The following is a 140,757-nucleotide window of genomic DNA, read 5'->3' as shown; positions in this document are numbered from 1 at the left end:
AAGCCCTGGATTTTCTTTTCTTTTATTGATCTCTGTGGCTCCAGGCCCCAGCTAGCATCTAACACACAACCCCAGGGCAGCATGAGGGCCTGGCCCACTCCAAACCTGCCTGAAGAAGACGGAAAATGTGCCTTGTGAGCAGGATTAGGAAGTAACAGGGATGACGTGAGGGGCTTTCGAAACCTGAAGAGGCATCCAGCCACGTGAATTACAGCCCCTTGCTATTCTGGGCCCTCAGAGACTGACCCAGGACAACCAACTAGAGCAGGCAGTCAGCTGGGGACGAGGAACTCTGCAACCCAGGCCTCTGCTGCCTCCTAGTGGCTCTTGGGCCATGGCTGAACTGAGGCTGCCTGACTCTGCTCTTAAGAAGTCTGTACAAGGCTTCAGAGTTTTCATCTCTTGCTCGAGGACGCCCACCCCAACAGGACATGAAAGACAGAGAGAAGGCTGTTCAGGGCCTTCCTTTTTTGCAGCGTGACTCCAGGGCTGGGCTTCAGTGACCCTCTTCATCTTCCTGAGCGTCCATTTTCTTATCTGCTAAAATAAGGATGGATCCCACTGCTTGGAAGCTGTTTAATAAATTCTAAATACCCAAATGACAGCTATTGCTAGGTCATTGTAGCAGGCTGCCTTCCGACTCCCTATGAAGTCAAAGATGAGCATGAAACTTCTGACCCTCCTGCCTCCACCTCGGAAGTGCTGGGATTACAGGCACAACACGCACCTCTGCACCCAGTTATACAGTGCTGGGGATCAGACCCATTTATGTTAGAAAAACACTACCAGCTGAACTACTTCCCAAGCCCCCCACTGCTACAACGAAAACAAAGACACTCTCAGAGGTGCTGGTGTTCCCCACTGCTCCCTGTCTCTAGGATGCCTCTGCCCACACAAAGTTCTAGTATTCTTTTCCTGCAGTACTGGAACTTGAATTCAAGTCTCGTGCGTGTTAGGCAGTTGCCCCACCGCTGTACTGTATCCCCAGCCCAGCGCATGACGTCTGGAGAGCTGAGACGGGATCCCCTGTCTCTGTTCTATACACTGACCTAGGGCTTGCTCAGTGGGCTGGCTGAATGAATGAATGCATCATGGGTGAGCTCAACATTCTTCTACAGGCTCTCCTGTGTGTGAGACAGGTGAGCTGGCTTAGTGGGCAGAAAGCACTTGCCATAGAGTCGGATGGCCTGTGTGTTGGACCTCCGGGACCCTTACAGTAGAAGGAAAAGAACTGATTCTTGTGGGTTGTCCTCTGACCTCTCCACATGTGCACACCCAGCCCCTCCACACAATAAGTAAAAAAAATACAATTTTACATTTTCAAAGGATTTCTCTGTATAATTCAAAACTTTAAACATAATCACTTTTTGAGGGGGAGGAGTTTTTTTCATCTTACAGAATTAATCACTTTTGTAACCACATGAAAACATATCAGTGGGGAACGGTGGGACAAGGAGGGAAGCTAGTGGGGAATTATATCCTTCCCCGTGCACAGTCCCCTTCTCGAGGTGGTGGTGACAGCGAGTGACAAGCGCTCCCTTTCTGCATGACTCATTCTCCCTGGTTCACCCTTGCCTCTCAGTGCTGGCAATGAACCTCACCCCAGGAGATAACCATGAGCCCACAGTTGCCTGGCTGTCTATACAAGCAACATCTGATGGCAAGTGTGTGCCTGGCTCAGAAATGGAGAGTGGACCCCACCCAGCCCACTGCCTAGAACCTCCCCACACCAGTACCTCGCCGGGGCAGGTGCCAAGGCTTGGGTCCTCGGGTGGCCTGGAAGCCCAAACCTTGACTGTATTGGGACATGGTCAGAAGTGTGGCCTGCCCTGAGTGGCCCCTGGAGGAGGAGAATGGGCACCATTCAGGGCAGGCCACACTTGTCTGACCATGTTCCTTGCTTGTCTCAATTTTCCCTTACTAAACATTTTTGGGTATGATTATAAAAGTATACACTTACTATAGAAATTTTAGGATGTAAAGAAAGTCTAGAGAGGGCCAACCCTGCTCGTAATACAACTGTTCATTTGGCGGGTACCAGCGAGCAGTCCTCAGCCCCTTGCGATAAAGAACAGATCTCAGCCTGCCCAGACCGTGCTCAGCCAACGGCATCCTCGTGTCCTGAGACAAATACTGAAGGTGGTTTGATGGGTTTCTTCCATGTTTTTCTAAATGTTATCTAACTGTATATCTAGTTTGTTTTGTTTGGGGGTGAGTATGATGTATGTGTGTGAACACGTCTGTCTGTGTGTATGCTCGCACAGGCGTCTGTGTGGAAGCCAGAGGCTGATGTTATGCGTATGTCTCCCTCAACCACTCTCCACAATTTTTTTTGAGACAGGGTCTCTCACTGAATCTGGAGCTCAATTCTGAAAGATTAGCTGGCTAACAAGTTCCAGAGATTCTCCTGTTTCTACATCCTGAGTGCTGGGATTATAGGCATGTGCCATCAGACCTAGCTTTAAATATATATATATTAATATGTATGTTAATATTGTGTGTGTGTGTGTGTGTGTGTGTGTGTACTAGGAATCAAACTCAGGTCCTCATGCTTGAAAGGCAAGCTCTTTACTAACTGAGCCATCTCTATAACCTCTTTTTTTTCTTTTTTGATACATGACCTCATCTAGTTCAGTTCCTGCCCTGGCCCCTCCCCCAAGTGCTGGGATTACAGGCATGCATCACCATGCTTGGCCTCTCTACCTAGCTATTTTAAGCACTTGAGGTCATACTGTGTCCCTTTAGGAGGCCAACCAAAACCGTTCTATCACGTGTGTTATCGGTCACGCTCTCATCTTCAATCTTTCTGTGATTCTAAATATTGCTGTGACTAAAATCCACTTATTTATTTTTATTATTATTTTTTCAGTAAGTGTATTAGCGTCCCCAGAGAGACTGAGAACATAGAAGTTGTTCTATTCTTGAGGCAGGGTGTCTCCTCAGTACCCCTATGGTACCAGAGAGCTGGGGGGGACTCCGGAGACCCGAGGGGTTCCTGGAGAAAGGCTGGCCCTCAGTCACAGTTGGAAGCCTGGAAATGCTGATTCTGGAATCACTGGAGGAATAGTAGCAGCCCTAACAAGGAAGCAACCTGGCAGTAAAAGGGAGACCAAGAAGCAAGAGATGGAAACCTTTCTTCTTCCCTTTTATCTGCTGCAACCAGAAGATGGGGCCCACATTTGGGAGTGGTCATCCCACATCAATTAAGGCAATCAAAGCAAGCCCTCCACCAAGGCTCCCTGATTGATTCTAAACTGTGACAAGGTGGCATTTAAAGCCAACCATCACAGTTGGCATACAAAATCGTACGTGTCACTGTGACATTTTTGTACATAAACCGCTGTAAATGGCTCACATCTGCCCTTCAGTTCCCCTGTAGGCCCACTGTCACTGGTCCCTGTCCTCCTCCCTAGATGCCGCATAAGAGAGAAAAGATGCAATCTTTGTCTTTTCTTTCCCACTTGTCTTATTCTCTCCCCCTCCAGACTCCTTCCTTACTTGTATAGGCCTTTTTCCATTTTCATGCTCTCTGTATTTTTTCCTCTCAGTCTAGATTCCAAATGTGACAATTGTCTGAGTCCGGCTAATTTCTCTTAACACAATGATCTTCAGTTCCATCCATTTTCCTGTGATTGACATGATTCCATTCTTTGCGGCTGGATAAAACCCCGTTGTGTATACGACCAGTTCATCTGCTGCCGGGCATCTAGGCTGGCTTCAACCTCGGCTCTCGTGAATGGTGCAGTAAGTCTGGGTTTGCAGGTATTTCTGTAGTCCACTGATTCAGACTAAAATCCTTCTAGATTACTTTGTGATAAGCTTTGCTCATTTTTTCGTATATTTTCCTAGGAAGTGAATTATTAGATGAAATGGCCATGAATACATGTTTGCGATTCCTCTCTCTCTTTCCTTCACCCAGCGCTCACTGAGTCCATTACCTGGGATTGGCACATGTGATAGACCTGCACAGTGGGCGCTCTGAGGGTTGGGGAGCTCTTGGCACCTCCACCCTCCCATGTCTGTCTGCACTTGCATGACCTGGGATCTGCATGTGACAGACCTGCACCTCACAGACTCACAGTGGGCACTCTGAGCATGCAGGGCTCTTTACACCGAAGCCACCTCCACCCTCCTGTCTGCACTTGCTCTGGATTCTGACTTGCTACTCTTCTTAGCAACTCTGAAACCCCTGGCCACCTGCTGGCCCTCCCAAATCCCCAAGACACGCACTCTGCCAGCCTTTGGTCCAGTATGGAAGACAGGTTTCAACAAAGAGCCACCACCCCAAATCTCAGAGCCTCTCAAGTGACAAAATCTAGGCTTTCACCCTAGCGCCACAAGCTATTCACTGATAAAGAGAAAGTTTAGAGAAAGTTTCATTAGACGTGTATCTATGATTCAATCATCTTCAGAACATCCCAGGAGGATGACAGCCGTCACCCTGGACAACTCCCCATGGACTCTCCGTTCACACACCCCTTCTCAGGACCTTTGTTCAGCACACTGGGATGCAGGCCTGTACTGGCTGTGGTTCGTGGGTGAGGACAACAGAAGCCACTTTGGCCAATGGAGAAGTGGTTCTAAAGAATTACTAAAGGGCAGTTGTGTAGCTGAGTGGTAGAGCACCTTCACTATGCAGGAAGCCCTGAGTCCAGTCCTCAGTCTGGGAAGAAATATTGGGAAGCTCATGAATCAGAGACATAGAAAAACAGGCATTAGGTGGGCTCCCAGAAAACTCCTAGGATCCCACTGCTGAACTGGCCTAGCATAGAACTGGTTCCCATGCCAACTCCAGAAACCAATGCCCCTAGTATTCTCATGTTAGCAAAATCCCTGCCCCAGCTGCCATCACACACAGTAGGTTCAAAAGCCTGAACATGAGTGGCCAGGAGATGCGGGTTTCTAGATTCTTCTTAAGGAAGGTCATACTCATAAGGTAAAAATAATGGGGGTCTGTCAATAGATTTGGGCAGCCACAAATGAGGTCTTCCCAAAGTGGGGTATGTCATTAGTGACAGTCTTTTCTGACATCTGACACTGGCCGAGATGAGCTGCTTCCCCCCTTAAGAATATGGAGGGGTAGGGAGATGGCTCGGTGAAGTGCCTGCTGCTTGAGCTTGAGGACCTGAGTTCAAGTCCCCAGCACCCATATAATAACCAGGTGTAGATGCACGTGACCCTACTCTGAGGAATAGGGGTAGAGACCAGCAGATTCTTGGTGCTCACTGACACCCCAACTTAGCTGAATCAAGGAGCAACAGGCTCAGTGAGGGATCCTGTCTCAAGGAAGTGGAAACTGATGAAGGAAGACGTCATAGGTCAACCTATGACCTAGACAGTTGAAACCCACACATAAACAAATCCACAGAGCATGTATAACATACAGACACACACACACACACACACACACACACACACGGGGGTGGGGATATCAGGCCTGGGAATGTATACTAGTTGGTAGAGTGCTTATTAGCCTGCACGAAGCCAAGGTTTGATCTTCAGCATCACATAACTGGGCACAGTGGTGCATGACAATAATCCCAGCACTTTGTAGGTAGAGGTAGGAGAATCAGGAGTTCAAAATCATCCTTGGCTATATAGTAAGTTCATGACCAACTTGAGATACATGAGACTCTGAGTCAAAAAGAAAATTGTGGAGTAATGTCCAAAGATGTCAAGACTGAAGATCCTGAGCTGTGAGCTTACTTGGACAAAAATCTCAAGCAAGGGATGGAAGTCCAGGTTTTGTCTGGGGATGTGGAAGATGCAGGCTTTGCTGTTAAGCGTCATCGAGGTCAAGGAAGTTTTTATAACATTGATGTCAATTTGACAAAACAGCTTCATGCCTGTTAATCCCGATAATTAAAAGTGAGGTCTGGCTAGATGTGTTGATGCACAATGTAATCCAGCGGTAGGGATATGGAGGCAGGAGGATCCAAATTTCAAGTTCATCTTCAGCTGTATGTCAAGCTCAAGGCTAGTGTTTTCCCACGTGAGAACCTGTCGCAAAAAAAAAAAAAAAAAAAAAAAAAAGATTTTAAGCTGGGTATGGTTGGCACACACCTTTAATCCCAGCACTCAGGAGGCAGAGACAGACAGATGTCTGTGAGTGTGAGTTCAAGGCTAGCCTTGTCTACAAAGCAAGTTCTAGTACAGCCAGAGCTATTACACAGAGAAACACTGTCTTGAAAAAAAACAAAACAACAACAAAAAACATAAACTAGTGAAAGTTCATTATGGAATAGAAAAATTAAAGTGGCCCAAAAGGGAGACATGGAGATGAAAATATTTGTCTATAAAAATCAGTAACTTACACTGGCCCTGCATTGATAAAATGGGGTTTAAGGGCATCAACCTTTCTTTAAAATGAAGATATGAAAACCACACTCAAAAAACCAAAAACCTGAAGACAACCTGCTGTCCTGTGTTGTACCATGACCACAGAGGATCACCAGCCTCTGTGAGCACTTGAACACCAAATGCTGGACCAGTCATCCGTCCATAGAAATCTCCTTCATAAAAGAGGGCCACATCCAGCCTCTGGAGGTCAGTCCCCAGAGGGAGCCCGGAATTCTCATAAAAGCTGAGTGAATTTGGCAGAGAGAGCCCTGCAAAGGAAGATCTCCCTACGTAACAGGTGCCACAACACCCTGGACTTAGGACAGTCCTCAGGGCTCCAGCCAGCGTGGAATGGCGCCCAGCTTACTGAGCCGCAGGCTCTCTGCCTAACCATCTGCTTTTACTGCGTTTTCAGAAGCATCAGAATACGACATTTGGAGGTTTAAGGACTTAGTCCTGTAAGCACAGCGAGTGAGCAGTGCTGCACAGGCCAGTCTCACAGCTGGTTTACTGGGCCTGGACTTCCTGACTCTGCCAGAGGTAAGTGACCCTTCCCTGCCTCAGAAACCAGGTGCCACCCAAGGCCCTTCTAATGAATCACTTGCTCCTTGAAGTCAACTAGAGGCAGCTCTGACCTTTGACACTAATGAAGCTATAGTGAATGACACCTTACCCCCTCTGCAGATATGAAGATCAAGCGTCACCAATGTTAAATAGTTTGCCCTGGACCCCCACACTAGTCACTAACGGACGGCAAGATTGCAACCCATCCGCCTGCTACCTTCTCTCTCCCTTCCCACCACACTGGCTGAAATTTTAACATAGCAGCCTTGAAGATTCTCATAGGGGTGTAGTGGGAAGCGGCGGGCTGCGTTCCCGCCGCCCAGTTCCCAGCAACCGGCTAGCTTTATCCAAAATAATTACACGGAAACTGTATTCTTTTAAATACTGCCTGGCCCATTATCTGTAGCCTCTTATTGGCTAATTCTCACATCTTGCTTTAACCCATATTTAGTAATCTGGGTAGCACCACGAGTTGTGGCTTACCAGGAGAGATCTTAACCTGCGTCCATCTCGGAGAGCAGCAGCATGGAGACTCCTATGGCGAATGCCTGAAGCGTCTCCCCAACTCTGCTTCCTTGTTCCCACAATTCTGTTCTGTCTACTCCGCCTACCTAATTTTCTGTTCTCTTAAAGGGCCAAGGCAGTTTTCTTTATTAGTAATGAAAGTAACACATAGACACTCCTCCATCATAGGGGTGAGGGGTTGGGTAATAGGAATCTTAAATATTGTTGGTGGAAATGCAAACTGGTAAGGATGTTGGGGTGAGAGTATTCTCCAGAGAAGAGAAACTCCCAGGACATATGCTTGTACACGGATGTGTTACAGGACTGGGCTCACAGGAAGCCAGTGGTATCACTCAGTGCCTTGTTGAAAGCCTAAGAACTGGCCATGGTGATGGCCAGACTCCATCCAAAGGCCTGGGAACCACCTGCTTTCAAAGTCCTAGTGATTACCTGGGCCACCCGCTCATGACCCTGGAAGTCTGCTGGGCTCTCCCTGCCCTCTGCTCTGTGTCCACGGTTCCTTTAACTTTGTACAGTATAAAGTTAAAGCTGGCGTTTCACTTTCATGTCTTTGACTCATTCCTCCTCCCCGTCCTCACCCCACAGCCTGTGATGGGCTGGTTATTTTTATTTCATGTGCACTGGTGCTTTGTCATGGGTGTCTGGTCCCCTGGAACTGGAGTCACAGACAGTTGTGAGCTGCCATGCGGGTGCTGGGAATTGAACCCAGGTCCTCTGGAAAAGCTGTCAGTGCTCTTAACTGCTGAGCTATCTATCCAGACCCCACAGCAACTCTTATAAGGAAAACATTTAATTGTGGTGCCTCGATTACAGTTCAGAGGTTCAGTCCATTATCAGCATGGTGGGGAGTACGGTGGCCTGCAGGCAGACAGGGTACTGACTGTATTTTGATCAGAAGGCAAAAGGAAGTTGACTGACTGTCACACTGAGGAAATGTGGAGCAAGAGACCTCAAAGCCCGCACCCACAGTGGCACACTTCCTCCAACAAGCCCACACCTACTCCAACAAGGCCACACCTCCTAATAGTGCCTCCCTACGAGATTATGGGGCCAATTACATTCAGACTGCCACATACACACACATATATTCGCTTTTGATGGTGAGTCCCAAAGTCAATATGCTTCCTCTGGCCATGCAGATTATGGGAACTGTGTTCAAGAGGGAGACTTGTCTTTGGAGCCCCTAAGTAGTTAAGACAAAGATCAGAACCCATCTGATGACCTACAAAGTAAACTAATATTTGATAAGCCATTAAAATCAAGGATGGTTTGTTACTGAAGCACAACCTGCTCACCCCACCTAAAGTGCCCTTATAGCCCATCAGCTGAACTCCTGCAACAGCCTCTGGCTTCTATTATTCTGACCCCACATCCCCACATAGCTGCCTTTGTAGGGAGTGGATCAAATCCATCATGGTTTTCTTAGGACTCCACAGCACTTTCTGATGTACTTAGAAGAAATTCCAAACTCTGGGCAGGGGAAACGTTTCGGTCACTAAAGTACCAAGCAAGATCACTACATTTGGATTCCAAAAGCCTACACAGAGTGGGGCATGGTGGCCAGCACTTATTTTCCCAGAAGATCCCTGCATGAAGTTCTCACTAGCCAGCAAGTTTAGCCTATTTGACAAGTTCCAAGCCAATGGGAAACACTGACTCAGAACAAGATGCCTTTACACACTGGTGCACACGCGCATCTGCGCGCGCTCACACACACACACACACACACACACACACACAGAGAGAGAGAGAGAGAGAGAGAGAGAGAGAGAGAGAGAGAGAGAGAGAGAGAGAGATTCAAATTTCCCATAACCTAAAAAGCGGGAAGCGGTGCCATCTGCCCTGTCTGTCTGTCCCCGTGACTGGTTTTGCCCCTTCGTTCCTCACACTTTCTACCCCAGTACTTTCTGTCATTTGGTATTTGAGACCCTGAGGTCTCTCCTGCCTCGGGGTTTCAGCATATGCTGTTCCTTCTGCCTAGATACTTTCCCACACTGCCATCTATGCCCTCTTTGGTTTCAGTGCTACTGTCAGGGAAGGCACCAGCCCACCCCGCCCTCTGCTCTCCGCTCAGCCCAGCTCCTAGATTTTCATCCCAAATTGGAAGCACAATCTTTCCCTGTTTGTTTACTCACTAAGTTGCAAGCTGTACAGAGGCCATGTAAGGTCTTGGTCAATATTTCTAATGGGACAAAGGCCGAAAGCAAAGGCAGTTTGCAAAGGCAGTGTGTGAGGCAGCTGAGTGGTCCTGAGCCTGCAAGGACCACTGACCAGCTCTCACGCCTATGGCCAGACTCCTCTCAAGGTCCTCCCATTCCCAGAAGCCATTCTGCCTCTCGCAGGCTGGGGTTCCCTAGGAGCCTCAGCCTGGAGTCTGTTCCCCACTGGACTCTGACAGCACACTGGTGTCAGGCCTGCCTGGCACAGGTCCAGTCGACAGCCCGGTGGAATGGGGGGGAGGGCAGGCAAAAGCTGCTGCCATCGCGTTATGGTTGGCAGCTCTCTAAAACAGCACAAAGTCAAGATTTCTGGCACTCACAGAGAAATTTGTGGAGACCCCATTCTAGAATTTTCTTCCCACCACACTATTGGTATCAGCAACCCTCTCCGGGGATGCCTGATTTCCAGGCACCCCTCTTCATCCCCCTCCATCATCACTGCTCACACAGGTCCCATCTGTCTATCCCCTCTCCTCCCAACACTTATGAGGGCATAGAAGACACATGTGATCCCCATCTCAAAGACAAAAGGACTGTGGCCAAGGAAGTCTCGAGTGTCTTTCAGGATCACATAGTGAATTCACAGGTGAGCTTGAATTCAAATTTAGAGACCCAATAAAGATTCTGTCTCTTCTTCCATCAGAACCCACCATACAAGGGACACCGTTAGGAGTCACATGACTTCTCCCCAGTCCTTAGTCTAATCTCTGTCACCTGTTCTTGACACCCAGGGGAGTTGGACTCCTTGCCTTGGGGCTTGTGACCTTGAATTTAGAAGTAATTTAGTGTAGCCAACTGTCTGCCTCAGATAAGATTCCTGGGAGTCAACACTTGTTGACAATCTTCCTCCCCACCCACCCCCTGCCCCCACCCTGATTACTCCGCTTGCCCAGCTCATTTACCAGATCTCACAGCCAGCCCAACCACAGCATCCACCCAGAAAGCACTCCATCCTCAAGCAATGAAGGCTGAGGACCCAAGAACCCAACCTCACCTTCCTCCGTCCTGAGTTCTGAGGGGAGCGCCCAGCTCCCGTCACTTGTGTGAGGCAGCCGCCAGACAGACCTGCTCAGGGGAAGGAGCTTTCGGCCAACAGAGCAGGGCAGAGATGACCTACTGGGGCTGGGGAGATGGCTCTGTGGTTAAAGCACTTGCTGCACAACTGTAAGAACTGGAGTTAGGAGTTTAAATTCCCAGACCCATGTAGTGACATCTCACCTGCAATCCCAGCCACAGGAGGCAGAGATAGGATCTACAAGCAAGCTCCCTTGCAAGATCAGCCATATTGATGTGCTCTGAATTTGACTGAGTAAGGTGGAAGAGTGATAAAGGATGACTTCTCTCTCTCTCTCTCTCTCTCTCTCTCTCTCTCTCTCTCTCTCTCTCTCACACACACACACACACACACACACACACACACACACACGACGGGGTGTTGTGGGGAGAAAGGCTCCCCCTCACTTTATTTCAGCACGTGAGAAGAGGATAAGAGCCTATGAGAGAGATGGGGCACGGGAGAGCCCAGTTGACCGAATGTTTGCTCACCTGCACAAACCCCTAGGTTCCACACTGAGCTCCACATAACTGGGGCATGGTGGTACACGTTTGTAAACCCAGAACTCAGGAGGCAGAGGCAGGAAGATCAGCTGCTGCCCAAGGTCACCCTCAATCGGAGTTATAGAAGACCTAGTCTTTAAAAAAAAATAAGAGAAGATGAAAAGCAGAGATTTGTTGAGACAGCCTTTCTTTTTGCGGGTTGTCCAAGCAGATCCAAGCAAAAGCTAGCAGAATGTCGTCCATATGTCAAACCCAAGCAGCCTTTTCAGGGGCAAGGCTCCCCACTCAAGGGCCTCCCAAGACCCCTACTTAACTCCAGCATCCCTGCGCACTGTTGTCATGGTGAGTGCGGTCTTGATTGTTCTTTTTATTACATTTATGTGTTTGTATGTGTGTTGCCTGAATGCCATAGGATGTGAGGAGGACAACCTGTGGGTGCCTCCAGCTTCGGTCCAGGCCTGCAGGTTTGGCAGCAAGCACCTGTTGAGCCATCTTGACCACCACGCCTCTAGGGCAAAGTGTGGTCCGATATCTCAGAGAAGAAAGGCTATATTACATGATTCTGCAGGGCTTCTAATAGGTGCTCCTAAAGGGGGGCAGAATCAATGGTTTTTCTTCCTGTTAGATTATCTCAAGTGCATTCATAGTCCCCTGATTCATCCACTCGAAAAGCCTTTCTTCCTAAACTGTGCAAAGGGTAAAATGGTTAATGTCAATTATTAATTACACAGGTCCAAATTAAGAAAGTTAGGGTCAGCAAGATGGCTCAGTAGGTAAAGGCTCTTGCCATACAAACCTGGCAACCTGAGTTCGATTCCCAGAACCCGTGTAAAGATAGAATGAGAGAACAGACTCCGCAAATTTGTCCTCTGACTGCCACATGTGTGTCATGGCCCAGGAGCCTCTTTCTCTGCGTTATACACACAATAATAACGTTTTTTTAAAAAAATTAAAGTTCATTGAAGGCCAGATGGGCTGGCACAGCTGCAGTCTCAGAGTGTGGGAGGCTGAGATGGGGAGGTGACAGAGTGACACCCTGCCTCCAGCCATATCTAGAAGACGACCCAGGACAACAGGCTTGGCAGCTCCTCTAGGCAACACCAATGTGTATCCACACTGAGACTCGAACCCTTAACCTGAGTCCCCCTCACTTAGACTTGTTTTCAAAAAAAAAAAAAACAGTACCGCATGCAGCTGATGGCGAGTGACCCTGCGTAAACACTCACACTTCCTTACTCGGAGAGGGACCATCTTTGGGGTGCTCACCTCTGGGCCCTAATGTCTCGGCGGATCGCCCGAGGGAATAGTTGAGAGGAGTCTAGAGAGAGGGTTTTCACAGCCAGACCAGGACTTTTGAGAGAGTTCTTTCCCTAGCTCGGGGTTTCTCATCACAGCATTGTTTCTGCGGGGAAATCGACCCAGTTTTTATCTTTTTCGCTTACACCACCTTTTCCTAGAATATAACCTGTTATGAATTCGAACAATACCTGCTTTTTTCCTTTGCTTTGCTTATGAATGTGCAAGTGTGGGTGTGAGAACAGCTAGCGTTCCCGGGGACAGGGCAGGGCCCAGGACTTGGAACAGCCTGGGAAGGTGGTGGGGGTGGGCTGGGGTCGGTGCCCAACGTGGGTAGCTTGGCCGTTCTGGTCCTCAGCTTGGTACCTCGTGCTACATAAGCACCACCTCAGTAAGCTGCTATCTGGCGAGACCAGGGCCTCAGCTGGTAGCCAGGACTGAGGGTTTTCCTGCAATGTAAGACAGTGCAGAGCTTAAACTGGGAAACTTCCAGAAACCCATGATAATTATGGGTGTGTGAGCACTGCCTCCATTTTTACCTCCTGAATGCCTAGCAGAGGTGGAATCCAGCTGCCCCTCTGAGGCCTGGTGGCTCCTGGGACAGAAACATGACTGCTGTGGGGGAGCGGGTACTCTTGCAGAAGACCTGGGTGTTCCCAGCACCCACATCAGGTGGCCTAGAATGGCCTGGAGCCCCAGTTCTAGGGAATCCGATGCCCTCTTCTGGCCTCTAAAGGGACTTGCACTCACACAGACACAAGGACAAGCAGGCAGCCACACCGACACATAAAATAAATATTTAAGAAGAAAGAAAAGGAAACAAGGAGGCTGCAGACTCCTGTGAGCCCTGAGACTCAGGCGTCAGTTCTCAAAGTCCACGGCCCGCATCCGCTTCCACTGGCTGCCTCTACAGATCCGAGTGCCTGCGGAGAGATAAGAAGATCCCTTGTCCCCATGAGCTTGTCTCACCTGGCCAGGCCTGTGGCACTCAGGGCTAGTCACGTTTACTCCCTAGAATCTAGGACTGAGACCCAGCGTCTCTGAGGAGCAGGAAGTGTCTCCAGAAGGTCACGAAAAGCCTGCTGTAGTCGTGTGGAGAAGGAAGGCCTGAGGTCATCAACAGGGAAGATCAGAACGGGCAACCACACGTCCAACAATATTCCGACCTCGGCCAGCCAGGAGCTGGGTTCTAAACCGTCACCCCTGCTTCCATGTATCCCTCTTCATGTCCTTCTATCTCCAGACCACCACGGTGGCCATCTGCCACAGTAACACCCACTGCCCTCACAGCCGCCCTCCTGACTGGACACTAAATCCTTGCTGTTCCCCTCAACCCTCTGCCCTCCTTCTTGTCCAGCTTTCACTGAACCTCAGAGTGGCCAATACCTGCATCCTCAGCGAGGTGGAAAGAGAGATGACCTCCTCCCCACAACTTCCCAAGAACCTCCAGTTCTCACCCCCACCTCCGGTTCCCACCTCGGCATGCCTCCCCCTTCGTCCTCAGCCCAGAAGTGTTTTAGGACACGTTTGAGTGGAACACTCCTGAGAACCGAGTAAACAGTGGTTTCCTCACATTCCTGTCAGCCTTTGTTTTCTAAGATTGAAGAGTCTAAACTGGAGAGGTCTCCCTCTCCCTCCCCATTCCTTGGCTCTTGCTTTGACCTTGGGGTTAAGGACGTGGCTGGCCTGGCTTGCTAGATTTGCACAACATTTCAGGTTGCCTGGTTGGCCGGCGGGGGTCTCCTCCACTGTCTTGCCTAAAGTGGACCTGGCTGCGGGACAAGGCTGTGACAAGGGCCCAGGCTGCAATAGCAAAGTTGCACCAAGGATGAGTTCTGTGCCTGACCATTGTGATGCTCTACCTCCTCACAGCCACGGCCACAGATGGCCTCCAGGACAGCCCCTCCAGTTCTGGCCACAACTGTCCCAGCCAAGGGATCTGGCTTCTCTTCTAGGATGTGGTGTGGGCCTCAGGGGAGGGCTAGAACAATGCCAGGGCCCTTATCAACAGCTAATCCCGGCCTGGCCGGCTCTGGCACTTCCCTTCTCAGAAACACCTACTCTTATTTTAACACATGGCATGTTCATGTCTGACTCAGCCCTAATTGCAGACAGAGCAAAGACAATCCCTCCCTAGAGCCACAGCCAAGAGCAAACACCTTCAAGTCCTCCAGGAATGGGCCTGGCTTCCTTTGGCCTTTGTCAGAGGGCTCCTGGTGCCACAAAATGGAGGAGCCGAAAGTAGAAACCTGGAAAGAAATAATCAGCTCTCATAGTTCTTTCTGGGTTCAGTTCACTGACGCCCAGAGAAGGCAGGCTCCTGTTCAGAGTTACACAGCCATGGGATTCCAGAGGCAGTCCTGTGTGCCTATCCTACATGCTTCTCGGAGCACTGGGGAGGCAGGAAGAAACTCAGGCATTGTTGTTGAGGTTCGTCTCTTTTCATGGTTCTGCCCCATGCTTTCTTAGGACTTGTTCCCTCTCATGGGTCAAGTGATGTGCACCACAGCAGCAAGAGGGGCCTCAGGCACCACAAAAATGAGAATTGGTTTTTGTCTAGAAGGGGAAATATCCTAAGTTGGAACCTCCAAGTAGGCTAGGTGTGGCGGTACAGGCCTACAACCTTAACACTCAGGAAGTGGAGGTAGGAACATCAGAGGTCAGCGTCAGCCACAGAGTGTGCTTGAAGCCAGCCTGAGCTACATGAGACTCAGTCAAGGAAAGGAAAAAGAAAAGAACCTCCAACAGGAAAAAAATACTTAGGTGAGTAGTGGGTAGGAGCAGAGATGCCACCCCACTTTGGGGACATCTGGAGCACTGGAAATAAAAATCCTCTCCAGAGGCAACATTCTGTTCCAGTAAAGATTTGTTTCAAACTCAAAGTGGAGAGTGTGGCTGGACATGAAGAGCTGTGGTAGACTATTTGCTTAGCATGCACAAGGCTAGGGCCAGGAGGGAGAGAGAGAGAGAGAGAGAGAGAGAGAGAGAGAGAGAGAGAGAGAGAGAGAGAGAGAGAGAGAGAGAGAGAGAGAGAGACAGACAGAGAGAAAGAAAGACAGAGAGAAAGAAAGACAGAGAGAGACAGAGACAGAGACAGAGAAGAATGGGACTTGGGAGGGTGACCCCCAGCTCGGCTCAGCACCCATGTTCTGATTCCTGTTCATCTGAACCCAGGCTCTGGAAGCAGCTCTCTGTGGCCAGAGAGAGACCCTGAGCAATTCCTTCTGTCCAAAAAGTCTGGTTAGCCACCAAAGCAATAGGACCTCAGATAGCTACCATAGCCATCTTTCTGATCCAGAGCTGTCCTGGTGGTCCCTGGACTCTAGCACTCTAGGACCAGCCTGTGAAAGCAAAAAGTGTCAAGCCCTGTGGCCCTCCAGACTATGCTAGAGATCTCTGAAGTGCAGAAATAGCAGCCAGAAGCTGTGAGCAGAAAATCCCGGGCTTAATCCATTCAATGTATGTTTGCTTTTCAATTCAAACATCTAATGAGCCTTTACTATCTGCCCTGCTCAGTGTGTGCCCAAAGGCTTCCCTTCTTTCTACCTATGTGGTACGATAAAGGTCAGCATCAGATGCTTTCCATTTGCTAGGAAGGAATGAAAACAAGAAACTCCGGCTACTGCTTAAGGGGTCCAAACACAGCTCGCTTTGTAATTACCCCCATGCTATTGTGGGGTGGGTTTTATTTTGCTAGGTAGATCCTCGAGTATCCCAAGCTAGTCTCCAACTCTGGGTCCTGAGGACGACCTTGGGTTACTCATCAGCCCTTCTCCGCCTCGGGAGTGCTGGGATTTCAGGCACCTACCACCACACCCAGTTTTACAACTCAAGGTTGCACCCGTGGCTTCGTGCACGCTAGGCAAGACTACTGATTGAGCTACACCCCAGCCCCAAGTACTGCTTTTTAAAAAGCGTGTGTGTGTGTGTGTGTGTGTGTGTGTGTGTGTGTGTGCTTAGTTTTCTTTATTTTCCACCATTTCAAATGCTAAAAACATCATACATGGGACTGGAGAGATGGCTTAGTGATTAAGAGCACTGACTGTTCTTTTTTTTTTCTGGGTTTTTTTTTTCCTTTTTTTTCGAGACAGGGTTTCTCTGTGGCTTTGGAGCCTGTCCTGGAACTAGCTCTTGTAGACCAGGCTGGTCTCGAACTCACAGAGATCCGCCTGCCTCTGCCTCCCGAGTGCTGGGATTAAAGGCGTGCGCCACCACCGCCCAGCGCACTGACTGTTCTTCTAGAGGACCTGAGTTCCATTCTCAGAACCTACATGACTCACAACCATTTGAACCCAGAGGTCTGAGGGTACTGTATACACACAGTGCACAGACATATGTAAACACAACACTCGTATACATAAAAGTAAAATAAATGAAATGACCTTTTAAAAAAATCGACATCCACATGGGCTGAGGACTTAACTAAGGGGTAGAGCACTGGATCTCAGCACCACACAGCCGCCTTCTTGTGCTACAGGTTGAACCTAGAGCCTTGGGCAAGCCAGGCTCTATCCCTAAGCTCCAGCCTACAATGCTGACATATTCTATAGCCACAGCTTAATCAGAAAAACCAGAGTATGAGACAGAAATATAATGCTGGTAACTTATCTCTAGACGTTAGGTAAAGTTTGCCAACTGTCTCAGTGATGCTCCTTTTCTAAGCCAGGATCATTGAGCTGGCCTGTCCCGTGGTCTCCTGTGATCTGAGACAGTTTCCTCATTCTTTGGTCTTCACGATTGTGACATTTTTCAAGAGCAGTGGCCGGTTACTCTGCAGAATGTTTCTCACTTTGGGTGTGTCTGGTATTTTTCATGATTAGATTGTGGGTCTGTATGTTGGGCAAGAACACCACTAAAGAGACATTGTGTCCTCGGTCATCCCAGCAGGGGGGCAGGAAGCTACTGCCTCTGTTCTGAGGACAGTAAGATGATCACTTGGATTGGGTGGCGCTCAAAGGATTGGTTACAAGCAAGGCCACTATGTACTCCTTTGACATTAACATACTAGCGAAGAGACATTTGAAGAAAATGGAAACGTCTGTTGTCTGTCCACATCCCGCCACCAGCTTCAGCCTCATAAAGGATCCTCTAGCCATTAGTACTGTGAAGTCAGCCAAAGCCTGGCTTTTCTATTTCCAGCATTCCTTCTTCCCTGACCAAATGGAATTCTAGAGAAGAAAGAGCATTCTTCTTTCCTTGTCGGCTTATTTCTTCAACTGTTGCTTATGTCGACGTGAAGAAACCAACGTTGGTTTTATTCTAAATGATTATTTATTACTCTAAATCTCCCAGACTTGACCAGCAAAAGCCTATGATGATCAATCAGTGTGAGATTCCTTCTCAAAAAATAAGAAAAAAATAGAATGATATTTGAGCTCAAGCTCTCACTGGGGGCAGGCACTTGCTACCAAGACTGAGTTCCATCTCCAGGTTCAACAACTCCCACAAGTTGTCCTTCTGACCCCCTCTCCCCATGTCAGCTATGGTACTTTCATGCATGTGCATGCATAGATAGATAGATAGATAGATGATAGATAGATAGATAGATGATAGATAGATAGATAGATAGATGGATGGATAGATAGATAGACAGATGATAGATAGATAGATGATAGATAGATAGATAGATAGATGGATGGATAGATAGATAGATAGATAGATGATAGATAGATAGATGATAGATAGATAGATAGATAGATGGATAGATAGATAGATAGATAGACAGACAGACAGATAGATAGATAGATAGAGATACATAGATAGATAGATAGATAGATAGATAGATAGATAGAGATACATAGATAGATAGATAGATAGATAGATAGATAGATAGATAGATAGATAGATAGATGGATGGATGGATAGATAGACAGATGATAGATAGATAGATGATAGATAGATAGATAGATAGATAGATAGATAGATAGATAGATGGATAGATAGATAGATAGATAGATGATAGATAGATAGATGATAGATGGATAGATGGATAGATGGATAGATAGATAGACAGACAGATAGATAGATAGATAGAGATACATAGATAGATAGATAGATAGATAGATAGATAGATAGATAGATAGAGATACATAGATAGATAGATAGATAGATAGATAGATAGATAGATAGACAGACAGACAGATAGAGATACATAGATAGATAGATAGATAGATAGATAGATAGATAGATAGATAGATAGATAGATTGATAGATAGATGATAGATAGATAGATAGATAGATAGATAGATAGATAGATGTAAATTTAAAAACATTTCATTGGGAATGTGGCTCAGTTGACAGAGTGCTTGCTTAGTATGCATGAAACCCTAGATTTGATCCCCAGTACTATATAAAATGATAAAATGGTGGTGGTGGCACATGACTATAAACCTAGCACTTGGGAGATAGAGGCAGTGGGTCAAAAGTTCAAGGTCAATCCTTGGTTATATAGTGAGTTCAAGGTCCAGCTTTCAGCTACAGGAGACCTTGTCTCAAAAAAAAAGTCTCATAGTACCAGGATATCTTTGGTTCTGGTGTCTGTCGTGAGATATTTGTACACTATTGAAAATATAGTTGCTGTGATTGGTTTAATAAAGATTAGAATGGCCAATAGCGTGGCGAGGGAGTATAGGCAGAACTGCCCAGGCAGAGAGAGGAAGTCAGACATACAGAATGAATGAAGAAAAGGTTAAAAAAAAAAAACCCACATGGTAAAATATAGGTTAATAATTTAAAAACTATTAATTTTGTTAATAAATAACAAAAATTAATAAAAGCAGGTTAATTTAGGTTATAAGAGCTAGTGGGACAAGCCTAAGCCAAGGCTGAGCCTTCATAGTAAAAGGTCTCCATATCTCTGTGAGCTGGCAGGGACAGAGAAAGACTCAGTTACATGAATCTGTCAAAGAGAACTCAGCTAGGAAGTGTAAGCAAGCCATCCCTGGCTGTCTTTCAGGCCCAGTTCCTGGATACCCTACAAATATCAAAACTGACACAGCCACAATTTATGTCATCCTAATATAAGATGACATCAGGACTCTGAGGTGTAACTCAGTCAATAGAGTGCATCCCTAGCGTGTACAAAGTCCTGGGCTCCACCCCAGCACCACACAAAACCAATGCGGTCACTCACCCGGTGTAATCCCAGCAGAACCTGGACTCTTAAGACCCTCAGATACATAATGAACTAAGGTCAACCTGGACTGGATGGATGGATGGACAGACGGAACGGACGACAGCAGACAGACAGACAGGAATAAAAGTGGTTTGACAGAAGCCAAAAACATGCGGTTAGCTGGTTTTTTCTAGAGTGAGTATTTCTAGAATGGGGTTGGCTACTTCCTAGGGGACTTTTCACATGGGGGTAGAAAAAGAAGGGTCAGTTTCAGGTTAAAACCAAAGATGGCTCTGTCTGAGACCTTTGTCCTGCCACAGTCAAGCACCCTCTCTGGCAACACTACATACACCGTGCTAAACAGGCATCATATGGACCAAATGCGCCCTCCCCCCCCACACACACACACACAATTTTAAAAATAAAAAATGAATGTTATGTTTCCAGGAATTAATAATTGAGAAGAAAACATGTTCAGGAATACACACAGCACAGTAGGCCTGCCACACATACACAAACGAGACACAGGCAAACAATGCTCACATGCTCGGGAGAGACGCTGAGGAGGCCGGAAGTGGCCCGGAGGCTCCAGGTGTGGTCTAGACTTGATTCTCCTCCATTTTAGGAGCATCGAGTGGCCTGGAACTTGCGATATAGATGGGGCTGACCTAAATCCACAGAGAGCCAATTGTCTCTGCCTGTTTGTACCACCGTACCCATCTGTGGGTTGTTGCTGTTTTTCTTAAAGATTTTTTGTGTGCATGTGTAAGTATCTGTGTTTGGTGTGTGTGTGGTGGTGTGGTGTGTGTGTGTGTACCTGCAGAAGCCATAAGAGGGTGTTGGCTCCTGTGGGATAAAGTCTTTGTGAGTCTCCCATTGTGGGTGCTGGGAGGATCTGGTCCTCATGATAGAGCAGCATTCTTAACTGCTGAGTCATCTCTAATCCCTTGTTTTGTTTTTGAGACATGGGTTTCCTGTAGCCCGGCTAGTCTCAAACTCACTCTGGATCTGATGTTAGGTCCTCCGGCCTCCACCTCTCCAATGCTAGGATTGCAGGGCAGTGTGCCATCATGCCCCAGGTTACAGAAAAAAAAACTCGTTGGATGAAATTGAAAAACCTAATTGTTGCAATGAAAAAATCCCATAATATCAGTTGATGTAAGGAGGAAGAACAAGAAAGAGTTTGAGAGTTTGGAAGAGTACAGGCTTATAAAAAAAAATAATAATAAAAAATAAAAAATAAAAAAAAAAACTTATTATATAATTAGGCTAACATGGTTTTCTGCCAGTAGGTGGCAGTGTGTGAACGGTGTTAAAGAGGGTTCTTCTCTCCTCCTATCATCTCCCCCTCGTGGTCCTTTGAGTTTTAGGCTTAGTTGTTGCTGCTGCTGGCCCTGAACTCACCACGAAGCAGCTGTCGTCTTCAGCGTCTGTTTCTTCCTGCCTCCACCCCGCAAGCGCTGGGACACAGGTGTGTATCACCATGCCCAGTTTATGAGGTGCTAGGGATCAAACCCAGGTGTCCATGCACGCTGTGTGAGTGCTCTAACCAGTGAGCCACATTCCCAGCCCCTGCTGCTGTTCTGTTACTGGTCTCTTTAAAGTGAGACAGAGTTTCACCAGGTTAGCGTGACCCAGCGTGACCCAGCTTGACCCTGCACATGCAATCCTCCCTGTGCCACCTTCCTGAATGATGGTATCAAAGGTCTGTGTGGCAACCCATCTAATCCTGGTTCTAGGGAGTCCTGGTAATAAGATCATCACAATAAACAACCCAAGTGTGCCACAGAAGAACAAGCAATCAACGTCAGAATCATCTTTCCTCGAACAAACTATGAGACAGAACCCACAACATAAAGCAACTTTCATAGAAAGAGAGCTGGGGGCATAGCTTATTCAGTAAAGGTGCCTGCCTCACAAGAATAAGGACTCGAGTTCAAATCCCAACAACCACACAAAACCTGTGGCATGGCACGTTTGTCTATAACCTCGGGGCACACTCGGAACAAGATAATCTCCAGAAATCTAATCAATCAATGAACTCTGGGCACAGGGAGACCCTGTCTCAAAATAAAGTGTAGCGTGAGACAGTAGATACTCACATTGGCCTATGTTCTCCCACATTGCATGCACATAAACACGCACTCACACATATGCTACACACAGAGGTATATAGATATCCAGAAAAGCAGAAAATCTACCTGAATATCACCTGCTTGTGAAGCGCCTACAGTAATTCCAGGAATTACTCCAGTGTCAGCAAGGAAAAGGGCTGCCTTGGAAGTATGGGGCTTAGTCCCCAGGGACTTGGAAGGTCATCATCGAGAGCAGGTAGGGTTGTAATAGGATGCATTAACGGTGCCCTGGCCAGGCAGGAACACCGCCCTGGCTCAGGACCCAGGGGAGAACTTACAAAGCACACAGAATGCCTGGCAGGGGTGGCGCACACCTTTAATTCCAGCACTTGGGGGCCAGAGGCAGGTGAATCTCCATGAGTTTGAGGTCAGCCTGGTCTACAGGCGAGTACCAGGACAGGTTCCAAAGCTACACACAGAGAAACTGTTATGGTTTTGGTCCCTGTCCCTTTAAGAGACAAGCCACACCCATTCCCTCCCCATCCGCTGAGGCAGGCTGATCTTCAGCTTCCGGCCTGAGCTTGCTCTCTTTTCCATCTTCCTCTCGGAGAGGCAGCTTCGCTTCTGCCTCTCTCCCCACTTCTCTGCTTCTCCCCCCCCCTCTTTCTCTCTCTCCCCCCCTCCCTTCCCCTTCATAGCCCCCTTGAATAAATATTCAACCTCACCATGTCTCTGTCTTCTGCCAGCCCGCCATGTGTCTCCCTGCCTGGGACCAGCCACTGCTGGGGGACCTGGAGCCATCTCTGCCTGGGACTGGCTGCTCCCAGAGCCCACTGTCTGCCACCACATGGGCCGCCACCACTGCTCAGGCCACCGCTCTAAGACCGGCAGCCTTCTCTGCCTGGGACTGGCTGCTCGCAGGGCCCGCTGTCTGCCGCCACATGGCCTGCTACCACCATTTGGGACTTTATAGCATTTGCTGATTGCCTACAGCTGCCGCCTGGGACTCCGTAGCATTTTTAAAAGAACACAACAGAAACTCTGTCTTGAAAACACACACACACAACCCCACCTTGCCCACTGCCTGGGGAAAATCTCAGCATGAAGAAAGACAACATGGTGCTGTTGACGTGGAGGCAGATGAGGAGGATGGACCTAGGGTAGACTCTTGTATCAGTTTAGCCACAGGTTGGACATTCCTACTCAAGAGGTAGCGGTGCCCATGGGATGACCTCTTCCTTCGGGGCGCTGCTCCGCGAACGACACAGCGTTCTGGATGTCTGTTCCAGGCAGAACAGAAAGAGGGAGAAATAGCCAGTAGGCCGAGGCAGGAGGATCATCACAAGTCTGAGACCAGCTGGGCAACAGAATCATTATGAAGCCAGCCTGAGGTGAGAAAGAGGTTCGGTTGGTAGAGCATGGGCGGAGTCCCGGTTCCATCCCTAGAACTACATAAAGCAGGTGTAGTCACACAAGCCCATGATCCCAGCACAGTTCAAAAACCGAAGGTCATCCTCAGCTACCCAGCAACTTGCCAGAAAGAGAAACAGAGAGGCAGAAGCTATGAAGGATTCATGGAACTGGAAAGAACTGGGCACCCTGGAACATGGTGACATTGCTTTTTTTTTTTTTTTTTGGTTTTCGAGACAGGGTTTCTCTGTAGTTTTTGGTGTGTCCTGGAACTAGCTCTTGTAGACCAAGCTGGCCTCAAACTCACTGAGATCCGCCTCACGAGTGTTGGGATTAAAGGCGTGTGCCACCACCGCCCCTCTACATGGTGACATTTCTTGCTGGCTAAGAGTTGCTTCGCAACTGACAAAGTCAAAATCGCCTACTAACCTCCTTTCCCCTAAGACATCTCGCACAGGACGTTAAGGCCAACACTGAAGCTGGGGTGGCACACACCTTCCGTCCCAGAGTTCAAGGTTAGCCTGGGCCACGTGGAGAGTAGGCTAGCCAAGGCTGCAGAAGAAGACGTACGGTCTCAAAACAAAAACAACAAACTGGACTTAGGGGCGGAGTATTTGCGGCCTTGAGTTGAACGGGACCAGCGCCCGTCTTTCCTCACCAGTCTCGAGAGTCTCGAGTAAACCTTCTTACCAATCGTTTACACAAAGAAAATTCTTTAACAAAAGTAAATAAGGATACCAGCTCATGTTTTTGTATCTAATTTTTAAGTCTTGCCTAATCTTTAAACCTGGTAGCAAATGATATCTTTTGAGCAATTTTAACTTTGCAAACCATTGAATCATGTGTGTGTGTGTGTGTGTTGTGGTGTGTGTGTTGTGTGGCCACAGTGAAGGGACTTAAGTTACGTGTGTTCACAAGAGCTCTCCTTCTCTCTCTTTCTCTGTCTCTGTGTCTCTCTCTGTCTGTCTATGATTTTTCTCACTGTGTCTCTCTATCTGTCCCAGTCTTACTGTCTCTCCCCTTCTTTTCCTGTCTCTTTCCCTCTCTCTCTCGTTTCCCTCTCTCCCCTGTCTCCTCCCCATCTCTCTCCCTCTCTCTCTGTCTCTGTTTCTCTCCCTCTCCTGTCTCTCTCTCCCTCTCTCACTGTCTCTGTGTCTCTCCCTCCCCGCCTCGCTCCCTGTCTCGCTGTCTCTGTCTCCCTCCCCTTCTCCTCTGCCTCCCCCGCCTCCTGTCCTAATCTGACATGTGTGACACGTGTACTGTCTCTAATCTCTCCTTACTCAGCGCCCTTTGCTCTACCCTGACCCCTGAAATTCTTTTCTGCAGTGTAGGCAAGAACCTGGCTTCCTCTGAGTGACAGTCACTAAAGAATAAACCCGCAGGCTACAGGCGACAACAGCTGACGTGTGCTTGCGTTCAGTCACTCAGTGAGAGTGAACTGAGAGCTGGTCTCACATAGGTCTCCATTGCCCAGGCAAGTCTCCAGTTCCTGACCCCTGTCAGAGAAACAGCTTCCTGTTAGTAAGTACGATGGTGACCTCACCCTCTTCGAGCCACAAGAGCAATGGCACATGGGATTGCTTCCAATTCAACACTAGCCTGGGCTATACAGTGAGCTCAAGGCAGCCAAGGCTGCAAAGCGAGACAGTAAGACCCTGTCTGCCACTTAAAAGAAAAAGAAATGTGTGTTTGGTCTTTTCGTTAGTGTTGCCATAGCATCCTTTGGCAATCATCTGACAACCTTGTATACGCAAGCTAGTGCTCCATCCTTCTACCCCAAGCTGAAGGACCTCCAGGTCTCCTGCCAACCACTCCCACATTTCACAACACCCAGTCAGCCTTGAGATCAAAGCTTTGCCAGCTGCCCTTGCTTTGGCAGACCCCAGCTTTCGAGCAGAAAACACAGGAATGGGGTAAGGTTCTTGCAAGTCCCTGTAACCACACAGTGTGTGGTGGCACACACCTGTAAGCCCATCCCTCAGGAGACTGTGGCATGAGCCTGCCTCAAAAAAACATGACAAGAACAATGAGTTCTTACTCCCTCCAGCTTCCTGTCTCTAAGTTTGGGTCTAGGCCTTACCCCACGGAGGCCATGGCTATTCATTTTCTTAAATTAGCCAGTATTGGTTTTTGTGGCTTGTCCTTAGGGGACTGTGCACATAAGTCAGTTCATCCCGAGAAAGACATAATTCCTCCAACTTTGGTATCGCAGTGCACACCTATAACCCTAGCTCTCAGGAAGTAAAGAAGTCAGGAAGATGGTGCTGTAAGTGTGAGGCCAGACTGGACTATGATGTAGTGAGTTCAGGGCCAGCCAAGACTATTATGCTGAAAACCCATGACCTCAAACAAAACAGAGAGATAGAGAGAGAGGAGTCAGGCGATAGCGAGAGGCGGAGTTCAGTAGGAGAGGAGAGGAAGGGATTGCGAGAGAGTCGAGACGAGAGCAGGGAGGGAGAGAGAGAGAGAGAGGAGAGAGAGAGAGAGAGAGAGACAAACAGAGAGACAGAGAGAGAGAAGAATAAAGAATTCTTCCATGCCTTTGCTTGGAAAAAATCCAACAAAGGGCCCAACACAATCCTGCCTCCCCTGATTCATGTGATTTGCTAGACGAGCCAACAGCCTGATGCAACTTCTGATTGGGACATGGAAATCTAAGTTCAGGTTGGGTCACCTGCTGTGGAAAGGGAGTGGAGGAAAGGAATTCCTGTTGTCTGCAACACCTGCCCTCGGACGATGCTGTGAGGGGATGCGGGACGCAGTCCGCGGCACCACAGGGATGGAGGAGACCGTCAGTATTGTCAAGTTCTCTGTTTTCTGACCAGTCGTGTGCAAAACCTTCGGGCCCTGCTGTTCCTCAAGGATGGGTGCCCAGGTTGTTTCCCCCGAGTGTCCCTTCTCTAGAAAGACACATTTCATAGAAGTGCAGAGATCAAACTGCCTGGGAGTTATTTTAAACACAAGTATTGCCAGACCTGGTGGCATAGGCTCAGGATTCCAGCCACTTGGGAGGCTGAGACAGGATCAAAACGTTCAAGGCCAGTCCAGGGCATAAGCCTGTGATCCCAGCACTCAAGGGGTGAAGGTGGGAGAATCAGGATGCAAGGCCAGTCTGGACTATAGTGAACCTAAGGGCAAGCTGAGGTCTATGAGACCCTGTCTTCTTGCTGCTGCTGCTGTTGGTGGTGGTGTTGGTTTCCAAAACAGGGTTTTACTGTGTAGCCCTGGCTGTCCTGGAACTCACTCTCTAGACCAGGCTAGCTTCGAATTCACAGAGCTCCTCCTGACTCTGCCTCTTGAGTGCTGGGAGTAAAGGTGTGTGCCACCACCTGAGGAAACACTGTCTTTAAGAATAAAGAGATAAATAAAAGTTCTGGACTGGAGAGATGGCTCAGCAGTTAAGAGAATTTCCTGGAGAGACAGTACCCTTCGTCCAGCTTAGGCGGAAGCTAAATTCCAGGTTACGACAGACAAGAAATGTCCTCTAACCTCAGCTGGTATAACAGAGACTTCAAATCGATGTTGGCTGAAAAGCCAGGCTTGGGCCAGCAGATGCCCAGTGGACAAGCAGAAGCGAGATAATTCTTCTGCCTTAATTCTGTGTCAGTCTGTGTGTCTTTAACTCTGGGTCAGATTTCTGCTCAGCTCCACTCATAAGCATGTTGACCACTTAAGGCTGTGTGTGTAAAGCTAATCATCCTCCCCTTCTGAGGCTGAGACCACAAGGTCCGGAGTAGCTAAGGCGTCTCTGACAGATCTCTGACTGTCAGCTTTGCCTGGTTCGAGCTAAAGAACAGCAAGCAGGAAACCTTCCGTTATTAAACTTGCCAGGAAGAGTAAGACCATAAAAATAGATCACCCCGTGATACAGCTGCTCCCATGATCGAAGGCAACAACTCCAGGATGGAAAGGAAACCCTGCTTTACCAAGTGATGCTTAATGTTGACTCTCAGCCACAGAATCCTCGCATCAACCTGGAGACAGCTCTCTGGGCACGACTGTGATGGAGTTTCTAGACTGGGTCATTGAGGCTGGATGACCCACATTAAAATGTGAGCAGTATCATCTCCTGGGCCAGGGTCCTAGGCTGAATAAAAGGAAGAAAGTGGGCTATTGAGATGCCTCAGTGCGTCAAGACACCTGCTGCCAAGCCTGACTACATGAAGTCAATCTCCAGCTTTTATGGAGGAAGCATTGGGGCGGCGAGCAAGAACTCAAGGTGTCGTCTGGTTGATTGTCTCCATTCTGGTCCTGCAAGGTGGCCCAAAGCTTCTTTAACATCATTGTCCCTTGAGGGGACCAGTCTGGTTTCCACAAGATGTCCCTTCTGCTCCGGGGTGCTCCTAGCTACCATTGTGGGTGACAGGCCTTTTCTGTGGGGTGGCCCAACCTGCAAGGAATCTACAGTAGCTACAGGCTTAGGTCAGTGACTTCTCTCGGCATCTTCAGCATTGAAGGGAGCTGAGTTGTGTTAGGGAGACACTCCATGTGTGGCGAACAGGCAGACCTGCAGCAGCAAGCAGGTGGCCAGAGCAGAGATGCCAGGCTTCCATCCATCTGAGGGTGCCATCTCTGCAGGATCTGCGCTCTCAGGATGTAAACTGCCAGACAAACATAAGCAAAGCGAAGAGATCCTGAAGGCATCCATCCCTCTGTGAAGCAGCATTTCCTTAGCACCCAACACCTATCTCCCCTGCCTCTGTGACTGTCCCCTCAACATCAGTATAAACAGAGCTGACATGATGATCGGTCAGACCACAGCTTGAGCATGGCAAATTGGCCACAAACTCTTCTCTTCCCTTTCCCTCCATCACCCTGGAGCTCACATAAGCACCCCTGAAGACAGGGCTGGAGCACTTGGTCCCTCTTGTCTAGGGGTGCAGCTTGGCTGACCTGCTGGCCTAAAGCTCACCACTACTTTTTGATTTTGAGGGTAACTGGTCCTATCTAGCTTGTGGAGACTCCCGTAAGTTAGGACTCCGGGACGGGAATGGCTGAGGCGCTACATTGTGCAGCACTGTCAGCAGAAGTGGGGAGGCCCGGCCCAGCATTGCTGTAGGAAGCCAGAGGTGTTTTCCGCTCAGGGACCTCCACTAAAGTAGAACCAGATCCCTGCCTATGCTGCAGAAAAGAATTTCAAAACAGAGAAGAGTGCAGCAAAGTGAGCGAGCTTATTAAGTGGAGATAAGGAGAGTTCGCGATTCACTTAAGCAGGATGTTTAGAGAGAGTGACTCACAGCAAAAGAACACCACACACCCAAGATAAGAGGGCTTTGCAGCAGCCAGAGCTGCAATTAGACATTTCAGAACGGCTTGGATATGCTCTGCAGCTAAGCTCTGTGTTTCAAAGGATCTAATTTCACAACAAGGTTTAATGATTAAGAGAAGCTTAAGGTTTAAGCAAATTTTAAAATTTAAGTAAAAATATAGGAACTGGCCAGGTATGGTGATTCACCCCTTCAAGGCCAGCACTCAGAAAGGATCTCTGTGAGTTGGAGGTCAATATAGCAAGTTCCAGGTGAGCCAGAACATACAGTATTTAAAAAAAATGTTACCCAGGATGGGGTGGCACATGTCTTTAATCCCAGCACTCGGGAGGCCGAGACAGGTGGGTCTCCATGAGTTCGAGGCCAACCTGGTTACAAAGTGAGTTCTAGGACAGGCTCCAAAGTGCCTGTCTCACAAAACTAAAAACAAAACATATTTTTGGGGGGCCTGCAAGAGCAGCGGGTGGCAGGGACAGGAAATGAATGGGATCAAGATACATACTGTGAAAGACACAAAGAATAAAAAAAAAAGATAATATATATGTTTATGTTTAATAAATGAATACAGGAACTAGCTCTCTCTCTCTCTCTAGCTCTCTCTCTCTCTCTCTCTCTCTCTCTCTCTCTCTCTCTCTCTCTCTCTCTCTCTCTCTCTCTCTCTCTCTCTCTCTCTTTCTCTAGGCATCTCCCTGGAGCTAGAGTTACAGCCTGATGTGAGAGCTAAGAATTGAACTCTGGTCTCCTGAAAGACCAGTATTCATTCTTAACCACTGAGCCATGCCTCCAGGCCTTGTTTTAAGGTTTTTATTGGGGGGGGGGGAGGGGGCTGGGCAAGTTCTCACTATGCAGCTTGACCTGGAACTCACTGTGGAGAGCAGGCTAGCCTCAAGCTTATAGAGGCCCACCTGCCTCGGCCTCGGATCTGAAGGCGCACACCACCATAACCAGCTCTTTCTTATCTTAAAGAACTCCGTTTTGTAAATGGAATCGGTAAGGCGATGCTTTGTTCAAGGATGAACAGGGAGCACTCATACAGTTAAACTCAAGACCGTGAGCATCGAGCATGGTGCCTCAACTTCAGCACCAACCCTGCTGTGAGGCACTGTCGCTTTTAGAAGCAGCCCTATTTATTGTCTTGAAGCCTCTGGATCCCAGATTCCAGAGTAAGGGGCTTCTGACTCTTCCATGTCTCTATAACTTTTCTTGTCTTAACAATGTTTTATTACGCCAGGAGGTGGGGGTGCACACCTTTAATCCACTTGGGAGGCAGAAGCAGGCAGATCTCAGTGAGTTCGAAACCAGCCTGGTCTACAAAACAAGTTTCAGGACAGGCAGAACCGTTACACAGAGAAACCCTGTCTGGGGGAGGGGGTGGAGTTTTTATTACATTTTAATGCACTTATTTTATGGAGGGCAGAGAACAGCTTCAGTCAGTCAGTCAGTTCTGACAGCCAGTCCTCTCCTTTCCCCGCATGGTCCCAGGGAGGGGACTCAGGTCATCAAGCTTGGCAGCAAGCACCTGTACCCACTCTCCACCCCATTTCCTGTCTATCCCACTCAGCGCTCCTGAGAAGGCTTCAGTTAGGACGCCTCTTGCTCCAGGTTATGGGATGGGGAGCTTGTGGGGGGGGGGGCAATACACAAACTCCCAATGTCTACCAAATAAACCGACTCCACTTACAACTCTTTGTGAAAAGGCTCAAGCTTGATGGTGCTCTCAAGCATGGGGAAACGGGGGGGAGGGTTAAGTTGTCTGGGAGGAAAACCAGGAATGTGTGAAAATAAAAGGAAAATTAGGGTAAAAATAACATGGGAGAATTTTCCAGAATGGCCTTCATAGGTGGCATGGGGAGTCTCCCTCAACATTGATCTGTTGTTGGGGAAGGTGAACATTAATCACGCTACATGAGCACCTAGAATAAGACTACATGTTCTCAGAAACCTTAGATAGAATACAGATAGGTAGATAGATAGATAGGTAGACACATACATACATACATACATACATACATATGTGCACACACTTGCACACACAAAACATACTCATACACACACAACACATAGGTAGGTAAACGAAAACAAATGGATCTTGAGGCCACAAACTGTGGCGGCCACATCTACACTTCGCCATTACAAGATGGCGCCGAATGCTGAAGTAAACAAGTATGTGGCGCGAACTTCTCGCGCCACATCTGCCTAGCAACAGGTTTCCACCAATCCTTTTCTGCCTCGTCACCTGATCAGTAGACACGCCCCGTCCTCCTGTATATAAGCCGCCACCCAGCCCGGCTCGGGGGGGGGGCCCCCTGCTTCCAGCTCTCCCTCAACCAAGCAGCGCTTCAATAAAGTGTGATCAGAGAAGGATCCTGTGTCAGTGGTGATCTTTCCCCGCTGGTCGGGGCTCGCTCGCCGCAACAAACTTGTTTTTGAAAAATGTATATGTACATATGTGTATATATATGTATATATATATATAATTTTCTTTTTCTTCTATCATTTATTATCATTTATCTATATGAGAACCTGCACCTGTTCTCAACTCCAGAAAAAGTTTCTGGAATTTGTTTATTTTTCTTATGTGTATACATGTATACCATGTCATGGGACTGCCCAAGGAGGTCAGAGGAGGATGTCAGGTGCTCTGGAACTAGAGTTATAAATGACTACGAGCACCTGGATGTGGATTCTAAGAGCCCAAACAAGGTCCTCTGCATGAGCAGCAAGTGTTCTTCATCTCTCGGCCAGCTCTCCAGCCCGAGGAATTCTTACTCCCATGAAAACACTCAACACTGCTTGCTCAATGTACCCTGCACCTTCTTTTCCTTCCTCAGGACACTGACTTTTAACTATCAACACCCGAGCTCTCTGAAATACAAGTTCTGGTTTTTGTGATTTGTTTTGTGCAGGTGATCCGACCAACAGCTTAAAGCATACGAGGCAAGCACTCTACCTATTGTACTTTATATGCAGTCTACGTGTGCGTATCTATATGGACATGTGAGAATTGTGTGTGCACTTATGTGTATGTGTCTTTGTGTGTGCACGTGTGTGTGTGTCATTTTTGAAGAGCTAGCAGACAAGGCTCTGAGGAGTGGGTTGTCCCCTGAAGCAGGGAGGGGTTCTGAAAATGGTTTTGTTTATCTTTTTAGACAGCACCTCCACTGTGTAGCCTGTGCTGGACTAAAACTCACAGCTGTAGCCAAGATGACCTTAAACTTTTGGTCTTCCTGCCTCTACATCCTAAATGCTTGAATTATGGGCATAGGCCTTCATTCCTGGCTCTCAAAATATATATATTTTTTTAAACAAGGAATATTTTATGAACTTGTGTGTCATTCTTGCATAGAGGCCATGCTAATCCTCTCTGTGTCGTTCCAATTTTAGCATGTGTGCTGCCAAAGCAAACACTCAAAATATATTTTCCAAAGTCCCCATATAAAATCCTTTACCTCACCATTTCTGAGTTTGAACTAATCCACAAATTTATTGAAAATAAGGCTAAATCAGGAGCTGGCTAGTACCAAGACAAACAAGGAAATAAGACAGTTTACACTAGAGGTAAACATGAGTGGCCATGGCTAGGATCACAGATTTAGGCTATTCAAATATTGTGTTTCAACATGAAAACAGGGGCCAGAGTCCATGGCCTCTCTGAAACTACTGCATACACCAAAAGCCTATGGCCTTCCTCCATAAAACTGTGACCCAGGTGACCTCCGGCAAGGAAAGTCGGGAATTTTACAGAGCTAGCCTAGGACTATAGGTGAGGTCAGTTCTTTCTGCACCGAAGTCAATAGGCCCTGGCAATCAACAGAACAATTTAGAGTTTGGCGAGGTTGTCTAGCAAGTTTTTGGAGTTTGTATGAAAAGAGACTAGGGCTTACTGTCTAACAACAGAAGAGGGTTGGCTTACACGTGTACAGTCAGGAGGTCTTATCCTGCCTGGCTCAGGGTCCAGATTTGACACCCATGCATGGCTTTAGCTAGCTACCCTGAAAGAGAACAGCATTAACTGAAGCACCCCGTGTTGCCTCCCACACAATTTGTTAGAGTTAATAGTTTGAGAACAGCCTTTTTCGGTCCCTCTAATTAGATAGTAAATCATGGGGTTCAGCAGGTCCTCCTCTGTTATTTCCTAGGCAGGTGGCTGATATGATCAGCAGGGCCCCATCTCAGGCACCGTAATGGCGCCTGGCCAGGCTGTCAGTGGGTTAGAGCAGGAATCTCATCAGTGTATGAGGATCCTGATATCAGATAGAGACTTCCTCATACACGCAATGGGTCATTAGGGTGGCAGATAAGTCTAACCACAGCGAGCCCTTTGAATTCCTTAACAACAGTGGAGAAACGCTGGCTTAAAAAAAAGAGGAGGGACAAGCCCTAGTTTTCTCCTTTGGATTGTATCTGGGATGTGTACCTGGATAATGCCAAGGTTCTCATAAGCTACAAAGGACAAGAAAATCTCAATCTCTCTCTCTCTCTCTCTCTTTCTCTCTCTCTCTCTCTCTCTCTCTCTCTCTCTCTCTCTCTCTCTCTCTCTCTCTCTCTCTCTCTCTCTCTCTCTCTCTCACACACACACACACACACACACACACACAGTCGCATGTTGGCCTTGAACTCACTGTATACCCAAGAATGTCTTTGAATTAGAATAATATTGGATTTTCACCTTCTTGCCCTCCTCTCCCAGGTGCTAGGATTCCAGGTGTGTGCAACCATGCCCTATTTTTACAGGGCTAGGGATCAAACCTGTCAATTGGAAGAGAAGCACTCTTCCAATTGAGCTACGTCCCTAGCCTAGGAAGAATATTTTCTGAGGCACAGGGGGTTTTGGCTGTGCCTGAACTTCTTATATAAGAAATTCCCAAGTGCTGTTCCCACCACAACCATCAGATGGTAAGACTTTATTGCCAAACACACTTTGGTTGCAGGACGTAAAGAAATTGCGCTGAATCTGAAATTTCCTCTCTGCTGGATAGCTTTCATAATGCCAACAAGTACTTAGCAGGCTTCTGGAGGAGAAATATCATCAGTGGATTTACCCAGCAGTAGATCCTGCACGCTACAATGCTAACCTGCCAGGCAAGATGTGCCCATTGGAGAAACAGTGGCATGACTTTTAGGGGCTGAACAACTGACTTCCGAGGACTGCTCCGTAAGTGGGAACTCGTGTCTAGTTCTGTAAGCCTGCCCAAAGCCCAGAATTAGGGAAGTCATAGGCCCTTGGGGGACCTACTAATGTTGTTTCCCTAAACGAACATGCTGTCAAACTGCCTTCTAAACATTTGTTTATACCTTTAGATTAGTGCTACTCCCAATCTTGGTCTGAGAAGCTTCTCTTTCCAGTGGGAACAAGTCAGTACAGAGACCCCTAACTGGTCCAAATGCTGAGAATAAGCGACTGTTGGGCACGGGACATCCATCTCAAGCCTCCCAAGCCCCAGGAAGTATAAGGAGTAGGGAGCAGAAAGTGTGGCAGAGCAAGAGGATGTGGAGGAATGCCAGGAGGTGTTCTCTTCCGGACATGCTGTGGCTACGGCACTCACGGGCTTGCGCTGCATTACCCGCACAAGACCAAGCCAGTCGATAATCCCAGCATGGATGGAGGCGAGGCCCAGCAGCCCCCACCTCTAGCTGAGGAGCTGTCTGCATTTGATGGCTGCTGGGGAGAGGAAGCTATTTTTCGTTAGAGATGTGGTCCCCGGTAAGATGCCCATGAGTGTGCAGGCAGTACTAGTGAAATTAGTGGGAGGAAGAGAAGCAGAGGAGGAAGAGGCCAAAGACTGGAGGAGCTGGTGTTGAGGGTGTCCAAAGGAAATGAAGTTGGAATGGCTGTAATAAGGAATCATCACATATTATCAAAAACTGTTTTTTAAAAAAGAAAGGTCCTTGGGCAGCTGAGGAGAGGGTGCCAGAAATGTACAGATCCTATTGCCATACTCATGAATATCTTGCATATCACCATAGAACCTTCACCTGGCATTGGATGGAGAAAATGACAGAGCCCCACATAGGAGCACCGGACTGAGCTCCCAAGGTCCCGATGAGGAGCAAAAGGAGGGAGATCATGAGCAAGGAAGTCAGGACCGTGAGGAGTGCGTTTACCCATTGAGACGGTGGGACAGATCTAACGGGAGACCACCAAGTCCAGTTGGAATGGGACTGATGGAACAGGGGACCAAACCGGACTCTCTGAATGTGGCTGACGGTGGAGGAGGACTGAGAAACCAAGGACAACGGCAATGAACATGAACTCTACAGCATGGACGGGCTCACTGTGAGCTTTGTCAGTTTGGTTGCTCACTTTCCTGGACTTAGGGGGAGCTGGGAGGACCTTGGACTTAACATAGTGAAGGGAACCCTGATGGCTCTTTGTCTTGGAGAGGGGTGGAGAGGGGGTATGGGTGGAAGGGAGGGGAGGGAAGGGGGAGGAGGAGGGAAGGAGATGGAAATCTTTAATAAAAAAATGAGGAAAAAAGAAAAAAAAAGAAATTTGTGCAGGCACAGTGGCTTGTGCCTCTAATCCCAGCACTCAGGAGGTAGAAGTGGGTTTGAGGCCAGCCTGGTTTACACAGTCAGATTCAGACCACCCAGGGCTACACAGTGAAACTCTGTCTTAAAGAAAGAAAGGAAAAAGAAAGAAAGAAAGAAAGAAAGAAAGAAAGAAAGAAAGAAAGAAAGAAAGAAAGGAAGGAAGAAAAAAAAACAGCAACAACAAAAACCAAGTAGTAACTGGACAGGAGAAGAGGGACCTTGAAACAGATGTCCAGCAACAGGTGCTTCGGAAGGCTCCAGAAAATTCTCAAACATGACAGTGTTGAGCTGAAGTGTGAGATGAGATTTGATGTCTACCACAGGCAGAGGGTGGAAAGTGTCTTGCACTCCACTGGCTGTCTGGTATAGCTCACAAAGAACCAAATACGGTACTGAAGTCGCCTGGCTCTCAGCCAGCTGCCTCGGAACACGGCCTTGCCGTCAGTGCTCTGGGTCCCAACCCCCATGGCTGCAATGTTAGAGGAGATGATGACAGCTGGGACTTCAGTACTGGTGCGGGGTTTCACAGGAATGCCACCGAAGATCCCTGGAAAACAAATTGCAGGATGTTCTCTTATGTAACAGAGGAGCGGCCAAAACTCACAGGTGCCAATTTCCCGGTGGACTGGCAGAGGAGGTCTATTTTGGTCACTCTACGCAAGGCCACAAAAAATCCTGGAAAATACAAATCTGTGTCAGCATTTGCTCCAGTTGGCAACCCAGGGCTGTGTCACTGGGACAAATGCATGCGATGTGACCTGTCTCGGATCCTACTTGGGTTCCCAGTTTGAAATAGTAGTTGATCAAGGAAAAGATGGGACAAGTTTCTTTCAGATGAGCAGTTAGAGCCTGGTAGCTTCACAGCTGCCCGCACAGGAAAGGAAATCCCTATTGTTGTTAGGCTTCATCACAACCTCCATCACTAGCCATATCAGGCTTACAAGAGAGCATCGTGAGGATTATAAGAGTTGAAATAAACAGAATTGCTAAGTGTAGAAAAAGACAAGTGAGCCACAGAGGTTACCACACTCACAATGCTAGAAGGCAGAGACAGGCAGATCCCTGGGACCTTCTAATTAGTCAGCCTAGACTAGTCAATAAGGGGGTGGGGGAGTGATTTTTTAAAAAATCAGACAGCCTCCAGACTCTGTACACATGAATATGGGGGCATGTACCCCCAATAAGAACACTCAACAAACTAGAAGTGTAAGGGTAGAGGGTATAGCCTCACCGTAATACAGAGCATCTGAAAACTAAACAGAAAAGGCTCATTATTTAATGGCCTCCAGCCCATTTCTGAGAGGTGGATTGAGGGAGTAGCAGAGCAGAGGGAAGAGGGAGGAGGGAGTGGGAGGAGAGGAGGGAGGTGAGGCTGTGATCAGGATGTAAAACAAATAAATTTAAAAAAAAACATGGTGTACACACAGAGAAATATTCTTCAGCCTTCCAAAGGAGGGAAAAACCCTAATGCATGCTCCTCAATAAACGAACACAAGAACATTAAGTTAAGTGAAGCAAGCTCATATGAAAAAGCCAACATCCCACTTACCATTTCATCTCTATTCAGTATTCAAAGACACGGGACTGGGGGTGTAGCTCAGCTGGTCAAGTGCTCATCTTGCATGCATAAAGCCTTTTGTTTAGTCTCCAGTACCACATGAACCGGGCACAGTGACACAGGCCTGGCATACCAGCAGGAGGATTAACACTCAAAGTCATCTTCGGCTATATATCAAGTTTGAGGATAGCCTGGGCTACATGAGCACTTACTAAAATGTGTGTGTGCGTGTGTGTGTGCGCGCGCACGCATGTGTGTGTGCATGTGTGTGTGTGTGTGTGCGTGTGTGTGTGTGTGTGTGTGTGTGTATGTGTGTGTGTGTGTCTGTGTGGTAGAAACAGAACTGGCAGAGCAATCCCCAGCACTAGAAAAACAAAAACAAACCTCCCTAAAAATTCACAGAAGCAGAAAGATCGATGGTTATCAGATGCTGGGAGAAGGAACAAAAAGGAGTTTAATGGGTACAGAGTGTCAGTTTTGCAAGACGACAATGTCCTGGGGATCTATTTCACAATGAGGATATACTCAGAACCTCAAACCTGGCCACATAAAAGCAGTCAAGATGACACATTTTATGTTCATGGGGTTTGTGGCGCAGGGATTACGTTGCACAAGCTCTACCACAGAGACGTCTCTCCACTTTATTACCACAAGGGGGGAAATGGTGTTCTCCAAGAAGAAAGGTTTAGTTCATCTTGTGACCCAACTGTGCAAATGTTGTTCCCCAAGATACATCAAACATCCCATGCAGAAAAGTGCTTTATCTGTGCTTCTTATTTCATATAAGCAACATAATACACTTAAGAGACATGTGAGGGCTGCAGAAACGGCTCAGTGGTTAAGAGGGCTTGCTGCGAAATCATGAGGTCCGGAGTTCAGATCTCAGCGTAAATATAACCAAGCCAGGGGTCTTGTGAAGCCCTGTAGCCCCTATTCTGAGACAGGCAGAGACAGAAGGATCACTGGAGCTTTCTGACTGCCAGCCTGGCCAAGAAAATGTGGACTCCACATTCAAGGAGAGATCCTACCTCAAAGGAAGAGACAGTAATCGGGGAAGAAACATAGGTGTACAGTGTGCACACTTAAACAGACACACGCACACACAATAAAGATAAAAATCTTTTTCAAAAGATACACTTTAGGGTTTGGAGAGATGGGTCAGTGTTTAGAGCATTTGCTGCCTTTCCAGGAAACCTGAGTTTGATTCCCAGCACCCACATCAGGCGACTCATGAGCACCTGTAACTCCAGCTCCAAGGAATGTAATGCCTTCTTCTGGATCCAAGGGCACCTGCACACTCAGGCAAGACACACACACATGGAAAGCGCGCAGAGGCACACACATATACTTAAAAACAAAATAAGCTTCTTTAAAGATACAACTTAGTGACTCGGCAGTAGTGGCACACACCTTTAATCCCAGGACTCAGGAGGCAGAGGTGGGCAGATCTCTGAGTTCAAGGCCAGCCCGGTTTACAAGAGCTTGTTCCAGGACAGGCTCTAAAGCTACAGGGAAACTCTGTCTCAAATAAATAAATAAATAAATAAATAAATACAATTTAGTAAGTATTTTCAGGGCTGGGCATGTAGCTCAGCCGTAGAGGGCATGCTTAGATAGTATAAGGCCCTAGTTTGGTTCTCAGCACCAAATTAACAGGTCCTCTGGAAGAGCAGCGAGTGCTTTTAACCCCAGATCTACCTCGCTAGCCCTAAGTCCACCCTTTTGTAACACCCGTGCCAATCCACATAGAGATATGCATAATTAAAATTTTATAAATGTTTTAAAAGCAAAGAAAAAATAAAATAAAGACATAGGCTTTGTTTTCCAGTTTGTTAGCACAGGTGATGAAGGCGCTCGAGGAGATAAGTTAGCTGAGGATCTCTGACGGTCCAGCTTTCCACAGCCTGGAGCCCTAAGCAGCCAGTCATTGCTGTTCAATGTTTGGCACGTTTACCTTATTCTGGGACCTTCGGTCCACATGCTCACAAAGGCCAAGTCCACACCAGATCCAGACTCATCTGACACCAGTCACCACCACCATGCTACTTACGTCTCATCCCAGGGACATCACAGATCTGCACCTGAAAGGCCCTGGTGTCCTAGGCAGTGTCATGCCTATCTTGACCCTGAGCAACATGGACCACCAGAAGGCGAAGGCCCCGGTTTCTGCCCTTGCCATCAAAGCCCTCAAGAACCACAAGAGGCAGAGAGAAACAAGAAACACAAAACGTAGCAGAAATATCACCTCTGATGGCATTGTCAGCATTACTTGACAGATGTGGCCATTAGTCTTTAGCCAAAGAACTCTCTGGAGCTGTTATCAAGGTCCTGAGGACTGTCCAGTGCGGGGGGAGGGGCAGTGTCTGACAGTCATGCCACACAAGACATCATAGGCGTCATCAGCGGCACAGTGGAATGCCTGGAGAAACACGAGCGAGGCAGGCACGGTGGACACACACCTGTAATCCCGGCACCACATTAACCAGGTGTGACAGTGCACACACCCATCAGTCACTGCGCTCAGAAAGTGGAGACAGGAGCATCAGGAGTCCAAGGTCATCCTCAGCTACGTTATCAAATTTGAGACCAGCCTAGGCTCTAGAGTCCTTGTCTACAAAGAAGCAAAGCAGATCTCATCACTTTCTTAAGAAGGCCCCTTCCTCGCTTTCTCTGGGGTGAAGTGCCAACAGAATGACAGGCTCCGTGGCAGACATCACACCCGTCCTGGTCCCTAAAGCCTCCCTCATTGTCTTCCACCCTTCCTAGCTGCGGCCAGGCAGACGTAGGTGACCTAGGAGGCCTGTGAGCCTCCAACCAAGCAGAGGGAGGAGTCTGGGAGCCTGGATGACTTTGTGTAGCTCTGCTACACGGTGACACAAGCAAAATGAAACACATGTGTGCAAAGAACCTTGAGGGCTCTGGTACAGTAGCCGGAGAGTAGCAAGGTCGCCTGAGGGGACTGTGCAAGTCCAACTGCCTGGCTCAGCCTTGGCCTGACACGCTTCTCTCTCTCTCTCTCTCTCTCTCTCTCTCTCTCTCTCTCTCTCTCTCTCTCTCTCTCTCTCTCTCTCTCTCTCTCTCTCTCTCTCTTTCTCTCTCCCCTCTCTCTCACACACACATGCACACACACGCACCCTTCCTTTCCCTCTTTCAGGTCTCATGTAGTCCAGGTTGGCCTCAAGCTTACTATGTAGCCAGAGATGCCCTTGAACTTCTGATCCTCCTGCCTCCACTTCCCAGGTGCTGGGGTTACAGACATATACCACCAGCCTCAGTTTTCGTGGTACCAGGGATCAAACCCAAGGTCTTAAGCGTGCTAGGCGACCATTCTACCCATTGAGCTACATCTCTAGTCTCTTGGTTGAATTTTGTGCTGTTTGATTGGTTTAGTGTTCAGGGTGGAACTAAGACCATGTATATGCTAAGCACACGTGTTACCTCTCAGCTTTACCATTAGCCCTTGGTTAATTTGTATAACACATTTACATTAGCCAAAGATATTACAAGAACATTCTGGTCATACTATCCTAAAGTTTTGTTTTTCATTGTCTTAAATGGTAATCCTCAAAAATTAAATAAAATAAAGATTGAAATATCTTTATTTTATGTGTATGGTTGTTTTGCCTGTATGCCTGCTTATGTGCATCTGTGCACCATATGTGTGCAGTGCCCATAGAGAGCACCAGATCCACTGAACTGTTACAGCTGTTCTAAGCTACCATGCAGGTACTGAGAATCAAACCCAGAGTCTCAGGAAGAGCGGCCAGTGCTCATAACCAGAGCTTCTCCAGACCCAAAATGGCAGTCTTGGGTACTATGACTTACATAGAAACATTTACAATAAATATACATGTAGCCAGACATAATAATGTGTTCCCTTAATCCCAGCATGCAGGAGGCAGAGGCAGGCGCAGGTGGATCTCTGTGAGTTGCAGACCATTGTGGGCATTAATGAGTTCCAGAGGTAGATTCTCAACAGGGCTGGATGTCTGGGTGTCCGTGGCCTTCACACAGGACTGGTGAGAAGCAAAATGGAAATCAATCGATCCAAGGCTGAGGCTAATTCATGAGCCAGGAATATAGTTCAGCTGATAGACTGCTTGCCTACCATGCGCAAAGACCTGGGTTCAATCCCCAGCAGCACATAAACTAGGCGTGACGGTGCACACCTGTAATTTCAGCACTCAGGAGGCAAAGCAGGAAAATCAGAAGTTTAAGGTCAGCTTTGGCTGCATAATGACTTTGAAGTCAGTTTGGACTCAATACTGTCTTAATAACTAACAATAATAATAATAAATAACAACAAACTGCCTTTGGGGTCAGGAGGAGTGAGACAGGCTCCCTTTGTAACCCTGTCTAGTCTGGAACTTGCTATGTAGATCAAGTTGGCCTCAAACTTATCCTGATTTTAGCCAAGCCACTGGGCTCATGATCTCTGGTCACACACTTTTCCACAGCCTCGGTTAATCCTCACTGTGGCAACTGTTCGGCACAGTGGCAAGGCTTTGAAGCCAACAGAAACCACATGAATCTGTGAGCCACTCCCAGTATGTCTCTTTACCATCGTGCATCCAGCTACTTGATCTCATCACGGTCTAGCTCCCACCCTTCTCAGCCTGGGAGCACTGGAGCGCTTCCCAAGGAGCCTCATTAGAGAAAGCCATGGCAGGAATTGGATAAGGGGATTCTGATGGCTGGGGGTCAGCAGTATCCTACTGCCCACTCCTCTCGCTTGGGCCCAGTCAGAAGAGCCCCATCTCATACCCAGGAAGGGTGGTTAAGGGGCATAAGAATCTACTTCTGGACAAAGCTATCTGAGAGCCACAGGGGACACAGAAATCCTCCCAGACTCTGGCCCCTGTCTCAGCCTCACAGGGCACTTTATTATCTTGTTTTGTCTGAATTTCTTCCCACTAGCACCAACTAGAGTCTATAGAATCAGAAAATTTTTAAAAGTAAGGAGGGAGTGGGGGTTAGGCAGCCCCAGGAGGACCCTGGGTGTGCCCTTCCTACACTTAGCCTGTATCAAGAGGCAGGCAGGAAGCTCTCAAGAGCATTGCATAAGGATTGCAGATTGAGACGCCTGGGGTGGGGCTGGAGAGGTTCATTCTCACCCCACTCACAGCCCTGCCTCAACATCCCTTGCACAAAGAGTTGGGATTAAGCAAGACCCCCCCCCTTGGGGATGAGCAGAGAGACAAGCTGCAGAAACTGGGGAGGAGGGCAAAAGAAAGGAATAGGAACACCAGCCAGCACAGGGGAGGTGACAGACATGACCCTGCTGAGAAGGCTTGGGATCAAACACCTGGAGGGTTCTCGAGACCCAGGCAAACACTGAGGTCAGCTTGCTCCCATGGAGTCCAGCCCCCAGGTCCTCTCCCCCACTATAAGAGCATGCCTCAAATAGCGTGCCAAGCAGTAGGCAACTATGGCCAAGTCAGGTCTACTGCAGTGGCTGCTGTTGCTGCCCACACTCTGCAGCCCAGGTGCAGGTGAGTCTCCCAGCCTCCCTCACAGAGGCATCTCCATCACTTACTAAGCCAGTTCTGTGCCTAGAACAATCTCAGGCTGCACATATTCCTGAATTTAAAGACAAGTCAGCTGACCCAGAGAGGCCCTTGGGGCTTGTCCAAGGTCAGTTGGTGGATACTGAGGCAGGAGGACTCAGAGATGATTGACATATGTAATGGCCACCCATTTGCAATGAAACTGGGTTGGAGGTGGGGTGAAGGCAGAGTGCCAAGTGTATCCTGGATCCTGATGAAGGCTGTTCTGACCCCAACTATAGCTGTCGGGTTGGCCTCATCCCTGGATTGTGCACAGGGTCCTAAATTCTGGTGCCAAAACCTGGAGCAAGCAGTGCAGTGCAGAGCCCTGGGGCACTGCCTACAGGAAGTCTGGGGACATGTAGGAGCTGTGAGTAGTGCTAGGGTGCACTGGGGATCTGGACGGGAGGAATCAGTGTGGGTTCTGAATGGGCATAAGAGAAATGGGGTTCCCGCAGAGGCTGGGGTGGTGCGGAAGGTGGTATGGCAGAGTATGGCATAAAATGATGGGTAGAACTGAACAGAATGAAATAGATGTGAAGACACAAAACAGGGTGAATGGGATGGGAGAGGCTGATAAAAAGTGGGAAAGAGTAGAGTGAGCTGGGTGAATGTGGGGGGTTAGGTGGAATGAGCTGGGATGAAATGGATGGGAGGAATAGGATGGGAAGGGATGGGATGGGAAGGGATGGGATGGGATGGATGGGAAGGGATGGGATGGATGGGAAGGGATGGGATGGGATGGGATGGCATGGGAAGGGATGGGATGGGATGGGATGGATGGGATGGGATGGGATGGGATGGGATGGATGGGATGGGATGGGAAGGGATGGCATGGGAAGGGATGGGATGGGATGGATGGGAAGGGATGGGATGGGATGGGATGGGATGGATGGGATGGGAAGGGATGGCATGGGATGGGATGGATGGGATGGAATGGGATGGATGGAATGGGATGGATGGGATGGGATGGATGGGATGGGATGGGATGGGATGGGACGCAGCAGAGAAGATGAGATAAAATGAGATGGACCAAATGGAATGGGATAGAATCTACACAACAGGATGAGATTGGATGAGGGGTAGATACTTATGCCTTAGAGGGATCTGTCAGCCTGTGTCTGAGAAAGTCACGCTCCCTTGAGCTAGGAGCACACATCAACTCTTTTGCTCCACTTGAGACCCTTTTTCCAGAATGACCTGTGCCAAGAGTGTGAGGATATTGTCCACCTCCTCATAAAGATGACCAAGGAAGACATTTTCCAGGTAATGGAAACCAGACCCTGGATGAAGTCTAGGGGACAAGGGATAAGGGGCAGAGTGAGGAGAAGGAGCAAGCTCCCCAGAAGGTGTTTCTAGGCTGAGGTGAGGCCTCCATATGGATTTATCCACCCAAGAGTAGGTTCATAAAACTGAGCTTAGGGGGTGGGAAGATGGCTCCGTGGCTAAGAACACCCACATCAGAAAGCTTACAACCGCTGTCACTCCAGGATGATCTGACGCCTCTGGCCTTGGTGAGCAGAGCACTCACACACACTTGCCCACACACGCCCAGTGTGCTCTGGTGGAGGTCTTGCACGCACTCACACACACACTTGCCCACACACGCCCAGTGTGCTCCGGTGGAGGTCTTGCACGCACTCACACACACACTTGCCCACACACGCCCAGTGTGCTCCGGTGGAGGTCTTGCACGCACTCACACACACACGCCCAGTGTGCTCCGGTGGAGGTCTTGCACGCACTCACACACACACGCCCAGTGTGCTCTGGTGGAGGTCTTGCACGCACTCACACACACACTTGCCCACACACGCCCAGTGTGCTCCTGTGGAGGTCTTGCATCAGGGGACTCTGGTCAGGGCAGACCTCACAAAGGCCAGGTTAACCCTCCTTTCTCTGCCCTCCCAGGACACAATCCGGAAGTTCCTGGAACAAGAATGTGATCTCCTTCCCTTGAAGCTGCTCGTGCCCCGGTGTCGAAAAGTGCTTGATGTCTACCTGCCCCTGGTTATCGACTACTTCCAGAGCCAGATAGTGAGGACCCTGACCTGCCTGCCACACCCGCCACACAGCTCACATGCCTAAGTGGTCACTTCCCTGTATAAGTGGCCCCAACACACATACACACACAGAAATAGAGAGAACATTCAACCAGATACATACACAGCACCCACACAGTCATATACATGAACACCCATATCCATATCTACACACACACACACACACACACACACACACACTTCCCACTATGGTGATAGGAAACTCAGTTCCTTCATCCAGATAGCCAGATCAGGTGCACCTGCTCAATAACATACTGCAGACATTCAGACATGCCCTCCATCCGCTCTCTTTCACACACCCACATTCTTATTTATTCTCACATAATATGCTCACACGCATTCACACGTTCCCAGACACCTGCCCCACGGCCCTACATCATCATCACATCTGGCTTTGCCCTTCCTCGGAATCCTAGGATGAAGCCTCCCACCCAGCCTGCTCCCCAAACATTCAGGCTCAAAGACTGTGATCCTTCTCCCTGAACAGAGCCTGAGCAGTGAGGGGTTCCCTCCTGATCCTAACAGCCCTTACCTTTCTGTGCCCTAGAACCCAAAGGCTATCTGCAATCATGTGGGCCTGTGCCCACTAGGACAGGCTAAGCCAGAACAGGAGTCAGGGATGCAGGATGCTATTCCAGATCCTCTGCTGAACAAGCTGGTCCTCCCTGCCCTGCCAGGGGCCCTCTTGGCAAGGCCTGGGCCTCATACACAGGTAAGTCAACCCTCCCCAACTCACCCACCAATAGCCGCTTGTGGGAAATCCCGAAGGCTAAAGTGGCCACTGAGACACATGAGCACCCAGAGGGGCAGAGCTGGAAAGAGACAAAAAGCACCAGGCGGAGCTTAAAGTAGGAGAAAGAGAAGGCAAAGTGAAGCAGCAGGGCTCAGAAAGCACCCACCTTAACCCCACCTCACCCCTTCCTTCCTCAGGACCTCTCTGAGCAGCAGCTCCCCATCCCTCTGCCCTTCTGCTGGCTTTGCAGGACTCTAATCAAGCGGGTCCAAACAGTGATTCCCAAGGTAAGGCCTCAGTGCCCAGAACCCCACAGAGCTCAAGAGGGTCCCCAATAGCTGCACCTACCCTCACCTCAACACACCAAGAAAGCTGTGAGGAGGTAGGTGAGGAGATACCAATGCCTTGTCCCTACCCAAGGAACCTGAGGCTCAGGTGTGGGAGAGTCTGTCACGGCTCTTCCAGGAGCTCGCCTTCTGAAGGCTGAGAAGCCCTGGTGGTCACTGAAGGAAAAGAATGCATTAATTTCTCCAAAACTGAATGTCCACCACCTCTGTGTTCCAAACCCTTGGTGGCTTCTCCCAGTGGCCTCATCAGCCCCGGGGCTGTCCTGCCCACAAATGGTCATGCCCTATGAACACTGCCCAAATGAAGTCCTACAGGCAGTGTCACTCAAGACCCTCAGCAGGGCACAATTCCTGCCTTTCTGCAGCCTGTGTTGTGGAAAGAAGGTGCAGATTATAGACCCCGTGAGCTGAGGGGGTCATGCAGATGAAATCATGGGAATTAGGCCAGGGGAGGCTCAGAAGAAGTAATAATCCAAGATCCAGGCGGAAGCAAGGTCCTGATGAGCCAAAGACATCCATTAAGAAGGAAGGAGCTCAGGGAGCTAGGAAGATGGCTTAGTGAGAAACATCCTGGCTGCACCTAAGTTCATATCCTCAGCATCCATAAAAAGTCAGGGATAGCAATGCACACTTGGAACTCTACACGTCAGGGAGGCAGAAATGGGCAGCTCCCTGGAGCTTGCTGGCCAGTCAGCCTAGCCCAGTGGATGAGCTCCAGGGTTAGTGAGGAACCTTGTCTCAAAAAACAAGATAGAGGGGCTGGAGATACGGCTCAACAGTTAAGAGCACTTGCTGCTTTTCCAGAGGGCTGAGCTGGATTCCCAACACCCCTGTCAGGTAACTCCTGCTCTGGGGAATCCAACGCCCTCTTCTGGCACCATGGGCACTTGCACATATGTAGCATACATATACTCAGATACACACATATACATAAATAAAAATAAATCTTTAAAAAAAAACAATAAAGTGGAGATTGACTAAGGAAGACACTACGTTGACCTCTGACTTCCACATGCCTGCACACACAAGTGTACATATACAAGAACATACACATGCATAAACAAACAAACTGCCAGTCAAACCGTCCTGAGCATCACCGGCGGAAGACTGAATCAAGAACCGAGAAAAAGCATGAAGAGACAAGGTGTGGAACGGTGGAAAACGGCAGAAGAGCTGAGAGGGAACAGTCAGCAAAGTGGGGGGACTGTTGTCAGGGAAACCAAGAGATGAAGGGTGTTCAATTGATCGGAAAACTGCTGAACAGCCAGGCAGGATGAGAGCTGGGCAGGGGATGCAGAGTTGAAGTGTTCCAGAAAGGGGAGCAGGCCCAGCGAGGCTTCCTAAGGTCAGAAGCCATTTTAGCATCGTCTCCAGACAGCAGGGACCAGAGAGAAGATAAGGCCAGGGAGGTAGCCCAGGGTGGAGCCCGTGTCACCAGTGAATAATAGCTTGGTCACTGACTACAATGACTGTTGACTTATATCACCAAAAGAGGAGGAGAGCCACATGTGGGTTGATGACCCCAGGTGGGTGCCTTAAGTGGCATGCCCCATTTCAGAAGTACCGCACACTCCAGAGGTGTCCATATGCTGAGCCCTCTTCCTTTCTCAACCTCCTGGTACTGGGGCTAGCTTGTCACATGGGCTGAATAAAGGAAAGAGCCACATATCTGTGACCTCTGCTGCTCTTCAGCTTAGAGGTTGTCTGAAGTTGGCAAGAGGAGGGAGAAGTGTGGCTTTCCCAAGGGCTCTTAAAGACTCTGTCATCTTTCTGGGCCAATGAAATGAACTGTCTGTCTTCCTGATGGATGACCATGGGGAAGTAGGGTGGCCCTGGCTCAGGAAATGGGCTTGGAGTTCTAGCTTTGGGCCAGGCTGTTAGAAGCCATGGCCTTGCTGCCCCTTTCAAGTGGCTCTAAAGCAATTGGAGTCAGATCTGGGTCTGGTGTCAACTGCTGACTTTCTCAAAGACACCAGGTGTGCCCTGTCTCAGATGCTCAGTGGCCTGTGGACAGCACGCCTCTCCTTCCTAGAAGGGAGAAAGGGGTATGCCTGGGGTGCCCACTCATATGTCAGAGGAAGGTCCCATGCTGTCCTTTCTCCACCTCCACCCCAGGGTGTGCTGGCCGTGGCTGTGTCCCAGGTGTGCCACGTGGTACCCCTGGTGGTGGGTGGCATCTGCCAGTGCCTGGCTGAGCGCTATACAGTCCTCCTACTCGATGCACTGCTGGGCCGTGTGGTGCCCCAGCTAGTTTGCGGCCTTGTCCTCCGATGCGCCACTGAGAACGTCATTGACCCAGGTAAGCCTGCTGTCATCTCCCGCACCCTCCTCCTTTGGTCCTCGTCCTGACTTATAGCTACAGTGCACATATAGAGGAAGGTACATGGACAAGGTGGGGGACAGGAACCAACACTGATTTTTAACTATTTATGTATTTATTTGCATGGGTATGTATGTTTTGCCAGCATCTACATCTATATGCCCTGGGTGTGCCTGGTTCCCACAGAGGCCATAAAGGAAGCTGAATCCTCTATAATTGGAATAACTGACAGTTGTGAGCCACCATGTGGGTTCTGGGAATTGAACCCAGGTCCTCTGGAAGAGCAGCCAGGGCTCTTAACCAATGAACCAGCTCTCCAGCCCCAGAACCAACACTTATGTATGACAGCTTTCGGGGAAGGATTAAAACAGTCTTACTACAGAGCACAGACTGGCCTCAAGCTTGGTGTGATCCTCCTGCCTCAGCCTCTCAAGTGCTGGCATGGCAAAGTATGTGCCACCATGCCCAACCTGAAGTACAGTTTTGACTATTTTCCCTTTAGCCCTGCCTGCTTTGGACTCCCTGGTGGAAGAATGGCCACTACAAGACACTGAGTGCCACCTCTGCAAGGCCGTGATCACCAGGGCTTGGAACACAAGTGAAGAGACGATACCACAGACAATGCGCCAGGCCTGCCTTCGCTTCTGGCTGGACAGGCAAAAGGTACAGGGTGGGCACACGAGCAGGACTTACGCGTGGTTGTGGCTGAACCAGAAGAGGCTTTGTAGCCGGAGACACCCAGGATTTGGACTGGATCCCAGCCAGGTAGACAGGATGTGGGTCAGACAATGGTGGGATTGTCCAACTGTAACTGGCTAAGAGACATCACTGGGCCCACGGGGAGCATCACCAGGCCTTCTTCATGGGCCAAGTTCAAAGTGCTATTAGTCCCAGTAGAAAAGGGTCATGCTGTCCTTTCTTGGTTTCACCCCAGTGTGTTTGCCACCCTGTGCCCGTGGTGGGCCACATGCTACCCCCATGGTGGGCAGCATCTGACAGTGTCTTATAGGCACCAGAAAATGAGCAAAGTCAGGGCCAGCTGGGGCAGGAAAAGAACTCAGCCTTCTCCCAGGATCCTCCCTGTCCCCGCCTGCTCACTCTGTAACTCAGCTGGGAGCAGTCCACCTGTATGTGAAGGCTAGAAGCTGAGTATGGTAGTGGGGGCCTGTAATCTTAGCATTTGGAAAGCTGACAAAGGAGAATCGAGAGTTCAAAGCCAGCCTCAACTATATAAAGAATGAGCTCAGGGTCAGCCTGGGCTACACGAGACCTTGTCTGGAAAAAGGAGATAGAAAGGGAAGAGAAAATAGAATAAAAAGAGGGAAGGGGGAGGGGACTGAGTGAGATGGCTCACTGGTACTGCCTCCAAGCCTGACAACCTAACTTTGATCCCTGAGATCCTTATGGTAAAAGAAAAGAATCAACTCCCATAATCTGTCCTTCTGAGCACACATGTGCCCACACACGTATAAATAAATAAAATACAATTTTAAGGCATTCCAAAGCCACGCGGTGATGGTGCATGCCTTTAGTCCAGCACTCAGGAAGCAGAAGCAGGCAGATCTCTGAGTTAGAAGCCAGCCTGGTCTACAGAGTGGGTTCCAGGGAAGTTAGGGCTGCCCAGAGAAACCTGCCTCAAAACACAAAACAAACAAAAAGACATTTTAAAAGAACTGAGATTGATGGTTCTGTAACCTACGATAAATTTCCTCACCAAAGTAGAAAAGTACTTCCTTTAGAAAGAGGGCCTTGTGTAACCTAACCTGACACTGAAGGATCTTCTGATCCTCCTGCCTCCACCTTTTGTGCTGAGACTACAGGCACGCAACACTATGCTCAGCTGCATGTGCTCCAGGCAGTTTAAACTGACGGCTTCACGCATGCTGGGCAAACATGAACTGATGTGAAGTCAGGCAAGCCCACCGGTCCAGGGCCCTGCCTTTCCCACAGAAACCTGTTGCAGCCAGGCAGGCTTAGGTGGGGGTCTGTTTTTTTTTCCATGTGTATGTGTTTCATATTTATATATGTATGGGCACCATGTGTGCCCGCAAGAGGCCAGCAGGTTCCCTGGAACTGGAGTTAAGGATGGTTATGAGCCGGGCGGTGGTGGCGCACGCCTTTAATCCCAGCACTCGGGAGGCAGAGGCAGCTGGATCTCTGTGAGTTCGAGGCCAGCCTGGTCTACAAGAGCTAGTTCCAGGACAGGCTCTAAAAAAGCTGCAGAGAAACCCTGTCTCAAAAAACAAAAAAAAACAAAAAACAAAAAAAAAAAAAAGGATGGTTATGAGCCCCTTTATCAGGTCCTCCAAAGAGGGACAAGTGCCTCATGCACTGAGCCATCTCTCCAGTCCTTAGATAAGAGTCTGAAAGGTCAGTCAGGCACTGACAGACACATGCCCAGTCAGAAGGAACAGGGTGGCCGGGGGAGGTAAAAAGGCCAGGACTACGGGACAGAGAAGTCCTGCCATAGACTGGGACCTACACATTGTCTGTCTTTCCTCAGTGTGAGCAGTTTGTGGAACGGCACACACCCCAGCTGCTGGTCCTGATGCCCAGGAGCCGGAATGCCCATACCACCTGCCAGGTACGCCCACCCCTTTGGCTGGTCCCAGGACTTCTCTCTGCTCCTGCAGCCCCCCCCCCACATGGTTCAGGACCCTAGGACCCCCATCTCTTAAAGCCCGGCTGCAGCATCCCAGGTGCAGCAGCCCAGCACTAACTGTACCCACAGAACAGGTTTTGGTCTCAGAGCAGCAAAAACCTATCACAATAAGGTGGAAGGGGAGCAAACAGATGGCAGGGTAGACAGCTGAGGGTTGTGGTTGTGTTCAGCGGCCAGTGTGTGTGGGGTTATAGTACAGGATGGGGGGTCCCACCTCCTTAAGTCCCAGAGGCCATGGCTTGGAGAGTGGCACCGCAGGTCTTAAAGGTGTATCCAGGCAGCGGATCTGAAGCGAGAGTTGTTTCTTGAGGCCCCGCTGCTGTCTCTGGCAGGCTCTGGGAGTGTGTGAGGCCCCGGCCAGTCCTCTGCAATGCTTCCAAAGCCCGCACCTCTGAGAACTCAGTCTCCAGGTAAGTCCCAGCCCCACGCCTGCCCCTCCTGTGGACTGTGTCACCCTACCTCTCCCAGGCCCAGCTCCCGGCTTCTGAGGGTCTCCAGTGGTCCCATCAGGAAAAGGCTTCTTTTGTTTGGTTGTTTGGGTTTTGACCCTATTGTCACTCCTTGCCCTTCTCACCCCATCCAGCCCTCCACAGTTTCTGTCCGCGGCCTCCTCATATCTGGACTGCCTGACCTTAAGGATATCACATATTCGAGCCTAACTCAAACTTTCTTACACCTCAGGGGAAAATCATGCTTTACTGTCTAAGCGGTCACCACTCCCTCAGATGCCAAGAGTACCACGGTCACCTGACCCCATCCTCTCTGAGGCCAGTAACTTTCCAGGTCACTGTTTCTCTAAGCCAGGAGCAGCTCTAACGCCAGAGTCGGGAAATGACCTGGGGGTGAAGGGCAACAGTGGCCTCTCAAGCGACCTTGACAGTGATCTGGGTCCGGGTCACAGTGTACTCCAGGCCAGCCTCTCACTGTGTGTTTACCATCTGTTCACACGATTGTAAAACTCAGTGGGTCTCTGTGACAGGGCTCTGCCAGCATGCACACCCAGCTCACCACTTCGAACATGAGGAAGGACCCCGGCACTGACAGTCCCATTGGGCAGGGGGCACACTCACCACTTCTAACATGAGGAAGGACCCCGGCACTGACAGTCCCATTGGGCAGGGGGCACACTCACCACTTCTAACATGAGGAAGGACCCTGGCACTGACAGTCCCGTTGGGCAGGGGGCACACTCACTCAGTAAGTCTCTCAGGGACCAGGCTAATGTGCCCTTCCCTATTAAGTCCATCTGGGCGCCTGGAGAGAGGGAGGCTCCCAAGATGAGAGTCATCTTTTCCCCGGTTCCCAGGGTTCCAGGCCTTGCCTGCTGAAGCAGGAAGAGTGAGAGGTGACCTGAGCTCTGGTCCCAATCCTGCCATCAACAGGCTGTGGGCCCCCAGACAAAATGCACAGTCCCCTCTTGAGATATCACTAGTGTCTTAGGATTCTATTGCTGTGAAGAGACACCATGTCCAGAGTTGTTGTTTTTGTTTGTTTTTGTGGTCTTTCGAGACAGGGTTTCCCTGTAGCTTTGAAGCCTGTCTCGGAACTAGCTCTTGTAGACCAGGCTGGCCTCGAACTCACAGAGGCCTGTCTCTGCCTCCCAAGTGCTGGGATTAAAGGCGTGCACCAACACCACAGCAACTCTGATAGAGAAAAGCATTTAATGGGGTGGCTTACAGTTTCAGAAGTTTAGTCCATTATCATCATGGTTTGACACGGGTGACGTAAAGGCAGACACGGTGCTAGAGCTGAGAGTCCTACATCTTGATCAGCAGCCAAGAGGAAGGGGGAGACACTGAGTGTGGCTTGAGCACATATGAGACCTCAGAGCCCACCTCCACAGTGACACACTTCCTCCAACAAAGCCACACCTTCGAATAATACTGCTCCCTTTGGGGGCCATTTTCTTTCAAACTGCTACAACTACTCAAGCTATCAGTGGCCCAGTGAAGGGGCTCAGGCTCTTCTGAGCAGCAGCCTCACAACAGGCCCATGCCCAGCAGTTACTCCCCCTGCCCAGGAGCCTCACCTCCTACCCTAACCCCCCCCCCACTTCCTTCCTCACAGCACCCTGTGCCCTCAGCCCTGTGTCAGCCTGCGTGCCCCACGCTAGCCACAGCCCTTCGGGGATGAGGCACAGCAACCTTCTGGAAGCCTTCCGAGGGGCTTCAGGTCTTCACACCCAGCAGGGCCACGCCCAGCTCTAACAGCTCCTACACCCCAGGGACTGAGAAGAACCTGCCATGGCTCCCAGAAGACAGCAAGGAGAAGCTGGGTCTGGCCTCCTCAACCTCTTGCTAAGGCTTCTATGAAATGCAAGCTTCGGAAGAATAAAAAGTGGGAACATGAAGTATTGTAAGGGTCGTGGGTGAGGCTCAGTACAGGGCACTTTCCTAGCATGCAGAAACCTGGGCTGAATTCCCAGCACTAAAACGGAGAACAAACAAACAAACAAAAGTTTGAAGGCGGCGTCATGGTGTCTCTCAGCCACAATCTCAGCACTTGGAGACTCCAGCCTGTGATACGGAGCTTTTTTTTTTTTTTTTTAAGTGAAACAAAGGCACAAACAGTTCAAAAGACAGACATAGGCATTATGAAATTCTCAGCTAGTGCTTTTTCAAAAAAGAGAATAAAAAACAAAACCAGGAAGGGCTGGCGAGATGCTTTGGCGAGTAAAAGTTGACTGCCCCAGGCTGAAGATCGAGTCTAAGCCCCACGATCCACATGGGAGAAGGAGAGAACCAACTTCTAGTTGTCCTTTGGCCTCTATGTGGGCCCACCACATATAAATACAAACATGCATGCACATTTAATTTAAAAATTTGACCAGTGGCATGGTTCAGCAGGTAGAGATATTTGCTGCCCAAGCCTGATGATCCCTGGAACCCAAGATGGTAGGAGAGTTGATTCCCAAAAGTTATCCCCCTGACCTCCAGACTTATGCCATGGTACACGTGTCCTGCCCCACCCCACCCCCACATTATAAACATACACATAATAATGATAATTTTCTCTTAAGTCAGGAAATCCCTGGCCTGGGTGAGGGTGAGCACTGCATGTGCTGGCCATTATGGTTCCATATTTGAGAATATGAGCTCTCTGCTAGGGCTTCTTCTAGAAAGGGCTTCTGGAGCTGAAGGTATAGCTTAGTGGTGGAGCACTGAGTTAGCATGCTCTAGGCCCCAGGTTTTATCCCAGCAAAAGGGCATGGAAAGAGGGATATACTCTCCTGTCTTTTTGTAAGTTTACAGTCCTGGGGGTGATTCCATGTCTGCCACGATATCGAAGATCAGTGAGGACTGTGCATACAAGGACCAGTTCCCATGCTAACGCTATGCCTGGGTCACAGCTAATAAAATCCTGTTCCCTTGTGCAAAGTAAGAAAACAGTGTCTTTAAAGGGGCGGCAGGAGTCACAGCCTCAGCCTGATGTCAGCAGGGCCGGGGCGCACCTCCCTCTCAGCCCTCCAGAGCAGGGGTCCCCATCTGCTGTCCCCGTCCCTGCTCCAGCCTGGCTCCCTCCTGCTGCCTCCTCTCTCCCCAGAAGCTACTTTTTAAGGTGAGCTGAAGGTGCCAAAACATCAAAATAAGCAAATAAGAGGCTGGGGAGTTCAGCAGCTTAGAGAACTTGTCTCTTTCAAGGAGCGTGGGTTTGATTGCCAGCACCCACATGGCAACTCACCACCATCTGCAACTCTAGTTTCAGAGGATTCGATGCCCTCTTCTGACCTCCAAGGGCACCAGACAAGTGCCTGATGCACAAGCACACATGGAGGCCAAACATTCATACACATAAAACAGATAAATCTAAAAAAATCAATCTTCAGTATTAAAAACCTAAATGGCCAGATGTGCCTATACATGTGTGTATACATACATATATATGTAATATATATGTGTGGCCAGGCGGTGGTGGCGCACGCCTTTAATCCCAGCACTCGGGAGGCAGAGGCAGAGGCAGGCGGATCTCTGTGAGTTCAAGACCAGCCTGGTCTACAAGAGCTAGTTCCAGTTCAGGCTCCAAAGCTACAGAGAAACCCTGTCTCGAAAAATAAAAAAAAAAAAAATGTGTGTGTGTGTGTGTGTGTGTGTGTGTTGTCCTCATCAGTTTAGACCATGAAACCCAATACATGGACAGCTTCAACAGAACAGCCATATATGGGCTGCCTATGCATGCTTCAGCATTGCCAGGGCATAAATTTCATTCATTTTCATATGTGTGTGTATGTGTATGTGTGTAACTTTTGCCATGTTTCTAATTACAAAAAAACTACATTTGTTAAAGAAAATCTAGAAACTACAAAACTACAAACAAAAACCAGACCCATGACATTCAATCTTACCAACCCAAGGGGGCACTGTGACCACATGCATATTCCGACAGTGCACTTAGTTCTTCCCGCACTCCATACCCTCTGGCTCCACCCCACCACCCAACACCAGTGCAAGCTTTCTGCTCACCCTGCTCTGAGACAGCAGATGAGATGCAAATCCTTGGCCTCTAAACATAAACTTTACAATAGGTATTTCATAAATGTACAGCAGATTGTTGTCTTAAAAATCACTGTCTGTATTACTACACTCAGGCAATGGAAGGAAATGGGAATATTTTACCTTTAAAAAGCAGCGATGTAGCTGGGTTGGGAAAATGAGCCAAAGCATGAGGATGAAAGCCTGAAGGGAGATGGGAGCTATTTTTGCCTGACTGCTTTCACTCCAAGCTGGCAAATGCATCAACTCTGTTTCTGCTGTGACCGCCGCCACTGTCCTTCACTGAATGGAACTTTTTTGGCTTTGTGGACTTCAGACCAGCAGCTCTGCAGGATTGTCTAGGCTTCCAAGGCCAGATTGGGACTACCAAGGCACCCAGTTTAACAGACTGGGCAGCTACAAGATGCTCAGTGCAGCCTCTCCACTCTGCAGTCATTGTTGGACTGCCTAATCCATACTTATTGTGAGTCAATCTAATGAATCTGTAAATATATGTATATATTTATATATAAATGTATATATATACATTGTATGTAATGTTATATATATAATATATATTCTCTAATATAATTTCCTAGGGAAAGAAGTCCCAGGAGGGATCAGTTCTCAAAAGGAAGGGACTCACTCTCTACAACCAGGGAATCCTGCCTCCATCACAGCCTCAAGGAAGGAAAGGAGGAATTCAGAGGCTTAGGCAGGATTACAGGTTCAAGGCCTTGCCTAGGCTGTTTAGTAAGTACAAGGCAAGCTTGCGGCAACTTAATAAGACCTTATCTCAAAAATAAAAAAGCAGCAAGGCTGTAGCTTAGTAGCTAAAGCCGTTGCAATCCGTGTATGATGCTCTAGGCTCAACCTCCAACACTGCGAAAATGGTAAACATAAAAGAGAGCTGTGAGGGCCACAGGATGGCTTAGTGGGTGTGCTGGCTGGCTTTCAGTTAACTTGACACAGCTAGGATCACCTGGGAAGGACTCTCAATTGAAGAATTGCCTCCATCAGATTGGCCTATAAGCAAGTCTGTAGAGGAAATCTTCTTGATTGGCTCACTGTGGGTGGTGCTACTCTTTAGCAGGGAGCCTTGGGATGTACAAGAGAACAGGCTGAGCAAGCCACAGGGAGCAAGCCAGTAGGCAACATTCCTCCATGGCCACTTGCTTTAGTCTTTACCTTGACTTCCCTTAATGAACTGTAATCGGGATGTGTAAGCCAAATAAATAAAGCCTTCCTTTCCAAGCTGCTTTTGGTCACTGTCTTTGTTACAGCAACAGAAAGAAAACTAGGTCGGTAGGTAAAAACATGTGCTGCCATGGACGATGAACCAAGTGTGATACTTGGGAACCATGTGGTGGAAGGAGAGGATTGACACCCACAAATTGTCAGCCTCCACATGCATCTTCTATGCCTTCAATCCTTTGGAATTACACAAAAAGAGGGAATGGGGGCAGCAGAGAGAGCCCTGTCGTGGTGTGTTGCAAGAGCAGTCACAGTCCATGCCCACCAAGGGTCAGAATTTACTTGGCAATGCCAGCACAGAAAAGTAGCCACCAGTCCAGACAAGTGGTACCTCTGAGGAGACGCCGGGACCAGAAAAAGATAAGAAGGAGAGGAGGAGAGGGAAGGGGAGGAGAGCTCTGCTCAGGACCAGACAAAGTATAAGCTACTTCCAGGAAAAGGGGAAGATTAAATGGTCAGTCACTATGACAGGCTAAATAATAAGGAACTGAGCCAAGTGTAGCCTTTAGTCCAAGCATTCCAGAGACAGGCAGATCTGAGAGTTCAAGGCCAGCCTAGTCTACACAGTGAGTTTTAAGACAGCCATGGCTACAAAGAAAGACCATGAGTTACTTCCAGATGAAAATAATATGGTTTAGAGGTTCACTGAGCCAAAACTCATTTACTGAGAAATACAATTTCATCTATGGCCTCATGATAAATGGCTAAATTTTTTTAATTGATATTTATTGAGCTCTACTTTTTTCTCTGCTTCCCTCCCTGTCTCTCCCCTCCCTCCTTTAATCCTCCCCCAAGGTCCCCATGCTCCCAATTAACTCTGGAGAGCTTGTCTTTTTCTACTTTCTACTTCCCATGTAGATTAGATCTATGTAAGTCTCTCTTAGTGTCCACATTGTTGTCTAAATTCTCTGTGATTGTGGTTTGTAGGCTGGCTTTCTTTGCTTTATGTTTAAAAACCACCTATGAGTAAGTACATGTGATAATTGTCTTTCTGGGTCTGGGTTACCTAACTCAAAATAATGTTCTCTAGCTCCATCCATTTTCCTGCAAAATTCAAGCTGTGATTATTTTTTTCTGCTGTGTAGTACTCCATTGTATAAATGTACCACATTTTCCTTATCCTTTCTCCGGTCGAGGGGCATTTAGGTTGTTTCCAGGTTCTGGCTATGACAAACAAAGTTGCTATGAACATAGTTGAGCATGTCCTTGTGGCACGATTGAGCATCCTTTGGATATATACCCAAAAGTGGTATTATTGGGTCTTGAGGAAGGTTGTTTCCTAATTTTCTGAGAAATCGCCACACTGACATCCAAAGGGGTTATACCAGCTTGCATTCCCACCAGCAATGTAGAAGTGTTCCCTTTTCCCCACAACCTCTCCAGCATAAGTTGTCATCAGTGTTTTTGATCTTGGCCCTTCTTACAGGTGCAAGATGGAATCTCAGTTGTTTTGATTTGCATTTCTCTGATGACTAAGGATGTTGAACATCTCCTTAAGTGTCTTTCAGCCATTTTAGAATCCTCTGTTGAGAGTTCTGTTTACGTCTGTACTCCATTTTTTTATTGGATTATGTGATCTTTTGGTGTCCAATTTCTTGAGTTCTTTGTATATTTTGGAGATCAGACCTGATGTGGGGTTAGTGAAGATCTCCCATTCTGTAGGCTGTCGTTTTGTCTTGTTGACCTTTGCTTTACAGAAGCTTTTCAGTTTCAGGAGGTCCCATTTATTAATTGTTTCTTTCAGTGTCTGTGCTGCTGGGGTTATATTTAGGAAGTGATCTCCTGTGCTAATGCATTCAAGTGTACTTCCCACTTTCACTTCTATAAGTTTCAGTGTGGCTGGCTTTATGTTGAGGTCTTTGATGCATTTGGACTTGAGTTTTGTGCATGGTGATAGATATGGGTCTATTTTCATTCTTCTACACGTTGATAACCAGTTATGCCAGCACCACTTGTTAAATATGCTTTCTTTTTTCCATTTGATATTTTTTGCTTCTTTATCAAATATCAGGTGTTTGAACATATGTGGATTGATATCTGGGTCTTCTATTTTGTTCCATTGGTCCTCCTGTCTGTTCTTATGCCAGTACCAAATGACTAAATTTTAAACAGACAACACAAGCCATTTTAAAAATTGTTTTAATTATTTTCTATGGGTATTTTTTCCATGGATATGTCAGTGAACCATGTGTGTCTGGTGCCCACAAAGGCCAGAAGAGGTCATCAGAGCCTTTGGTTGTGAAGTTATCGATGGTTGTAAGCTACCATATAGATGATAGGATTTGAACCCAGGTGCTCTGGAAGAATAGCCAGTGCTCTTAACTGCCCAGCCATCTCTCCAGCCCCAACACAAGGCATTTCATTATATACTATTCAAACCTTTTATGTGCACATATGCAAAATTATAGAGCAGATTTACTGGGGAGGAGGATGACTATGACTCATTCCCAGGTTGTTCTGCAGTGTGCATCTCTTCCTTCCACCTTGCCAGGACTGGGTGTGTGCCTCAGTGGCAGGCAGAGCATTTGCCTAACACCAGGCTGGGTTCGGTTCCCCAGCACCAAAAGCCCCAAAGAACCCAGCAACTTGGCATTTTTGTTTGGTTTCGTTTTTAAAGTAGGTTTTACCATTGTACCATGTTCCCTAACTCATGATCCTCTGTCTCCCAAGAATTAGGATTGCAGGCATGTGCCATCACATTGAGTTGTGTGTGTTTGTGTGTGTGTGTACACACCAATGTGTTTATTATGTGCATGTTTGTGTTCATTTGTGTGGGTAGTGTGCATGTGCCTGAGTGTATGAGTGTGTGTACATATGGAAGCCAGAGGAGCGCTTAGAGGGAAACACAGGGTCTGGTGCTGCCAGGCAAGTGTTCTCCACTGAGCTCATCCCCAGCCCCAACCTTCCCACATCAACACAGGCAGGCGTTTAACACCACTGCTAATCACATGTTTAAACTGTTCTCAGTTACATTTACTTAGTGTGGGAGAGGGACATACGTGTGCCACAATGCAAAAGTAGCGGTCAGAGAACTTACAGGAGTCGGTCCTCTCCTTCCATGCAGAACTCGGTCTAGTCTAGATGGCATGTGCCTTTCTCTCCTGCTGGGCCATCTCTCTAGCCAACATTTTTCTCAATAATTTTCCTCTTTTAAATAATTACTAACAATAAGAAAAAAAGAGTAAAGATTCTCGTCAGACAGACTATACACATCTGTGATCCTGGTGCTTTGGAATCAGTCCAGCCTGGCCTGCAGAGCAAGGCCTGTTATGGAGGGGGCTGTCTTCCTAGTTACATCTTCTTACATCTGTTCCTAAGTCCTGATCGCTTCCTTAGAATCAATTTCAAGATGCATAGTTGTGGGACAAAAGTCTGCACATTTGTATTTTAACACAGGCTTCCTGTTGAGTTGATGCTCTGCACACATTGTATCTACTTCCAGCCCAACTGTAAGTATCTCTTCCATTTTCCATAAGTCCGAGGATTAGCAATCCTTTACATTTTTACTAAAAGATAAATTAAAACATGGAATTCCTGAGCTGCCATGGTGGTTCAAGTCTATAATCCCTGCACTCCAGCCTGAGTTACATAATGAGTTTTAGGACAGACTGAGCTAGAGTAAGACCCTGTCTGGAATAGGGAGGCAGGGAGGCAGGCTGGCCTCCTCATGTACCTCATCCTGTAAAGAGATTGTTAAACTCTGGGTTCAGCGCCTAGCACTGCATAAACCAGATGTGATGGTGTGTGATTCTCAGCACTTCAGAGATAGAGGCAAGGGAAGAAGTTCAAGGTCATCCTCAGCTCTAGGTTAGTTTGAGGTTAGGTTGGGACACACACGACCTTCTTGTAATTAGCATTTTTAAATTAATTTTTTTAATTTTATGCACAAGTATTCTGCCTGGATGTATGTTCACTGCACATGTGCCTGTTGGGTGCCTTCAAAGTCCAGAAAGAGGACATTGGATGACCTGGAAATGGAGTTATAGAAGGTTGTAAGATGCCTTATAAGACCTGAGAATGGTACCCTGGCCCAATGAAGAGCACCAAATACTCTGTAATCAACAAATCAGCTATTCAGCTTTGATTACTGAATAAGCATCTATATGCTTACAGTTTGTTCATATTTATCCTTTCTGTCTGATTGTGATTCTTTTCTTCTTTTTAAAAAAGTTATTTTATGGGCTAAAGATATAGCTCTGAAGTTAAGAGCATGCACTGCTCTTCCAGAGGACAATTCCAGAGTTCAATTCCCAGCACCTACATCAACTACAACAACTGCTTGTAACTCCAGCGCCAGGGGTTTCTGACACCTCTGGCCTGTGAGGCCACCTGCACTCACACGGACAAACCCACACACAGACACATACAAAAGTAAGAAAAATAAATCTTTTTTATGTGTGTGTGAAGTGTGAGAAGTGTGCACGTTTGTGTGTGCATGTGAAGCTCAGGACACCGTGGAGTAAATTCTTTTCATACGCCTTTCCGTGGGACTTGGGGACTGACTGGACTCAGGTGGGCGCTGCAAAGGCTTTGCACACTGAGCCATCTCACTGACTCTGCTTACTGTAGTAACAGTAAAGATCTAGTGGAGTACTCATTGTTTACTGTCCTACCTATCTTCCTATCATGTATCTTCGGCACAGGATGTTTTCCATGTTCCTCAACCTAGCTGCAGGGTCCTGCTAAGAAAGCATGAGTCTCCCTTCCCCACCATGGTTCACACTCTGGGATTTGAGGTCTATTAAAAAGGAGTTGCATGATGGGATCATGACTGAAACACAGAGGGCACGCACCTGTTCAGACAGCATGGTTAGTAGAAGACACACAGACCCGAGACCAGTCATTCTCAATCTTCCTAACGCTGCAACCTTTTAATACAGCTTGTCATATTGTGGTGACTCCAATCATAAAATTATTTTTGATGCTACTTCATAACTGTAACTTTGCTACTGTTATGAATCATAATGTAAACATCTGTTTTCCCATGGTCTTAGGCGATCCCTGTGAAAGGGGTCAAGACCCACTTCTGTAGACTATTAAACAGAAAACTCTGAGAAGTGGGCCCCAAGTGCTTAGGTGATACTATGTCTTTCTTGGGAAAGTAAGCAGACAAAAATTACCATTCACACAGCACCAAGAACACAGTACCAGTGAATTTGATCCAGAAACACTAAGTGCTTCATAAGTGCCAAGTCTCTCCCCAGGACTGGAACAAAAGAAACAACCTATCTTTTGGAACTTAAATTTGAGTGCCTGGTATGGACACATGCCTGTTAATCCCAGCACTCAGGAGTCTGGGCAGACAACTGCTAAAAATTTGAAGCTAACCTGAACTATATAGCATGTTCTGAGCCAGCCAGAGCAACCACAGTTCTCCTCCGTCTTGGCTAATATTGATGATATGTTCTGCTGGGCTCCTGAGAGCAGGCCAGTGTAAATGCCTGAATGCTAACAAAGTGGATTACTGTGACTTTAAGGTCAACCTAGTCTACACACCAAATTCCACCCCAGCCAAGGCTACATAGTGAGATCCTGTCTCCCAAAATAAATAAATAAAAATAAGCACCCACGTCATTGCTTATCAACACATGACATTTTGTATCCTAGGTCAGTGAGACCAGAATTCAAAACAAACATAAATGATTTTGGAAGTGAGGAAAATGCTTCAGTCTTTACCTTAGAAGACAAAGAGCTGCCAGAGTGGACGGTCAGTGAGAGGGAGGAGTGGTCTGCTGAGCCCTGCTTTAAAGATTAGTTCTGAGCTCCGCATGTAAAGGCTCATGCTGCCAAGTCTGAAGACTTGATTTCAAACGCAGGGACCCACACGCTAGGAGAGGAGAACAAATTCCCGCAAGCTGTCCTCTGAACTTCATACACATGCTGTGGCATGTGCACACTGATACGTATACAAACGCATAAATAATGCAATCTGAAAACAGCTAGGGGTGATGGTGTGTGCCTTTAATCACAAAACTCAGGAGGCAAAAGCAGGCAGATCTCTGAGTTCAAGGCCAGACTGGTCTACAGAGTGAGTTCTAGGACAGAGAAACCCTGTCTCAAAAAAAATCAAAAACAAAAAAAATCCCTGAAAATAATACTCTGTGTAGGGGTGGGACAACTTGCAGGAGTCAGTTCTCTCCATGTGGATCCCAAGAATTGAAATCAGGTCCTCAGGCTTAGCAACATGCACCTTTACCCACCAAACATTTCAATAGCCCAACTAGGAGAGGGAAAGAGGAAAAGAAAAAAGGGAGGGAGATGGGGAGAGAGGGAGCAGAGACAAACACATGCAAAAGAAAATAAACAGGACTTGGTAACGGGATAGGAGGGGGCTAGAGAGATGCTCGGTGGGAAAGGGCGCCTGCCCCACAAGCATCAAGACTGAGATTCTGTGGACACAAGCTCACCTACAAACCACTATTTCAAGGTGAAGGCAAGAGGATCAAGGGGGCTTGCTGGTACAAAGACTAGCTCTAGGCTCATTCCTGTCTCAAAAGAATGAGACAGAGAATAACGGTGTGATATCTGACCTCCTCTGGCTGGCTGGCAGACAGACAGACAGGCAGACAGACAGACACACACACACACCAAAAAAAAAAAAAAAAAAAGGAAAGGAAAGGATGACTCCCAAAAAATTGATGAGGGTTCTGTCTGCGATGGGGTCTCAGGTAGCTAAGAATGCCCTTGACTGTGTTCTCCTGCCTCCTTCTCCCACATACTGGGATTACAACACATGCCTTCATGCCTGGTTTATGTGGTGGTAGAAATCAAACCAAGGGTGAATGCTAGTTGAATAAGTATTCTACCAACTGAGCTACATTCCCAACTAAGTTTGAGTTGATCTAAAGACATCTAAAAGCAAACCAAATGGGCAACTGGCTTTAAGATCAAGAATTCAGGGATGTGTGGTGTTAGGACTTTCTAGGTGTCCCCTCTCTCAGAGTGGCAAAAAGAGCCACAGGCGCAGCTGAAATGGCCTGGGGAAGAGGGGAACAGTGAGAGGAGGGGCCTGAGACATTCCAGCTTCTATCAGCTGTAAAGCAATACACCAAACAAAACACGAGCCACAGCTGCAGAAGCACCCCAGTTCAGAACCCGCTGAAGGGGAGTGGCAGGCAGCCTGTAATCCCAGCACTCCAAAGGTGGAGACAGGAGGATGGTAAGTTAGAGGCCAACTGGGTTACAGAGCAAGACTGTCAAAAGGGAGGGAAGAGGGAGAGAGGGAAGGAAGGAAGAAAGGAGAGAGGGAGGGAGGGAGGGAAGAAGGAAACAAAAGAGAAGCTGCCATAATCAGCTGACTGGCTCCTGCTGCAGTGCCTTTCCCACATCTTAGACTTGCTTCAGTGCTCCCGCCAGAGCTCAAATCCTCCAGGTTATTGAGTCAATGACTGATGCTTCTACCCAGTTCCTTGGCCAGTCAATCTCTGCTCTGGCTCCCCACTGGCCTGGCTGAGACCTGCTCAGAACTGCACTGCTGTAAGCAGCGCTTTCTAGTTCTTTCATCTCCGCCTTCCAAAGCGGCACTGCAGTCTGAAATTGCCCACCTTTAGCCTTCTAGTTAGGCACAAGAGTTTATCATTTTTAGTGAGATATTTTGTTACTTAGAGACAAATGTACTCCAAATGACGTAACACCCACAAGCTGACAGGAAGAAACAAGAATGATGCCCACAAGATAACAGACTGCATGGCAGAAAGTATGTAAGTTACTAAGGAAAATAAACCTCTGAGCAAGCCTCAATGAGGTACATAAAACAAAAGGCTGGTTTAAAAACAGGAGGATATTTAATCCATTCCAAAAGTCCCATAGGAGAGAAGGAACTATAGGAAAACCATCTACCTATGATAGACAGAAAGATGCTGTTAGCTTCATGTTCACTCAGAGAATCTCAAGACTTGATGTTTCCAAGGAATAATATGTTCTCTGATACTTGCAGCAATTCAAGTAAGGCATCCATCTGTAGGAGTTCTGCCTGCTGGCGCTGAAAGGGAAGGAGTATCATCTGCAATGTGCTGTCCAGAGAAATGCTGGACAGCACAGGACACCACGGGCAGACAGGCTCTTTGATGGTGACGCAGCCAGACCCATAGAAACTGAGCTGGGGCAGGAATCTTCAGTCAGCTCATGTTAAGTTACAGCTTCAGTATTTTCATTTAACATCTTCAGCCTTTGGGGGCAAAACCCCAGACAAGGCGTTCAAGCCCCCTGCTGGTTGGTTTCATCATTATCCCGCCTCTTCCAAATCTGTCAGAAATGAAAACAATGATGAGCTCTGCAGGCAGCCATCATGTAACTATTCCCTGCCAGGCAGCAGGCAGCAGGCAGCATTCCGCCCCGCCCCGCCCCGCTGTCACATGCGCTGCCTTCCCCACTAATGACGCACACTCCCCACAACAGTCCCTTCCATCCCATTCATGTTTCCACACACCCTCAACTTTTGTTCATTCTTTTTTTATTTTTTCAGATTCATTTATTATTTAATGTGTATGAATGTCTTGTCTACACTTACGTATGCACCATGTGCATGCTTGGTATGCTCAAATGTCAAAAGACAGCTTTGGATCTCCTGGGACTATGTTACAGATCTCTGCTAAATCATAAGACCACAAACACACTTTGCTCACTTGCTGACTTACAGGCTTCTGCACTTTTCCTTTCTGAAAACCTGTTTAACTTCTGGGGACACATAATCTGGTCCCCTCGCACTCCTAAAGCACCCAGGCCTATAATCAAGACTCTACCTCAAGTCCACTGGGCCACACCCACCTGAATGTACGCCTCGGACAGTGTGATCATCTGGGGCAGGATGTCAGTCACCTGGAGGTCTTGTAATTCATACCACTTGCCGGTTCCCTGCACAAAGCATGAAAGTTTGGGTCAATCTGCTCTCGAAAAACAGAGGTGTGAAAATGATACAGCCAGGGATCAGAGACAAGATGACTGACTGCATGGCAGAAAGTATGTAAGAACGGCCACTAAACATCAGCAAGAGTCAAAACCTTGGCTAGACCTGAGTCAATGAACAGTTTTGATAACCTCAATTCCTGTCAAGGAGTCTTTGAAATACAATGGAGTACCAAACATTTTGCGTCCCCCCCACCTGTGTGTGTGTGTGTGTGTGCGCGCGCGCGCGCGTGTGCGTGTGTGTAGGGTGTCCTCACATGGTCCAGTCTAACATCAGACTTTCTCTTTAGCCAAGGAAGACTCTGAACTTCTGACTCTCCTGCTTCTACCTCAAGAGTGCTGGCACTATAGGTGGCCACCACCGCACCCAGTTCATGTGGTGTCTGGAATTAAACTAAAGGTTTTGTGCATGCTAGACACCCTGTCACATGAGCTAAATCCCTAGACCCACTTAAGGTGATTTAGGTGGCCACTCACAAGAAAAAAAGAAAATGTCCTCCAATCTCTAATGTCTTTTTCCTGTCCAAAAATGGTAAATTAGACGAACCTGCTAGAAAGTACATAAAGCTGGCTGCTAAGAACCTATAAATGGACATTCTCCTCCTCCATATCCTCAACCCAGAGACAGGAGAAACAAAGAAAAAGGTAAGGCACCTTGGTGGACACTGCCCATCACCTAGAGTTTGCCTGCAAACCAATGTCGCCAACAATAGCCAAACGACCTCACAGCATGCTGCCATGAAAAGACCTAACACATGAAAGAACTGCTGAGACCGACTGCAGATGCCTCAAGTTCAGAGTATAGGACTGCAGAGAAAATGTGGGCCTATATAAGCAAGTTCACTTCTGGCTCTAAGACTAGTTAAGCATGGCTCTGAGGCCAAATATCTCGGCACAAATCCCAATGTTACTGACTTCAGATAAATTCTCAGACTCTAAGTCTAGGTTTCCTCATGTGTGAGGGATGTGCTTTATAAGGACAGTAAACCATTAGTCCCAGGGACAATAACCTACATTAAAATTCTGCATTTATTCTCTGTGAGTTCGAGACCAGTCTGGTCTACAAGAGCTAGCTCCAGGACAGGCTCAAAAGCTGCAGAGAAACCCTGTCTCAAAAAACCAAAAAACAAAAACAAAACAAAATTCTGCATTTATACATATATTCTGTGTGTGCTTTTGTTTTCAGCTTTAGATACACTCTTAAAATGTGTTATCTCTGGTAGGCATGGCGGTAATACCTCTGATCCTAGTACTTGGGAGGCTAATGGCAGAAGAACTGCCACAAGTTCTCAGCCAGCCTGGGCTATGCCTACGTTCCAGGTCAGCCTGGGCTACAGTATGAGACCCTGTCTTAAAAACAATCCTGACAAAGTAAGGAGTCTCTAAACCAATGCTTCTCAAACGTTAATTTCATGCATATCAAAGGGTCTTGTTAAATAATGAAGAGCTGATGCAATGTGAGCCAGGGGGCTGAAATTCTGCTGTCCTAAGGAGCCCTCCGATGGCACCACAGCTCCTGGGGCTGGTGGGGCTCTGACCCTGAACAGAGGTTCTCAATCCTAACTGGCTAGCAGAACCTCCCAGGGAACTTTAGAACACTTGACACCTCATTCTGCACCCACACACTGTAAAGCAGAGTCTCGTAGTTAACCCTGATGCCAATCAATGCTTGGGGTAAGTAAGCATGCTACAGAGATGGGCTTAGCACCATAGGATCTGTGGCTGCATCCACAGCCTCTCTACTCCAGTTGAAAATTAATGTCTACCGTAACTGGGCTGGGGTACCTCCCAGTGGTATCTAACATAAGACAAAACTAAAACCATCCAGTACATACAGAGTTCTGAGGCCAGGCCCAGAAACGGCAAACTCAATCACACCACAGGAACAACGCCTATTTTGCAGCTCTGTTCCAGGCCAGTCAGAGGCCACTCACATGATGAAGCACGTGGATCCTATAGGAGCCCTCGGAGGGCTTGCCATCATGCACGATGTTGGCGATGAGATCATAAGTGGTGTTCTTGTGGACTGCTTGGACTTCTTCAGACAAGTATTCTCTTAGATCCACATTTCTGGAGATAAAGAGAAACAACAGAACATCAGACCATAGCTGTGAAGTTAGGGAAATGCCCCTTACAAATGATGCACAGAGCTGCTGACTGCTACTTTAGGGTCCTAGTTCTGGAAAGGTTTGTAGTGCCACAACAGTTCCAGTGTTGAATTCACATTTTCCAACAGTGAAAAACACCCCTTAGGAGCAAGTCTGGAGGGAAGGGTTTGAGTGGGAATCGTGGCTGTTACCAGACAGCTGCGAATTTAAGTCTTTTACAGAAGGATCGTAGCTCCACTGCCTCCCGACTGTGATGAGCTGAGGCAGCAGGGGCCTGCCCATAGGCCAAGAGTGTACCTGGCTACTCCGGGATCCAGGCAGCAGCTGCCCTTTGCCCCGAGGCACTCTATGGAAGAAGACTGATCACATGATGTGTCACTGTAACAGCTTCAATTTGAAAACTAGGCAACCATCAGCTTTCTTATTTTCAAGACTCTTACTTTTTCCATATTTTTTCAGTGAAGTTAGAGGCAAAATCATTGCAAGTAACCCAGCTGCCGTAGGTAGCAAAGGTATAAAAGGGGAATTTATTTGAAGGTTTCTAGACTAGAAACCAGCACTGAAGAAAACAATGGGTCCAGAGAGCTAGCTGTCTTCTGATCTTTGTATGTGTGGTATATGTACTTGTGTGCACATGCAGATGGCTGTGAGCACCTGGAGAGGAGACCAATACCTGGTGTCCTCCTCAATTACTTTAGTCCTTATTTCTGAGGCAGGGTCTCCAATGCACTTAGGGTTCAAAGACATTCTGAGCTACACAGTGATTCAGGTCAACTTGGTCCAAAGACTGACACTCTGCCTGTTTTTGAAGGGGAAAAAAAAAAACAACCAAAAAACCTTGGGGGCTGGAAAGAGGCTGGCTGCTAGAGGACCCAGGTTCACGGCCCAGCACCCACAAGGGGACTCACAACCACCTGTCCTATAACTTCAATTCCTGGGGATCCAATATCAAAAACATCCGATGTGATGTGCAGACAAACATGCTGACAAAACACCCACACACATAAAATAAATAAATCTTAAAAAACAGCTGGACGATGGTGGTACACACCTTTAATCCCAGCACTTGGGAGGCAGAGACAGGGAAGATCTCTGTGAGTTCAAGGCCAGCCTGGTCTACAGAGCTAGTTCCAGGACAGGCTCCAAAGCTAGAGAAACCCTGTCTTGAAAAAGCAAACAAAACAAAACAAAACAAAACCTCTGCCTCTACCAGACACAGAGACATACATCTTTAATTCCTCAGGAGACAGGTAGAAGGATGTCTTTGAGTTCAAAGCCAGCTTGGCCTATATACTGATATCCTGAACAGCTTTGTAGAGACCCTGTCTCAGAAACAAAACAAAACAAACAAACAAACAAAAGGTTTTTTATAAAAATTAAAAAACAGGAAAATGGACCAATTAGTAAAGTGCTCACCATGCAAGCCTGGTGGCCTGAGTGTGACCCCTGGGACTCAAATAGTGGAAGAAGAAAAATAAATCCCATACATCATCTTCAAACCTCCAGAAATATGCTGAGGCTCATCAACCAACGTATGAGTGCACACACATATACAAAATAAAGACAACATAATTTTTTAATGAAATTGTCTTTGAGTCCTGGTCTAATAAACCTCCTATTTTATAACTTCTCCAGAGCAAGCTTTCTAAAGGGCAAGCTACCCAAGTCCCAACTGCCAAATGTACAAATGCAGCTGCTAAGAGGAGAAACCTACTCCAGGCCCCAGAGAAAAGGCAGCAGGGCAGGTAAGGAGTTTCTGCAGGACTGAAGAAGCACAATCCACACAGTGGCCTCTTTGCAACTGAAGCTCTTTCCTATCAGTAACACACTGCCCACTCACAAGAGACTAGCTCTGACATAAAGCCTTGGTTGGTGGGATTTCAAAAGCAGTGCTTCTGAAGTCTCATTCAAGAGATGAGACAGGTGGCTTCTGTATTCCCCACCTGTCACACAAACAAGACAGTGACAGAAAACAGGAAGACAAGCCCAGAGAGAAAGAAGGAGCTGGAGAGATGGCTTAGAGGTTAAGAGCCTGGCTGCTCTTTCAGAGAACCCAGGTTCAGTTCTCTATACCTACATGGTTCACAACCATCTGTAATTCCAGTTCCAGAGGATCCAGTGCCCTCTTCTGGCCTCCATGGGCTCTATATGAACACGGCAAACACACACATGCAGGTAAGACACTCATAAACATAAAAAAAAATTAAAGAAATATTTTTTTAAAAAAGAAAATTCTCTTGTATTCCTCACTTAGAAATTCTTCTGCATGGCATCTGTCACAGACTCACAGTTCTAGTTTCTGAGGAGGCTGAGCTAAGGGCACAGTTCATTAAAGGCCAGGTTTGAGTTTCATAGCAAGATCCTGTCTCCAAAAATTAGATAAAATTTAGACAAAGCTCAGTGATACAGTAGCACCTAGGATGCCTGGTTCTGCCTCTAGTAATTAAGAGAAGATACCCCAGGACACCTCTCTCTTCTCACCATCTACTGCCACAGATTCTCAGGGAAGATGGAATCCATTAGAAAAACAAAACAAGCCCTACACTGGGAGGACCCTTAGGGCTCAGCCACTCTAAGTCCCACAGCCCAGAGTGCACTTTACCCACTAAGCCATCTGCCCAGCTAATCCTCCCTCTCTTTAGACTCACACAGAACCAAGAACTGGACATCTTTCCACAGGAAAACTGGCAGTCCTGGTGGTTGGGGGACTGAAAGAGAAAGACGATGAGGGGAAAAGGAGACCAGGAGATGAGCATCTGCCCACCATAAACCTGAAATCCTCTGCTATTTTAAACTACAAAGACTTAAAGTATGAAATTCAAAGACTACCAGAAACAGACAAAAGCGTAAAACTTCCCTGTCAACAAGAAAACTGGACATACTCTAGACATTCAAGTTAAACACAGGCCCAACCAAAGCCTTCCCCTGTCATCTGTGTTGGACTCCACGCTTCCTCCAACCTCAATACCCACTGACACACTTCTTGTCAGCCTGCCACGAGGCTTCCCCACATTCTCAGAGACCTTCTTCAGACCATGTAAAACACTGTCTCTTGGTGGTAGAGAGATGGCTCAGCAGGGAAAAGCACCGGTTCCTCTTCCAGAGGACTACAGTTTGATTCCTGGAACCCACATGGGTGCTCACAAGTGGCTGTAACTCCAGTTCCAGGGAATTTGATGCCCTTTTGGCCTCTGTGGGCACCAGGAATACACAAGATACAGACATACATGCAGGTAAAATAGCCATACACATAAAATAATTTTTAAAATTTAATTTAAAAAAATTAAGAACATTGGCTTTTCAGACCATAACCAATTACGTGAATTAAAGGTCTTTCTAAAGACACTTCAGGGCTGGAGAGATGGCTCAGTGGTTAAGAGCATTGCCTGTTCTTCCAAAGGTCCTGAGTTCAATTCCCAGCAACCACATGGTGGCTCACAACCATCGGTAATGGGGTCTGGTGCCCTTTTCTGCCCTTCAGGCATACATGCAGAAAGAATATTGTATACATAATAAATAAATAAATATTTTTTAAAAAAGACACTTCAGTCTTTCTGAATTAGAAGACAGTCAACGAAAAATATCAGGTACCTTTTCAGTTCATTCAAACAAATCATGAAAACTTAAGTCGGGTAGTGGTGGCATATACCTTTAATTCCAGCACTCAGGAGGCAGAAGCAGGTGGATCTCTGTGAGTTCAAGGCCAGCCTGGTCTACAAGAGCTAGTTCCAGGACAGATACCAAAGCTACACAGAGAAACCCTGTCTCAAAAAAACAAAAAATCATGAAAATTCAACTGCAGAGTAAATTTAAAGGTCCCACATTAAAATTTGTAATTTATGACAGTGTGCTGTCACATGCTTGTAATTACAGAACTTGGAAGGTAGAATACAGGAAAATCAAAAGTTCAAGGTCATCTTGGCTTAGAAAGTGACTTCAAAGACAGTATGGACTACATGAGACTATATCTCAAATAAGTAAACAAATAAATGACTGTATCTAAGTTAAATATTCTGCTGTGGAATAATCCTTCTATACACTGTATGCTTATATGTCCCTATGATTGGTTTAATAAACAAGCTGACTGACCAATAGTTGAATAGGAAAGTTAGGCTAGAAAGTCAGAAAATGCTGGGAGAAAAAAGGGTAGAGTCTGGAATTGCCAGCCAGACAAAGAGGGAATAGGAGATGAATGTGCCATGCTAATAAAGGTACCACCAACAAACAAACAAACAAACAAACAAATAAAGGTGCCACCACGCGGCAGACTGCAAATAAGGAATATGGGTTAACTTAAAATGTAAGAGCTAGGTGGTAATAAGCCTGAGCTACTGGCTGGGCACTTGTTTTGTTTTTCAATTTTTATTTAATTTTATTTTAGGTACATGGGTATGAAAGTGTCAGATCTCCTGGAACTGGAGTTACAGACAGTTGTGAGCTGCCATGCGATTACTGAGAATTGAACCCAGGTCCTCTGGAAGGGCAGCAGTGCTCTTAACCTCTGAGCCATCTCTCCAGCTCCAGCCCAGCATCTGTAATTAATACAAGCCTCAGAGCAGCTGCGGGACAGAAAAACTCTGACTACAATATCAATCTTTGGGGACCTTGAAATATATACATCCTTCCAGCAAAATCATTAATTTCTCTGATGAAGGAAGCTGGTTCTTGTAATCTCCAACCAAGTCAGTCCAAAAGGAACACTATGGAAAGATAATCCAGACTCACAGTCAGATGGGACAGCTGTAGACTTGGGAGGCTGATGGTATGGGAGGTCATTCTGTCCATGTGTTGCTTTTATTGGTTAATGAATAAAGAACTGCTTTGAGCCTATAGCAGAGCAGGGCAAAATAGAGGTAGGCAGGGAAAACTAAACTGAATTCTGGGAGAAAGAAGGCAGTTAGAGAGAAGCCATGTAGCCCCGCTGGAGACAGACGTCGGAACTTTATCCAGTAAGCCACAGCCACATGATGTTACAGATTAATAGAAATCGGTTAAATTAGTATGTAAGAGCTAGCCAATAAGAAGTTCGACCTAATATGCCAAGCAGTGATTTAATTAATACAGTTTCTGGGTGATTATTTCTGGACTGAGCAGCCGGACAAGCAAGCGGCTCCTACAACAGGCTACAGCAGGAGTTTCAAGTGGTCAGGATCATCTGCCAAGTTCAAGGACAGTCTGGGATTCATAAGACCCTGTCACAATGTCTCAAAAAGAGAGAAGTGGGGGGGGGGCACCAGAATGAAGTAGGGCAATACACACGTGATGGGGAAGTTGACAATTGTCGGGTTCTTCTCCACAAAGAAGTTGTTCTTAGTAAATCTCTTGATGCAAAAGATTAGATATGGAGGCAGCTTGGTGAGCTGGAAGCGCTTCAGGAAATTCTCCTTGTAAGTTTTGTATTCCTAGAAAAACAGTTTGATGACATTAGTGCCAGCACTCAGTGTCAGCACTCGGTACAAAAGGGACCTGAGCTTTGCTCTGGCTTTTAAACATAGCTCTGTATCACACCTAAAATTCAGAAAATACATAGTCCCCAAAATCACAAAAGAGGCTAAGATCAGCAATGGAGCAAACACAGAGTAAAATGCAATGGACTGCTTCAGCCAGTATAAGATCACACTGCTGAAACTAATACCACAGCTGTGCAGGCTCAGGCAAACACAGGGAACAAAACCGACAAATGAAAACAACGGTTAAAAGCTGAATTACCACCAGAAAGATCTTACTTTACACCAGGCGGCATGGTGGCACATACCTTAAATCCCAGCACTCAGAAGACAGAAACAGGGGGATCTCTGTGAGTTCAAAGCCAGCCTGGTCTACAAAGCAAGTTCCAGGATAGGCTCCAAAGCTACAGAGAAACCCAGTCTTGGAAAACAAAACAAAACAAAACAGATCTTACTCAAAATGGGGAAATTTTTCTTGCCTTAGTAACAGTGAAGCACCCTCAGTATTCCAAAGGAGGTGGCTAACAACTTCTTCCATCCTTTCTGTCTTAAAGATTCTAAGACCTGGGCTGGAGTAGCTCTGCAGTAAAACCTGTACTCAGCACACAGGAGGCACTGGGTCTATCTCAATCCCTGGCAACTGAAGCTCATATCTGAGAAGAAATCTCAGGGCTTGTGTAAGTAGTGTAGAAGGTCACATTTCCTGTGAGCTCATTCTACAATGGCCTAAGAAGAAAGGGAAGGGCCAGGACACCTGCCAACCCAAGGGGCTTAAAGCGAGTGAACATTAGCAGTTTCCCTTTTTCTTTTATGTGGATGGTGTTCTGCCTGTCTATGAACCCGTGTGTGCCCAGAGAGGTCAGAAGAGCATGCCAATTCCCTGGAACTGGAGTTACAGATGGTTGTAAGGTACCACTTGCATGCTGGAAACTGAACCCAGGTTCTCTGCAAGGGCAACACTCTGAACTGCTGATCCATCTTTCCAGCCCTGAGAATAGTTTCTCTCTCTCTCTCTCTCTCTCTCTCTCTCTCTCTCTCTCTCTCTCTCTCTGATTTTCAAGACAGGGTTTCTCTGTGTAACTATGGCTGGCTGGCCTTGAACTAAAAGATCCACTTGTCTCTGCCTCCCTAGTGCTGGGGTTAAACATAAATTCTTATCCTTGTCTGGGAATATACCCTAATAAAGCACTTGGTTAGTATACATGAGGTTGAGGCTCAAACCCCAGTAAAACCTAAGCTTACATTTAGTTAAGAGACAGGACTGAAAGACTAATCATAACCAGAAACAATCAGCCAAGGCTTCCTTCTGAACTGACTGAGTTCTAAACGGAAAAACAGATCCCTTGAGATCCACAAGTTGCTCAAGGAAATAGAATATATTTTCAATTTAGAGAGAGAGAGAGAGAGAGAGAGAGAGAGAGAGAGAGAGAGAGAGGAAGAGATGTTAGGTGAAAGTGGGTGTATACATGCTATAATTCATGTCTAAAGGCCAGAGGGCAATTTCCAGGAGTCTGTTTTTTCCTTCCACTGTGGGCTCCAGGGTCTGAACTTAGGTTTCCAGATCTCCATGACAAGGGCTTTGACCTGCTGAGCCATCTCACTAACCCCAAGAAAATACTGATTTTAAATTAGAATATGCCTGCTTCAATACTATCTGGATAATAAAACAGCAATTAAGAGACCCACTTCTGACACTGCATAGTGAGGGGCCTTACAGACCTCCTCCCCAGCAAATTGAGAGAAAGTTATTAAAGGTCATCTAGAAAATGAAGAAACTTTTTACAAAAGAAAGGGTTTGGGTACTTCTCCAAAATGTTAATAAGACAGCAAGGGAAACAAGAGTGTGGGGTCTACACTGTCCCTTCCAGCTCAGCAAGAAGGAAACATCACTTCAAAACAGTTCAAGGTTCTTTTCTCCCCACCCCAGGAGTCCAGTTTCACTGGGTTGTGGTGGCACACACCTTTAATCCCAGCACTTGGAGGCAGAGGCAAGTGGACCTCTGTGAGTTCAAGGCCAGCCTGGTCTACAAAGTGAGTTCCAGGACAGCAAAGAAACCCTACCTCAGAAAAAAAAAAAAAATACAACAATTTGATACTGAGACTGAATTAACGGTAAGTACCTGTATTATTAACAAAAAATAACAGCAAAATTGACAAATTAAAAATAATTGTTGGAGCTGGAAGTGGTGGCCAGCACTTGAGTGGAGGAAGGAGAATCAAGAATTCAAGGCTGGTTCTGGCTGCACAGCAAGTTCTAGGCTAAGCTGGCTAGACAAGACATTATCTCAAGAAACACAACAAAATAAAAATTCTCTTTTTAAAGATGAGATTCCTGGGGGCTGGAGAGATGGCTCAGAGGGTAAGAGCACTGACTGCTCTTCCAGAGGTCCCGAGTTCAATTCCCAGCAACCACATGGTGGCTCACAACCATCTGTAATGAGACCTGGTTCCTTCCTTGCCAGCAGTACATTGTATGCTTAATAAATAAATCTTAAAAAAAAAAAAAAAAAAAAAAAAAGATGAGATTCCTGTATTTCTTGAGTTTCCAAACATCTGAATCTCCAACTTTTCTTTACAGTACTCAGAGGCAGGTAGGAGCCATGTAAGAAGGGCTCCAAAGTTAAAGAGTTAAATACCAGAGAGGCTGGGAGACTTGAAAAAGACAATACATTCAGAGTAAGACTATGATATTTATGCGCTGATTCTGAAATAGAAAAGGATGCAGAGGCTGGGGAGTAACTTGTTTATAGAGCACTTGCCTTCCACTTCCAAAGCCCTGTTGTCAACACTGAAAAAAAAGGGTGCTGGTGATGATAATGTTAAAATACAAACCGAGAAAGCAGGGCAAGGGTGGCAATGTGGCTACCTTCTCAGTGATGCCGTTGAACTTGGCCAGGATGTTGAAGAGCGGCACCTGGGGGATAATGAGCTGCTCCTTCTCATCCTTATAGAGTGGGGCGGTGGGAAGGTCCAGCGTCAGGTACATGAATGTGGACTCCACCATTGTCTCTTGGTACTCATCATTATGGAGCAGCTGTTCTTTCTCTTCCGCTGGCTGGAAATGAATGAGAAGACAAAAGAGGAAAGAAGAGTGAACAGCAGGAAGCAAACCCACAGAGACATGATGCTCACTCACATCCCCTAGTCCAGAGCCCAGGCAGCCGTATGCAGAACCACCTGACAGTATTCATTCAAAAACTGATGGCATGTGTGTGCATGCATGTGGTCATCCAACTAGAAAGGTGACTGATCGCTGACAGGAGACCTTCAGGGGGAAGAGTGGGAAAGGGAATACAAGGGACATGAAGCAAGAGGAGGAACTATTGTAGAAAGAAACCCGCCAGGAAGAGAGCACTGGGAACAGAGCAGGGCAACGAAAGAGAGGGTTAATGAGAACTAAGTGTAATGGCACACGGGTTTGAAGACACCACTCAAACCCATTCCCTTGTAGACCAACTCTTAAAGAAAACACTAATCCTCTTTGAAAGGGTTTTACTTATACACCTACTATTTAAAAAGTTCTCAAGAAGCTCAGCTGAACCACTCAGTGGTCAAACCACTTCAACCAAGACTACCAACTACAAACTCTAAAGTTCACAGTACATGGCCACTATGGGCACAGAGCTGCCCTACAGCAGGTGCTTCGTCAACTTCTTTGTGGGCACATCCTGTCTATTCTCTAAGCTCCTGGTTCCCCAAGTCCCTCAAGGAACATTTATCAGGCTAGAATTCTGTTCTGGACACTCACCAGATCAGGATGAGGAAGCTTTTTAGTGAAGATTCTCATTGACCCCTGGAAAACATCAGTCACAATAGCTGTCAAACAAAAAGCAAAATACAAAGTTTGTGAAACCAGAAAGCATGTCAAGAACATATCCCAACTTCTAAATTTCTGGTATAAACCAGAACAGTGTAAGACTCAAGCTCTTCTTAAGCACAGAAGCTTCACCTTGTAACATATATCATTGTACTTACATAATTATTTTCCTAAGTAATTACATTATATCTCCTCCACACGACATTCTTTATCCATTGGGCTGGGTCATGAAAGGGGAAAAATGTGAGTTTGAAAAGAATAACTTAAAAACATAATCATTTTAAAAAGAAAGATCCTTAGAGATGACTGAGCAGCTAAGGACACTTGTTGCTCTTGCAGAGAGAACTCAGGTTTGATTCCCAGCATCCACATGGTAGCTCACAACCATTCCAGAGGCTCCAATACGATCTTCTGACCTCTGAGGGAACCAGGCACACACATGGTGCACATAGCAAAAGGTAGGCAAAACACCGAGACAAATAAAATAAATAAATCTTTTTTTTTAAAATATCAGTCAGAACTGGACATAGAACTGGGTGTGGTAGCTCACACCTATAATTCTAGCACTTGGGAGGTGGAGGCAGGAGGATCAAGAGTTCAAATCCAACTTTAGCCACATGAGATCCTACCTCAAAACAATGAAAACAAAAATAGGTAAAAAGGGAAATGGCTTGGTCAGTAGAGAGCCTTCCATCAGGTATGAAGAAGACCTGAGTTTGATCCCTAGATGGGTAAGGCCCATCTCACCTCTAATCTCAGCACTGGCCTTCACAGGTGTATGTATGTATATACACACTCACACACACACACACACAGAGAGAGAGAGAGAGAGAGAGAGAGAGAGAGAGAGAGAGAGAGAGAGAGAGAGAGAGAGAGAGAGAGAGAGAGAGAGAGAGAGAGAGAGAGAGAGAGAGAGCCTCAAAAGTAACTTAGTCGGGGCTGGAGAGATGGCTCAGCGGTTAAGAGCATTGACTGCTCTTCCAAAGGTCTTGAGTTCAATTCCCAGCAACCACATGGTGGCTCACAACCATCTGTAATGGGGTCTGGTGCCCTCTTCTGGCCTTTAGGCATACATGCAGAGAGAATATTGTATACATAATAAATAAATAAATATTAAAAAAAAAAAAAAGCAAAAAAAAAAAAAAAAAAAAAGCAACTTAGTCAAGGTATTTCTGCCCTCAAAAGGCTGTAACCTATACTGAACAAGAGAGAGAAATGACTAAGATGGTCAACAAGAACAAAACCAAGACAAAGACTCAAAGCAGGGGCTGGAGAGATGGCTCAGAGGTTAAGAGCATTGCCTGCTCTTCCAAAGGTCCTGAGTTCAATTCCCAGCAACCACATGGTGGCTCATAACCATCTGTAATGGGGTCTGGTGCCCTCTTCTGGCCTGCAGGCATACACACAGACAGAATATTGTATACAAAATAAATAAATAAATAAATAAATATTTTTAGAAAAAGACTCAAAGCACACAGGGTCACAGAATCCCAGCGGAACATAAGTTAGAGACCTGAGAGAATGAGCTTGGCTGAATTTACCTCGCAGACAGGGCAGAGCTACCTAGACTAAGAACCCAACTCCATCACCCAGCAGAGCCATCATAACCCAGAAGACAAGAGCTGGGTGTGGAGGGGCACTTATTCTCAGGCAGTGAAGAAGGAAGATTAGGAATTTGAGGCTAGCCCAGGCTACAAGGCAAGACCTGATCTCAAAACAAACAACACATACACAACCACACAATCAATCAAATAAAAAAGAAGACAAACAGCAGGGCATGGCGTTGACAGGTCTTTAATCCCAGCACTTGGCAGAGGCAGGCAGATCTCTGTGATTTCAAGGCCAGCCTGGTCTACAAAGCAAGTTCCAGGACAACCAGGAATGTTATAAAGAAAAACCCTGTCTTGAAATACAAAAACAAAAAAGAAAGCTACACTGCATTATGTCTCTAGAATGACTCACCTGACTCTGCAGTCTATAAGCTACAAAGTATAACTGGAATTCAAATTAAACAAGAGAAGCTGAGGGTCAGAGGGACGTTTAGTTTAGTTTTGTGCCTACAAGCAGAGCCACTTTTCAGTCTGCTCTACCATTCAGCTCAGTCCTTCAACAGCTCTAGCACTAGAGGAATCTAAGAATCTAGAACACGATGCTCCCACTCTCCATTCCAAACTGGGTCAGAATTTCTAGAGCATAATTATACCTATTTCTGATTTGTAAAAAAATGCTTTGGCCAATATGTGGTGGTGTTTGTCTTTAATTCCAGCACTTGGGAGGCAGAGACAGGTGATCTGTGTGAGTCTGAGGTCAGTCTGGTCTACCCAGTCGGTTCCAGGACAGCCAGCCAGAGCCACATATAAACTCTGTCTCAAAAACAACAGCAAAACCAAGCTCTGACTTGTTCTAGAGAGATGGTCTAGCAGTTAAGAACACATACTGCTCTCGCAGAAGACTGAGTTCAGTTCCTAGGACCCACTTCAGATGGCTCACAACCACCTGTCACTCCAATCCCTGGGCTTCTGACAGGCTCTGATCATCGAATGCTTCTGTACACGTGTGGTGCACACACACTCATGCAGGCACATTAAATAAATAAACATTTTAATCTGAGTAAAATGACACATGCTTGTAATCCTAACATTTGGAGGTGAAGGAGCTTTAATTGATACCCAAAACAATATCAATTAATGGAGCAGAGTGCTATTTCAATAAATATATAGTACAATAATGGCCAGGTGAGGCTAATTGGCATGTTCATCTCTAAACATTTATCATTCCCTGTGCTCAAAACATTCAAAATCCTCTCTAGAAGCTCTACTGAGATACACAGTTAGTGGATGTCAACCACTTTTACCAACTGTGCCAAAGAACACTGAAAGCTCCTCCTCCTGCTAACTTCTCTGTCTGAAAGCCCTTAGCCCTAGGCCTCTGGTAACCAGGATTCTACTCTCGGCCTCTGGAAGTTCACTTCTGGAGGGACAAGACACAGCCATGTCTCTGTCTGTCTTACTTCACTTAACCCCAGTATCTTCCAGGCATTTCTGCTTAAAAACTACTGGGGCCAGGCAGGCAAGGCAGTATATATTTGTAATCTCAGTATAAGAGAGGCTGAGTTAGGAGGATCACAAATTCCAACCCAGCCTGGGCTAGGCAGCAAGAACATATTACAAAGACTTAAAAAAAAAAAATAAAGATAAAACAACAACGAAACAACCAGGAAAAAAAAATAAACTGAGAATATAACCATATTCTAATAAAAAAAAAAAACAGGGCAAGATCAATTCAGGTCTAGCACAGCCTAATGGCACATGCCTGTAATCCCAACTTCTGGGGTGGAAGCAGAAGAACCATGCAGTCTGAGTCATTTCAGTACAGAGGAAACTGAGACAGAAAGAACCTGAGCTCCAGGCCAGCCGGGGGTCCAGCAAGACTTTGTCTCAAAATGGAAGAAGCAGTATAAGTATAAATGTTTTTCTAGAAAAAAAGCAAAAACAAAGAAAATGAGGCTCTCTTTGGACAAGCAGCACGACTTACTCTTCTTCTTCTTCTTGGTGCCGCCCAGAGCCGAGTGCAGAGCATTCAGAAACCAAGACAGGAAGTCAACTCCATCCCCTGGGAACAAAGGGAGAGAGAACATGCTGAAGCTCAGAGGCAGGAAAGGAACCCAACCATGTACTGGCTGGTTCTCCTCACGCACCCCATCTTGTGCATCCTCCTCTACCTAACAACAAACACCCGCACTCCTCAAGGTCAAGCTTACTTTTTTTTTAATACTTTTTTTTTTAAATTTATTATGTATACAGTGTTCTGTCTGCAGGTATGCCTGCAGGTTAGGAGAGGGTGCCAGACCTTACTACACATAGTTGTGAGCCACCTTGTGATTGTTGGGAATTGAACTCAGGACCTCTGGATGAACAAGCAGGGCTCTTAACCACTGAGCCATCTCTCTAGTCCCCCAAGCTTACTCTTTAGTCTTCTCTTTCTCTCAAGGTATTTTGATCTACAGTTGGACCCTGTCACTTCCATCTCAGAATGTACTTCACCACCCAGTGATGATAATAATGAATGACGGCCCTGTAACATCCATACCTTCAGAGTGGCTCTGACTTCCTTCCTCACTTCCCTATCTTAAAGACTTATCTTTCAGGAAGGTGACTTAAAGTGCTATTTCCAAGAAAGCATCCACACACAATGCAAAGCAAAGGATTCTGGGAACAAGCAACATTCCTGGCCCATGATAAGAGTGCCTAAGAAGAAACTAGGTGCCTACCTCCCAAGTATGTCTGAGATAATGGCTACTGTCTTACCAGATGTCTGTCTCCATTCACTTCCCCTCTGTTCATCTAGTTAAAATTTATAAGGCTATGTATTCTTCTTTAACTTCATCTCCCTGATTCCAAAGGCCTGACAGCTCTACAAAATTACTTTCCTAGATTCACACACACAATGCTTTATTTAATTACAAATGACCAAAGCAAGAACTTGTCTATGCACCCACATCAACTGATAATGCCCAGACACTGGGGTCTCAGACACTGGGGTAACTACTTAACTGACAATGCAAACCATGACTATGGAGGAGGAAACAAGGGAAGCTCACTCTTGGGGCTCAGGCTTTTCTGCAGCTCTAACCGTCATGCTTTAGCTCTGCAAAGGTGTCAAAACTGAAGGAAAGGCTAACAGAGAAAACCACCCATGGTACACAAAATAAATTTCTCTATAAAAAATATCATATCTTGTTGTAGCCCTGACATAAAAACAAAAGAAAGCTCATTGCTTAGGCAGAGGATCTGAGTTCAGTTTCCAGCCTCTGCAATGGATGGCTCACAACTACCTGTACTCCAGTCTCCAGCTTTAGGGAATCCAACAGCCTCTTCTAGAATCCAGGAACACCTGCACATTTAAATATATACACATACATATTCACACACATACTCCATGGGCACCTACACACACACACACACACACACACACACACACACTTAAAAATAAATCTTAAGGGCTGGAGAGAGGGCTCAGTGGTTAAGAGCACTGCCTGCTCCTCCAACAATCCTGAGTTCAATTCCCAGCAACCACATGGTGGCTCACAACCATCTGTAATGAGATCTGGTGCCCTCTTCTGGCCTGCAGATAGAATACTGAGAATACTGTATACATAATAAATAAATCTTAAAAAAAAATCTTAAAAATCAAAAAAAAAATTGAGACCTCACAGAGTTGGTGCAGAAACCAAGTAATTTTATGAATCTGGATGCTGGATATGTGAAGCTTCATCTAGCACAGGAGGTGGCTGTCCCCTGTTCAGAAGAGTAAGTGTTACTACTGGCCTGTTGCAAACTATGAAACTCCATGCTCAAATGTCTTTGCAACTTCTGCTCATTTGGAAATAAATCATGGGGTTCTGGTCAACATACACTATCTATTCCCAAGTGTATCTTACTCTCTGTTGCCCGAGTCTCAGCTCCTCATCTACTTACCTTATCATCTCCTAGTTAGTACTCTTCTCCTAAGTCCCTGAGAATCTGAAAGGCACTACTACACAACCATGGTGGCACATGCCTTTATTTCTAGCATGTAGGATGCAGAGGTAAGTGGATCTCTGTGCCCGTCTGGTCTACATGGCAAGTTCCCAGACAGCTAGGGCTCAGTAGGAACCTGTCTATTTAAAAAAAAAAAAAAAAAAAAAAAAAAGTATTGTGGGGCTGGAGAGATGGCTCAGCGGTTAAGAGCACTAGCTGTTCTTCCAAAGGTCCTGAGTTCAATTCCCAGCAACCACATGGTGGTTTACAACCATCTGTGATAAGATCTGGTGCCCTCTTCTGGCCCTGCAGACAGAACACTGTAAACATAATAAATCTTAAAAGAAAGAAAAAAAGAAAAAGAAAAAAAGAAAGAAAAAGGTATTGTGAGTAGAGGTGGCAGGAGAGATGGCTCAGTAGTTTATAGTACTTGTTATTCTTTCAGAGGACCTGGGTTTAATTTCCAGCACCCACATGGCAGTTAACAACTGTCTGTAACTCCACTTCAAGGGGATCTGACAACCTTTTGTGGCCTCCTCCGGTACCAGGCATGCATGTGGTATGCAGACATACACATAAAGGCAAAACACTTACACACATAAAATAATAAAAAAAAATTTAAAAACCAAGCCACTGACCTTTCTCTCTGTGTAATTTATTCCTCAATCAGAATAATGGGATTTTATTTTGGTTTGGGATTTTTGAGAAAAGACATCATGTAGCTAAAGATGGTTTTGAACTCCTATCTCCACCTCACAGGTGCTGGGATTATACGCATGGACTACCATGCCCAGGTCAGAATAGTGTGTGTGTGTGTGTGTGTGTGTGTGTGTGTGTGTGTGTGTGTTTGTGTGTGTGTGTTTGCACGCGTGTCCTACTGTCCCGGAACTCACTCTGTAGACCAGGCTGGCCTCGAAATCAAGAGATCCGCCTGTCTCTGCCTCCCAGTGCTAGGATTAATGGCGTGTGCCACCGCCCCCCCCCATGGAACTGTTGTCACACTTTGGCAAGTGCCAACTGATTTTCAACCTTAAGATAAAACCCAGTCTCCTTACAAAGACACAGAAACTGGGAAATCCCCTTTCCTAACTACCACCCTGGTTCTCCACTGACCCTGGGATCCAAGATGTGACTACTTACTCTCTGTGCCAGACACATTTGAGCATCCCAAACTATACTGGAACCCCATGCCTGCCTAGCCATGCCTATCACCAACCCACCTCCTCCTCTACCTAGCACTCAGGACTCTACCCATATGTTTACCTGGGTCTCTGCTCCATGAGTTGGAGAGGCTGCTTTTTCTCATCACAGCACTTAACATCCTCTAATTACTTCCTATACAATTACCTTTTCTGTTAGCCTGGCATTTCCTGGAAGAAAACGATCATATACCTCAACCTGTAGCTCTAACACTCAGGAAGGAAAGTAGAGGACAACCCAGCATGGGGAAAGCAAAGACAGGCAGAATTCAAATACTCTCTGTGAGTTTGGGGTGAGCGCCAGGCCAGTCAGGGCTACAGAGTGAGACCTTATCTCAAAACCAAGAGTACAGGATGAACAAATGGATGCAATGTGGTACTGCATAAGACCCAGCTACTAAGATTAACCGGAGACTTCACTCAGCAGCAGTTAGAACTAGGCTGAGAGATGAGAAAGAGTGGAAAACTTCCCTGAGTACCCAACAGGGGACACAACAAATGAGCAGCACAAGCAGCAGCTACTTAACAACAAGGCTTGCCTAGGATCTCCCATAAGCAATACCATTATTCTGACAAATACAACAGATTTTTGTATTCTCTCTTTGAGAATACAGCTACAGTCTCTTCGATCCCCTACACAAATCTCTTTGGACCCACTGATCAGAAAAGAATGAAGACCCTAACCCCCTATCCAGAGACAGTCCCTTCATGTCCTATCAGGATTCACTGACAAGTGGAAATAAATGTGTTCACCGGCTCTGAGATGCCCCTGAAATGCGGTCCTCAAGTCAGAGAGATGTGGGTGATTTGTCTCTCACCTTGTTTGGTGATCTGAAAAGTCTTCTTGCTGCAAAGGACAACAGCCTGAAGCATCTCATGAGGAGAAACATGTGCCTTGAAGTTTCGGGGGTTCCAGAGCTTTCTCATCAGCTCTCCAAAACGCTGGACCAATAAAAACATAATATCCCCTGGAGGGCGCTTGATGTTCTTATAATTGTCTTCCTCCAGGAAGTAATTCCGAAGAGGAGGAACATTAGACAGAGCCTGGAAATCAAGCATTCCAGTTAGCACAAATCCCTTTGCAGGACCACTTAGGACCAGGCTGTTTCAGCTAACATTCAGATAAAGCCTGTGACAGGACTAGGATAGCCTTCAAACATCCAAAAGAAACTGACTCTAGGGACTGGTAAGGTGGCTCAGAGGGTAAGAGCGCTGGCTGCTCTTCCTGGCTGTTCTTCCAGAGGTTGAGTTCAATTCCCAGCAACCATGTACTGGCTCACAACCATCTACAATGAGATCTAATGCCCTCTTCTGGTCTTCAGGCATACATGCAGGCAGAACACTATACATAATAAACAAATAAATCTTTAAAAAAAAAAAAGAAGGAAGGAAGGAAGGAAGGAAGGAAGGAAGGAAGGAAGGAAGGAAGGAAGGAAAGAACAAACAAACTGACCCTCAGAAAATGCTGCCAGAGCTCAGAGAAATGTCCTTCACTGAGTCACACAAAATAAAGGCTGACAAACACTTAGTGAATGTACACAATATGAAGGACTTGAAAAGTCAAGCAGAGACTCAGGTCTGCAATCCCAGTACCTGGGGGGCTGAGGCAGAAGAACTACAAGTTTGAAGCCAGCCTGGACTATGTATGAAGACAGCCTGGACTATGTAGGGAGTAGCCTAGGCTACAGAGCAAGACCCTAGTTTAAAAAAAAAAAAAAAAGATAAAATAAATTAAAAAAAGCACACACACAGAGCAACCGAACAAATAAACAAAAAACCAAGCAAAATCAAAAGTCTTCAAAGAGTATTCAGAGCTAGGGAGATGGCTCAGCGGTTTAGAGTGCATCCTGATCTTGCAGAGGACCCCAGGACCCACGTCTGGCAGCTCAGAACCACTTGCAACTCCAGCTCCAAGGTGTCCAACACCTTCCTCTGGACTCCACAAGTACCTGCATTCATACATACACATACACGGTACATACATATACACAGAAAGGAAGGAAGAGTCAGGTGGAGGTGGTGCATGCCTTTAATCCCACCACTCCAGAGGCAGAAACAGGTGATCTCTGTGAGTTCAAGACCAGCCTGGTCTACAGAGCGAGTTCTAGGACAGGCTCCAAAGCTACAGAGATATAGAGAAACCCTGTCTCAAATAAATATATAAATAAATGAATGAATGAATGAATATTTTTTAAAAAGAGGAAGAAAGGAGGGAGCAAGAGAGAAAAAGAAATAGAACCCACCACAGTGGTTCATTCTGGCATTGCCTAGCAACAGAGTCCACTGCCTTTCAAAATCTGGAAACTGCAGGAACCATAAACCTAGAAGCTGAAAAATCCCTCAGCATGTGGTAGCCGCCCCTTGGCCAGAAAGGAGTGTGCTGCTGGCTGCAGAGCAAATGCTCAGGTAGAGTCCTCAGACAGACCTGGGGTCTGGGACCTTCCAACTGTACTCTCTAAGAAAGTGTTAACTTCTTGGCGGCTTCCAGCTACTCTCCCCTCCCCATTGTTCTTTCTTGAGCATACCTGCAACACTGCATTTGCATAGTCGTTGGCTTTTATGTTGTTCAGTCCCACGATCCCTGGCAGGTAAGTGGTACCATCATATGCCCGGGACAATTTGGCTTGCTTGTCCAAGTTTGCAATTTGCTGCTTTGTGAAAGTAGGCTTCAACACATACTGCCAAGCAAAAAGAACACACAGGTTGTTGTAAACAGGGTTCACAAGGTATATCCAGAAAATAAAAATTCCCTGGTCACGAATGCCCCACTATATACCCTAAGGCTCAGCCACCAGGGATGAAGACCAAGGTAGGGAATATGTCCCCCACAGAGCTCATCTGCAAGGGGCTTTGTGACTAATCCTGAATCACTGAATTCCACGTCTGTCTTTACTCCTACAGTCTGGTCAACTCCATGATCAATGGCTGCCAGAACCCCAGGATCCTCAGGACTATGAAGACAGCAGGAGCCCAAGTCTCCAGTGGGGTATCCTGTGTACCTAGTTCAAGAGTGGAGCACCTTCTTCCCTGCCAGGCTTCCAAGGCTCCCAGGGCTGTGAAGGCAGGACAGAATCTTCCTGGTCACAGAATCATCATCATGAACTTAGTTTGAAACTTGAATTTATTCTACTTTTTCACTTTCTCTAGCAGGGCCCTTCCCAGAGTTCCTTGGGACAGCCCACAAAACAACGTGCCCGACACCAGCAACCTGGAACACATACTGTGATGTCCTCCAGTGAGGAATCGATGATCTCATAGTTGTCAGGAAGGCAGTAAAACTTGAGAGTGTGGAGGTTGAGGAAGACATGGTGGCTGAACTGGACGCTGTGAATATAGGCATGAGACTTCAAGCCCCGGCCTGTGGGAAAGGGGGAAGGGCTGTCAGAGAAAGGCCTAAAAGGCACAGATCAAGTTTGCTCCTGCCTCATTACTTTGTGCAAAACATGTTAAAAGCAAAAACAAAGTAAGTCCTATGCCATCCATGAAATTAATCCCCACATAAACTTCTCTCACAAAGAGAACCAGAAAGAACACTAAGACTTAAGTTAGAGAAATTAGTTTCAACATAAAAGTATACATGTAGATCGGGCGGTGGTGGCACATGTCTTTAATCCCAACATTCGGGAGGCAGAGATTGGAGGATCTCAGTGAGTTCGAGGCCAGCCTGGTCTACAGAGTGAGTTCCAGGACAGGCTCCAAAGCTACAAAGAAACCCTGTCTCAAAAAAAAAAAAAACAAAACAAAAAACAAACAAACAAAAGTGTATATATATATATATATATATATATACACACACACACACACACACATACACACACACACACACACTAACTTCATATGTATCAGAAACTAGGAGTATTGAAAAATATGTTATTTAATATATAAAAACATAAATACACACACACAGATATACCTATCCTGAGGCTGCCTTCCCATCAGCTGTCTTCAGCTCCCACCTGCACCCATGTCCGCTGTCCTTGCTACATCCCTTTATGTTTGTTATTGCTTAGCAGTACTAAGAGTTTTGCACACATTAGGCAATACTCCAGCACTAGTCTACTGTTGTGAAAGTTTCCTTAGTTTATGCTGTGGGATATTTGTTTAAGGATGCAAAGATATGTTGCATTCTTTAGTGTTGCATTTAACTATGTAAAGCTGTGTTACTTTGCCTTCCTAAAACACCTGACTGATCTAATAAAGAGTTGAATGGTTAATAGTTAGGCAGGAAAGAGGGAGAGGTGGGGTTGCCAGGCAGAGAGAATAATAAATAGGAGGGAAAATCTAGGCTTGAGTGAAGCAAAGAACAAGGAGGAGTGAGAATAGAAGAGGAGAATGCCAGGGGCCAACCACCCAGTCACACAACTAGTCACGGAGTAAGAAGGGAAGAAAGACATAGAATAAAGAAGGGTGAGAGACAGAGAGACAGAGACAAAGAGAGAAAAGAAAAGAAAGCCCAAAGGCAAAATATAATGGGATAATTTAACTTAGAAAAGCTAGCTAGAAAAAGCAAAGCTAAGGCTGGGTATTCATAAGTAAGAATAAGTCTCCATGTATTTATTTGGGAGCAGGGTGGCAGGCCCACAGAGTTAAAAAAAAAAAAAGAAAAAGAAAAAGAAAAAGAAAAACCAACTACAGGCTACCCTGCCAATCTTGCTAAATTGACTAAGCTGTCTCCAAACTTCCACCTTCCAATCCCCTAGCTCAGGTTCCTGAGAAGCTGGGACAACGTCTGCACCCCTCCCAGCACTCCTCTTTTTAGTATCACTCTCCTGCAGCACGTTCAAATGCAGAGGAGCCGAACACGCACTTCTAATCCCAGCAGAAGCAAGCACAGCTCTGTGTTCGAGGCCAGCCTGGTGTACAGAGTGAATTCCAGGACAGTCAGGGCTGTTATGCAGAGAAAGAGAAACACTGTCTCAAAAAGCAAAACAAAAACAAACCAACAGCCGGGCGGTGGTGGCGCACGCCTTTAATCCCAGCACTCGGGAGGCAGAGGCAGGCGAATCTCTGTGAGTTCGAGGCCAGCCTGGTCTACAAGAGCTAGTTCCAGGACAGGCTCTAAAAAAGCTGCACAGTAACCCTGTCTCGAAAAACCAAAAAAAAAAAAAAAAAAAAAAAAAAAAAAGAAAAAAAAGTTAGAAACAAACAAACAAACAAATGAAAACAAAGCATAAGGACACATGTGTATGAAGGAGCGTATGAGACCCCCATCATTTCATATTCTAACCTAAAACATTAAAAATAAAGGCTGAGCGGACTCCTTTAATCCCAGCACTCAGGAGGCAGAGGCAGGTGGATCTCTGTGAGTTTGAGACCAGCTGGTCTTCAGGGTTAGTTCCAGGAAAGTTGGAGCTACAGACACACACACACAAAATGTGTCTCGAAAAACCATGAAAAACAAAAAGGGTGCTTGCTTTGGAAGCACATATACTAAAATTGGAAGGATACAGAGAAGATTAGCATGGCCCCTGCACAAGGATGACATGCAAATTCGTGCAGCCTTCCATATTTAAAAAAAAAAAAGGCTGGGCATGGTAACACACACCTGTGATCCTAGCATTAGGGAGATGAAGACAGGAGAGTCAAGACCCTGTCTGAAAATATACACAACACACACACACACACACACACACGACTCTTTGGGGAGCTGGCAAGATGGTTCAGTAGGTAAGGGCATCTGCCACCAAGCCTAATGACCTGAGTTTAATTTAATCCTTGGAACCCACATGGCGAAAAGACAACCAATTCCCACAAGCCGTCCACTGACTTCCACACATGCCCACAAATATCCACACTGGTATATAAAACTAACCTTAAAATGTAATATATTTTCAGGAATTGACTTTGGAGACAGGCAGGATGACAACACCTACAATCCCAGCACTCAGATGACCAGAGACAGGGGACCTCAAGCCAGTCAAGCCAATACAGTGAGTTCTAGGTCAATCAGGGCTACATACTTAAGTATTGTCTCAAATATGAAAGGTGAAGAAAAACTGACCTTCATGTATTTCACTAACCTCTGTCCTTATTTTTATTCATTGCTATACAGTCTAGCAGAAATCATTAATGAAGGATTTGCTGATTGTTTTATCTGTCAACCTTGATCTCACATAAGCTCCCTACAAAAGCAAAAAAATGTGGCTTCTCTTTTTTTTACTTCCCCAGTATACTATGTACATGCATACTACTTGTTGGTCTAAATGAGTTAAAATAATACATTTTCAGAAAGAACTAAATAAGTATTCTCAGGAGATGATGACAGGGTACCTGCAAAACCCAGCACGAGAAAGCCTAGGGCAGGAGGCTCAAGTTCAAGGTAAGCCTGGCCTACATACTCAGACCCCACCTCAAAACAGCAAAGATATAAATGCAGAAAACATTAGACTCAGAAACCCAGGACCTTACCCAGGCAGCTCAGTGGTAGAACACTTGCCTAGGACATCTGAGAACCTAGGTTCACTGTCCAGTGCCAAAAGGAAGGAAAAGAGGGTGGAGGGAAAAGAAAGAAACTTAGAAGCTCAGTGCCAGGAGACCTAGGACTAACTCTTTCTCCCTTTCAGATGTGCTCAACTCTGATCAAGGAGAAAACCTCCAGTTTCCTGGGAAGAAAGACAGAAACTATTAAACATGGTTCCCAACAATAACTTACTTTCCACAAAAAAAGGAAAAAAAATAAGACAGCTTCACAGTTTAACGCATTTATCATTCATGCCATTTATTTACCTTGAAAGTACTTGCCACACACCAGACAGGCGTAGGCATTGATATGCGAGAGGGAGATAGAGCAGAGTTTCTCAAAGTCGAAGTCCAGCACACTCCTGAGAGACAGAACACAGGAACAATGAACAGGGATGAGGCAGTGGTGGCTCTCCATGCCACAATGCCACACACATCCTTAAGAGAATGTATTAACATAAAACCACATATCCAGCACTCCCCCAGAGCAGGCTCAAAGTGTCTGCATCAAACACAAATGCCCACAACACACTTTTTCATTAGATTCATCCAACTGTGGATCAATATTTGGAAAAAACAAAAGTTACATCTTCACTAAACATATACAGACATTTTCCCCTTTGGCATTATTCCCTAAATGACTATTTTGCATAGCACTTGACACTATATTTGGGATTAGTAATCTCAGACAATTTAAAGTAACAGGAGGATGTGCAGTGAACATATGTAACTATATAAATATTGAATATATGTAATATATCCAACAGCCAGATTTTGGCATGTATCAGGGAGTCTTGGTCCCACTCCCCCCATGGATATGAGACAACCTTTTCATAGAGGCCCAACTCCTCTAATTCTGGCACCTGGAAGACTGAGTCAGAAAGACTGCAAGTCCCAGATCGTCATTGACTATAGAGTAAGATATCAAAAACAAAGACCCTTCCATTATATTCAAATTCTTTGCAGGAAAAACAACAAAGAGGACTAAGTAAGAGTCCAACAGCACTGAGAGAGTGAGGACATAAAGTGTAAACACGTCCTCTGAGAGACAAGAAATTCTGCCAGGCATGGTGGCACATACCTTTAATTCTAGCATTTGTGAGGCAGACGCAGGTGGATGTCTGTGAGTCTGAGGCCAGCCCAGTATGCACATTGCACTCCAAGCCAGTTGGGGCTACACAGTGAGACCTTAGCTCAAAAATAAATAAAAACTTTATCTTTGTTTAAAAGAGAAAAAACAAAAAACAAAAACAGCCAGGCAATGGTGGTGCACACCTTTAATCCCAGCACTTGGGAGGCAGAGACAGGTGGATATCTGTGAGTTTGAGGCTAACCTGGTCTAGAAAGCCAGTTCCAGGACAGCCAGGGCTGTAACCCAGAGAAGCACTATCTCAATAAACAAACAAACAAACAAACAAACAAATAAATAAATAAATAAATGATGGAGGAGGATCATCTATGTGTTACTTTCATTGGTTAATAAAGAGACTGCCTTGGCCTTTTAATAGGGCAGAAAATTAGGTAGGTGGAGTAGACAGAACAGAATGCTGGGAAGAAGGGAAGTGAGGCAGTCACCATGACTCTCCTCTCCGAGACAGACGCAGGTTAGGATCTTTCCTGGTAAGCCACCACCTTGTGGTGCTACACAGATTACTAAATATGGGTTAAAGCAAGATGTAAGAATTAGCCAATAAGAGGCTAAAGCTAATAGGCCAAGCAGTGTTTAAATGAATACAATTTGTGTGTTGTTATTTCGGGTGTAAAGCTAGCCATGCATGAGCTGGGTGGGACAAAAGACAGGCCTGCTCGCCTCCTCACTACAAATAAATAAATGGTAAAAAGTGGTTGGGGGATTCTGCTGAATGGCAGAGCACTTGCCCAGCAAACACAGGACCCTAGCACACACACACACCAAAAAAAAAATTAAGAAAAAAATCCACGAGAGAGAGAGAGAGACAGAGATGAGGGAACAAGCACCTGAAGAAGTTTGGACACCTACAACTAGACCTGGCCATTAAAACAAAAGCAGTAAGTGTGACTGCTCAACATTAAAGGAACAAAAAGTCTTTTATGTCCACTGAATCCACAACTGTGAGAGAGATTTAATAGTAAATATTAATAGTTGTACTGCTGAGGGATCAGTTAGCCACAAATGGTCATTGATAACTAAGTTTTAAATTTAGTTCCTGGACTGAAATATAGCTCAGTGGTAAAGCATGTCCAGCATGAGAGGCCTGGATTTGATTTCAAGTATGATAGAGAAACTAAAAAATCAGTGCTTCAACTGCTAAGGCCATATTTCAAATCCTCAAGAGTCGTGTGTAGCCTGTACATCCTATAAAGGACAACACTTACGAAAAGCAATTACTGATGGGCTTGGTGGGGCACACCTGCAACCCCAGGACTGAGCAGCTGAGGTGGGGGATCGAGAATTCAGTGTCAGCCTGGGCATATTATCAGAACCTTGTCTCAAACAAAACAAAACAAAACAAACAGCATTTTAAATGCAATTCTGTATTGTGGAGAATTCTACTGGACAGCACTATCTTAGAAGATAGGCTGTAGACAACTAGAAATCAAAGAAAATACAAGATAAGGGGACTCTCTCTGCTATACACAAAAACCACATTTGGGGCCTGGAGAGAAGGCTCAGCAGTTAGGAGCAACGGCTGCAGACAACTGGAGTTCAGTGCCCAGCACTGACACCCTCTTCTGGTCTCCACAGGCACTTGCACACACATGATACACACTAACTTGTGAAAGAACACACACAGCTAAATCTTGAAGAAACAGAAGTCTTGGCAACTTCTTCGAGAAGCCCACACCCATGCTCTTAGGTGTGTCTTGCCTTCTTGTGAGTACTTCTTTCCCTTAACCCTGTGCTTAAGTCGATATTAAAATTTCTTCAAAGTGCCTCAGTAACAGAGAAAATAATTATATTTTGTTTAATGAATCTTGAAAATCTAGAATAGCACCTGATAAGTGGTGTGGATTCAATAAGTATTTCAGTATGCTACTGTAACTTCAGGTACACATGTATCCCTGAGTTACAAATTAGAAATTCAGAATCAGATAAAAGCTTTTACTGTGTATGGATGTTGACTCGACAGGTAATGGTGACACATGTCTTTAATCCCAGCACTCCAGAGACGGAGAGGCAGGTAGATGTCTGAGTTCCAGAGTAGCCTGGTCTACAGACTGAGTTCTAGGACAGCCAGAGATACACAACAAACAAACAAACTTTGCCACTCTGAAGAGACAAAATGGAAGAACATGGCAAGAAGCACAATTTTTGAGGCCAAAAGGCTTTAAATGAGGAAAATTTGAATGAACTGTTCACTGCTCAAAATTTTTACCATATTCTGCATATAAAAACCCACTGATTTTGACTGTATGGTCCTGGGATTAAACCCTGGGCCTCTGACAGGCCAGCCCAAGTGCTCCACTGCTGAGCTATATCCCCAAGCCTTTCCTCATCCTTTCTATCGCTGACCTGTTAATGGTATCCAGATATGGGCAGTGACGACTCCTCCGGTCCTCTGAATCCACTCGGCCATTCTTTGCTGAGAAGAAAGAGATCACAGACTTTAAAATGGAAAACTTGTGCTGGGATGTAACTCAGTGGAAGAGCACTTAACTAGTAAGGGCAGGATTTGCTCTTCCACAGCAACATAAACGGAGAACAGAAGACTACTCAAATCACAAGCACATTGTGTTTTGTTTGTTTCTGTTTCCCATGGAAATGGGAAAATCTGACCAACTAAGATTAGGAAAAGCTTTTACTTTTCTTGTAGTGACAACATTCTAAAAAGGTACAAACTAAGAGTAGATCTATAACATCTATAACCAACAAAAGATTAATCCATGTATTACATAAAGAAATCCAGGCAAGCAAGATGGCTTAGTAAAGGAACTTGCCACCAAGCCTAGCTGCCTGAATTCAATCCCTGGAACCTACAAGGTAGGAAGGGAGAACTGACTGCCACAAGTTGTCCTCTGACCTCTACATGTACACCATGGTACATGCGTACACACATATAAATAAATGTACCAAACCTTTTGTTTTTCACCATGTATGATAGTGTACACCATTAAACCTAGCCCTTGAATAACACAATCTATAGAATAATCCAATCTCTCTCCTAAGGCTGTTGACTGTATCAACATCACTGACAAGACAATATAGAAGTCCTACAACCTCTGCAAAACCCAGAAGAACTGTCTCCAAACTAACTAATACAAAGTCAGTACTTTAATCGGGTGCACAGAGATCTTGACTGAACGGGCTTATTCCAGATATAGGAATTCTGCAAAAGCTGGAGAGAGGAACATCTGTAAATTTATTTGCAGAGCACTTGACCCACGTGCGCTATTCGATAAAAGGGAGCTGTGATGTATCGAGACAACGTGAAGATTAGAATTGTCTTCATCTGAAAACAGTCCTGTCTGGACTCAACCTCGGGCAGGGAAGCACAGAAAGTAAGGGAAAGTAAAAGGCAGGCGGAAAATGGGCATCTCAGAGCTCAGTACAGGAACCTAAGGTCATCCCTGGCTACAACAGCAAGTTCCTCAGACCCTGTCTCAAAAAAAGAAAAAGGAGAAAAGAAGATAGCAGGCGAGCGTGGAGAGCGCGCCCTGCCCGGCCCCGCGCACCTCGCACCTCCCGCTCGGGCTCCGAGTCCTCGTCGGCCTCGCGCTCCCGCTTCACCCTCACTGCCGGGGGCGCGGACGCCGGAACCTCCCGCGCACTCGGCTCGGCTTCCCGCTTCACGCGGACCGGGCTGGCCCGGGAGTTCGCCGCCTCGGGCTCCCGCTCGCGGTCTCGCTCCTTCTTGATGCGACCCGAGCTACCCCGCGACTCGGATTCGCGCTTCCCACGAGTGGAACCATGAGACTGCCGTTTAGACCGGCTAGACATTGCCACCGGCCGCTGGGAGCTTCCGCGCCGGAGCCGCGCACGCTGGGGACACGCGGCCAATCAGGAGCCGAGCTGGCCTCAAGCACAGCTCGCTACGAGTCGCTGAGAGGGACAACACACGCGGCTGGACCCTTACAGGCGCTACTCGCCCTGTTGAGACAGTTATGAACCTGCTGCTTTACAGCTGCTCGTCACAGCTTAAAGAGATAGGAACCTTTCACGGGCTTCGGTGATTGTAGAAGAAAGGAAGCTGGCATTCGACCCTAGATATCTTCAGGACAGTCTGTGTCTCGAAACGACAATCCAGAGATGTCCCCTGATCCGGGACTGATGTCCTATACAGGAAAAGGAGTCAGTATTCCCAAATTACCCCCTTCATTCAGACTTGTACCTGGGAACTTCAATTAGTACCATATTTAGAGGGCTCTTGACATAAGGAAATTGCAAATACTCTGCCAACGCTCATTTATTGTTTAGTTAATAAAACTCCAAATTCAGTTTGACCACTGAGCCATGCCTTAGTCCCTACCTATTTGAACAGTTCCACTGAAGTAGAATTGACAGAGTACTGCACGTTTGATCAGTGTAACTTGCTAAATCGTGATGTGTGAACATTTGTGAATCCATTGCCATAATCCAGAGAGGAAACTTGTCTCACTCCAGAAATGCCCTTGTGCCCCTGTGGAAACGTACCCAAACCACTGGGTGACCACATTGCCTAGAATTTTATACTCAAGTGCTATACAGTGTTAACTCTCTCTGACCTGGCCTCTTTCACAACTCTATAGACAGTTGTTCCTTACTTTACATTGCAATATTCCATCACACAGTTGTACAAGAGTGTGTCACTGTTCTAATAATGAGTTTCTGCTTTTCGCATTTAAAACAAGGACTTAAAAAAAATCCACTCAGGCTGAGGCAGAAAGATTCCCAAAGTTTAAGGCCAGTCTGGGCTACAGAGTTAGTTCAAGACCATCCTGAGCTGTAGAGCAGAAGGAAAGAAGGAAGAGACAGCTGTACATATTAGACCCTCAAAAGCCTTGCTTCCTCCCATGAAGACAGTTAAGCAAGTGATCTGGGCTGGGACAGTGCAGCCCCAATGTTGCTGGAATAGGGACTGGGTATGGGGGGGAGGGACTTAGCTACCTGAGAAACAGGACCACCACTGGGGCTTGATGGCTGCCAGATTAACTACAGGTTCAGTTAGAGACCGTACCTCAAAAAAAAAAAAAAAAATAGAGAATACAAACCACAAAACCTGGTATTCTCCTCTGGCCTACACCACACACTCAAACACACAAAAGATAGGAAACTTAGGCACAGTTGGATCAGAGTCAACCAAGTGGCATATATAACATTTTCTTTTTTTCTTCGCCATAAAGAATGAAATAGTCATTTGCAGAGAAATAGTGAGTCTAGAAATCGTGTTAAGCGCACTCAGTAAGATTTGGAATGTTGCATGTTTTCCCACAGGCAGAGCCTAGATTTAATGGTGTGTGTGTGTGTGTGTGTGTGTGTGTGTGTGTGTGTGTGTGTGTGAGAGAGAGAGAGAGAGAGAGAGAGAGAGAGAGAGAGAAGTATAAGAGGCAAGTTAGAGATCTAAAGGGAGAGAAAGAGCAAAGGTGATGGGAATGACAAGATACCACCTTCTCATGAGCAGAATATGCCCTTATACGAACAAAGCAGATACACATACGCATATACACATACATTTGATCTCATAAGGAAGCTCACTGTACTGTACAATAAACTAATTTTAAAAGGATAGAAAAGAAAAACATTTCTAGCAATAGTTTTCAATGTTCGTGGACGACTCGCATTTTTTTATTATTTCCTGGTACATCTGCTATAAAATCCTTCTTTCGGAATGGTGATATTACAAAGAAAGCGAAACTCCCGCCCTAACAGTGCTCCATTAGACCAGGTTCCTAAACTCCCAAAACACTGGCGCCTACGCAACCGGAAGAAGTGCAACGGAGCCGGAAGTCGCAGTCCGCAGCCGGAAGTCGGGCTCCGCAGCTGGCGACTTGAGTTACGCGCCGTTTTGACGGTTGCTGCGGCTCTGCGCCCAGGATCCGAATGGAGGCGGCTCGGGATCCAGGTCCGGGACTGTGCTGCAAGCCCGGGGGGCGTCTGGACATGAGCCACGGCTTTGTACATCACATCCGCCGGAACCAGATCGCTCGGTACCGCCCCGCCCCAGGCCCGGCCCGGCCCGGTTCGGCCGGGTGACAGAGCCTGACTCCCGCTCGGCTCCCCGCAGGGACGACTACGACAAGAAGGTGAAGCAGGCCAAAGAGAAGACGAGGAGGCGCCACACGCCCGCGCCCACGCGGCCCCGCAAGCCAGACCTGCAGGTGTACCTGCCGCGTCACCGAGGTAAGCAGCAGCCAGCCCGAGGCCCCGCCCCCTGGGCAAGCCCCACCCCCTGGGCGAGCCCCTTTTCTCTGTGTCAGGGCCCACGTCCCCCTCGTCACAGCCCTCGCACAAGCCACTGCCTCAGCGCCCTCAGATCTCCGCTCCAGGGCTCGTGACCCCAGTTAAGCAACTGAAGATACATGGGACCCGACCAGAAATCACTGTCCACCGGTGTGGTCTGCCATGCTGTGTTTTAATATTCCTACCACCTGGAAGAGAGAAAGCCTGGCTGAGAGTTAAAAACATAAACGGCCAGTACATAAAATGAAATGAACCAAGCAAATGGCCTTTTCCCGGTTTTCCTGTGACCATAAACTCACATTAACTAATATATGACACCAAGTTTGTGTGCTGTTATTTACAGAAGGTTTAGATCCTGAGTACATTAACTCATTGAGTCCATAGGACACCATAAGCTGAGAACTATTATTTCTGTTTCACTGTCCAAAGAGGTGAAATGTTAAGTTGTCCAGCATGTCAGAGCTAGTAAATAGCAGAGCTTGGATTTGAACCCAGGCAGAATTCTGCCCATCCTTTCAGCAGCTTCCAGTGATATGTGCTGGAGACATGTGCATCTTGTACCTACTTTATAACAGAACTATTCTAGAATAGAGAAAGGTAGGAAAGTTAATCCTGACTGACAACTCCCCAAATGCACACACTGTTTACAAACATGCATACCCAGAGTCTGTCGGGAGCCTGGAGCCTTTCTTGGTGCCCTTTTTCTGATCATTTCTGTGGGTAGGGGATTTGGCAGCATCCCCCCTTTCCCTCTCATTCTGGTTTGCCCTTACAGATGGCTCTGCCCACCTAGTCAACCCAGACTGTGAAGAGTCGGGTGAAAGCAGCAGTACTGGAAGCTCTGAGCTGGAGCCTCCTGGCCGCCAGCTCTTCTGCTTAGAATATGAGGCAGACAGTGGAGAGGTCACATCAGTTATTGTGTATCAGGTACGCCTTCTGGAAACAGCTGCAGCTTGAAGGTCCCGGGCCATGATGGAAGCTACTGCTAGTCCCTGAGCCAATGTTTATGTCACGGCCAGTGGAAAAACATGTCTTCCCCATGGGACTGCTGGGCAGTGACAGCAGGTACAACTTTCTCAGCGCACAGCGATTCTTAGTTGGGGGGACAGCAAGAGCTTGTGACTCTCAGTTGTGAATCGCTGTTACAGGGGATTCCTGAGAAATGAGAAGCCTTAAGCCAAAGAATCCTATGAGAATGCTGTCTAGGAACAGGGCAGGTCACTTTCCTTAAAGAGACCGGCTCTGAGCTTCTTGACTCTTCCTCTATGTAGGATGATGACCCCAGAAGGGTGACTGAGGAAGTATCAGCACATTCACCTCTGGATCCAGCCATGCGAGAGGCCCTCAGATTGCGCATCCAGGAAGAGCTTGCAAAGCGCCAGAGCCAACACTGACTGGGTTGAAGGCATTCAGGCAGGACTCTCTGCGCTTGGCAGAATTTCGCCAGGGAGCTCACCTCTAGTTTGAGGGTACCGGGACCAGTCTATATGATCTTCAGGGATCCTTGTCCTCCCTCTCCAAGCTGCTCTAACCACAAGGGGGTTGCAGGACCACATCTGGCCTACCTCCCAACAGTCATTGTTTCTTGTATATTGGCCCATTTGTCTGACCTAACATTCTGGAATTTTATGGACAGTTTTGGCTAACTTGGTGTTTTGGGAGCAGAGAGTTCAGGGAGAACCAGGGCTTATGAAACCTTTGCCCATGTGCTGCTATCTTGATGAGGTCATTTGCCAGGCCCTTTCATGAGCCATATTTGATATTTTGTGGTTCTTTGATGCTCTGCTTTCATCCACCCAGCTTCCCCTAGACCAGTTGTCAGTTTTCCTTTCTCCTATCTTTTGCCATGGGTAGAATCCATTTCCCCCACCCTCCCAACATGACTGTTTCTCGACCACTCAGGAATTTGGAAGTGGGGATTCTGGGAGCCTGCTTTCCTACCAAGTTCTCCAAGTAATTCTGATGCCAATAAAACAGGAGAACTTTGTTTTTGAAGCCTATTTGGAAACATATCTCCTTCCCCTTCCATGACTTTCCCAAGCTGCTCATATGCCCCACTGCTTTTGCACCGTGTAGAAGTCTGTGTAGGAGACCTAGGAAGAAGATGCTGAGCTAAGCTTTAGTTATCTGTTGAAAAACCTGCCTGCTAGGAGTGGTGGCTCACACCTTTAATCCCAGCACTCAGGAGGTAGAAGCAGGCAGTTCCCTGTGAGTTCAAGACTAGCCTGGAACAGAGGGAGTTATAGGACAGACAGCCAGGGCTCTAAAGAGAGACCCTGTCTCAAATGGCTAGGTCTACCAAATTCACTCCCCAGCTATAAACAGACTATATCTTTTGCTCAGACTAGAGGGGAATTATCGAAACAAATTTGAAATTAACTCTCCAATTATGGCTTAACAGTCTTGAATTACTGAAGTTGGGAAAGTTGACAATAGCTATAATTGCCTTTGCGGGGGAGGTGGCCTCTAGTTGCAAAAAGAGAGTCCTAAAGAACATAATAGATGAAGTGATATGAACACTTCTCCACCCGATGCTTCCCTACCTCCCCAGGTTATGTCTGAGCATGGCTATGCACACTTGTAACCCCAGTATGCAGGGGGCCAAAGTAGGAGGATGGCTGCAAGTTAAAGGCCAACCTAAGTTGTTTCAAGAAAAAAATAAATGTAACTTAGGTCCTCTGGGTAAAGATCTCCAGACATAGCAGTTTTCCAACAGGGGACATGTTTTCCAACGGGGGACATGTTTTCCAACACAAGATTAGGCTAAGGTCTGAAGTCCACAACACATCCTGTGCACAGGAATTCAGAGGCACCTAGGATTTCCAGGAAATGAGCCTAACTTGAGCAACTTGAAATGTGAGCTGTAAAAGAGCCTGTGAGCACTGAGACTGCCTACAACCAGACCCCCTGCCCCAGGGGTTTCTATACGAGGCTCTCAAGACCCTCATTCTAGTGATCAGCTCAGTAGTTTTTAAGGATACTTAGGGGCTGCTGGATTTTATCCCACTCTGATGAAAACAGATGTAATGGGGTTGGGCATCTTGATGCCATTAAAACAATAAGTCATGGCTTGCCATGCAGAGAAATTCTGGGGCAGTGAGTTAGGTGGTAAGTTAGAAGGGCCTGGTTGTGGATGTGACTGGGGACCTAAATGCTCTAGACCCAGAGAGCTGATCCCAGGGTTAAGTGCCTTAAGCTTGTTGGTCCTCAGCCCAATTCTGCTGTCAAAGGAAAGCGCCTTTACCTGTACTTGCGCACATGTGCTGTCAGTGCCTTTGGACCTGCATGGTTAAATTCCATCCGGAACCTCCGGGGTAAAGGAGGTTCTGCCAAACTCCACGCTCTTCATCCAGCAGGTCATTTTAGTCTCCAGTTAATCAGTCCATTTTCTGACTTGAAACACAGGATTCACTGGAACTCTGGCTGCTTTGGGGTGTTTGCCTTCTTAGAGCTTTCTTTCCTATTCCTGGTTCAGTTATTCAACTTAGAAAAAAAGACCTGAAGAGGAATCTGAGGACCCAGCACCTAAAAATTTGCCTCTATTCCCATTTCTTGGAAAAGGAAGAAAGAGAAGAACACAGCATTCAGTGTAGTCCTTTTATGTGTTTATATGAGCCTCACAAAGACCTCAGAAGGGAGACTGATAGAAACTCGTCTAAGCCTTTTTCCCAGAAGCATTTTGCTTATCAGGTGTATGAAAGATTTTCTAGCCAAGAAAGCACTCTTGATTCTTAGCTTACTTGTCCTAAAGCTGCAAACCTGTGCTCAACTGAAAGCGCATCATTCTGAGCCAGCCTGTCGGAGCTGCTGCTGTTTCTCCAGGCACCCCTGAAATGCCTCCAGGGGCTGCGTCTTCAGCCTTACAGCTTGGCTGCATCGCTCTGCTCTTCTCCTCTGGGGTCCATGGTAGTACTGTTCAGTTCATTTGGCAGACCTGCTTCTAGCTCACAGGCCACAGTGAGCTCAGAACTGTGCCATGTTGTGGCACAGTAGAAGCAGTGTGCTGTAGACAGAACTTAACAGCAAACTGCTTCAGGGTCAACACTCATTTGAGTAGATAAGGTCTTGGCTGGTTTTTTTTTTTTTTGTGGGGGTGGGGGAGAATATGGGGGCAAGGGAGGCTGGGTCAGGTAGGAGAGCACATGCCTGTAATTCCAGCATTTGAGGCTGAGGTGAAAGGATTGCCATATAACCAGGCATGGTGGCATATACCGTTAATCCCAGCACTTGAGAGTCAGAGACAGAAAGGTCTCTGCGTTTGAGGCCAGCCTGTTCTACATAGCAAGTTCCATGACAGGCCGGACTACGTAGAGAAACCCTGTCTCAACTCCCCATGTTAACCCCCCCCCCAAAAAAAAGAGCCTTGAGTGTGAGGCTAGCTTGAACTATAGACTTTGTATCAAACAAAAAGTCTCATTCCTACTCTCTGTGGAATGTTTATTCCCCTCAATTCTTAACTAGAATTAAGCCTATATTTCACAGTTTTGTAATTCCTGGGGCAGAGTTTATGTCATTTGTGATAGAGCTGGTTTTGCAAGGGGCCTTGGGCTATGCAAGTAGAAATGATAAGCTGGAGTTGTAGCCCACTGGCAAGCATGAAAGTCTCTGAAGAGTGTAGTGCAGGAAGGGAAAAGATACAAAGTGTATATGTGAGTAATGTATGGTCCGCTACAGTCCAGCCAGTGGTGGGTCTATCAATGTGGAAGAACATCTCTTTGGTCATCTGGGGTGCACTACCAACTAGATCAACCCAGATAGCTCAAACCCCTTTGGGGTAAGTATGCCAACCTGCTGTGTGTTTGACAAGGTCTGAATGGCAGGGTGGTGCTTCCCAGACAACCCAAATTTAAATGAGACCTTTGTGTGAAGGACAGATGACTTTCCTGCTTCTGAGCTTTTTGGGAAAATCTTGTGGAATGTTGATAGTTATTTGAAACCTTAACTCTGTTATATTCCTATCCTATCCCTGGGAGCCCTAGGCATCCAGCCCAGATTTCCATAGGAGCTGGAGTGAAGCTAGAAGTGAAAACTTTCTAGTAAAGGGATCCTCTTCCCAGAGCCAACCGAACAAGAGGCTGGGAGTGGTGGTGAACAGTTCAAGAAACTCAGACAGGAGGAGCACTGTCCATTCGAGAGCAGCCTAAACTATACAGCAGAAAACAAAGCAAAATCACATCGGAGTGTACCGGCTATGTGGTGCTAAATAGAAAAAGCCATACATTCTCATTTCCGGTGTTTCTGTATAAATAAAATGAATTATGAAAATTGTTTCAAAATCGTGGAAAGTACTTTTTTAACCAAATAAACTATTTTTACAGCACTGTTTTTGCCAAGAGTTGTGAAATCACTTGTGTACTTGGGGCGGGAGGTTAAATGCCTGCCCTAAAGTTGTTCCACTACCGAATCAGCATTGAAAATCTCTTCTCTTGCTGGGCTCACTATTTTAAGAGCTGCTCTGGTCAGAGTATAGCAGTTAGACTCACATAGCATCAAAGTTGAAACTTTTAAAGACATCTGGTCCTACTGTTGTCCTCTTAGGCAGCTTCCTCCTTCAGATGTCCATAAACAACCTGGTCCTCATGAGGACCTGTACCTTAAGAGTTTTGGGGATTATTCAGGTTGACATAAACCTCAAAGTGCCTCCAGTGGCAAAGCTCCAGAGTGCAGGTGACCTCAACACCATGTCAGAATAGTCAGCTCAGTAGGATGGGGTGAGCGTTAGGAATCAGAGCAAAATGTCAAGGCCGTGGAGCCCTGCTGCAGCAGTTCTAGGACAGGCAGGATGACCGTCAAGTTAAAGCCTACATTGAGCTTGGTGGAGCATGCCTTTAATCCCTGGGGCAAAGAGTCGGAGATAGGCAAATCTCTTGAGTTCAAAGATTATATAATTTGGGGGCTAGATAAATGGCTCAGCGGTTAAAAGGACTTGATGATCTTCCAGAGGACAAAGACTCAATTCCCAGCACACAACTGTAACTCTAATCCCAGAGGATCCATTACAGGGATGTGGTGCACAGACTTGTAGGCAAAACACCATACATAGAAAGTAATAAAAATAAATCACACATAATTTTAAAAGGTCACCAGCCAGATACAAGGAGTTCCAGCAGCAGAACTACACAGTCCCTATCTTGAGGGGAAGGGGAAAAAAAGCTAACCAGGTGTGGTGCTACATGCCTGTAATCCTAGCAGTCTGGAGGCCAAAGCCAGAAGGATCATTAGTCTGAGACTAGTCTGGATTACATAATAGGACACTATGTGGGGGGAGGGGGAGAGCAGCACTCAGCGATAGGTCATAGTCCTGTTTGAACATATAAGAAGAAGGTACCTGGCTAGGTCGGAATGCAGTGGGACAGGAAGATACTACTGTGTTACTGAGAGCTGCACCTTTGCCCCTACAGTCAGAAGCTGGGCTGGATTTAATACCCACCACCACCACCCCTGTCGATTCAGCCAAGCTTGTCGTCTTGTCCAGTAATCATTGCACAGTCATGTTTCTCGATCTTGTTTTCCCTATTAAGTCCTGGTGGTAAGGGGGAAATGGCCATTCAGTGGTTTCCTATACCATTTCTGTCCTCCATTTGGATCCCCAAAAGGTTTCTCCTCTTGAAGCCCCAATCCACAGCTTGTTCTGCTCTATTTGCTTCAGCACAAGGGACTTTGTAAAGCTAAAGCTAACCTTGGTTTCACCAGTCTGACTATCTCCCGCTTCTACCAGCCTGAGATTGTGCTCCCTTGGGATAATGACTCTCCTAAGAGTGGTCTCACGGTGACCCCACTGCTGGGCTGCCTCATACGCAGAGCCAGGCACACCTATCACCACAGGACATAGCCTGCCCTTTCCTTCATGGAGAGAATGTTCCTGGTACACTCTCAGCCCATCAATTGAAGGGAGACTAATGGATTATTTATTCCCTATTATCTCTTCCCAGATTCCATTTAGTCCCTCACCTTTCCCTCTAGCAAAGAGCACCTGGGTGTGTTCATCTTTACTGGCCCTACACAGGCACCTGCATGTATTTAAAATGGATATCCTTTAGTACCCTAAACCTTATTTAAGTGTCATTAAGAGTCATTAGTCGGGAAACATCTTGAACACAGTGACTGCTGGCCAGTACTCTGTGTTCTTGTATGCCCCCAAAATAAAAATAAAAGCAGCCCTCTTCCAAAGTTTGCTAATGGGGCCGGTCGGAGGGAAGCGGGTGGGGTGGGCAAAACCAAATCCAACGTGCTTTGGGTTTCCTAAACCAAGTCCAGGTTTGGTGCTTGCCTTCTCATCCACCTGCCTCATGCCTGTCAAGACAGTGGCAAGCTTGGGGGCTACACTGAGGTAGGGGAGAGCCTCCCCAAAGCCTTGACAGTCGACCGAGGCAGTGGAAGAAGGCTTCTTTCAGCCACGTGTACGATGACAGCCACAGGCTACAGTCACGGGCGGAGCTGTAGGACCGGCCAGCCCGCACTCCCACCGCAGGAATGACAAACACAACTGCCCTCTAGATCTCGGTGTCAGAGGTGTCCGGGCCATCGCCCCCGGCGCCCAGGTCCCCTGGATTTAGGGTACCGCCCACGTTTCCCCCGTGACATTGCCGCGGGGGCTCGGGAGTTGTAGTCTCGGGCGGGGCGCCGGCACCGGGGCCGGGGCTACGCGGACTCCACGTCCCGGCGGGCGGCGCGGCGGGCCTGGGGCCGCCAGGGGCGGGGCCGCTCGGCCCTTTAAACCTTTCAGGGCTGCTCCGAGGGCCGCAGCTGGAGACGCAGCCACGAGGGGGCCGAACAGGGAGCGGCGGCGGCGGGGCGCTCCGGGGAGGTGCGTACTGGACTTCTTTTCTCTCTCGGCCACCAAGGGTTCGCCTTGGGAGCCGGGCTCTGGAGGGACGGGAGTTGTCGCTGGCTGCGGACTCCTACCCAAGCTGGGGTCCCTGTGCCTACCCGAGCGAGACCCGGTCGGGTTTCCCTCGAGAACCCGCCCCTTTGCCGGGGCACGGTGGTCAGGTGGTTTGCCCGCACGCCAACGCCTCGCAGCCGCTTTCTCGGCCGGGCGAACCCTTCCAGGCTTTCCTTGGCATGATCCCCTTGATTGTCCTAGCTCCAGCCTTCACCGAGCCGGTGTCCCTCAGGCCGGGGAGCGTGGCTCTCTTTCCAGATGTTACAGCCCTGCCCGAGGGTCTCAGCGCGCCGGTGGCATTTGAGTAGATCGCGGAGGCCCCAGATGGATAGCCAGAGGGTGCCACGTTCCCGCCGGGGCTCAGCCCAAAATCTGGACGCTCGAAAGCCCAGGGAGAGCTCTGAGTGAAGTGTTGCCCACCCTCCCCCTCCCCCCCGCCCTGGCCAGTCACCAGACCCTGGACCTTGATCTCTCTCCCCCACCAGGCCAGGGCAGCTGATGATTGTGGCTGAAATATCTCAAGGTAGCTGGGCCTGCCCCCTCTTCCCCACCTACCTGTTGTCCTTACCCCCAAACCACCACCACCCTGGCTCCACTCCCTCATGACCGCCTGGATCCTCCTTCCTGTCAGCCTGTCAGCATTCTCCATCACGGGCATATGGACAGTGTAAGTAAGAGGGGTATGGGTCGAGGGGGACTCTAACAGGACCTTGATGGCACATAAAAAAATCTGTTGACCTGTTTGTAGGCTCCAGAATGGTGGGTACCCAGGGTCACTCTGTCTCCAAAGCTTGGCCTGATTCCTGGGCACACAGCCTCGAGAGACAAGCTGGCTGGACTGCAGTCCAGCAAGACAGCTCCGACATATACTTCTAGGCAGGACAACCTCCAGAGGGTCTTTGGTTGGAGGCAATTCTGTAGGGTCTGCTATAGCATCAGCACCTACCTCCTCACCCGACCAAATGACAGCAGGGACAGCGAGGCTGAATTAGGCCAAAAGTCAGAGCCAGTAGGGGGTGGCTGGGCCTGAAGAACCATGGGGACAGGTGACAGGAAGTTCTGCTTCCACAGGTATGCCATGGCCGTGATGAACCGCCACGTGTGCCCAGTGGAAAACTGGTATGGAACACTCTGCAGATGGCCTCACTTTCAAATTCCCTTCATCTCTGTCCCTCTTTGAGCTCACAAGCCACATGGAGACCATAGACCTCACTGCTGTTCCCTGACATTGGTTTCCAGGCATGACATCCAGCCCACCCACCCACTTCCCATCATCCCTTCATCCTCTTTACTTATGCTCCAGGAAGGCCCTGGGGAGGTCTGAAAGATTTCCAAGGTTTTGAGATGCCCCTTCCCAGTCTACCCTGTGTCCTACCTGCCAGGTCCTACAACGAGTCCTGCTCTCCTGACCCCACTGAACAAGGGGGCCCTAAGACCTGCTGCACCCTTGACGACGTTCCTCTCATCAGGTAAGTCCTGGAAACTGGGCAGACTCTAGGTCCCTCCACACTTCAGAAACCTCCTCAAGCAAAGGACTGTCTCTGGATCTCAAGATGAAACACTTAGCCAAGTAATATTACCAAGGCTAGTGGCAAAGGGCTATACTCCTATAAAGTAGGAAGTAGGAAGATGAATTCCAGACCTGCCTGTGCTATGTAAGACCCTGTCTCAGGGAAGAACAGAGACAAGGGAACCTGGGCATGAGTATGTAGCTCAGTTGGCAGAATGCCTGCCTGGCATTCACAAAACCCAGCACCACATAAAACTAGATGTGGTAGCACAGGCCCACAATCCCAGCACTCTGGAGAGTAAGGCAAGAGGATCAGAAATTCAGAAATTCAAGGTCATTCCAGCTAGTTTTTGGCCAGCCTGAGCAATGTAAGACCCTGCTTCAAAGAAATAAATGCACTACTTGCTATTTCTAGGACTGGGCATTCTGCTGAGTTTTATATGCCAGAAGTGCCTTTCCGTCCATCTTCAGGTTAGGACCTCTTTTCACCACTTTTGATGTGGAAACAGGCTCGGAGATGCTCATTCAGGCCATACAGCTAGCCAATGAACGTACCTGGATTTAAGGTCAGCACTTCTGAGTGCCCAAAACAAGTTCAAGGAGATTTAGAACAGCTGCAGGCCTCAACAAGGAGTCTCAGATCTGCCAGGCACTCTGGGACACCTCTTTCTCTCTTACACGTGAGCTCTGTTTAAATCAGAGGCTGGCCTGGTGAAGGACCAAGTACAGATAAAGCCCTCAGGGGGTGTGGGAGGGGTGTAGAGGGCCACGGGTACTCCTGCCTCACTGTCCTCACCCCTCCCCTCAGCAAGTCTGGAACATATCCCCCAGAGAGCTGCCTCTTCAGCCTCATTGGCAACGTGGGTGCTTTTATGGGTGAGTGATACTATCACACCCCTACCCTCATCTCCAGAAAAACCCAGAAATGTTTACTCTCATCAGCCTGCCCCATCACCAAGAGCTGGTGAGGGGGCAACTTCTCTCCTGTTCATTGAAGGCCAGATGCTAACTAATCTTAGCTGCCCTGGATAAAAGCCTGGCACTTGGGGGAAGGACACAAAAACAGCTCTACCTTCTTGTCCACAACCTTGTAGCTCTCACCTCTCAGCAAGAGGCTGGAGGGCAAGCTGGGAAGGTTGGAGGAGGGCAGGGAACTGGCCATAGCATTACTGTCTTCCCCTAGTGGCCCTGATCTGCCTCCTTCGCTATGGGCAGCTCCTGGAGCAGAACCGGCACTCCTGGATTAACACCACAGCACTCATCACAGGCTGCACCAATGCTGCGGGCCTTGTGGTGGTCGGCAACTTTCAGGTGCCTCCTCCCCACCTCCCCTTAATAGGGTCTAGCTGCCTGCTCCGGCAGCGCCTGGAGGCTGATCCAGGAAGGGAAGGGGGTGAGGAGGGAAAGAGAAGCAATGGATGGGGAAGAGAGGTGGGGCTACTTCATGGATTAGCCCCTGTCTGAGCCAGGTGGACCATGCCAAGTCTCTACACTACATCGGAGCCGGTGTGGCCCTCCTTGCTGGGCTGCTCTTTGTGTGCCTGCAATGTGTTCTCTTCTACCATGGGGCCACCACCACCCTGGACCTGGCTATGGCCCACTTGAGAAGTGTGCTAGCTGTCATCGCCTTCGTCACCCTGGTCCTTAGTATCCTTCTGGGACAGGGTAGCCAGGACCTCATCCCCCTAGCTCAACCCTTCTCCTACCCAAGTTGGGGGTAGGGGTGGGATCTTGAGCCCAGTGACCATTGCCCTAATAGTCTCCTTATGAGGTCTGAGCCTTTACCTCAGCATACTTAAATATATGGGATGGCCGAACAGTGTTGCCAAGTCCACACATCCCTTTCCTTAACCCTACTCCAGGTGGAGTCTTCTTCTTCCACGAGAGTTCTCAGCTGCAGCATGGGGCTGCCCTGTGTGAATGGGTGTTTGTCCTTGATATCCTCATTTTCTACGGCACCTTTAGCTATGAGTTTGGGACAGTCTCCTCAGGCACACTGGTGGCTGCCCTGCAGCCCGCCCCTGGCAGGGCCTGTAAGTCCTCTGGGAGCAGCAGCACCTCTACCCACCTCAACTGTGCTCCCGAGAGTATTGCCATGATCTGAGTCTGGAGGGTGGCTGGCCCAACCTCCGCGGTACCCACACCCTCTACCTTCTTTGCATTTCTTTTGTACCAAAAACAATTTTTTGGAGTATTGTTGGGATCTAGGCTTCCTCACTCTTGGAGAAGTGGCCATCCAACATCCACCTGTGCCATAGAGGAGCATGGTCTCGCCAGCTGCTCTGCTCCATGTCCTGTTAACCCATACCAGAGTAGTATTTTGAGTTAAAGGTCACCTGTCCTCACTTGCCCTGCCAGCCCTTCAGGTGCCTTCTACTCCCAGTGCCAGAGCCAGACCACTGGGGTTTCCTGTTGCAGGGATTGGGGGCTGGGGCAGCAGGGGCCCATAAGTCTGGATGATGGGAGGAGCATGCCTTAGCCTAAGGGAAGGCCCACCCAGCTGCATTTGGGTTCTTCACTCTGCCCCTCACTTCCTTTAGGGCAAATAACACAGCAGAACCACATGAGTATTTTAGTACTTTTTTATATCTATTAAAAGAATTCTAATTTGCATGTTTGCAGTCTGTTCTGGAGAATCAGGGAGGGTCTGATCCAGTAGGTAGGGATGAGAAGCCCTTTCATCCCAGAAAGATTCTTGAGGGTTGCCAGTAACTAAGAGTGACAGATGCCATCTAAATACATCAGAAGGGTCTGGGCATGGTGGTACATACCAGTAATCCCAGCAGTGGGGAGCTAGGAGGTAGAGGATCTCCTAAGTTCTGTGTATACCAGGCTCAGCCAGCCAGGGCCACATAGAAACCCACTCTTAAAACCTTGGCTCCCTTTATGAGTCTAAACAAGCTAAAGACCTGGATTGGCTTTGTAGTCTCATTTCTTTCCCCTGCCCAGTCTGGCTTGAACTTTGATTCCTTGATACCCGGGGCCTACAGGGACAGGATACAGAGAGCAACTTTTACAATGTAAAAGTTTTCTCTGTGGAACTAAAGAACACCCCCAGGATTCCAAATGTTAACTAAAGGTTCCAAGGTTAACTAGATTCTTCCGGAAGGGGGTGGTGCAAGTTAGTTTATCAGTTTTAAAAAGCTACAAAGTGCCAGGCCCTGACACAGTCTGATTTCTAACCAAGAACACTCAGACCCAAGCCCTGGCTGCTACCAAGGCCCCACCACCCAGAGTCTAGAGCCAGCAGAAAGGGAAATGCAGCCTGGCACCTTCTACCATTTGACACCTTTGCCATCTTTCTCATTAGCAGCAGGGTTGAGGATGCAGAGCCCCTGCTCGGGCGTGTGAGCAGTGCATCTGCAGAGTGGGTAAAGAAACCTTTAATGAAGACTCAAAGTGCAAAAGGGCATAGATGTCACAGAGGCCAAGCTCACAGCCCTAATGCTGCCTCACGTGTACATGGCTCCATGGAGGTTCTCCAGGCGGTGCTGCTGCTGCTGCCGCCGAGCCTGGAAGAAAGACAACAGGGTGGGCAGGGGCAGGCTTGAATCCCGATGGATAGGGCCACAGAGCAACTGTCATGGAGCCTGTTTTCAGGTTCCTAGCATCAGCAATGCTAAGGCCTTTGCCCCTTACTAAATTGACTTGGAAGAGAGCCAACATGAAGTGGTCAAGAGACCTGTCCAAGCCTGCTGAGGTGGAGGGACGGGTGACCAAGCCCACTGTATCCCTCCACAAAGTCACCAGCCCCTACCTTGTCTTTCTTGTGCTCTTCATAACTATCATCATCAGTGGGCAGCTCATGGCGGCACAGGGGGCAGGAATTTGTCTAGAAAAATCAGAACAGTATTCCAGCCCTTTCCTGCTTCTGATTCCCACCACTGCTCTCACCCTTCCTTAATTCCCATCTCAGTCCATATCCAAAACTGAAGTTTAGGAATTGGTATCAGGGCAGGGTAAGGGCTGGATGAAGTACCTTACTTAGCCAGGGCAGAATGCAGTTGGAATGGAAGAGGTGATGGCAGGGCATCTCAATGACAGTCTCCTCCTCCTCAAATTCCAAAAGGCACACAGGGCACTTGAGCTCTTGAAGAGGACATGCTGATCAGGAAAACTGTTAAGGCCCCACCCCAACCTCCCACTCAGACCCAGATTGGCCTAGAAAACTAACAGGCCAGATTGTGGTGGCTTGGGGGAGATGGCAGGTCTGGCTTATCTGCCCTAAACAGAAAAGAAGACCTTGTATCCTCACCAGCCTTGGCGCTACCGATGACTGTTCTGGGGAGGCTCTCTACCACGGCCTTGGCAGCTGGTGGAGGCAGGTGGTGTTCCCAGTCTACCAGTCCCAAGTCCTCAAAGTCCATCCTATTAAAGAGTGATCTGAGGAAGAGGGGGTAATGTCACAACCTAAGGAAACCACACATTTTTAGTCCCCATAATCCCCTAGACACAAACAGACAAAAACACCTGTCCTAGCTAATAATGACCAGTACACAATAGCAGCTCAAAGGAAAAAAAAAAAAAAAAAGGCGGGGTGGAGGCGGGATGAAGCCTCCCACAATATTTGGGAGGCCGTGAGTTCGAGGCCAGCCTTTTCTAGGTATTAAGTTCCAGGCTAGTTAGGGATACATAGTGAGACTGTCTCAAAACACAACACAAGAAAAACACCAGCACGGCAGTGTGACCAGACAACTCTAGCTCGCTGTTCATTCCCATTTTACACGAAGTAGCGGTCTCAAGGAAGTCGTTCAGGAATGACCGGGTAACGCCAAGTTGATTCCGGGGCGGCAGTGGGCTTCTGTGCCAGCTTACTGCTAGAATACTATCCAATTTACGCACACAGGCACAGGTCGTGTCCGCTCCCCCGTGACAATCTTCTCAGGTGTCTCCCTCTGCGACTCCCACCCTTTCCAGCTCAGTCCTTCCCACGATCCCCTGGCGAGTCCTGCTCATTAATGGCCCAAATTAATGACTCCCGACTACTCGCGCTGCCCAGACTAACATTCCATATTATTCATCCCATCTCCCAGGTTACCCGCCCTCTCCGCCAAGCCCCAGCCCAGAAACCTGCTGCCCGGGGCCCAGCTCCAAGCCCCGCGCACTCTCCTCGCGAGCTCCAGCAACATATTGTTGCGGGCCTCGCGATCAGGGTTCAACGGTTCGCAGTCGTGCTCATCAAAGTAAGACGCCATGGCTGCCGGGTTGCTAGGCTTGTCTGACACAGCTCTAGGTTGCCGCTGGATAGCCGGATCCCACCCTGGCCAATAAGCGAGCGGGCTTCGAGAGCACAGCCAATCAGAGAACTCGTGGGGTGGGCATAGTGGCTCGCTGGTCGCACAGAGGCGCGGAAGTACAGATTCAGTCGCCTCTCGTTGGTCGGAAGAGTCAGGTGACCAAAGGTAAAGCCAATAGAGTTGGAGATCGGGGAGTTTCCGGCGTCTCTCCCCGAGGGCTCCCACCGTATTCCACAAGTGGAAGTGCAAGCCGGAAGTCATTTTGAGTCTCGTTGGTTGAGTTTACCGTCATGCCCCGCCTACTCCTCGAGAGGATAATTCCCACGCATTTGTGATGCTCTGGGCGTAAAAATAAGGGGTGGAAGGGCTGGAGAGATAGCTCAGCTGACCCAGGTTTTAGTCCCAGCACCCATAGGCGGCGCTCAACCATATGTAAGGCAATTTCCAGGGTTCCGACACTCTCAGCGGGCACTAGGCATGCAAGGACGGACAGAGGGAAGGGCAGCAAAACACCCACACACATAAACAAACAAACAACAACAACAAAAAAAAACATTTAACCCCAGAACTCAGAAGGCAGAGGCAGGCGGATTTCTGTGTGAGGTGAGGCCAAACAAGGCTATAAAGTATGACCCTGTCTCAGTCAATAAAAGTAAAAAACATAAATAAGGAAAGAGGAAGAAAAACAAAACCATGTATGGTTAGGAACTCAAATGGGTCAATTTACAAACTCTTGCAACTCCAGTTCCAGATTACCCCTCTGTCTCCCTTCTCCCCCATACCTACATTCAACTGGCAGAAACACATACACATAGTTATAAAAATAAATCCTTAAAAAAAAAAAAAAGAGCTGCAGAGGCAGGCAGAGCTCTGTGAGTTCGAGACCAGCCTGGTCTACAAAGCGAGCTCCAGTACAGCCACAGTAAAACCCTGTCTCGAAAAAATAAACCAAACCAAACCAGACCAAAAAAGTGACAGCCAGAGGATTGCAAATTCAAGACATGGTTACATAGTAAGATCCTGTCTTAAACAGGATAAGCTGGAAGGTTGGGGGTGTGGGGGATTCACTGAAGAGATGGCTCAGCAGTTAAGAGCACTAACTGCTCTTCCAGAAAACCTGGGTTCAATTCCCAGTACCCACATGGCAGCTAACAACTGTCTGCAACTCTAAGATCTGACACCTTCTCACAGACACCCATACAGGCAAAAGCAACAATGCACAAAAAAACCAAAAATAAATAAAAATTTTAAAAAACAGGATAAAAGGAGAGACACAGAACAAAAACCCATATCTGATCACTGTAATTGTCTGATACTGTAGTGATTCTTTTTTCTCGTGGGGGCTTAACTAAGCACCTGCCCTACCATGGAGCTGCACCCCCATTACTTCTGTGCCCTTTTATATAAATGAAATCTGAGTCCCAGAAGTGGCTTACCCAAAGTGAGTGTTGCTGACCTACTTACAAGTACAAAGTGATATCCTCCATCTTTCTCAGCAGAGAAAGATGATAATAAACCCAGGGAAGGAAAAAAAATTCTTTTTTTTTTTATTTTGGTTTTTCGAGACAGGGTTTCCCTGTAGTTTCTAGAGCCTGTCCTGGAACTAGCTCTTGTAGACCAGGCTGGCCTTGAACTCAGAGATCCGCCTGCCTCTGCCTCCCAAGTGCTGGGATTAAAGGCGTGCGCCACCACCGCCCGGCCGGAAAAAAAATTCTTAGAGCAGGCATGGTGGTGTACACCTGTAATCTGAGAATTTAAGAGGCCATCTTGGGCTTTTAGGGAGACACTGCCTCTAACAAAGACTAATAAGCCTGTATGACCCTTACTTGGCATAAGCTAGGGTCATCTGGGAAGAAGGAACCTCAACTGAGAAAATGCTCCATCACACGAGCCTGTAGACAATTGGTTAATGATGGATGTGGAAGGACCCGGCACACTGTAGGCAGTGATACCCAGCACTATATAAGGAAGCAGGCTGAGAAAGCGGTCAGCAGGGTTCCTCCATGGCCTCCACTTCAGTTCCTGCCCTGATTTTCTGTCCTGACTTCCCTTCATAATGGACTATAATGATAAGTTGAAATAAACCCTTTTCTCAACAAGTTGCTTTTGGTCATAGTGTTTTATCACAATAGAAAGCAAAAGCTGCCAGACAGTGGTGACACATGCCTTTAATCCCAGCACTCAGGAAGATCCCAGCACCAAGAGGCAGGTGGATCTCTTGTGAGTTTGAGGCCGGCCTGGTCTACAGAGCAAATTCCTGGACAGCTAGGACTACATGAATAAATCTTGTCTCAAAAAAACCAAATAAATAAATAAATAAATAAATGAAGCAAACAAAACAGAAGTTGGCACTAGGACTTGGGTATTTCTAAGACAGATCTGAATATATTATCTGGGAAGACTGGTAAGGAAGTTGGAACATTGGGCTGGAAAAGTTGTTAAAGTCTTAGAACTTAATGAACTTGTGAGAACTTGGAAAATAATGCTGACAGCCATGCAGCTGATGAAGGCCTGGCTTAAAGACATTTCAGAGGCAAGTTTGAGAGTCTGTTGCAGGGAGCCGCTTGTTAGTCCCAGCTGCCCAGAACCAAAATAACCACACAGAAACTATATTAATTAAATCACTGCTTGGCCCATTAGCTCCAACTTCTTATTGGCTAACTCTTACATATTAATTTAACCCATCTCCATTAATCTGTGTATCACCACGAGGTCATGACCAGCGAAGTTCCAGCATGTCTATCTCTGGCCGTGGATCCATGGTGTCTCTGACTCCGCCCTTCTTTCTCCCAGCATTCAGTTCCATCTCCCCGCCTACTTAAGTTCTACCCTATCAACAGGCCAAGGCAGTTTGTTTGTTTGTTTCTTTATTATGTATACAATATTCTGTGTGTCTGCCTGCAGGCCAGAAGAGGGCATCAGATCTCATTTCAGATGGTTGTGAGCCACCATGTGGTTGCTGGGAATTGAACTCAGGACCTTTGGAAGAGCAGGCAATGCTCTTAACTGCTGAGCCATCTCTCCAGCACCCAGTTTTTTTTTTTATTTATTAACCAAGAAAAGCAACACATAGACAGAAGGACCTCCAAGACACCGAGTCCCTTAAAAACTGCCAGGACTGTTTGTGAGATATATTTGAATTAAGAATCTGTGGCTTAGCTGGGTGGTAGTGGCACACATTTTTAATCCTAGTACTCTGGAGGCAGAAGCAGGCAGATCTCTGTGAGTTCAAGTCCAGCCTGGTCTACAAAGCAAGTTCCAGGACAGCTAAGGATAACCAGAGAAACCCTATCTCAAAAACAAACAAACAAACAAACAAACAAGCAAAAAACAAATCTGTGTCTCTGGTCAGCTGGGGGCGAGGGGGCTGAAGATCCAGCAGTGATTAACAAGAGACTGGCACCACTGAGGTGAATCTTAGCTCTACTAGGACAATCTATGCTGGTTAGTTGGAGCTGAGAAACCAGCAGTGATAAAGAGGAGATGAGCATTGTTATTATCATGTTTTGTTTTCTCAAGACAGGGTTTCTCTGTGTAGCCCTGGCTGTCCTGGAACTCACCCCGTAGACCAGCCTGGCCTGAAACTCACAGAGATCTGCCTGCCTCTGCCTTCCAACAGCTGGGCTTCATACCACCAACATACCAGACCAGCTACAATGCCACAGTCTTTTTTTTTCAAGGACATGCTTATCTTTTTTTAAAAAAAAATGCTTATTTATTTATTATGTATGCAATATTCTGTCTGTGTGCATGCCTGCAGGCCAGAAGAGGGCACCAGACCCCTTTACAGATGGTTGTGAGCCACCATGTGGTTGCTGGGAATTGAACTCAGGACCTTTGGAAGATCAGGCAATGCTCTTAACCTTTGAGCCATCTCTCCAGCCCCCCACAGTCTTTTTTTAAAAAATAATTTATTTATTTTTATGTACATTGGTGTTTTGCCTGCATGTATATCTGTGTGAGGATCTTGGAGTTACAAGACGGTTGTGAGCTGCCATGTAAGTGCTGGGAATTGAACCCCAAGTCCTCTGGAAGAACAGTCAGTGCTCTTAACTGCTGAGCCATCTCTCCAGCCCCCAACTCCACAGTCTTTACTCACCAGTTCACATTGGTTTTGTTTGTTTTGTTGTTATTGTTGTTTTCTTTCTCAAGGCAGGGTTTCTCTGTAGCTTTGGGGCCTGTCCTGGAACTCACTCTGTTGACCAAACAGGCCTTGAACTCATATAGATCCACCTGTCTCTGCCTTCTGAGTGCACCTCCACCGCCCAACTGCTCACATTATTTTTTGAAACAACATCTCTTATTGGCGCTCACCAATTAGGCTAGGCTGGCGGTTAGTGATTCCCCAGGGATTTGCCTGTCTCTACCTTCCCAGTTCTGGCTGAACAAGGCCACCATTTTGTTTATTGTTCGTTTATGTGTTCAGAGAAAGTCTCACTGTGTAGATCTACCTGTCCCTACTTCTCCAGTGCTTAGATCAAGGTTAATGCTATCATATTGGACTATACACCTGGCTTTTTTTTAATTATTAATTTATTATGAATACAGTATTCTGCCTGCATGTATCCCTGCAGGCCAGGAGAGGGCACTTAATCTCACTGCAGATGGTTGTGAGCCACCATGTGGTTGCTGGGGATTGAACTCAGGACCTCTGGAAGAGCAGGCAAAGCTCTTAACCACTTAGCCATCTCTCCAGCCCCTATACCTGGCTTTTTAAAAGGAGTTCTGGAGATGTAACTCAGGTCCCTGTGTTTTCAAGAGAAATATTTTATGGGATTATCTCTTGGCATGTTTTCTGTTTGCTTAAATTGTGTGTTTGTGTGTGCATGTGTGTGCGAGCGCGTGCATGCGTGCTTGTGTGTGTGTGTGTGTGTATACACTTAGGTGCAGGTGCCCACGGAGGATGCTGTCCCTGAAGCTGGACATACAGGTAGTTATGAAGTGCCTGACTTGAGAGATGGGAACTAAACTTGCAAATGCGGGTTTTCTGCAAGGGCAGTATGCCTTCTTAACCACTGAGCCATCTCCGCAGCCACTTTTTGCTTTTGCGACAGGTTTCATATAGTCCAGACTGACATTAAACTAACTGCAGCCAAAGATGATCTTGACATTGTAATCTTCCTGCCTCTGCCTTCTGAGTGCTGGGACTATAGATGTATGCACCACCATCAAACCCAGGACTTTGCTCATAATCAGCAAGCACTCTAAAAGTTGAGCTGGATTCCCAGCAAGCCCCTTCTTCTCCATTCTTCCATCTGGAGTCCCGTTGGTCCTCTGACAACCCTCAAAATGTCAGAAATGATGGATTTCATTTTCAAAGGTATGTTTTGTGGGCTGCTATGTCCATGCCCCCATATTACATAGAGGTCTGTCTGTGAAGGGCAAGATCAAGGAGGAGAGGAAAGGAAGGGGGTATCCTCCTTTAGGAAACAGATTGTCTTTTCTTTTTAAAATTACATTAATTTGGGCTGGAGAGATGGCTCAGAGGTTAAGAGCATTGCCTGCTCTTCCAAAAGTCCTGAGTTCAATTCCCAGCAACCACATGGTGGCTCACAGCCATCTGTAATGGGGTCTGGTGCCCTCTTCTGGGCAGCAGGCATATACACAGACAGAATATTGTATACATAATAAATAAATAAATATAAAAAATTACATTAATTTAGTGTATATATGTGTGTATATAGTATGTAGTGTGTTTCTGGGCCTGTGGGATGTGTGTGTGTGTGTGTGTGTGTATGTGTGTGTGTATGTGTGTGTGGTATTTCTGTGTCTGGAGTGTGTATGTACACATCTGTGTTTATGCTATATGTGTGTCTGTTATATTTCTTTTTTTAATATTTATTTATTATGTATACAATATTCTGTCTGTGTGAATGTCTGAAGGCCAGAAGAGGGCACCAGACCTCTTTACAGATGGTTGTGAGCCATCATGTGGTTGCCAGGAATTGAACTCAGGCCCTTTGGAAGAGCAGGCAATGCCCTTAACCACGGAGCCATCTCTCCAGCCCCCAGTCTGTTATATTTCTGTGTCTGTGGGGTATGTATGTGTGTGTGTGTGTGTGTGTGAGAGAGAGAGAGAGAGAGAGAGAGAGAGAGAGAGAGAGAGAGAGAGCACACTTTTAACCAAACAGCAGCTTTTACTCAGCTCCAGCGGTGCAACTCAGTAGGGCCAGTGCAGCAGGCCGCCCTCAAGGGCCAGTCCATGACATAATGGAGATGCAGAGGTGCACACATCCAGGATGCCCTTCAGCACTCAGTGGGGAGGCCTAGACGCAAACACCAGGATTCCCTGTAGACCAGGACAGGCCTGTGCAGTCATTCAGCCTCTCCTCCAGGCCTGGCTGGGTCAGTTCCAGTTCGTACGGCAGTTCCTGCATCCAAGTCCTATGGTTGACTACTGTCCTCATCGCTCGTCGGAAGAAAGGTGACCAGCAGCACAATCAGGATGATGAGTAGGCCACCAGCCACTGCCAGCCCCACGTAGACCCGGCACCGGATGTTCTCCCAGCGCTTCTTTTGGGCTAGAGTATTGGTTGTCTTGCTGAAGGCCAAACTCTGTGGATACCCAGAGACACCGAGAGAAAGAGTTACTGGTCCCACAGGACCTCAAAGGCAGCTCTCCATCTGCATGCCAGCATCCTCCCTGTCCTGTTTGCTGCCCCTCCACTCACTGCACTCTGGAGCCCTTCCAACCTGGCTCCTGACCTCAAACACTGCTGTAACACTTGACTCTGCTAGCTCACACCCACTTAGCCCATGACCGCTAGGAATGCACACAACACCAAAAACTTGGTAGGTTTATTTGTTTACTTTTTTGTTTGTAAGACAGGGTCTCCTGTAGCTCTGGCTTGGACTTACTGTGTGACTGAGAATGAGCGTCTCTGGATTCCTCGAGTGCTGGCATCACAGGTATGCACTGCTGTGTTTCATGCCATGGTGGGGAGGGAGCCCAGGGCCACACATGCTAGCTAAGCACCCTATCAGCTGAGCTCTAGCCCCAACCCAAGTGCATCTTTGTACATTCCTCTAGTAGAAAACCAGAAGCCCCAGACCCCACCTCTAACCTCCCCACCACAGCCTAAGAGCTCTCTAAGGGTCAAACTTCTGTCCCTTCCCAATTCCCCGGGGCCACACACCATGTCCAGGAGCTTGTGCGAGCGCTGCTCCAGCTCTGCCAGCTTGCCATCCCGCTCCAGGACTTTTTTGTAATTGTCGAGCATGATTTCCGTCACTTCGTCTGCCTGCTGCTGGCATCGCTCCAATTCTTTCCCTGCCTGAGCACCAAACCCAAGGTCAAGGATGCAAGAGTTCCCCACCCAGGAGCCTTCCTCCTGGCACAAAGGAACTGAACTCCCCGCTCCCCTACAATGTCTGGGTATGGCAGATGAGTAATAGCATCCTTTGTGTGTAAAGGCATGAGCTATTCAGGTTAAAGGGCTGCCTTCTGAGCGGTTGACCTCCGGGCTCCTTGTCCATCCACTCTGGATTTCAGTATCTCGGCTTCTTCTATATTAGCTCAAACTGGGAACTTCCTCAGTCTCCACCTTCCCACATAGCAGACATTTTGTTCACCTGCTCCAAGATGGCATCTACCCAGTGTTCATCTGTCCTATGACTTCCCACTGACCCCAAGAAGTGGCAAAGAGCAAGAAGCCAAGCAAGAAAAAAAATCCACTCACTCCGCAGGATGAGAAAGGTCATTGGAGACCAGGGCACATCAGCATCTCTACCTAGAACCCCTCCCCAACTGAGCAGCTCATCTCTGCCTCTTTGGACCTCTGACCAGTCAGGCCAGTCTGCCTCTCAGCTAACCTGCTCTCCACCTCAGTGACCACCTTCTATTTCCCCTCCAGCCTTCTAGTCAGCCATGGCTTCACTGGGATCCCTAGTTTTCAATGGAATCCAAGTGACAATCTTTGGCACTGCTTCACCTAACCAAGAAACCCAGTTTCTTTTGGAGATGAGAGAAGGTCACACATTTCAATGGGGGGGGGTATGAAAGGAAAAGAGGGAGAGAGGGGAAGAGGGGAAGAGAGTGGGGGCAAAAGCACTGCTGTCTCTTGATGCCACGTGCTGACACCATGAGCAGATCTCCTCAGGAAGACAAACACCAGAGGATTAGCAAACCACGGGAAACTCCCTCCCCTTAGCCTAGTCCTTCCCAGCCCATCCCTAATCTATCTCCTTTTCATAGAGCATCAACCCCCACCCCTTCCTGCCAGCCCATATCTCCTATTGTTCGCAGCCGCAGACACTTTGGCATTTGACAGAATTCCACTTAAAACCGGAGAAGATGTGTTGGGAGAGACCTGGTAGTCATAGAGGCTTCCCTCCTCCACAGGCAAGAATCCTCACATAGTATCATCACAGCTGCCCCCCTGCACACAGCCCCAGCGCATTCCCAGGACATGAGTCCTCTCTCCACAGCTAGGTCACATGCTCCCAGAGGGAGAGCAGGGACCAGCATCCTAATCCATCCTCTGGCATCCTTAAGCCTGGGTGGCCAACACAATGTTGATCATGCCAAAGACCCAGTAAAGGGGTCGGTTGCTTGATCACCTATCCAAAAGGAACCCTTAGTCTCAAGAGAGGTTCTCCTGATTTGCTTATCTAGCTCAGCAGGAGTTTCGAGGGACAGGCACCTGAAACCCCAACAAGTCAATATTTACCCAAGAGCCAGCAAAACAGCTTGTTTTTAGAGTGGTGTGGGCAAACCAAGGAGGCAGAAGGTGCTCAGAGGCTGGAACCCAAGGCAGCAGTGAAGAGAACAGGGGACTCATGCTTCCTCCCATTCCTGTGTTACTTGTCACCCCAGCCGTGACTACTGCATTGTTGGACAAGGCTCCATGTTCCAACCTCCCCACATCTCAGCACTCCAAAGCACAGATTTGGGAATGGACAGAACTTTAAAACAAGAATCACCGTTTGGTGGGATGCCGGGGGTATTTTCGTTTTTATGAATGTAAGGGGACACAGATGTGGAGGTCATAGGACAACTTGTCCACTTTCCCATGGATTCTGGGGATTGAACTCTGGTCAGCAGGCTTGTGTGGAAAGCCCTTTGACCGCTGAGCCATTTCATGGCCCCTGTCTGACTGTGTAGCATATGAGTGTATTGTTAGTGCTTTTGTTAGTACACCTACTTGCAATGCACCCAGAGGCCAGAGGATGATGCCAGTGTCCTGCTCTGTCACCGTCTGTCTTACTCCCTAGAGATTGGGTCTCTCACTGAACCTGGAAGAGTCTGGTAACCAGAAAGCCCTACCAACCCTCACGTACTAGTGACAGGTGCTATTAACTACTGAGCCACAGCCCCAGCATCTTCCCTTCTTTATCTTTTAACTCCTTTCCTTTCCTTTCCTTTCCTTTCCTTTCCTTTCCTTTCCTTTTCTTTTCATTCCCTTTTCTTTTCCTTTTCTTTTCTTTTCTTTTCTTTTCTTTTGACAAGGTCTTGCTTAGCCCAGGTTGGCCTCCAACACACTTGTACTTCTGCTCCTATTACTCTCATTTCCCAGTACTAGTACAAGTTTGCTCTACCATGCCCAGTGTATGTGCTGCTGGAGATGAAAACCCCAGGCTTCATTCACGCTCAGGCAAGCACTCTACAGGCTGAACTACATCCCCAGCTCTGTTCTTCTGTTCTGGATTCTACAGCTGTTGTTATCTTATTCCCATACAAAGGGTAAACAGGCTCACTTTCTATGGAGAGCTGGCTGTGCTCCAGCTACAGTCCAGAGCCTTTCTCCTCTACAGCAAAGCCAGGCCTACGCCTATGGGGAGCCAACATGGGCTCCAGACCCAAAAGGATACGTATGTTCCAGGGAACACAGCCATCAAATCCCAGCCCACTTTGGTCCCCTCAACCAAAGATAAAAGGACCCTAACTGTATGCACAGGTCTCTGCTGGCAGTATGAAAGAGAAATTGCTAGGAAAAGTGTCAGGGAAGAGCTGAGCAAACAGAGGGCAAGGGCCATGCTGCCCTGTGCCACTTGTCACTCAGCCAAGGGCCTGGCAGCTGGCAGACACATGACAGATAGTTTCTGGATGAACTGTACCTGTTTTCAGGAAGAGCTCTCCCTAGCTGATGAAAAGAAATACGTGGTGCCATCACAGAAGGGTAAAGTTACACACAGAGACATAAAGTGTCCTAGTCACCCATGGAGATTACAAGGGTCAGAATTGTAATCAAAAGGGCAGGTGCCGGAATGGAGCTGGGTCATTCTGGCAGAGACAGGGACACAGCCCACTAGTGAAGGGACCTGGCAGAGGGTAGAGAGGCTGGGCAGGGCTGGGGAAAGCAGCAAAAGTCAAGCGGGGGAGGAGGGGAACCAGTGTGGAGGAAGTGATAAAACCCAACCAAGTCCGGTGTGGTGGCATGCGTAACTGGGGAATCTCCAGTCTCAGGCCAGCCTAGGCTATTGTAATGCGATCTGTCTCAAAAACAAAACAAAAGCATTAGGCATGACACACACCTGCAATCCCAACGTCCCAGAGGCAGAGGCAAGAGAATTGGAAATTCAAGGTCATCTTTGGCTCGGACTACAGGAGACCATCTCGAGGCAGAGGCTTGGGGTGTGTAGGCTGGGGAGATGGCTCAGTGGGTAAAAGTGCTTGCTCCTGAGTTCGGATCCCAAGCACCCATGTAAAAAGCCAGTTATGGCTGCACATCCCAATACCCCCAGCTCTGGTAGAGAGCAAAGAGAAAGGATCATTGGTTTTACGGGCTGCCATTCTGGCTCCAGGTTTGGTAAAACCTTTGTCTCAAGGGGATGTAGTAGAGAGTGCTGGAGCAGGAATACACACACACACACACACACACACACACACACACACACACACGCACGCACGCACGCACGCACGCACGCGTGTGCTTGCGGAGAGCTTCAGACCTTCGATCTCTCATTGAGCACGTCCTCCTGCCCCGCCCCGTTCTGTTTCGTTTTACAAACCTCTGGTTGGCATGGAATTCAATATATAGACCAACTAGGCTGCTTGAACTCACAGATATCTCCCTGCCTCTGCCTCTTAAAAACAAGAAGTAGGGTGTGACCACGCGTGTACATAACCCTAGCACAAGGAGGAGGGGCAGAGCACGTGACATGGTAGAGGAAAATTCCCAGAGCTTGCTCGTTCATACCCATGTAAAAACGATGTGTATTGGTGAGCACTTATAACCTCATTGCTGGGGGCCCGGAAGACAGGAGGACCCAATCTCGAGAACAAGGTGTGCTGCCTCCTTCGCCTCAAATTCTACCTGGCTCTGCCACTTACCAGCTGATTAACTAACCTGAGGATGTGACCTTTCTGACCAACTACTTCCTTTTTTGTAAAGTGGTGGTAACAGCACTTACTTCCTAGAGCTCATCACACTAGCTCAGACTGTGGGATATATTATAAACAAAAGCCTAAACAATACCTGACCCACACCAAATGCTAAATAAATAACTAATTAGTATGAGACTAATTTTTCATCACTTTCTTTTTATGAGACTTCTTTTTTTTAAACATAAGATTTTTTTTTAGATTTATTTATTTTATGTGAATGGATGTTTTTCCTGCAGGTATGTGTGGGTACCATGTATGTGCCTGGTGCACTATAAGTGTGCCTGGTGCCCAAGAAAGTCAGAAAAGGATTTCTGACTCCCATGGAACTGGAAGTATGGGTGGCTGTAGGCTGCCATTTGGGTTCCGGGAGTCAAATTCAAGTCCTCTGCAAGAACAACCAGTGCTCTTAACCGCTGAGCCATCCCTTCAGCCATAAGATTTATTTTTAAAAACTATTTATGGGGCCCGGAGAGATGGCTCGGCTATTAGAAGCAGTGGCTGGTTTTCCTGAGGACCTTGGTTTGACTGCAAGCACCCATGAGATGGGTACAACCACCTGCAACTCCAGTTCCAGGGGACCTAACAACCTGTCTGGTCTCTTCAGGTACCGGCCACATGAACCACCTAGAATGGATACTGAGGACTGGGTTCAGGTCCTCTGTAGAAGCAGCAATTGCTCTTGATAAGGCATCTCTCCAGTCCATTTTCTTTTTCTTTCCAAGCCTAATGTAGTCCAGGATGACCTTGAACTCACTACGTGTATACGATACCATCATGCACACTTGGCTCCTTTTGCCCACTCTCTTTTTCCACAAGATTTATTTATTTATTTTTATTTCTGTGTGTATGGATGTTTTGTAATCATGTATGTCTGTGCACCAAGTGCATGCAGTGCCCGAGGAAGCCATAAAAAGGGTGTGTGATGGCCTGGAGAGATGGCTCAGCGGTTAAGAGCATTGCCTGCTCTTCTTAAGGTCCTGAGTTCAATTCCCAGCAACCACATGGTGGCTCACAACCATCTGTAATGAGGTCTGGTGCCCTCTTCTGGCCTGCAGGCATATACACAGACAGAATATTGTATACATAATAAATAAATAAATAAATAATAAAAAGGGTGTGTGACCTCCTGGAACTGGAGTTACAGACAGCTGTCAGTTGTCATGTGGGTGCTGGGAATCAAACCTGGGTCCCCTGAAAGAACAGCCAGTGTTTTGTTTTGTTTTTTGAGATGGATTTTATTATCTATGAGTACTTTGCTTGCATGTTTGTATGTGCATCTTGTGCCTGCCTGAGGAAATCAGGTTCTTTGGAACTTGGCATCTGGAGAGGGGTGGTTGTGAGCCACCATCTGGGTGCTGGGAATCTAACCCAGGTCCCTGGAAGAGCAGGACTGAGCCACCACTCCAGCCAACACTGTCCCCCACACCATGAAGAAGTATTGGGGGCCTTAGTAAGGACATCTTAGGTGTGGGCATACGTTCCTCAAGAGAGTCACCTTTTCCTTTTCTTTCCTTTCTTACGAGATGCATAACCAGCCAAGGTCTTCCCTGTTGCACACTATGCATCTTCTCTAAGTGGGGAACCTTCCGTGGATCCTCGAGAACTGCTGCTCTGACCCAGCATCGGCTTTCTTTTGCTCAGGTTCCACATGCTATTGAGATCTTGTTTATTTGTGTGGTAGCGGGGATTGAACCTAGGATGTCATGTACTGCAGCCCTTTCAGAAATTCTAATTTAAAAAAAAATGAGAAAGAGATTCTCAATAAACAGCACAGCCTGGCCTGAGACTTGGGGGTCCTCCTGCCTCTGTCCCTGAGTGTTGGGGTTACAGGCCTTAAGTCTTGAACACTAGCAACAGTCACTTTTCAGTGGGTACGTAACCTGAGCAGCACTGACCAGCTGTGCACGGGAGATCTGGCTCAGTCTTCACAATAACCCACTGGACAGTGTTATCGTCCCTGTTTTACAGCCCAGCGGTGTTAAGCTGTCCGGAGTCAGTAGGTAACTGATCTGAGGGTACAACAGCCAGACTCCAGGGGCCGCAAGTCTAAACCCTAAGCTAAACTAGTTACAGAGAGAGTGGGGGGCGTGATGCTCCTGCCGATTGGCTCAAGACTACCAGCCACTTGATGCTTCCAACTCAGCTTGGGTTCAAACGAGAGGCCTGTGACTACACACACAGATTCTGTCAGATGAATGACTTCAAGAATTATTTTCAATTGAGCATAGTTGTGGACCTATTTAATCCCAGAACTCAGTAGGCAGAGTTCGAGGCCAGTCCGGTCTATGCAGTGGGATCTTGTCTCAAGAAAAAACAAAAAACAAACAAACAAACAAAAAGAATTATTCAATAGCTAGGCATGGTACCAGATAATTGTAATCCCAGTACTTGGGAGGCAGAGGCAGGAGCATTGCTGCAGTTTCAAGGCCAGTTTTGTCTGCATAGGTGGTTTAAGGGTTAAATAGTAAGACTGCCTCAAAAAAATAGTTAATTCTAGTCAGGTGTGGTGGTTCAGCTTTATAGTGAGAGCCACACCAACCTGACCTATATGAGACTTTGTCCCCCCAAAAACAAACAAGCAAGCTAAGTAATTTTTAAAATTATTTATAGTGAGGCTGGAGAGCTGACTCAGCGGTTAAGAGCACTTGCTGCTTTTCCAGAGGACCTGGGTTCAGTTCCCAGCACCCAGTTGGTAGCTCACTGTCATCTATAATTCCATTATGAGGTGAACCAACACCCTCCTCTGGACTCCACAGGCACTCATGTACACGGTGCACATTCACACATGTGGGAAAAACATTTATACACATATGATTAAGTCTTTTTAAAAGCTTACTTATGGTTCTGGAGAGACAGCCCCACGCACAATGCTCTTCCTGCACTCGTATGAAAAGCTGAGCTTGACTCCAGGGCACCCACATAAAAGTCAAGCGGTCCGTGTGTAATCCTAGTGCTCAGGGTGCAGGAACAGGGACCTCAAGAAAAAGCTACCTAGACAAGCTGAAGAGCTCCGGGTTCAGCCAGAGACCGGGCCTCCGTAAATAGAGCAGAGAGCTGTTGACTGAGAGAGCTGACATCAACCTCTGACTTCCATCTACATCTAAACACGTACGTGCCCACACATGTGAACAACTTGTACATGTGCAAAAAAATGATTGCTCACTTTCCATCTTCCCAATCATGGCTTTGTCCTATGCTAGTGGCACAAAAGAACTATTATATCCTTTTTGACCCCATGAGTCACAGAGGAGAAGAAAAGGGAAGGAAAGGGAAAGGGGTGGGGTAACTAGGTAGTCAGAGGGGTGGGTGGCAAAGAGAAAGAGGTGGAGACAGAAAGGGGGACAAGAAGGGAGGAAGAGTTAGCTGATGGAGCTGGAGACAGGCTGGAGGAACAATATAAACCCCCCCCCCCCCAGCTCTGAACCCTCTTTACCCGGAATGCACCTGTGAGCATCCCAAGGTTCTCCCATACAGCCAGATAGCTAACCTTCATTTCAGCTCCCCAGGAGCTGAGGGCTCTCGGGAAGCCCACCCCCTACCTCCTCCCATCTCTTACCCTGCACTCTAGGAAGCGGGTTCTCAGCTCTAGCCCATTCTCAGAGACTCCCTCAGTTTCCTGGTGTGGCCTCAAAGCTTAGGACTACTTTCCTGCCCCACTTCCCTTTCCTGCCTCCTGTTCCCTAGAGACCAAGCCATCCAGGCATTGCCATCACTAGCCAGGCCACATATCCAGCCTTAGAGGACTAAACGTGCTTCCAGTCTGGCCCATCCTCCCAGGAGTCCCAAGGGGAGGAGGATCTTGGCACCAGAGGTCTCTGACACCCTGGAAATGGCAAGTCTGCAGCAGGAGCATGGGTGACTTAACCCAGGATTATGTCACTAGGTAGAGGTTAGGAAAGAGTCAGCCTGTGTCACACTGATAATTTCAAGGAACTTTTAGAGCAAACAACTTATTTTCTCTTTCCCTGGGGAAAGTGTTTACCCTTCAGCACCCGGCCTACAGCGGCCCTAGACCAGGCATCTACTCAGGTTTCCAACCCTTGGGCCAGCTCTGGCTCTCTGAGCCCCAGGAAGACCTGTAGAGGTCATCACATTACCTACTACTTCTTAGCAAAGGGTTCTGAGTGCCTGGCAGCAGCAACCATAAACATCTCCTTTAACCTCTCAAGGACCTACTAAGGTAGGTAGGTATTGCTGCTGCCCCTACTTTATGGCACGGAAAAGAAAGCTTGTGGAGGTTAAGTGTCTTGCCCGGTATCGCTGCAGGAGCGTGGGAAGCTGCAGTTCCGCTCACTCCGCCCCGACGGGGCGCACTCTGAGTCGCTTATACCCGCTGCCTGCAAAGTTTGGGTCTGGCCCGTACGACCAGTGTGACCCACACCCCTGGGGTTCGGTCTCCCACCTCACGCCCCCGCACAATCGCCCTCTGCCCCTGCCCGTCTCACCATCGCCTCCACAGCCGCCGCCGCCGCCGCCGCCACCGCCTGCTCGCCGGCTCCAGCTCCTCTGCCCTGTGCGGCCTCAGTGCCCGCCGCCCTGGAGGAAGCCGCGGGGCGGGGCGGGCCCCGCGGGCCAAGGGGGCGGGGGGCGCGACTTCTCGGTGCCGGACCCGGGCAAACCGAAAGCGGCAACAGGGCCCATGGGGCGCCTCCTACCGGGTCACCAGCGTCCGACTTCCGATGGCACCCCAGCCTAGTGAATAAGGGTATTTTGTATGTCTTTTGGATCTGCGGCTGCAAAAGGAGTTAGCCAGGGAGGCGTCATTCTGTCATGCGACAAGCATCTGTGAGTGCTAAGTGCTTGAGATGTCATGGACACTCCAGAATGGGTGTTTGTCACCTTGGTGAGCTCATCTCACCCGAAATTAAAAACTCATCAACCACTCCAAAGTTCTGATTGTTTTCAGATGGAGCAGGCAGCATTACATGTCACCGAGTTGTACACTTAAAAATGATAAGCAGATCTGGCAAGATGGCTCATTGGAAAAAGGCACTTGAAGCCAAACCTAATCAGAGTTCCATCTTTAGGACTCACATAGTGGAGAGAACCAACACCTGCAAATTGTCCTCTGATGGCCATACACTGGGGGAGTGGGGATTTTTTTTTAATGCTAAAATGCTGCAGACATTTCTGTGAGCTAAAAGTCTCAATGATGTATGGAAGAATGAGCCTCTAAAGTTGCAGGGATGGATCCCAGCCTGAAATAAAAGATGACAACAGCGACCAACAAGAGGGGGAAAAGGAAAAGATAGATCTGAGCTAGCTTCCAGAACAGTATTCAAGTAGAGAGACCTTTCCTTTCCTACAAAGATAAAATACAAACATGGAAAGTCCTGAAGAGCATCCGAGCTGGAGAGCAAGCTGCTGCAAGGAAAACAAACAGGCATTGTCCAGCCCGAGAATGTGCAGCTTCCTTCCCCTTTGATGCCTGCTGCCTGCCGTGTGGGACCTCTAGCAGGTGAGGAAGATGGGATTTTGAAGGAGAGGGATGATGAGGATACCCAGCTTTTCTTGCAGAACTGGGGAAAATTAAAGAGGAACCAATGAGCAGATAAGCAGTCTTCTCCCTAAACCCCGCTGGCCCAGCTCAGCCCAAGGCCAACTTCAAGACTAAAATGAGCTTGTTTTTAAGGACTGTGAGACAGGTGTAATCGGAAAGGCAAAAGATTTACAAGTGATACACTGTAATGCGAACTTTGCAAAAAACTCATGGAGAAATATATTAAGTAGTACTGTCTTATGTGCTTAGTTGAGGACTAAAACGTGGGCTGCGAGACCTAGCTCAGTGGTTAAAGGCACTGGATGCTCCTCTGGAGGACCCAGATTGAATTCTCAGCAGCTGCATGGCAGCTCACTACTGTCTATGACTTCAGTTTCAGGGGATCTGATGCCCTGCTCTGGCGTCTAAGGGCACCTGTCATGTATATGGTACATAGTCACAAATGCAAGTGAAGCATCTTTACATGTGAAATAAAAGTAATTTAAAGAAAAGGTAATTCTAAAAATTACCTATTCATTTACTCCTGACCACAGCTGCCCCTCCTTCCTCTCCTCCTGGTCCCTCCCCACCTGCCCACCCTCTCAACTTGCTCCTTCTCTGTGTCTATTCAGAAAAGGACAGGCCTCCCACGGATATCAACCAAACATGTCATATCAGATTGTAGTTAGACTAAGCACCTCACCTTGTATTAAGGCTGGGTAAGGCAATCCAGTATGAGGAAAAGGATCCCAAGAGTCAGCAAAAAGAGACAGAAACAGCCCCTGCTTCCATTTTTAGGAGTCTCACAAGAAGACCAAGTTACACAACTGTCATATACGCAGAGGGCAGTCCCATGCAGGCTCCCTGGTTGTCATCTCAGTCTCCGTGAGCTCCTATGATCCCAGGTTAGTTGTTTCTGTGGGTTTCATTATAGTGTGCTTTGACCCTTCTGACTCATACAACCCTTCCTCTCGCTCTTAAGCCGGATTCTCAGAACTCCACCTAATGCTTGGTTGTGATTCTCCACCTCTATTTCCATCAGTTGCTGGATGAAGGCTCTCTGACAATAATTGAGCTAGGCACCAATCTGGGGTTCAAGATGGTGACCTGGCCTCTCAAAAGAGTAATTTTTTTAAAAAGACTGAAGTGTTAAGGAAAAAATTCAACTGTAAATTGCGGCTGGGCATGAGCTTGCCTATCATGCACCAAGCCCTGGGGTTGACCTCCAGCATTACAGAAACTTGATCTGGTGGTAGATGCCTGAAATCCCAGTACTGGGGGAGCCAGAGGCAGAAGGACCAGAAGTTCCAAGTCCTGGTCTGATACACAGTGGGGTTTTTTCCTGGTTTGTTTGTTTTGGTTTTTGGAGATAGGGTTTCTCTGTGTAACCCTGACTGTCCTGGAACTCACTCTGTAGATCCGGCTGGCTTCAAACTCAAAGAGATCCACCAGCCTCTGCCTCCCAAGTGCTGGGATTAAAGGCATGCGACATCACTGCCCAGCTACTATATATAATGAATTTAAGGTCAGTGTTTACTATATGAGACCCTCTCTAAAAACAAAACAAAACAAAAAGACAAACTGAGCTGGCACTGTGGCTTATGGCTGTGATCCCAATACTTAAAAGGATGAGGCAGATTGACTGAGTTTGCAACCAACCTGGATTACATAGTAAGTTCCAGGACAGCTTAAGCTAGGCTGCAAAGCTACCAAGTGAGACTTGATTGAGAATTTCACCCCAGTGTAAAAAGAAAGCGGATTCTTGTGGGAGTGCTAGCTCTGGCTTTTCTCTGTTCCGAACTCATCATGAGAAACTTGCAGGCCTGTTCCTGTGCCAAGGCTGCTGGTGTGCCTCTAGCATTGTGTAGCCTTCCTGAACTTCTGTAGAGAAATCACCAAAGCCGTCTTCCATCTTCCAGACGGCCCCTGACATTCCAAAGGAGGCCTCTTAACCAAAGTGTCAGGAGCTTTCTTCCCTTGGGTTGAGCCACTGTGAGGACAGACCACTGGTTTCCAAGCTTGGACACAGCACCTCAGAGCGGGTTGAGGAAGAGAGGGTAGGTGTTGCCATGCCAAAACAGACCAAGAAGGGCTATTTGGTACTTTCCCGGCCCTGCATGGAATCAGGAGCATGGTTCCAGAATCTGGTCTCTATTTAGTCTCAAACTTTTGTCTCTTAACCCTGCCCTTTCCGCACATCCTCCCAACAACAGGTTGTTTCTAATTCTGGAAAGGCTGTGGAGGAAACAGGGGCAGAGGTAGCCAAGAACCCTTCCCACAAACCAATGCAGACTGGGCACTGGAAAGAACAGTGCTGACGAAGAACCTGGTGGGGAGGAGGGGTCCAGAAGACAGAAAGCTCATTGTGCTGCAGGCCCTGTCCTGTGACATTGACTGTGACTAGCATGGGACTCCGGGGAGAGATGCTGGCTCCCACCCCCTCGGAACAGCTGAGATCCAGGGCCCTGTAAAGACCCAGAAGCGCAATGGCGGAAAAAGGCAAACAGAACACACAGAACAACCAACAAAGGAAAAGCTGACTAGTTCCTTCAGCGTTTGGCTCTGAGTTATACCAAGGCCCTAGAAGAGACATGGCGGAAGAGCTCTTGAACCAGGTTCTAAACGGCATGCCATATCTTTGCAAACACTTCCAGGAGAATAGTTAAGGGACATAACAAGGTCCAAGGAAGACATTGAATTCTGCATCCTACCCTAAAGTGCTATGGAGGTTTTAATTCTCCTTGTGGTATGATCCTTAGGAAATCCTTACTGTGGCCTATGAACAGTGTACTATGAAGAAAAACAGGAGGCCGGGCGGTGGTGGCGCACGCCTTTATAATCCCAGCACTCAGGAGGCAGAGGCAGGCGGATCTCTGAGTTCGAGGCCAGCCTGGTCTACAAGAGCTAGTTCCAGGACAGGCTCTAGAAACTACAGGGAAACCCTGTCTCGAAAAAAAAAAAAAACAAAAAAACAAAAAAACAAACAAAAAAAAAAAAATAAAAAAACAGGAGGGCTTGGGAGACAGCTTAGGAGGGAAAGCCCTTGTTGTGCAAGCTTGAGGGCCTGAGTTAGAATTCCTGTTCCCTGTAAAGGTCTGACACAGGCTTCTGTAACCTCAGCACTATGGAGACAGGCAGATCACTGGAGCTCATTGGTCAGCCATCCTAGCCAAATCCATGAGCTCCAGGTTTACTGAGTGACCCCGTCTCTGATGTGGGACGTCCTTCTGTATATGTGTTGCTTTTACTGGTTAATGAATAAAGCTGCTTTGGCCTATGGCAGGGCAGAATAGAGCTAGGCTATTTCCTGGCAGGAAAACTAAACTGAATACTGGGAGAAAGTAGGAGTCAGAGAGATGCCATGTAGCCTCTGAAGGAGACAACCGCCCCAGGAACCTTACCGGTAAGCCACAAGCCTTGTGATAAAATATAAAATAATAGGAATGAGTTAATTTAAGATGTAAGAGTTAGTTAATAAGAAGCCCGAGCTAATAGGCCAAGCAGTGTTTTAATTAATGTAGTTTCTGTGTGATTATTTCGGGTCTGGGTGGCCAGGAATGAACAAGCAGCCTCAGCCTACACATCTCAAGAAGTATGGTAAGGGCTGGAGCTGTAACTCCATAGTAGAGTACTTATCTCACAAAGATAATGACGTACGTCTAATCTTCAGTACCATTAAGGAAGGAAAACAGGGCACACACTAGATAGTAAGGTAGAAAGCAATGAAAGCATCCAACATTGACCTCTGGCCTACACATACAAGCACATATCGATACACATGCACCTGCATTCATCCACATGGATGTACATACACACATATATTCAAGACTGAAGGGAGGGAGGAAGATGGAGAGATGGTTCTTTGGTTAAGAGTGCAAATTGGCTGGGTGGTGATGGTGCACGCCTTAATCCCAGCATTTGGGAGGCAGAGGTAAGCGGACCTCTGAGTCTCTGAGTTTGAGGCCAACCTGGTCTACAGGGTGAATTCCAGGATAGCCCGAGCTACACTGAGAAACCCTGTTTCTAAAACAAAACAAAAAGTGCAAACTGTCAAGTGGTTTAGCTGCCTACAGAACACCTGAACAAGAACAACATCAATAAGCATGGTAACATAGAAGGGGCGCTCTCAAGGGGCCCCATGCCTAGACAGACCTACAGGCAACTGAGGGATGCTGAGAGAGGGAAAATCAGTCTTCCCCAGAGATGAGCTCCTTACCTGGTTATCCAACACCAAGTGGTCAGCCCTGAAATCATATGAAATCATATCATGCAAGCAGCACCAAACAGACTCAACAGGCTGTATTTGTGCGTGTGCAAAACAATAACAACTAAAGAGGCCATGAATTTGAGAGGGCGTGAGGGAGCAGCTGAAGAGAACAACACAGTATAATTACATTTTAATTAATAATAAACAAATTTAAATTTTTTACCTAAGGGGGAAAAAGAGTGCAAACTGTTCTTGCAGAGGACCCAAGTTTGGTTCCAAACACCCATGTTGGGCAGCTCACAGCTTGCTGTAACTCCAATTCCAGGGGAACCGACATCCTCTTCTGGCCTCTGGGGCATCTGCATTCACATACCCATACTTTTTAAAAAACAAAAGTCCACATACATACACACACACACACACACACACACACATATACGCACACACATACATATATATGTATACACATATACACACACTAGAGAGTGTGTGTGTGTGTGTGTGTGTGTCAGACAAAATTATTGATTCTAGCTTGGTATGGTGACTCACAGCTGCAATCCAAGTGTGCGAAGCCTCTGAGCTGCCATCTTTCTTCTATAAAGCTGTGCTGTCTTTGCATCATCTTGATCCTAGATTGGGAGAAACTGATCCGGAAGGGATTCTCAGGAAGAGAGAAACGGAAGGGCAAAGGGCGAAGGAGAGAGGAGGAAAGCGCCTCATGCACGCAGGGACACTGAAAGGTCTTTATTGCCCACCAGTCACCAGTAGTCTCCCAACCACAAGCAGGCCCTTCTACCCCACTCTCGGGACCCATGAGATGCAGTCACAGTCCAGCTCTCTCCTCCCAGGGGATCAAGGTGCTTCTGGAGCATACGATGTAGCCGAAGGCCCTCACGGGGACTAAGCAGCATTTCTGTGAAGGAGGGCAGGAGAGGGCCCCTCTTGGCACACATTAGGGAGGGTTACCCCTGAAGACTAGGGTGGGATGAAAGGGGCTCTTAAGTGGGGATGGTGCCAGTGGCAAAGAGCACAATGAGGATGATGATGACAAGAACAATCACACAGATGATGACAATCATCTTCACATTCTTCCACCAGAACTTCCGGGCCACCTTCTGCGATGTTGTCTTGAAGTGTTCAGACTGTTAGGGACAAGACAAAGCAGTAGTGACCTAGCGCTCCTTCCCTCAGGACCAGTGTAGATGTTTACATTATAAACTGAAGTAACAACCTGAGACAAAGAGCTGCAGCCAGGGTATAGCTAACTCTAAACAAACAAAAACAAACAAATCTTTCCCATTACAGTGGGAATGGAAAGGTTTTTTGTTTGGTTTTGCTTCATTTGTTTTTGTTTTGCTTTTTTGAAACAGGGTTTCTCTGTAACATCCCTGGCTGTCCTGGAACTCGATCTGTAGACCAGGCTGGCCTTGAACTCACAGAGATCTGCCTGCCTCTGCCTTCTGAGTGCCCGGCTATGGGAATGGAAAGGTTTTAAAAATGTTTTGATAACATTTGCTGTGCCCTGTGTGCTGCCATATCACCACAGAGGACAGCCTGCAGGAGCTGTCTTTTTCCACTCTGTGTCCCGGGCACTGAACTCATGCCATCGGGCGTGGAGACACGAGTCTTTACCCCTTGAGCTAGCTGTCTGTGTTCTTTGTTTGCTTGCTTGCTTTTAACTTTTGAGCTAGACTCTCACTATATATCCCTGACTGGACTGGATCTATCTGTCTCTGGCCACTGAGTGCTACAATGCGTTACCCTCCTACTTGATAAATCTCTTTCCACAACAATGTGTAGGCCAAGTTCAGAGTTAGAATCCATGAGCTCATGGAGCTTCCCTCTGAGCATGGCAGGGGCCAGGACTTCCCTTCCTTTTCCTTCCATCTTCCTTTCTTCCTCCCTTCCTTCCCTTGTAGTGAGGAGCAGTGGGCTGCGTTCCCGCTGCCCTGCTCCCGGCCGCCTGGCTAGCTTATGCCCCAAAATAACAACACACAAACTGTATTCATTTAAACACTACCTGGCCCATTAGTTTCAGCCCCTTATTAGCTAATTCTCACATCTCTTGCTTTAACCCATATCTAATAATCTATGTAACACCACAAGTGGTGTCTTACCGGGAAAGATTCAGCATGTCTGACCTGGTAGCTGGCTTCATGGTGACTCTGGCTCAGAGAGGAGAGGCATGACATCTATCTCACTTAGGAGAGGCGTGGCATCTGACTGAGCCATCTACCTCACTTCCTTCTTCCTGTTCTGTCTACTCCACCCACCTAAGGGCTGGCCAATCAAATGGGCCAGGCAGTTTCTTCATTAACCAATGAAATCAACTCAAACAGAAGACCCTCCCACATCATTCCTTTCTTTCTAGCCAGGATCTCATATAGCAAAGACTGGCCTCCATTGCTATGTAGCAAAGGATGAACTTGAACTTTTAAAAATTATATTGATTTATCTATGTTTGTATGTGTGGTGTACACACAGAGTGGAGGTCTTACTCTGTAGGAATCGAGTCTGTCCGTCAACCAAACATGCACACTCCAGGTATGGAAATCAAGTCCTTAGACTTGGCAGCGAGTCTGTTGTGCCGACTTGACGGCCTGGCTTTGAACTTCTGATCCTCTTGACGCTGCATCCCAAGAGTTGGGATTATAGGCATGTACCACGATGCTCTGTTTATATGGTGCCAAGGACTAAACCCAGGGTTTCATGAATTCTAGTCAGGAACTCTACCTCCTGAGTCCTATCTCCAGCCTCCCTTCTTTTTCTCGCCTCCCCCCACAACTGGCCTGCACACCGAGGAGTCTTTCACAGCTGCTCATAGTCTAGGTTTGTTTGATTGGCAGACCCATAGGCTGAGGGGTACAGGAATGTGCTCCAGATGGGCACATCTACTGACTATGACACTTTGTCTTCTAGGGACTGCAAGAAGAATCAGGGCACTACAGAGGGTAGGGAAAGTAAGAAAACGCTTCCTGATCCCCCAAGTTAACTTCCAGACACTAAGTCTCCATCTTACCTCACAGAAAGCACTAGATTCCAGGATTACACATGGGACCCAGAAAGCCAGAGTTTCCACAGCATGTGGAAACTGAGCCTTGGCTGATGGCAGACTTAACTTCCTCCCTGAGAAGCTGGCCTAAGCCCATGACTGCAAAGAGAAGAGGTCTAAGCAAGATGTGTAGAGAGATTATTCTGGCCTTTGGTGGGCAGAGGGGTCCTGGGATCAAAGACTGTCACTGCTCTTCCCAGTCCTGTTTTAAAGCAGACTCGGCAAAACCCTATTTTCCCACTCCCAGCCTTATAACTTGTGGAAAATGTTAAAAGCCAAGGGCCACTTGCCCAGGGCTCATAATTTTGCCCTGGGAACGTCAACTCCAAATGATTGTCAAGGGCTTCAAAAGAAGAATCAGCTTCAGCCCCAAAGAAGCCTAAGAATGCAGTAGGTGACTGAGCTATCTCTGAAGTGGCTCTGTGGGTGGACCCACCCCCCCAAGACCAAATAGACCCAATCACTAGACTCTGTACCAACCACAGAGGAGCAAAGAACCAGAAAAGGGGAATCAACAGTCCTCTGAGTAGGCAAGAGGCCGGTGGATATGGCAGTCTGCCATTCTCTCCCCCCAGAGCTCCCCCACACCATGAGAACTCTCCCTCTAGTCCCGGTTTGCTCCCCATCTCACCGTGGCTTCCAAGTCCTCTGTCTTGTTTCGGAGATGGTCCAAGTTTTCCCCTCGGGCCAAGATTCTTTCCACATTCTGGGTCATGATATTCTTGACTCCCTCCACCTCACTCCGCAGGTTCTTAACTAGGTCATTTCCAGCACCCCCACTGGCGTCCTCCTGAATGTCAATACAGGGGTTAATTAGGCCAAACAGCAGAGGATCCAAGAGGCCAGAGGAGGCTGGAAGAACTGAAATAGATTTTAGCCATTTCTAATACTTAACTATTACCAAGAGAATGTTCTTTGTTTATATTAGTTATATCCACATAGGGGGGTGTATCCCACACAAAAGGCCAGAGATTAGCTTCCTGTGGTCAGGTGCTCCTGCGGAGTGCTACCTTGCTTTTTCTCCCCCTCCCCCAGGCTGACTTTTGGAGAGCTGGCCTGGGTTCTCAGATTAGCCTGGCCATCAAGCCCCAGGCATTAACCTACTTCTACCACCCTAACCCTGGGAGCCATCACACCTAGTGCTTGTGGCCACCACACCTGGGTTTTTTCTTTTTTAACACCATCTGGGGATCCAACTCAAATCTCCATCTTTATGTGGCAAGCACTTCACCCGCTGAGTCACCTCCCCAGCTTTATTTATTTATTTATTTACTTACTTATTTGAGATAGGGTCTCAAATAGCCTAGGAAGGCCTCGCTTCCTAAGTAGGATGTCCTTGAACAGCTGACCCTCCTGTCGCTACCTACCCTGGGCTGAGATTGATTACAGGTGTGCACAGCCAGCCCTCGTTTATGAGATGCTGGGGATCAAGCCCAGAGCTCCATGCATGCCAGGCAAACATGCTACCAACCGAGTCCTGTATAAGTGGATAAGTGTATATGTATGTGTATGTGTGGATGCAGAGTGGGGGATATACATGCACACCGCAGCACCCATGTAGGGGTCAGAGGAAACTTTACTGAGTGGGTTGTCTTCTACAGTCGGATGGGTAGAAGTGGGGGGATGTTGAACTCAGGCTGGCAGGCTCACCCCGAGAGCCTTTTTACCTTGTACCTTGGCTGCCACATTTGTGTGTTTTTAAGTCCCTGAAGATGAGATTTGATTCTGGACTATCATCCGCCTTCTATTTGGGACTTTCAGGGTCCCTGACAAGGAACAACACACACACCATTCTTATTTCCACTCTCCACAAGGAGGGTCAAGGAGATGTCACAGCCGGCGTTCCCGCTCTCCTCAGCGGTGTACGGCTACTCTTCACTGGTCTCCACAGCCACCCTCTTCCCAATCCTAGTGGGTTCTCTCTAAGTGTGAGAGCTGGCTGGCAGAGCACCCTAGCCTGGCCCAACCACTCCAAGTGCCTCTGGAGACAGCTGTTAGTGAGTTGTTCTGGTTCCGGCCAGCTGGGCGGTATAATCGCGGTTCAGTGGCTGTGGCCCCCAGAAAGCATCATGAGCGTTGGACCGCACACTTCTGCTTTCCCCAGAATTTAGCGCCTGGTGTAGGCCACACACCACCGCCTGCTTATATAGATATTAAAAGTTCTCCCCGCTGCGGTCTCTCTTTGCAGAAGGCTTCTAGATAAGGCTTTTGAACTAGGAGGGAAAAGGCATGGACTCCTCCCTTGGTGACCCAGGGGGCCTCAGGTACCAGTCACGGGGTGTGGGCTGAAGCTAGATTGTCAGGGAGAACCGACGCCTGGCTGCTTTACAAACTCAGGCGCTGTTGCTAATGTTTCTAGAGAAGGGGCTGCTTTTGGTGGCCAGGCAGATCCTTCGGGTGTCTGCAGATATACAGTGCGAGGCTAGGAGGGAGAACTCCAGCCCGCTGGGCTGGAATCTGAGCCCCAAAGAGCAGGGGCACTTGTGGCCCGGTAATGTCACAACACCGGGCTCAGGCCCAGCTGGAGGAGGCGGAGGAGGGGGAGGGTGCGGCACAGCAGCTTCGCTTGGAATTCGGGTCCCCCACCCCCTACCGAAATCCTGATCCGATCCAGCACCGAGGTCACGGGAGGAAGGCGGTGGAGAAGTGTCAGGAATCCCTGGCCCGGAGTGCAGAGCTATTTGTGGACGAGTTGTCAAAAGTAAGGAGACAGAGGCGGCGCTGGCCCTAGAGGGCCAGCCCTCTGACTGTCGCCAACTTACCTATCTCGACACAAGCAACCCCTAGACCCGATCCCCCACTAGAAGCCCCCCTAAACCTCTCTTTTCCTAGTCCCCACGTCACTCACCATGTCTCGGAGCACTTGGGCCTCACAGTCTCGCCTAGTCTGTTTCCACTTAGCGCAGCCACAGCTTCACTTCCTGCTTACTCCAACTTTCTGCCCGCCTCCTGCCCATCCCGCGACTCCAGCCTCGGCGGCTCCTGCCACACCTAACTGCAGGTTTCTCCAGGTAGGCGGCCGCCCTCTGCCGCCCTCCCAGTCTCCTCCCAAACAAAAGCTTAAGCTTAAAGCAACAGGGCACTCCGGCCGGGGGGTGGGGGGTGGGGGGTGGGGGAGGGGTAGGAGGTGAGGGGGCAGTGTCTAAGTCGTCCAGAACGAGAAAAGAAAGGAGCAACCAACCCTCCTAAGTTTCAGAAACCCGTGAACTCTCCTTTTTATGCTTCAAAGAAGTAATTCTAGTTTTCAGGGACTTAAATTAGCCTTGTTCAGATAGAAACGAATGTACGGGTGAAAATACTTCGCTGGACAACCTTTGTCCCCCAGGGCCAACCTGAGTGAGAAGAAAGCACTAAAATCCCCCAGAAAACGGGGCTGCAGAGATGGCTCAGCAATTAAGAGCACCTGCCGCTCCTGAGGAGAGAAGTTCAGTTCCCTGCACCCACATCTGGCTGCCCACAAACTGCAGCTGGGGCGCGCGAGGGGGTGGGGGGATGGGGGGTGGGGTGGATGCCCTCTTCTGGCCTCTGTGGGAATATGAATACACATGTGCACACACACACGCATACACATAATTAAACTCTAGGAACGTTCCAAGTTGGGTCTGAGAGAATCTTTTCCTTCTCTCCTGGTTTGTCAGGTGCCGAGGCTGACCTTAGGCCATGGGGAAGAGTGTGAACAGAAAGGGTAGGGCACCTTAGCAGTGTCCGCAGGGCGGCTCTCTCACCAACCCCTCCTTTCCTTCTAGAGTTCAGCAGTCCTTATTTCCCTCCGAAGGTCACCATGGGGGTTGGTGACCCTGGTCAGTTGTCCAAAGATTGTCCAATGGATTAGGAGGGGGCCTGAGGTAAAGGGTTTTTCCACCACACGTGGCTGTCCGCCAGAGAAAATCTGCTCTTCTCCGGATGGAGTTTGTCAAGACAGAACAATAACAAGGCACCAAGAGGGCAGACATTCTTTCCCACCCCAGAAGAAATAACAGTGCCAAGGAGGAAATCTTAGTTCTTCCCTCTTCCGACAAATAAGAGCCGAAAACAAAAAAAACCTTTAATAAATTTAGAATCCCTGTATCATTTTGAGACACTTTTGTGTTTTCTCTTGCGTATGCTCAGGGACTCATGGGTGAACTGCATCCCCCCAGAAAATGCATGCTTAGTTTTATGGAAGTAAATCAAAGCAACTAGTAACACTTTTTAAAAATTAGATTTTTTAAAGGATTATTTTTATGATTTCTAATTATGTGTATGTGTGGGTCTGCCTGAGGGCAGAGGTGTCAGGTTCCTTGTGAGTTACAGGCAGCTCACAGCGGTGGGTGCTGGGAACTGGACTCTCTCTGCGAGACTATACTATGGGATGTGTGTACAGTGTGTGAAGATGTAGTGCTGTGATTGTTGTGATAAAAACCTGAATGTCCCAGGCAGGAAGTATAGGCGGGACTTCTGGGGAGGCAGGAAGTATAGGCGGGACTTCTGGGGGTAGAAAGAAAGAGAAGGAGGAATCTAGGTGCTCGGGAGAAATCAGGAATCATGGAAAGGAAATAGAAGTTGCAAGATGGAAGAGAGGTAATGCCACGTGAAGACCATAGATTAATATAAATGTGTTAGTTTAAGCTATAAGAGCTAGTTATGAATAAGCCTAAACTATAGGCCAAGCTTTCTTTAAGTAATAAGTCTCTCTGTCATTATTTGAGAGCTGGCAGGCAAGACAGAGAAAGAGTTATTACAAGAGTAATACCTTATCTTAACTGCTGAACTGTCTCTCCAGTGCCCTAGCAACCCCTTAAAACTGCACAACCCATTTCCTTCCCAGTAAAGCAAAAGAAACAACTAGAATAAATGGGAATGAGGTTACAACAGAGAAGGTCAGCTCTACACCTGATCTTAGCCAAAGGTCAACAGGTGATGAAAATGTCGGTTCTAAACAAGGTCTTTAGAGTCTGCAGATTCTCTCGGTGACTGGCAGGACCCAAGTGGTCACAAAGAAAGAACTGGGACCTGGAGAGGTGGCCATCCACTAAAGCACATACTGCTCTTCCAGAGGACCCCAACTTGATTCCCAGCACCTGGATCAGGCAGCTTGTTTCCTGCAACTCTAGCCCCAAGGGATCTGATGTCCTCTTCTGGCCCCAGCAGATGCTGTACTCTTGTGCACACACACACACACACACACAGTTAAAATGATAGTGATAGACAGGTGGATCTCTGATGTAGGAGTGTTTCTATCTATCTGCTGTTTCATTGGTTAATTAATAAAGAAACTGCTTGGCCTGATAGGTTAGAACATAGGTGGGTGAAGTAGACAGAACAGGATGTTGGGAGTGAGGCAGATACCTCAGGCAATTGCCCTGCCTCTCCTCTCTGGGACAGTCGCCATGAAGCCATCCACCAGGTCAGACATGCTG

General features: G+C 47.5%; 7 protein-coding genes, 2 non-coding genes and 1 pseudogene across 12 annotated transcripts; 5 read left to right on the top strand and 5 right to left on the bottom strand.

Annotated features, from left to right (window-relative positions):
- Positions 1-31,667: 31,667 nt before the first annotated feature.
- Positions 31,668-31,774, bottom strand: LOC119808510. The gene has a single exon (XR_005284450.1). It is a non-coding gene; the product is annotated as a U6 spliceosomal RNA (small nuclear RNA).
- Positions 31,775-33,864: 2,090 nt separating this feature from the next.
- Positions 33,865-35,826, top strand: LOC119807189 (annotated as a pseudogene).
- A 6,060-nt stretch (positions 35,827-41,886) lies between these two features.
- Sftpb (surfactant protein B) lies at positions 41,887-52,311 on the top strand. Its single transcript, XM_038320641.1, has 11 exons — positions 41,887-41,950; positions 42,247-42,374; positions 43,199-43,270; positions 43,916-44,041; positions 44,615-44,779; positions 44,998-45,087; positions 47,263-47,446; positions 47,970-48,130; positions 49,971-50,051; positions 50,462-50,539; positions 52,197-52,311. The coding sequence occupies exons 1-10, from the start codon at positions 41,887-41,889 to the stop codon at positions 50,522-50,524; spliced, it is 1,134 nt and encodes a 377-aa protein (XP_038176569.1). The 3' UTR covers positions 50,525-50,539; positions 52,197-52,311.
- An 11,303-nt stretch (positions 52,312-63,614) lies between these two features.
- Usp39 (ubiquitin specific peptidase 39) lies at positions 63,615-95,073 on the bottom strand. Of its 2 annotated transcripts, none has more exons than XM_038319904.1 (13): positions 93,959-95,073; positions 92,799-92,868; positions 89,573-89,667; positions 86,068-86,204; positions 85,372-85,524; positions 83,665-83,890; positions 79,663-79,740; positions 76,060-76,127; positions 75,178-75,366; positions 72,124-72,266; positions 66,691-66,826; positions 64,619-64,705; positions 63,615-63,864 (listed from the first exon to the last, which is right to left on the bottom strand). In XM_038319904.1, the coding sequence occupies exons 1-13, from the start codon at positions 94,221-94,223 to the stop codon at positions 63,793-63,795; spliced, it is 1,719 nt and encodes a 572-aa protein (XP_038175832.1). In that variant the 5' UTR covers positions 94,224-95,073; the 3' UTR covers positions 63,615-63,792. The 2 variants fall into 2 exon arrangements, with proteins under 2 accessions (XP_038175832.1, XP_038175831.1); XM_038319903.1 differs by having other exon boundaries at positions 63,615-64,096; positions 93,959-94,305.
- LOC119808622 lies at positions 88,253-88,359 on the top strand. The gene has a single exon (XR_005284531.1). It is a non-coding gene; the product is annotated as a U6 spliceosomal RNA (small nuclear RNA).
- Positions 95,074-96,207: 1,134 nt separating the features above from the next.
- On the top strand, positions 96,208-101,987 carry C2H2orf68 (chromosome 2 C2orf68 homolog). The gene is made up of 4 exons (XM_038320590.1): positions 96,208-96,409; positions 96,487-96,602; positions 97,438-97,589; positions 97,934-101,987. Exons 1-4 carry the CDS (start codon positions 96,303-96,305, stop codon positions 98,054-98,056), a joined length of 498 nt encoding a protein of 165 aa, XP_038176518.1. The 5' UTR covers positions 96,208-96,302; the 3' UTR covers positions 98,057-101,987.
- Positions 101,988-104,324: 2,337 nt separating this feature from the next.
- On the top strand, positions 104,325-108,670 carry Tmem150a (transmembrane protein 150A). 3 transcript variants are annotated; one of them, XM_038320169.1, is made up of 8 exons: positions 104,325-104,469; positions 105,033-105,214; positions 105,619-105,666; positions 105,930-106,016; positions 106,866-106,933; positions 107,241-107,368; positions 107,527-107,704; positions 107,920-108,670. In XM_038320169.1, the coding sequence occupies exons 2-8, from the start codon at positions 105,150-105,152 to the stop codon at positions 108,159-108,161; spliced, it is 816 nt and encodes a 271-aa protein (XP_038176097.1). In that variant the 5' UTR covers positions 104,325-104,469; positions 105,033-105,149; the 3' UTR covers positions 108,162-108,670. The 3 variants fall into 3 exon arrangements, with proteins under 3 accessions (XP_038176097.1, XP_038176098.1, XP_038176099.1); XM_038320170.1 differs by having other exon boundaries at positions 104,334-104,469; positions 105,030-105,214; XM_038320171.1 differs by having other exon boundaries at positions 104,399-104,951.
- On the bottom strand, positions 108,626-111,298 carry Rnf181 (ring finger protein 181). The gene is made up of 5 exons (XM_038320172.2): positions 111,128-111,298; positions 110,313-110,440; positions 110,037-110,146; positions 109,815-109,889; positions 108,626-109,569 (listed from the first exon to the last, which is right to left on the bottom strand). Exons 1-5 carry the CDS (start codon positions 111,250-111,252, stop codon positions 109,510-109,512), a joined length of 498 nt encoding a protein of 165 aa, XP_038176100.1. The 5' UTR covers positions 111,253-111,298; the 3' UTR covers positions 108,626-109,509.
- Positions 111,299-117,411: 6,113 nt separating this feature from the next.
- On the bottom strand, positions 117,412-127,233 carry Vamp5 (vesicle associated membrane protein 5). The gene is made up of 3 exons (XM_038320881.1): positions 127,066-127,233; positions 118,431-118,568; positions 117,412-117,849 (listed from the first exon to the last, which is right to left on the bottom strand). Exons 1-3 carry the CDS (start codon positions 127,066-127,068, stop codon positions 117,679-117,681), a joined length of 312 nt encoding a protein of 103 aa, XP_038176809.1. The 5' UTR covers positions 127,069-127,233; the 3' UTR covers positions 117,412-117,678.
- Positions 127,234-133,035: 5,802 nt separating this feature from the next.
- Vamp8 (vesicle associated membrane protein 8) lies at positions 133,036-138,363 on the bottom strand. The gene is made up of 3 exons (XM_038319192.2): positions 138,207-138,363; positions 135,990-136,148; positions 133,036-133,448 (listed from the first exon to the last, which is right to left on the bottom strand). Exons 1-3 carry the CDS (start codon positions 138,207-138,209, stop codon positions 133,305-133,307), a joined length of 306 nt encoding a protein of 101 aa, XP_038175120.1. The 5' UTR covers positions 138,210-138,363; the 3' UTR covers positions 133,036-133,304.
- Between the last annotated feature and the right edge of the window lie 2,394 nt (positions 138,364-140,757).

Source organism: Arvicola amphibius, chromosome 2, assembly GCF_903992535.2.
Source record: "Arvicola amphibius chromosome 2, mArvAmp1.2, whole genome shotgun sequence".
NCBI lineage: Eukaryota > Metazoa > Chordata > Mammalia > Rodentia > Cricetidae > Arvicola > Arvicola amphibius.
This window is presented reverse-complemented; position numbering and strand designations above follow the sequence as displayed.

Excerpts from the sequence above, each read along its gene's own strand:
- Sftpb (XM_038320641.1), top strand. The coding sequence starts at position 41,887 with ATGGCCAAGTCAGGTCTACTGCAGTGGCTGCTGTTGCTGCCCACACTC. Across the intron at positions 42,375-43,198 it reads TCTGGGGACATGTAGGAGCT|AATGACCTGTGCCAAGAGTG; the intron begins GTGAGTAGTGCT and ends CCCTTTTTCCAG. Across the intron at positions 47,447-47,969 it reads TGAGAACGTCATTGACCCAG|CCCTGCCTGCTTTGGACTCC; the intron begins GTAAGCCTGCTG and ends TTTTCCCTTTAG.
- Usp39 (XM_038319904.1), bottom strand. The coding sequence starts at position 94,223 with ATGTCTAGCCGGTCTAAACGGCAGTCTCATGGTTCCACTCGTGGGAAG. Across the intron at positions 76,128-79,662 it reads CACCAAGAAGAAGAAGAAGA|CTATTGTGACTGATGTTTTC; the intron begins GTAAGTCGTGCT and ends TTTGTTTGACAG. Across the intron at positions 72,267-75,177 it reads TCAACGGCATCACTGAGAAG|GAATACAAAACTTACAAGGA; the intron begins GTAGCCACATTG and ends CTGTTTTTCTAG.
- C2H2orf68 (XM_038320590.1), top strand. The coding sequence starts at position 96,303 with ATGGAGGCGGCTCGGGATCCAGGTCCGGGACTGTGCTGCAAGCCCGGG. Across the intron at positions 96,603-97,437 it reads GTACCTGCCGCGTCACCGAG|ATGGCTCTGCCCACCTAGTC; the intron begins GTAAGCAGCAGC and ends TTGCCCTTACAG. Across the intron at positions 97,590-97,933 it reads CATCAGTTATTGTGTATCAG|GATGATGACCCCAGAAGGGT; the intron begins GTACGCCTTCTG and ends TCCTCTATGTAG.
- Tmem150a (XM_038320169.1), top strand. The coding sequence starts at position 105,150 with ATGACCGCCTGGATCCTCCTTCCTGTCAGCCTGTCAGCATTCTCCATC. Across the intron at positions 105,667-105,929 it reads GTGTGCCCAGTGGAAAACTG|GTCCTACAACGAGTCCTGCT; the intron begins GTATGGAACACT and ends CCTACCTGCCAG. Across the intron at positions 107,705-107,919 it reads CTTCGTCACCCTGGTCCTTA|GTGGAGTCTTCTTCTTCCAC; the intron begins GTATCCTTCTGG and ends ACCCTACTCCAG.
- Rnf181 (XM_038320172.2), bottom strand. The coding sequence starts at position 111,252 with ATGGCGTCTTACTTTGATGAGCACGACTGCGAACCGTTGAACCCTGAT. Across the intron at positions 110,147-110,312 it reads CATCGGTAGCGCCAAGGCTG|AGCTCAAGTGCCCTGTGTGC; the intron begins GTGAGGATACAA and ends GTCCTCTTCAAG. Across the intron at positions 109,890-110,036 it reads TTCTGCCCTGGCTAAGTAAG|ACAAATTCCTGCCCCCTGTG; the intron begins GTACTTCATCCA and ends TGATTTTTCTAG.
- Vamp5 (XM_038320881.1), bottom strand. Across the intron at positions 117,850-118,430 it reads CGCACAAGCTCCTGGACATG|AGTTTGGCCTTCAGCAAGAC; the intron begins GTGTGTGGCCCC and ends GGGTATCCACAG.
- Vamp8 (XM_038319192.2), bottom strand. Across the intron at positions 133,449-135,989 it reads CAGAGGACTTGGAAGCCACG|TCTGAACACTTCAAGACAAC; the intron begins GTGAGATGGGGA and ends TGTCCCTAACAG.